The sequence below is a fragment of the Macaca nemestrina genome, chromosome 12 (assembly GCF_043159975.1).
Source record: "Macaca nemestrina isolate mMacNem1 chromosome 12, mMacNem.hap1, whole genome shotgun sequence".
Lineage (NCBI taxonomy): Eukaryota > Metazoa > Chordata > Mammalia > Primates > Cercopithecidae > Macaca > Macaca nemestrina.
Window position 1 is genome coordinate 95048850 of NC_092136.1, and position 144179 is coordinate 95193028.

The following is a 144179-nucleotide window of genomic DNA, read 5'->3' on the forward strand; positions in this document are numbered from 1 at the left end:
ACTGCACTCTCTCTTGCTCAGGTTGATCCTGGTTAATGTCCAATGTTCCTTGGAGAAGGATCAAGGACTCTGGGTCTACTGGCAGCCTGAACTGCCTCCTGCAGCTCCCTTTGCTCCCGTCATCCTCGAAGTCTGTTTAACCAACTTCCCAGAAGCCATCCATTGATCTTCCAGTACGTTGGTCAGCAGGGATGAGATTGAGTCAGATGAGGAACCCATCCTTGAGGAACTCGTGATCAAGTTGTCCCTCTGTTTGATCAGTTTTTCAAGTGTCATTGTATTCTAGCTTGTTTACTTCTACATTCCCAGAACAATGTGGCCCTGGAGAATGATTCATTTAGGACCAGCTACTGCATTGTGTGGTGAGAAGGGAGAGGATATAGGAAAAGTGCTTCTGTAATAGCTGCTCTGATGCCAGTGGTGTTGTTGGCAGTCACCACCCTCCTTCCTAACTCTACTGGCAGGCTGTGGAGGCAGGGTGTGATGTCCAGCTGCAGATTTCTGATACTGTCAAGAGTGCTCACATCCCACAGCCCCTTGAGCTATATTATTCCTTGGAGAAGAGTTTCACACTGCTCCACTCAGAGCTCCAACTCCAAGCTGTGGGTTGAATAAAGAAGACAGGGGAGGTGATCTAATCACCAACACACATCTCTCTTCAGTACATTTATAGAAGACTCACAAAGTTACTCACTTTGAGAAATTAGATACTGTATAGATGTTGTCTCCAAATGCTAACATTATGTAAGGACATGACATTGCCTTCTTCACAAGGAAGAGGAAAAGCAATTTTCCTTGTTTGGCTTAGGTTGATCATATGAGAAGAGCACAGAAAAAATCAACTATTAAATAGTGGGAAACTACATCCATCACCACTGAGGGAGATGGTGTTTTGAATATAATGAAAATATAACTAATCAGTGAAGAAGCTCTCAGGTTCTGTCTAGGTTTTGTTTTAGCAGGCCTTACCCCTGAAAACTATTTTATCTTTAACCTTCATCACACAAATACCCTTTCCCTTGAGTGAGTAGCATCGTCAACCACTTGGGCATTTCCCCAGATGTAGTCAGGCTTAGCTGGTTGGGCATAAACACTGTAGACATGACTAAGCTTAATTCCATTACATGAATTGCTTGCAAAAAATAGAAGTATCCCCTTAGGACCTGAATAAGGAGTTTCCCAAAGTTGTGAGGCCTTGAGTGGACCTCTCCCTGCTATGTTTTCCTCAGAGTGTTGATCTGGGACCCAAGAAACAGGGTGCACCTGTTGATGTGGTTTCTCCTCCCTGCCCGCTAAGTCACAGACCCTGACATGCTGTTGCTCTGGTGGCTACTCTACTACTCTCAGCCATCACACATCTGACATGTCACTTGTCACTGGTGCTGATGAGTGCTTCGGATTCAGTAGCAAGCATGGCAGGGCCAGTGGCAGGAAGATGGAAGCTGTGGACCATCATGTGTGTGGACCATGGTATGATCTGTCTTCACCACTAAACTGGAAAATGAAGATGATGATGATGGAAATTTTCCTGTGGATATGAGATGGGTGGGGACACAGATGGAGCCCTTTTGGACCAAGGACATGGAAGCAAGAATGAAGGCCTGTCCTTCCACAGGCATTCTTGCCATGACTCCATGGATTCATCTCTCCCTAGGAATGCTGTCATTATTCCCAAGATCCTTCTCATCCTAGGAGTGATAGCAAAACTCCTCAGACCTGTCTGCCCTGAAGAGGGTCCACTATGAACCTCCAGACCTATCAATCTAGGAGGGCTATTGACTCCTTAGAAGCAGTGCAAAGTAGGAAAGCACATCGATACTCTCCAGGTACATCTCTTGCTGGAGAAAGAATCATGACTTCCCAGATCCATTGCCCCCTCCGTCCCTCAGGAAGACCTATCTTAACTCTACAGTGGAGACATCTCCATCCAGCAAGACCTTCCATGATTTTCCAGGTTGGCTTCCAATATCTATCACTTTCTGCCCAGAACCAAAATGAGCGAGATATGAAAAAGAGCCTCCAGTAAGTCTTTTCCTCATTGGAAGAGCCCAGGAAACTTTCATTTATTCCAAAAAGCAGCAAATACTAATATAATTCAGACCTCTCTCCACCATGAAAAAAAAAAAAAAAAGCAAACAAAATCCCATTCTGAAAATAAGAAGTAGCATGCCTTCAGAGGCTCTTTCCCCAGCTGTAGCAAACTTCAGATAAGCTCCTTATCTGCAAGTCACACTCTGGATCTCCTTACCACCAGAGTGAGCACAGGAAGCCCTCTGACTCAGATCCATCTCTCTGTGGAATAGACCTTGGCCAAGAAACTCTGATTCTGGAAACAGGGAGCAACTCTTCTGATTCCAATCTGATCCCGCTCCAGATGGGTCAAGTTCCTGCAAATAAGGTTGAGTACTTGCTTTCTTGGGCCCAAACTGACATGCAGTGGAAACCTTAGGAGCTTAGGTGAGCCAAAGAAACCACAGAGTTTGAAGTTGAATTCCAAATGCCAAAACCATATTTTAGTAACTTTAAACTGGATTATTTAGACCAAAGGAGAAATGCAGAGAAGATGAGGAGTCCTCCCAGTGGGGAAAGGGGCTGGCCCGGAGCCAGTCAGAATAAGAGTGTGGAGGTGCCAAAGCCCCTAGACAGCTATGTGGATGAACACTTGGACTGAATGCTCAGGGGACAGGAGAGAAGAATCCCATGGCCAAATTGATTGAGAAGAATAAGCCTAAGGAGATCAGAGATAAGAAAGTAAGGACTCACTACAGTGGTCTTGCACCTCCCTCCAATGGATTCAATGTCTGGCTGGGACACCACAAGGATGGAGGGAACAGATCCGGTGTGTTTGACCGAAGGCAATTTGCAGGCATGCAAGCAAGAAGCTAGTCACTGTTATGAAGGTATGAGCATGGGGGATGGACCTTCAGTTGCTACATCTATCTTGGCTAACAACCAGGGCTTACCCAGATCAGTAGCAACTCATTGGGCACCAACTTTGGTCCTAGGAGAATTTGGGGCTGGAAATTCTAATTAGCGACACCCTGAACTTCTCAGCTATTCTAATATAGAAGAAACACTGATTTTTCAGTACCCTGAGGACACCTAGAGTTTATTCTGCTTAGAGTTTTTCTCTATTTTACTGTTCTTTCTGTAGCTGAACATATCCATATTTATTAGAAAAAGTACAAAGCCCCTTAATTCGTACTTCTAGCATTAACAAGGGGGTAGACGCAAGACCAGAACTGGGGAGTGTTCTCTTTCTTAGACAGCAATCAGCAGCACAGACAGCATGTCTGGCAGTTGGCTGTAAAGACCACTGACATCAACAAGATCTCACATTTTATGAGCAATAACTTGGGTTCAAAAATGCAAGTTTAGAACACGAATGTGAGTTACACAACACATACTCAAGGAAAAAAGCAAACAAAATAGGTCAAAGATAAACCAAAAGGAATACATCCCAGCCAATGCCGGACAAGGTGGAGATGAAGAAGAATCTCTTTAGGCTATACAATGACTAAACAGAGAAATTTGGAGGCGAATGGCAGAGTCTCCTCCTCTTCCAGATTGACTCTTTAGAGGTTGACAGGGGCACCATGCCCTGCCATTGCTTCATTTCTGCTTAGGAACAGTATTAAAAGTTCCTGGACAGGTGCCAAAAGTACCACTGACATGCAATGAGTCTCACAAGACCATCACCTTCGGGGTGTTGAGCAGAGAGGCTGACCAGGCAAGTTTCAAACACACTGGAACAGTTTCTCTCCAGTTCCACTTTAAGAGGGTGGCACCGCCACCAGACCTCCTGGCGTGAAGAGGCTGCACTCCTACTGAGAAATAGGTTTCCTCCTTAGCCATCACTGCTCTAAATTTTTGCCGCCACCCTCACATGTGATCCTATACCCTCAGAGCCCTGAGCTATTCTTACTCTGTTGTGTCTGCAGCTCTCTGGTTCTAACAGCACCAGGAATCCACCACCAACTTCCGGGGTCTACTACCAATATCTAGTGTTTGCACTTCATTGTTGATTTTCACACCCAGGCCCAGAAGTTCACCCACCAACCATTGCAATTTGCCCCCAGGTCCCAGGGGTCCAACAGCTTCTGGATTCACCCCAGTCTCTTAGGTTGCGCCCAATGACCCAAGAGTACACACTGATTCTCAACTCCCCATTCCTCCTCTTTTCCCAAATGAAAGTTCTACCCTTTTCCCCCTCGAGCTTTATTTTTTCTTCTAATTTCCCATCTTTTTCTCCATAGGGGAGTTTTGGTGATTTTGTATAGGGGCCCGTACTGACCCCAGAGTTGATTAAATAGATTCTGCCCCCCACCCTATGATACGAATACACTGTCGCAACAAAAACTACACTAAGCTGCTAAATGAAAGAGCCCTGTACTCTACTGTTTTGTCTAAACTACAGTTACAGCCCTGCAGAGAAACAGTAATACAAACAAGTAATATGTTTCAAATAAGAAAGAGGAGAAGAAGGAGGAGAAGTGATTATAGGGAAACTGAGCAATGAAGCAAACTTTTGTCTATCCATGCAAATTCTCCTGCTCCCAGTACCTTGTGAGTTGTACATGATGCTCCTCAGCAGGTTAGGCTGAGAATAAAGGGCCCAATTCAGATGACTCCTCTGCTCTGGTGAGTCACCTCCTCTGTTTCTTAAAAGGAGAAATCCAGAGCTTTCTCTGATGTGACGCCAAACTTAGTTTATTTTTTAAAATTGAAACTCTAACCCTTATATTTGTGTGAAACCCATGGTTTGTGAAATATTTAAAAAAATAATTTTAAGAAGCCATAAAACATGGCTGTATGTGGGTAACTACGACAGGTCATAACTGTAGCAGCTGCCAACTACTTGGCTGTAATGGACTCGAACTCTTCAGCGTTTGTTTGTTTGTTTGTTAACTGATTTTACTTGCCTATTAAACCCTTAGCCTATTAAACACTTAGTGTTGCTCATGAAGCTTGAGTAGGCAGCTTACACTGCTAATTTTCCCTGATGTAGTTGTTTGAAATAAGCTTGAATTAAAGGAATCTCCGGCATTTTTCTGAACCCACACAAAATGAGATGCATTTGTTTGGTGGCTGTTTTCTTCTCTCTCTCTCTGTTTTGTTTTGTTTTATTTTGCTGGCTCTAGGAGCTGGGGCCTCAATGATGAACAAGATCCAGGCATTGGCCTCAAAGAGCCCACAGGCTGGTGTTCAAGAGCCAGGTAAACCCTTCCTTCCTTGACAAGGGTCAGGTTTGAACAGAGATGGATAAGTGGATGTGTAAACTGCCAACTTTGGGATATGGAGCAAGAAGGCAAAGAGCTGGAGAACTGCCACTCAGAATACAAGTTGATGCACAGAAAATGTATCAGCAGGATCCAGAGCACCAGGAAGCTGAATCAGCAGAGCTGATTAACAGTGAGAATTAACAGTGAGATGACTCACCCCATTCCATGCAGGGGAAATGCATCCCTCTTCTTCGTATCCTTTCTCCCTGCACATATGACACTGGGCAGAAGCTGTCCATGTGTTTGCCTCTGGCACTGGGCTGTGTCTTAGTTCTTTCTATCCCACTTCCTGACATTACCATCTACCACACTTTCTGGTGCAGAGCGGAGCTTAATAAATAATTGTTGTATTAAACAAGCATTCAAGAAAAAATGTCCTCACAAAGTGGGAGGTTGAACTAGAATAGCTCCCAAATTGTGTTCTACTTGGAGATTCTATGATTATATAGAGAGCCTGACATGGGATAGGTGCCCACTAAATATTGATTCAGATCATGCCTGCTTAATTTTGCAGTTATTTGTGCCCATGTTTTATCTCCCCATATAATCAGCTTACTTTTTCTGCAACTGTATTAATCATTTACCAAGCACTTTAGTAATCACTTAGCATGCATTGTCTTACTTGATTTTCACATAACCCTAGGAGCTAGTGATTTAGTTTCTATTGCTGCATGACATCCACTCCATAACTTAATGGCTTAAAACAACCATTTATTATTATCTGTCTTCGTTTGTATACTAACTGGGCTCAGTATATTCCCATTCTTTTTGGGGTCCCGGATGTGGGCTAGTGCTGCAGTTGTCAGAAGGCCCAAAGGTGCTGGATGTCAGGAGGGCTTACTCGGCTGTCAGTTGATGCTTGCTGTTGGCTGGGACTGTTAGCCAGAGCACCTACACATGACTTTTCCAAGTGCTCAGGCTTCTCACAGTATGGTGGCTGGGTTTGAAGAGGGAGCATCCCAAAAGACCCACACAGAATGACTTAGCTTGTATGACCTAGCCTTGGAAGTCCCAGACCGTCACTTTTGCCACATTCCAATGCTCAAGTAAGTCCCTGAGGCCAGCCCAGATGCAAAGGAAGGGGAATTAGATTTCATCTGTTGATGGAGGAATGGCAAGGTCATTTCTGAAGAGCAGCTGAGATGGAAAGTATTTTGTAGGCATTTATGGAAAATGCCATCTGCCACAGTAGTTACTATTAATATCTCTTTCTACACATGAGGAAATTTCACAATGACTTAGCTAAGTTATATGATTAACCTGCTTGTTCAAGATCAACCAGATCCAGATGCCTTCTAATTTGGTAACCATTATACTTCACTTAGGATAGTGTTCTAAAATTTTAATAAGGAAGGAGTCACCCCTTTCAAAATGCAGTGTTAGTATCAAGAATATGAAAATATAAATTCTTGTAAAATTTATAAAGTAGAAATATAAATTCTAGTAACACTTAGGATGCCAATAAATATTACTGAAGGAGAAGCTAACGTCTGCTGCACCCCTTCAGTGGTCCAGGCACTCATACACTATATATAAACTCACTTAATCCTCACAGTTATCTTTTTCCCCCAGATGAAAGTGAACTTTAGAGGGATTAAATGCCTTGCCTCAAACCACATAACCACTTAGCGACAGAGCCAGGGTTTGAACACAGTCATGTCTCAGTCCACATTCCATGTGCTTTCCACTGAGCTCCATGTTGTAGGTTGAGCTCCTCAGGAATCAGTCTCTGAGATGACAGTAGCATGCAGGAAGTTAACAAAAAAGTGCTCAGGGGGAACACATGTGGGGAAGGGGAAAATGCAGGATCAGGCAAAGGAGAAGGTGGGCTGTGATGCAAACAGTAATTCAGCAGGCCCCCAGAGAGCTCTGAAGCCAGGATAGCCCTTCAGAGTTGTCTTACCAGGGATGCAGAGTCTGCACTTTCATTTCCACCCCTTTCAACGTAGAAAGCAACATAGTAAATGGTTGCCGGATTAAGGCTGAAGTGTAAAGGGAGGGAGTATCACAGAGGGGAGAAAGCACTGACATGTAAGGGCAGCCAGTCTAGGCTCTCGACAAGAAGATTCTTTCCTGCAAAAGACTAGGATGTTCAGGGCCCTCACTACTATACAATCCTCAAAAGGTGAAGCCAGGTCTCTTAGCCCAGACAAAGCGCTAAGATGAATGCTGCAAGTCCCTCTAGATAACCTGCCGGACGAATCTTCAGAGCAGGCTGGTACATTTTTAATGTCATTGAGTTCAGACATGGCCCCAAATGGAATCAACCTACAGTATTGAATATTTTACTCTAGGATTCCAAATTGTGTGACCATATACCCAATGATGAGTTCCAAAAAGTAAATAATTCAGGAGCTAGTCACTCATGGAGGTCAGTGGTGGGAGAAAGTTAACTAATCAGACGTTAACAGCTATTCATAATGATAGTCATCTTCAAAGGGTAGAGTCCAAAGAGGGTGAAATGAAATAAAGGAACCATACGTTCCCCAGATTCCATCCCTTATGTCTCTGCCTGATGCAGCCTCATCTCCAGTCTCTGTGAACAGGCAGAAGCAAAAGTAGGGAGAATTCGAAGTCAACCGGGAAGAGGAAAAAATGAGAAAACATAAGGAGATGGAACTAATTTATTAAATACATGCTATGTCACTTAATTTGTATTACCACCCTATGGATTACTATAATCCTAAGCTTTTCGGAAGAGGAAATTGAGATGCCAAAGGACCACTTGAAAACCCATGGATGTGGGAAGAAACAGGAAAGAGAAGACAAACAATGAAGGGAAGAGGGAAGGGGGAACTGGAATTGGGCACATTTATCAGGAAAGGGGGGCAATAATTTTTAAAATGTTGCCAAAGCACCCTGCAAGCTGCCAAAACACATGTTCCCTCCTGCTGCACCCAAACAGTGAGAAACCAAGTCCCAGGACTATGGTCCCTTAGTGACCTCACAGCCAGCATCCACTGCCCTGTGCCTTTAATGATCACACTCAAACCAGGACTGGCTCTAGCCTGTGTGGACCCCTATCGGTGCTGCCAACAGTTCATCAAGGGAAAATGCCATTATTCATAGCACTCCTAAAGTTCTGCCCTTCTGCAGAACAGATGGGAGGGAAGAGTCCGCCTGGGTCCTGGCAGTGGGACTGAGACTCTGGCAGGAGCATTGAGGGAGGATTAACAAGTCAAAGTCTAAAAGAAAAGGACCATCCTGGAGGCACACCCAAGTGGCAGGCACTGTCCTCTCAGAACTGAACGAGGAGGCAGGGGACATATGAGGCCAGGTCCCCCAAAACAGTCTCACTGTGACCCTTGGTGCCACCAAGCAACCAAGGAGGTGGGACAGGTAAAGAGTGGGAAAAAAGATGGAGTGGGAAGATGTTATTTACTGAGGAAGGTAGAACTAGAGTCAAGCAAATGCCAGCCAGCCTTGTGGAGGGCTTGGGTGGATAAGGGACAATGCCAAAAACAGCATTAATTTTCAATCCTGGGTGGTGGAAAGACTATGTATGTATGTATGTATGTATGTGTGTATGTGTAATTTCTCTATGTCAGACTTTGCTGGGTTTGTGCCCCCCTCTATAATCTACTGATTGTGGGACTTCACGCGAGGTACAAAACATAAGTGACCTAATAAGCCCTCTCGACAGGGCTTCAGGGAGGAGCCAAGGCTGGCACATAGTCAGAGGACAGGAAAAGTTCCACTCCCTCCGTGTGATTAGGAGGGCTGCTTTGTTTTCTTCGCAGGCAGAGACCTCAAAGAAGAGTGTGACTTGTGGCTATCATTGGAATGCTCTAACGGAAGGGAGCCCTAAGCTAAGGGGAGGGGCTGGATCAGCCCCGGGAGGGCGAGCGACAAAGGGGCATTGTTTCCCGGGAGGGCAGGCTGGGGCAAGGCTTACTCCACTGCCGGCCTGGGTGTGGGCAGGTTTGCTCCTGGCAGGAGAAGACCTCCATCCCGGCCCACAATAGCCGACCCAAAACAGTTCTGTCAAAATTAAAAGACGCAGGAAAATACCAGCGACCGTTTATTTTCTCCTGGGGTAGGTGGGGGAGAAAGCAGCTCCTTTTTCTGGGCTGGATGGAGTCTCAGGGAGGGGGCCAGGTGACAGCATCGCCCTTTCCTCTCCGGCTATTGCGCACCTTCTGGAGCCTCGCTCAGCCTGCTCCCTCCGGCGCAACACGCCAATGCTGCTACCCACAACGCACAGACCAGAAACCAGGATAGACAGAAGCCTGGGATGGCCTGGCACCGAGCAGGCCCAGCGCAAACGCAAGGTCTCTTCCTCTCCTCTCGGTAACCCCACGCCCAGTCCCGGGAGAGGGAGCAGATGCTTATTTCCGAAAGCTGGCAGTCCTGCAGTGGCAACTGGAAAAATATATATACTTGTGTGTGTGTGTGTGAGTGTGTGTGTGTGCGCGCGCGCGCCCGCGCGCACAGTGCATATCGTGCCCAGCTACAAGGAAACCTGGCGGCTCCTCTGACAAACAACTTTGAGTCCCGGCAGGGCGGAGGTGGAGAGAGATTCTCCGCTTGGGTAAGGGCGGTTGGATGGCCGAGTACTCTGTGTTGGGGCTGTTGTCCTTCTCCGGAGTCCCGGGAGTGCCTTGGTGTCCCTTCCCAGGGCTCGGGCTCCTTTGAGAGAATCAAGAGGAAGGTGTTTTTCACTAGGACTCACGGCGGGCCCCACCTGCCTCCCGTGGCCTGCCGGGAGCTATTACAGCAGGGTCTGCCCGTCGGACGACGGCGGCTCCAATCTGGGGTCCCGCCGGCGCGGACTCTCAGCTCTCTCCCGATACCCGCTGGCCTCTCACATCTTTGGTGGCACTCGCCGCCACTGGGAGGGTGAGATCAAAGAGGTAAACCTAGGCCTGGAGGGACGGCCAGGGCTCCTTCCCGCTGGCCAGCCTCTCGTCCTTCCTCCCGGGAGGGGGCTCTTCCCCTTTCTCCGAATGCGGGCCTTTCAGAGTCAGCGACGCCTTAGACTCCTCCCAGAAAAATGCACCCTCATCTACCCAATTCTGCCCTACCCTTTGGAGCTCCCGGACCCGCTGACCACTCGGTGAGGTCAGAGCCCACCCCCGGAAGGGCCGCTTGTCGGGGACGGGTTCGCCCTCTCCTGGCCTCCCCAGACCAGCGCGCGGGGAGGATCCCGGCAACGCCGGGCGCCTGCAGACCTTGAACGGCCTTACCCTGGTGACCTCCCCAGGAAAGGCTGGGCGGTGCTTCCACCCTGAGGGTCACTTGTTAATTTGCACGAGAAAGTGCTGCCGAGGGTCCACACGTGCGAATCCACCTGTGGAGCGCGTCCCCTCCCTGGGGGCAAGGCCTACGGGAGGCCAAAGGGGAGAAGTTGCCGGAAGACTGGGAAGTAAGGGCAGGGGCGTCGGAGGAATCGAAGGTGCAGTGACATCAGGCTCGGACACCCGGCGGACTCCTCTCAAGGTGATCGGATACTTCCGAGAGCCCCACAGCCCTCCTGGACCTTTGCCCTCGCGTCTGGGATGCGCTTGGGCGCCCCCAGTCTGCAAAGCGTTCGTACCTCCAGTCGGGTGACGTTTTCGCTGGGCTGCTGTGCGAACAGTCTCCGCGCTCCTCCACTGTGAGATATTTCACAGTTTCACCCGCAGAGGGCAATCTTATTCCAAGTTCCTGAGCGCCCTAGGCCTCTCTCTCCTCCCTGCCTAACTGGTGAGGTGGGACTTCGTCGTCTTCCAGGTTTACAGTCTTTTCCTCCCCATGGCTTCTCTTTCCTCCCGGTCTCAGGCACTGGGTATTTCCAGTCGATCCAGCAGGTCTGGCTTCTCTCGCATATGCAGTAAGGGTTAGGGGAGAAGGTCCCAGCTCGTCTTGTCTCTAGCAGAGTGTGAACTGGCTCTGCTGACGAGGTGGCTGTCCTTTTATTCCTTCTCCTGAGAACTGTTTATATATTAAGGAGCTTCACAGCCTCCAGTATAAGGAAAGCAGATAGGAACTGATCGTATAAGACTCTGTAAATGTTTTAGACTTTGGCCTTAATGGGAAAGAAATGGGGGTGCCATTCGTGGGTTTTTGAGCAGCAGATGGACATTACTTTTCACCATGACCACGCCAGCTGCAGTTTGGAGAATAGACTGTAGGGGTCACTGCGCAAACTGGAGGCCGCGATCCAGGTGTGAACCAGGTGAAAGAGAGCTCGGGCCATGGAGTGGCGCTGGAGGTAGAGAGAAGCACTCAGACTCTGGATTTGTTTTTTGAAAGCAGGATAAAAGGCCGGGCGCGATGGCTCACGCCTGTAATCCCAGCACTTTGGGAGGCCGAGGCAGGCGAATCATGAGGTCAGGAGTTCGAGACCAGTCTGGCCAACATAGTGAAACCCTGTCTCTACTGAAAATACAAAAAAAATTAGCCGGGTGTGGTGGTGTGCACCCGTAATCCCAGCTACTCAGGAGGCTGAGGCAAAAGAATTGTGTGAACCCAAGAGGCAGAGGTTGCAGTGAGCCAAGATTGCACCATTACACTCCAGCCGGGGTGACAGTGCAAGACACCAAGACGCTGTCTCAAATATATATAAGATTTTTTTTCTGATTGTTTGTGGGGGTATGAGAAAAAGACAGGAATCAGGGATGACTCCAAGTAGCTGGAAAAACAGAGGTGCTGCTGGCTGAGATTGGAAGATGTTGGGGTAGAGGGGAAAGAGAGCTTAATGTTATATATTTTAGGCTTGAGGTGTTTATTAGAAAAACAAGTGGAGAAGTTGATTGGGCAGACACGCAGGTCTGGAGAGGGCTGGGCTGGAGATAGAAATATGGGTTGCCATGATACAGGCATGGGACTGAAAGCCACGAGCTTGGAGAGATCATTAGAGAGTCAGTAGAGACAGAGCCGGGCGAAGCCCTGAGATCCGGTTCCCCCAACGTGTACATGCAGTCTGTTTCCTCTTCTCAACTACAGTTCCCATGGTCTTGTCTTGTTCACAGAACCTGCTCAAAGACCATCTATTAAATGAAGGAACCCAACTTTCATCACATGTAAAACAAACATCATTATAATCCTACCTCATAAGGTTGTTGTCAGAAAAAGTTAAATACGGTAATGAAAGTGAAACTGCCTTCTGTTTAGTAGACGCCTTGTATATTTTTAAAGTGTAGGCTTCATTATCTCATTCTGTGCAGCTTGTATTACTTGATTGTATCTTCAGTTTCTGATGCATTCAAGGCAGACACTCTTGTTCTCAGTTTATTGACGAGGAAAGTAGGTTTGGTGAGACAAAATAAGTCCCTGAAGCTGCATATCTAATAGTAACACCACTGGCTGACCTATTTGAGCACATCTGCGGCAGGCACTCTGTTAATGATTTTGCATGTGTTATCTGGCAACAACACAGCGAGGTGGGGATTATTATCTTCACTTGCACATGAGGAAACCGAAGCATAGAGAGGGTGGTTAACTTAGCCAAGGTCCCATAGTGAGTGGTTGGAAGAGCCTGGGTCATGAAGCAGACCTCCCCATCCTGGTTCAATGTTCTTTTCGCAGCCTGGTAACTCCTCTTCTTCATCCCCCTACTAGACTCCTGCGAGGGCCAGGCCTCTCCACTCCTTCCCTTGACATTGGCAACATTCCTCTCTCGTTACGTTGCTGTCTTATAAAGCCTGCTTGCTGCAGGATACAAGAGTTCAGTCACTCTTTGGGAACTGTCTGCAGGTGAAAACATTTTGGCTTATTGCTCCCCTTTCTGGAAAGTCCTTTCCCCTCCTCTCTGCCTTATGAACTCCTGTGTGTTCTTCCAAGCCCTGGTGAACTCCTATGTGGTTTTCCAAGTCCAATTAATATGTCACCTCTGTTGTGAAGCTTTCCCTGCTTGCACCCGACAAGAGGCATGACTTAGACCATGTGACACTTTGTTCATAGGTCTATCAAGACAAACTGACAATTTCCTGTGGGTTTGACTGGTGCCCCCGTAAGATTGTGATTTTTCTCTCAAAAAGGTTCTTATGTTTTCATATATTTTTATCCAACGTGCTGTTTGCTTCATGAATACATACATGAATGACCCATTTACAATCACTATCAAAGCAAATTTATGGATTTCAAATACTCTTTTAGAGATGAGGAAATAGGCTAAGAGGAATGATTTGCCCAAAGTCACTCAACTGATTAAATATTGGAGCTTTGCCGGGTATGATTGTGCGCGCTGATAATCCCAGCTACTCAGGAAGCTAAGGTGGGGGCGGTGGGCGGGTGGGCGGCAGTGATCGCTTGCGCTCAAGAGTTAGAGGCCAGTCTGGCCAGCATAGTGAGACTCTGCCTCAAATAAATAAACATAAATAAATACATAATATTGGAGCCTGAGCTCAAGAGAGGTGAGGAGATTTTGTCTGGTGAACCCCAAGATTTCACCCGCCTATTGCTTCCCTCTCTGGCATCCAGGGTCCGGGAACCCTCCTCCAAATGCTCCTGCAGGTGGCAACAGAGGCCAAGGAAAGGTGAAGCATTCTGGCAGGAGTTCCGGAGACAGATGAGAAGCTCAGCTCCCTGAGGGCAGGGGCAAGGTGACTTGAAGAAAGCCAGGTCAGAGGGAGCATTTTATGCATCCATCATTTGTAATCCAGAAAGAAAAGGTTTAGGCACTTTTAGTGTAAGAATTAGTCATACAATTGACATTGAAGAAAGGAAAAAGCAATTGAAATAAAAGGACAGTAAATAACAAACTATCTTACAGGAAAAGTTACACCATGTGCCGCAAGACACCGAGCTAGAAAGTAGCAGGGGTAGGTCAGTATCGGGGTCCATCGCCTCATGTTATCGGCACGGGGGGTCTCTGTCTGATGTGTGGGCACAGAGAAACAAAGTCCAGGTATAGTGCATTAGGACCCAGAGGGTGTTTATGCATGGACTAATGGCCACCTGGAGGGTCAGAGTTTCTGGCTTATTGTGTCCCCAACTCTGTCCTAATACACATTTTTACCAATGGCTTGCTGAAAAAAAACAGAGGAAAGGTCAGTGAATTTGCCAAGGACAGGAAGCTCTGAGTGTTTGCAAGTGCCCATGTGGAGAACAGGGAACTGTACAAGTTTGAGCTGTGTGGGACAATAGGGAAATGGAACAAAGGGGCATTTTACCTTTGTGTTCAAAATAATTAGACAAGGACAGCATGGAAGAGACATGGCTTTAGTAATAGCGTATGTGGAAAAGAATGGGGCTGGGGCATTTATTACAACAACTGACATTTGTGCAGCATTTATAAGGCATCTTCATTACTCCTCATGACACAGTAGAAGTGGTAACAGGGAAACCAAGGCTGGGAGTATCTTGTGTAATTAAGTGGCAGTGCTGTAGTGTGAATTGTGTTTCTGTAACCCTGGGGTTACTTCTCTTCTTTTGTTCCCCATCTTTAATCAAGCTGCATGCTCTGCTCGTTCTTTTTTGTGAATGTCTCTCACCTCCAATCCAGTCATCCATCCCGTTAAAGGAATGGATTATCCATGTCTTTCTGAGACTATTGTACAACCTCCTCATTTAATCTCATTTCTCTCTCTTCCCATTAATTTTATATATGCCACATGAGCCCGATTACCAGATTTAGCAAAAAGCAAAAACAAAAAGCCAAGATACTCAGTTACATTGTTACATTTGAATTTTAAAAATGAATAATTTTTATTGTATGGGACATACTTATATTAAAAATTATTTGTTATTTATCTGAAATTCAAATTTAACTGTGCATTCTGTATTTTATCTGGCAACCCTGTTAATCATGAAATACCATTTCCATCATTCCAAAAATATCCATTAGTTCTCTGTTACCTAAGGACTGGGGACTCAAGCTCAAATTTTTACAGGTAGGTAACATACACATACAAATTAAGTGACTAATTGGGTAAGTGGGGCCTGAAGCTAAATTAAAAACTGAAGAGCACATGTTCCCTGACCCCAGACATTCCAATTCGGACTTTAAACATAAATAATCAACTCAATAAAAGCAAAAAAGAAACACGCACACACACACACGCACACACTCTCACACTCACAGATCCATAGCCATCAGAGAGTCTGGCTTCCAATCTGAAACCTGGGCTCAACCAAACCACTTGGCCTGGAATTGGAGGTCCCTGATTGGGCTTTCTGCCCTTCACTCTCACCACTCTCCACCATGGGCCCTCCCATCTCTCCTCCACCAGCTCATCATGGATGGCCTCCCTTACCCATAGCTGTCTTCTTACCATGCCAGTCTCACAGGCCACTCAAGTCCACAGTGATCTTTCCCTTTCCATGGTCAATTTTGGCTCCTCTCTGTCCCAGGGACATCTTTAGTGGTCACATCATTTTTCTCTCCAACACCCGAAAGGGAATACAGGAAGTGACTTTGAGAGGCCCCTACCATATGCCAAGTCCTCAAAAAAGATCTTTGCTCATTTTTGTTTTCTCTCTCCTTAGTGAGATGGTGAAGTACTCAAGGGCAACAACCCTGTCTCATACGATTCCAAATGCTATATTGAGCTTTGCTATAACATCCATGCTCAATATATACTTTCTTACTGACAGGTCCAAGAGTGTACACACTCATGAACTCAGTGACCGCAGACTGGAAGTAAAATCACAAACCAGTGCTTCCCCCACCCCCACCTATCCTTCATTCACCTCTGTCACCTCCCAATTCTGGTTGCAAGCATTTTTCAAGTCTGAGGCTTTAGCCCAAATTTAAACTTTAGCTTAAATAACATCTGTTTTTTTTTTTTTTCAGAGCTGATAAGAACTTACATTTGAAAGATGGTTCTTTTTTTGGCCTCAGTCCTGCTGGGTAGTTGTGCCTTATTAGAAAATTATCCATAGCACTTTCAAAGTCCTCCTCATGAGCATATTGAACTGAGCCAGACTTGGAGCTTTGAATGGAATGCCATTTCATCTTGGCAAAGCTCTACCTTTTGTTTCTAAGGAGGGATAAAGCCTAAGGAACATGGGTGACTTAGGGACCATTTGCACCCAGACCTGATCTGCTGGGGAAAGGTTCAGAATCCTGGAAATACACAAATTAGACACTGAGCTGGGAAAAAGAAAGAGACAAGCACTGGTCAGGCAACCTTCAGTTTTGCTAACGCCAAAGATTTTAAAAATATCCTCCCCTTCTTATGATTCCTTGGCCTGCCTAGCTATGTTCTGGCTGAGATATGCTGAGCTGGGCTGGGGCTCCGGGACTGGTTTATAGCCAGCTGTGCCTTCAAAGAGCTCTCTTTTCAAGACTTCCTCCAACTCTAGATTCCACAACTGCCTCCAGGAGCTGCTGGGCCAGGGAGGGCCCTTCTGGAAGCCCGGTTGCCTTTTGAATTCTGTTTTTACTCTTTTTTTTTTTTCTTTATAAACAGATTCTCTTCATTTCAATGGGAAAACAAGGTGTCACGACAGATCCATGTCTCTATTTTACCCTTAGGCCTCAAACTTCTTCATGGGAAAAAATGGCTTCTCCTTTTTTAATTGAAGGAACTGGAAGAAGTTCATTGTTATTCATCAACTTCAAAGAGACTATATGAGGCCCCTTGGCCAGGACTACAGAGCAGTATTTTTTAATCAGAAATTATGGCCAAAAAGAAGAGGAGACCAGAACACATGGGTAAATGTTACTGAATTAGTGGTTTTCCTTCAATAGTTTAGTTTTGGTGTGTGAGAGGAAGAAAGTTGCAAGAACTTATGTGCCAGGTACTGTGCTATGATCTGAAGATGCAGAAATGAAGAAAATGCAATCCCTGGCTCTCCCACCTGATGGGGGAAGTGAACTTCGCACCCTGTGGATAAGGAATAAGGAGTACACAGTGTAGCACTGTGGTTAGAAGCACCAGCTCTGTCATCACAGGGCTTAGCTTGTTCCCTGGCTCTGCTGTGGGCTGTGTGGCCTTGGGCAAGTTACTTAACTTCTCTGTGCATTATGTTTTGCATCCTAAAAATGGGGTGAGTGATAAAAATCTATGTTATATGGTTCCTGTGGGGATTTAGTGAGTTAAAATAGTTAAAGTACTTAAGCTTAGTGCATACTTTGAGTGTTTATTACTATCATCGAGAAGATGTAGAGGAAGTATACGGGCATAGAGAGCAAGGTGCAGCTGACTGCTTGGATGAGGCAGCGGATGCTTCAAAGAGGAGGTGACATTTACTTTGCACTCTGAAAGATGAGTGGGATTTCAGTTGACAAGGGTGGCGTGAAGGAACCCAGGCAGTGGGAAGCGTGGTCGGTAAGAGAGAAGGTGATGGCTCGAAGGAGTAGCAGAGACGTCAGTGTGGCTACAGCCTGGGACTCTCATGTGGCTTGGGGGAAGGGAGTAAAATCATAGGCTGAGTCTGGAAAGGTGAGTTCAGGCTAGACCGGGAAAGGCTTTAAACTCCGTGTCATTAATTCATTCATATAAATCTATGATCCCCATAAAGATGAAGAAGGAAGGCATTAAAAAGTTATGTAATTTTCTGGGTGTGGTGGCCCACGCCTGTAATCCCAGCACTTTGGGAGGCAGAAGCTGGCGGATCACTCGAGGTCAGGAGTTCGAGACCAGCCTGGACAACATGGCGAAACCCTGTCTCTACTGAAAATACAAAAATTAGCCAGATGTGGTGGTGGGCGCCTGTAATCCCAGCTACTTGGGAGGCTGAGGCACGAGAATCGCTTGAATTCGGGAGAGGTTGCAGTGAGCCGGGATCGTGCCACTGTACTCCTGCCTGGGCGACAAAGCAAGACTCCATCTCAACATCACTGAACTAGTAGGGGGCAGAGCTGGAAGTTGAGCCAGGGTGTGTCTGACTCCAGAGCCCCGCACCTTGACTTTGTGCTTTCTCACAATGCCTGTGGCTGCTGCTTTAAAACAGCTCTTTCCATTTGCCTTGTTAAATGGGATTGTATATGAATTACACTGCACTGTTTATTTTTAGAGAAATAAAAGAACCTAATAAAGGAATCTGACACGGACCTTGGGTGAATAAATATGCCCTTAGGCTGGAGTGTATTTCAGAAAGCCTGGATAGGGAACTTGTGCGGTATCCCCAAGGCTCAGGTCCTGAGAAGGCATGGCCACCTGATACCCTGGTTCCTTTAGCACAAAATCCCCATGATAACCTCAGTTCGCATTTCTTTGAAATCTGCTTGGCAGAGCTGTGCGATACCTGAAACTCTCTGGGTCATTTTGCTTTGATCAAGGGCTTTGCTGTTATAGGGGCAGTCTCAGATCAGGTGGTGGAGGTCACCAGGCCTTGGAGAAAAGCCCAAACATCTTCCAATGGGACCAGGCCCTGTGATAGCATCTTTCCAACCCATTAATGGTCAGCTGGGCTTTTTTGTCCTGGGTCCATTCTGAAGGTCCTAACTCCCTTCTTTTCAGAGACACTCACTGCTCAAGGACACTTAGTCTTTAGGTCCCTGGGACCTCCTGGGAAGTAACTGGGGAGAAAAGAACTGGGCTACAGTGGGAAAGCAGACAGCAGGTGCCAGACAATTTCCCTTCTCCAAACACTTCCCTGGGGACAGTTGCCGCCCATAAGCATCCTAATGCAGATCCACGATGAGCTCTTTCCTACCACACAATTCACTTTTTTTTTTCTTTTTTAAGATGGAGTCTTGTTCTGTCACCCAGGCTGGAGTACGGTGGCGCAATCTTGGCTCACTGCAACCTCCGCCTCCCAGGTTCCAGAGATTCTCCTGCCTCAGCCTCCCGAGTAGCTTGGATTACAGGCGTGCATCACCACGCCCGGCTAATTTTTGTGTTTTTAGTAGAGATGGGGTTTCACCATGTTGGTCAGGCTGGTCTCAAACTCCTGACCTCAGGTGATCTGCTCACCTCGGCCTCCCAAAGTGCTGGGATTACAGGCATGAGCCACTGCGCCTAGCCCACAATTCACTTTTATTCGGTTTCCCTTTATAACGCTGACTACAATTTGTAGTTTTATAATTTTGTGGTTTTCTTGCTTACTATCCACCTTCTCACTCCCCTTTGAGCGCCGTATGGCAGGGGTCACATCCATTTTATTTCCTGTTGTAGCCAGCATTGAGGACCGGTGTGGCTGGCACATGGCCTTTTTTCCTGCAACTCTGACAGTTCCTCTTCTCTCTCCTTCATCCCCTCTAGTGCCTTCTCCTCTTCCTGGCCTTTAAGCGTTGGAGTTCCTCAAGGCTCTTAGGTTACCTTTATCTCTCGCTTTTTCCTAAATGCTCGCCCAGGTATAAAGCTTCAATTAGTCTACCTGACATCTTTGTATATCTCAAAGGCAGCTCAGATTCCCAAGTTAGCAAGGCAATGCACATGATTTTTTTCCTAGAACTTGGCCCCTTCCCCGTGTTCTCTGAGTAAATGGCTCCATCAGGCACCAGTATGGGCAAGATGGAAACCAAGAAGTCATCCTGATGCGTCCTTATTGTTTACCCTCCCCGCAAGCCAATCACTTAGACTTGTTGATTTTTATCTATTGCTCGAATCCACCTACCGCTCCCCATCTCTGCAGTTCATGCTGTAGTCTTCACTGCCTGCTCTTTTCACCTGACTAGCTTATTAATGAGTCTTCCTGCTTCTGTTCTTGTTCCCCTCCATTATTTATGCTCCAGCCAGAGCATCCTTGAAATGCAAATCTGATCATTTCACCATCATAACAACCCCCCCACCAACACACACACATACACACACACACAGACACACACACACATACACACAATGCAAAATTCTCTGACAGCCTCCATTGCTCTTACAATAGAAGCCAACATCCAGCTGGGCGTGGTGGCTCATGCCTGTAATCCCAGCACTTTGGGAGGCTGAGATGGGCAGATCACTTGAGGTCAGGAGTTTGATTCCAGCGTGGCCAACATGGTGAAACCCCGTCTCTGCTAAAAATACCAAAATTAGCTGGGCATGGTGGTGTGCACCTGTAGTCCCACCTACTCGGGAGGCTGAGGCAGGAGAATTGTTTGAATGCAGGAGACGGAGGTTGCAGTGAGCTGAGATTGCACCACTGCCCTCCAGCCTGAATCAACGTGGTTAATATGGTGTCAACATAGTGACAGAACAAGACTCCATCTAAAAAAAAAAAAAAAAAGCCAACATCCTTTGTGTTAGCTTTAAAGGCGTTGTAGCCCAGACCATACAGTAGGCTGACTTCCGCAATGCACTCTCTGGCTGAGCTTGTATGATCCCCCAGTCTCTGGCCTTTGTGTTGGGAGGCACCTCACTCTGGCAAGCTGCCCTCTTGGACAGTATTCCTTCAAGACAGCTCCAGCCTGATTACCTTCCAAGGTCTTCTCTTGACCTACAGAGAGCTCATATATCCTTGCCGTGCCAAATACTGGAAGGGCAATTGTTCTTGTGGCTGTCCTCTCTCTTAGGTTTGCATGCCTATATGGGTTTGCATGCCTATCTTTTTTTTTTTTATAAAGCAATCTAAAAAAAAGAATGCTTTCTTTTAGATTGGAATTGAATGCCAGTCTATATTGTTCCTTAAACTCCACAAGATTTGTACAAATGCCTCAGAATGAACTCTTTGAAGGGAGATGGAACTCAAAGCATAGCCCTTTCTAAAACAAACCCTCTATTTTTGCCTCTTCAACCTCTACTCTTTCATAGCCAGGAGTGGGGTTGAAGTAAAGTTCACAAAATGGATTTGGGATCACCACTTTTGCAAATCCTTAATGTGCCATCATTTCACTTTGGGAACACATTGCCACCTCTGGAATGAATCCTTTTGGGGTGACGGCCAGCACTGAGTAGTTCTATTTACAGAATCCTGTTTTAGAGAGAGAAGATGCTCACTCGATGGAAGAAGTCAGTTAGAATCTACCATTTTCAGACAAGAAAGGGCATGTTCCTTTTGGAAAAGCTGGGTGGGCCCAGTCCTGAGCAGTTAGAGGCATCATAACAGCACCAGGAAGCTGAATGCAAGGGCATAAGGACTAACTTGGCTCCTTTGCTGATATGACTGATGCCTGAAGTTAGAGTAAAGGTCTTTTGAAACTCCTAACTTGGCCCCACTCCTTTTTACCTCTTGCTCTCTCAGTCATTCCGTGTACCCCATCTGGGGGCCCTCCCCAGGGATAGCTTCTGGCCTCAGCCTAGACGAGCTGCTTCTGTCAGAGATTACTCTACAAGAGGCATCACCCAACTCTGGGCCACAACTGGAGATGTAAGTGCTGCTGCGCCCTGGCCAGGTTGGACAGCCACACTTCTCTTGAACACTACCCAGAATCTCCACTTCAATCAAGGGGTAAGAAGGGTCCTCCTCTCTTGCTCAGAAGTCCCATGGCTGTCTGGGCCTTGCCCCTCACTGAGTCGTTGGTCCATTCACAGAGTATTTCTCTCGCATCTCACCACGGCCAGCACTGTCTAAATTCATGAAGGAGATGCAATTTATCTGAAGTGCTCTTGACCATGGGGAGGGGCATTTCATGCACATTGGTGTAAATTGGCACAATCTTTCTGAAAAGCAATTCAGAAATGTGTATCAAGAGTATTAAGGGTGTTTTTTGCCGTTTGAGAAATTCCATTTCGGTAACTTCCATTTCAAAAGCAGTTTCTAACAGGTTTGTAATGGGGAGTTGTTTTCGCCTTGGGAAACCCATCTTTGATGTCGCGTCTTCTGAATTCTATTTGATTTGCTCCTTTAATAACGTCATGAAACTCTGTCAGTTTCCCAGTTATATATGGAACACAGGGCGTGTAGGCAGTCAAGGTGGATTTAAGGCTGTATAACTCTGTGAATAATGTTGTCAAAGAGAGAGCCTGCTCCCAAAAGACATATGGTTTCCAAAAGCAGACTGGTGTGGTGCTGAATGAATAAACATTGTGTGGGGATCTTGTAAAACGGGACATTTTATGAGCCCCTCACCTCCCATTCTGATACAGCAAGTCACGGTGGTTTCCAGGAATGTCTATTTTTAACAAGATTTCCTTTAGATTTTGATGCTCAGATAGAGGTCTGATAATCACAGCTTAGAATGTAATCTACCATAGGCTGTTTCATTTTTAAGAAATTCTACTAGATCTTATTTTGATGGAATATTGTATGTCACATGGGATACATGCATTCAAGAAATATCTAAAATACTAGACAAGCATTCTCACTGCCAATTATAGGTAAGAGTGTAATTTCAAAAAATATTACATAACCCATATGCCACACTTTCAAGTGCACACAACTCCACAAAGGTGAACATTCTGAGGGCAGAGATGAGCAAAGGACTGATTATTAAGTTACCGACTATAGTGACTCTGGTTTAGTGATATAAGTAAAAATCCCCAAGACTATCCAAGGCTATCCTTAATAGACTGTGATATAAAGAAGAAATTTTCCAATCTAGATTCTCTATGGATAAAGCACTGGCCACCTCCAGCATTTACATTCTGTCAGTTATCTATTGCTACAACAATGCTGTACTTTGTAACATACAACCAGAAAACCTCAATGGTGCACAACAGTCAATATCAAATTTTGCTCATGAGTCAGTGGATTGACTGGGTGATTCTGCTGGTCTAACTGGGTTTGATGGGGTACCTCCATGAGTTTGCATTCAGTTCTAGGTAAGCTAGTTGACTTTACTGTTCTTGGATGGGTTTTTTCACGTGTGTTGAGCCTTAGCCAGAGCATCTGGGACAACTGAGCTTGCTCCAGGTGGCTCATTCTCCAGCAGACTAGCCCAGGCATGGCAGGATCCAGAAAGAGAGAAGCATGCAGTCTCTTAAAGCCTAGGTCTGCAGCATATACAATGTCACTTCTGCTGCATTCTATTGGCCAATTCAAGTCACAGGATGAGCCCAGATTCAAGAGTGGAGAAATAGACTTTACCTCTTGATGGAAGAACTTGTAAAGTCACATTCCAAAATGTGTGAGTATGGATTTATGCAAACAATCAGCTACATCCACTGGGGCCAGTTATGTAAACAATCAGCAACATCCATTACCCAAGCTTTACCTGTTTACCTAACAGGTTACAAGGCATCAAATTCTGAAGGTTATTATATTGCTCCCAGGTATCAAAAGAGTTTGTGTGCACATACCTGGGAAGGTAAGGCCTTGCATGTCAACAGTTTGCTTTGAGTATCTTATACTTTATCAATGATGTACATCAAGGGGGATGTGTAATGTATTCAGGAAATTATTCAAGATATTCAGAAAATTCCTACATACTCAAAGAATGCCTTATGGTTACCTTGAATATCCTGTTTTTATGCTGCCCTGAAATTCTAGACAGTCTCTGATTGCCAAGGAGATGCTGTTGTTTCAAAGTGGGACAAATCATTGTGCTAAAAACTCATTGAAAATGGCTCCTTTTAAAATCTGCCTCAATCTGGCTTTCACTTCCTTTTCTAAGTGAAGAAATACAAATAGCTTAGCCTGTAACCTTTAGTCACTGCACTGTTTGACCAAACTATACTTTCCAAATTCATCTTGTACGTGAAGTACCACACATATGGCCTGAACACCACACTCTGGATTTTTGTTTCCTCTGTCTCTCTTACCTTCAACATGATGTTCCTCAGTCTCTGCAAATCCAAATCTTAACACTCACACAGTGTCTGCTTAAATATGGCCTTGTGCTTAAAAACTCCTTCACTGATAACCCCAAACAAAAGTGTGCTTGTTTCCTCTTTATGTTGCAAAGAGAGGTAAAAAATAGCAAGTAAATTCCGACAAATCTGAGAACAGTTTTATCATTCACTTACTGTTAGACTTAGACATGGTGCTTAATTTTGCTAAGCCTATTTTTCTTAACTCTCTAAGATGGGGATAATATCCACCTCCAGGATGGTTATAATAAAAATACTGTATTAAAAGTTTCTAACATTTACAAGGTCCTTGATAAATGATGGCTTTTTTATGACCCCGTTTACAAAGCCATTATCTTCTTATTTTCTATATTGTTTAATGCCCAGCCAATGCCTCTGTTACAGTTTTGCTCCCTGAGCTTGCCTCTTCTTAAGGACAAGAGTTATGCCTTCCTTCTTATTGCTTTTCTCTGCATTTTACAGATGAGGAAACTGAAGAACCACAAGATTAAGTAACTTGTTCAAAGGCAGATAATTAGCATTACTGGAGTTGAGATTTGAATTTATTTTAGGAACTACTTTCTAAACCCCTACGCTGTGTGTGCTGCCTTGTCTTAGCCTGGCTTCCCCCTGGAAATAAAGCCTGAGACCAAGGTTTACTTGCCACTGGGTTGAAAGAGGCGGGTAGGAGTGAAGGACAGGTGGAGTGAAATAGGAAAGGAGGGACAACTGATAGAGTTGAACTGGTGCTCGATCCCACCAAGTCCTCTACATTTCAAAACTGTGGCTTGGGGAATGAAAGGAAGCCCAGTTAAAGGTTAACCCGAGTTAACTTCTTGCACTTTTGGTTGTTCGTACTTAGTGGAAAGGCAGTACCCTCTGGCATTCTACCAAAAGCCCTCAGGGAAGCCCCGAGGCAGGAGGCCAGAAGCAAGCAGTCCAGGACCACGAGAGAAGTATCAGTGAAAATTGGGCAAAAGTTTGCAGAGAATTGGTTGCCACCACACCAGCGCTGAAGTTCGAGATGGGCAAGGTGACTGTGAAGGGGTGTAGAAGAGGTGTGCACCACATGCCTCTTAGCTAGTAGAGTCAATGTGTGCTGAAAAGTGCTGTAACCAGGAGAGTTTTCCTGAATTTCATCTTGATGTGAAGATGACGGATTTGTTCATGTTTATTTTAGGAGCATGCCTGTGTAGGAAGGAGTATTAAGAATTCTTGCCAAGGCTGGGTGCGGTGGCTTACGCCTGTAATCCCAGCACTTTGGGAGGCCAAGGTGAGTGAATCGCCTGGGGTCAGAAGTTCGAGACCAGCCTGGCCAACATGGCGAAACCCTGTCTCTACTAAAAATACAAAAATTAGCTGGGCGTGGTGGCAGTGCCTATAGTCCCAGCTACTTGGGAGGCTGAGGTGGGAGAATTACTTGAACCCGCGAGGTGGAGGTCATGGTGAGCCGAGATTGGGCTACTCCACTCCAGTCTGGGCGACAGAGTGATTCTGCATCTAAAAAAAAGAAAAAAAAATTTCTTGCCTCAAATTCCTTTTAAAGAGTTTTATGGGAAGGTTTTGGGCTCATTTGTGTTTTGAAACATGTCAAGTATGTGAGATTATGGGAGAAGAGACATGTTCTGAGATGTTCTAAGTCCACAGCAAGGGAAGCCCATATTAGAAAGTTACATGCATTAAAAACCATGACTTGAATTCCTAATTCTTGCCATACAGTAGAATGTTCCTAAAATAGAAATGCAACACAGTTTTAAGTTCCTGAGTCTTCTTTAGGATCAGGTCCATTGTTCTCTTAGAATTTTTAGCCTTTAAATTCACAGGTGCTGATTTTTATCTCTTGGTCTGTGAACCTTCCCCTCAGGGACCATCTTTTGAATCAAAAACCCGTTTAGGACTGGAGGGGAAAAAAATCTATTTTTTAAAATTAAAATTGTTGCAAGTAAGCCAGAAAGGAAAGTTATCTAACCTTGTCTGGAGCATGGATCATCCATTTGCTTTTCAGTAAGATGTCAGGCAGATAGCATGGTCATTTGTATCATTCAACAAGAAACTTAAGCTGAATTAAGGTAGTGAAGTTCAGTAGAAAAAAAATGTCAGAAAGACTGGAATTCGAATCTCCACTGTGTCAGTTCTAAAAACTGTACCAACTCTTATGCAAATAAAGCTTTCTATGACTTAATTTCCTCATCTATAAAAGGAAGAAACCGTCACTGCAAAATTATTGTGAGGATTTGTTCTTCACAAAGGTGTGAGGATTAAATGAAATTGTGTACGTGAAAGGACAAAGTACACACATAAACATGAAGTATTATTTTACTTTAAAAAATGGCTCAAAGTTGTTAATAAATTCATGGCGAAACTAGTGTCAAAAGCCTGATTTTGAATTGGGGGAGAACTTATAGAAAGACTGAGTTGTTAGCTGAGTTTGACCTGATAGACCCTGTCCTTTGTCTCCCCCTGGGGTTGCATATTATTGAAAAAAAGACTTTTGTTTTTTTGGGAGACAGGGTCTCACTGTGTTGCCCAGGCTGGTCTTGAACTCCTAGGTGCAGATCCTCCTGCCTCGGCCTCTCAAAGTGCTAGGATTACAGGCATAAGCCACCACCCCGAGCCAAAAGATAGACTCTAATCAACAAGCAGCTGGTTTCTACTCATCTCCCATTACAGCTAGACACACGGCACAAAGGAAGAGATCTTGCCTTTGGTATGAATTTTTACGTAACATGTGAATTAAGATAAATGAAAAGTCAAGTCCTTCCTTAGAAAACTTGCACAAACGACTGCACATCCCTTATAGCTTTCCAAAAGCCGATTTTACATGCCTACTTAGAAGTCTTATCACCACTTCAAATTACACATATATCATCTTCCTCTCTCCATTAATTTTTTTCTACTTTATATCAAAGGGTAACAGTATTCTCTGGGCTTGTTTATCCATTCAAATTCATTATGGTGCTGTGTATTTCAAATACATTAGTACACATCACCTAATTCTTAAACAACCATCTCAAGAAGGTATTACTCCTGATAGAATGTAATGCAGAAATCAAAGATCATAGAGATTAATTTACTTTCAAGGCTGCAAAGCTAGTAGAATATGAAAAAAACTGGGTTTTTAAATCCAGGCCCCAACCTTATGTCCGATGCCCCTTTCCTCATTCTAATTATGGCTTTGGTTAACAAGAGACAATAATAAAGTTAATTTGTCTCTTGCTAAGATCACAATTATTTTAAAAGGTAACAATGACTATACATTTTGCACAACTTACACTATTGCAATATTCCACAAATAGAATATTGAGTGCTAAGAAATATCACCAGGAAACTGGGTTAGGAAAAAAATAGTGAAAATAATGACTCCTATATTTTTTTTTTTTTTTTTTTTTTTTTTTTTTTTTGAGACGGAGTCTCGCTCTGTCCCCCAGGCTGGAGTGCAGTGGCCGGATCTCAGCTCACTGCAAGCTCCACCTCCCGGGTTCACGCCATTCTCCTGCCTCAGCCTACCGAGTAGCTGGTACTACAGGCGCCCGCCACCGCTCCCGGCTAATTTTTGTATTTTTTTAGTAGAGACAGGGTTTCACGTGTTAGCCAGGATGGTCTCGATCTCCTGACCTCGTGATCCACCCACCTCGGCCTCCCAAAGTGCTGGGATTACAGGCTTGAGCCACCGCGCCCGGCCATGACTCCTATATTTGTGATATCTTTAAGAATACATGTCTCAATAATCAAGCAGAAATAAACCAAGTGAGAATGCTACTCCAATATAAACAAAGTAGGCAAATGATTGGTGTTCAGTTTTGCCAATTTTATTGAACCAATAAAATTCCTACTAATAACAATGAAATAAATTTCTGCAAGTATAAATGTGATACAGTTTAACAAAACCCATTGTTCTGTACCTATAAATAGATTTTCAAAATGTCATAAAAAGTGCAGTTATGAATTGTTAACATGTTAATACACAGTTCCTTTATTTCAAATGTGTTTGTCTTGACTCACTAACAGTTCCTTCTGCATCTGTCCAAATAATATTACCCATCCCTCCAAAAAAAAAAAAAGAGGCATTAAAGCACTAGAATATTACACATAAACTGATCCATTTAGGTCAGCTTTAGTCAGAACTGTAAAATCAGCAACATAAGAAAAACAAAACCTAGTAATACATACAAAAGCTTTCATGGGTTCTAGAACCTTCTTAACTGCTGACTCATGTGGAGGGCATTAAGAGTTGAAAAGGCTTATATGGTTAACTACCTTAGACTATATCTACAGCAGGGTCTGGTTTGCCAGAACAAGTTTAAAGTGGCTGTTTATTAAGTTTGCTATCTTCAGAATTGAAACTATAAGACCGCCATTTGACCCTGAAACTTGTGTGAATCTTAAATTGCATCAATTATCTATTTGATAAAAGCTTATTCTAATTTAAAACCTTATAGAGTAAGAGACTGATATATATAGCAGTCTTAAAGATCACGTCATCTGCCTTACATTAGTCCAGTCACGTGCTTCGTAAAAAAAAAAAAAAATTACAGTAACAAAGCACAGGACTACAAAGGCAAAACATCACAGCTTCTGATTACACTGAATAAAAAGTACCAAGAAACGCAAAAGATAATTCTGTATTAATACTGATGAATTAAAGAACTATAATAGACGTTTCACAGCATGCTACATATATCGCTCACAACTTAAGGATAAATGTCTAACGTTAAGTCAAGAAGTTGGCAATCTGATTTTATGTGCAATTCAGCTACAAAGTCTTAATATATACATTCATTATGTAGCTGTCCTGCAAAACCAGGATTTTTTAAAGAGAGTTTTCAAGTTCAACTTCTATTTCATAAGTTAAAAGATGCATCCAGTTCTTCCATGACCAGGAAAGTTATTTTCAGGCTTAAAGGAGCTAATCCAAGTAGCAAGGCCATGTTCCAAGTGGACCTGACAGGGTTCTTTATTACCTTGCTCAGACTGTGTATGTGTATGTGCCTATACTAGTAGCACTGAGAAGATGCCAAACTGGCTGTGATTTGCTTTCTGTGTCTCTTATTTTGGATTGAAAAGAGTAAATGTGAAGAGAAAGAGGAAGGGGAAACTGTATTTTCTCTCCAGAGAAGACTAAATAATGCAAAGGAAATATCTGCACTAGATATAGAGTTTGGATCACTTTCCTTGGTGAACAAGGGTACCATTTAACTCTTTTACCTTAGAGAACCAGTGAAATTCAGAAAGCGGAAGTCTCTCAACATTACAAAGGAAGCTTCTTGGCCACCCAACTAATACATTTCCTTTTTTCTACCTTTTAATCCTTCCTTATCAGACTTGGGGAGCCGGGTGAAAATGTGTAAAGATATGAATTTAAGAAAGAGATGTACAATAAGTTTTATTCTGTAAGTTTCATAATGTATGCCCTTAACTAATCAGGATTTGTGAACAATATTTTAACACTATAGACCAGAGAGATTCTCTCTGATACTCTTTCGGTAGAAATTATACATTCATTTTTTTAAGAGGTTAACTTGAGGGGTGCAAGAAAATAGACTGTTCTAGCAAAATTTACATAACAAAAATTCTATTCATCATATTTAGACTTACTAATGTTTGATGTTGTCCTATGAACTGTAAAATTGGGTATTTGTTCTAAAGGCTATTTTGTGGTATGCCCTGCACTATTTCAAAGATTTCCACAAGCATTCAAAAGAATCAGATATTCATTCTCTGTTCCCCCCATATATATATATATATAAAATATATATATATAAATATATTTTTTCATTCTGTACTTCATGGTGGTACAGTCATAATTAGTTTAAAGCTAAAATGAACACTTCATGGCATATAATTTAATACAAACCGCCTCAGTCTCCATTATTAAGTCTCATTTCTTAACTAGGACATCAATTCATTCCTGAGCCCTGAAAGGCATTTATTGGAATCTACTATCAGGTTGAGTTGTTCATAAATGAGATGGAAAACATCCAAATACCACAAGAAATAATAATAATCTATACTTGCAAATGGGATGGTTCATCAGGTCAGACAACCGTGTGCAGTGTCCCATGTTAGAAACCTGACATAATTTTACATTTATGAACAACCTCAAGTGCACCTAGCTGGAGAAGAAGAACTATTACATCTTCCTCTTTGCATTTCCTCTTCCTTCTGGATATACCCTAAGTGCAGCTAGGAGAATAAAGACTACAAAGTCAATGCATTTTCTTTTCATCCCATAGAACATTTTTTTCCTCCCATAAGAATAGGATAGCAACAGAGCTGTTAGAGGCTTAGTCTAACCCAGGAAAGCCTGGTTAAACCCTTATGTACCCAATTTTGTGTTATTTTATTATATTATAAATCAAATGGGCTTCTGTGATCCCATGGGACCATCTAAATACCCTTTGCCGTATGTCCTTCCATTAGAAATGTGTTTCAAGGCCCAAACACCACCAATAAAACAAATGTCTGGAACACCACCCTATTTGCATGCCAGAAATTTCCCATTCCACTGAAGGGTTACAAGTCATTCTGGATTGCTGGAGAATTTTAACTTTACATTCAAATAGCTTGGACTAACAACAGTATTCATAACCTAATGCAAATCCAAGTTAGGATGGCAATTCAATCACTTTAAAATCCTGCTATATGCTAAATTCTGAACGATAGAAATAGTTCAATTTCTGTATCATGTATAAATATAAAGATTCCTACTTTGATAGAAGGCAAATATCTTTTATGATTTATTTAAAATATGGAAGTTGTATTACTGAACAACAGTGAGTGAATCCATGAAAAGGTTGGATACTCTGAATTTATAGGCTCTTTGGGGATGAGGTAGAGGAGAGCAAGATATTTCGGCAGCTGGGAAAAGGGTAGAACAGAATAGGGTGACAAAATTTACACTGATACTGCATAACATCTGGTAGAGTGTCTAGGGCAAAGGTTAGCCAAAGTATAGCTGGATGGTTGAGGGATTTAGAAGGAGTTGGGATGAATCCATAGTCTCAATGAATGCAGAAAAAGTAACTCAGGAAAGTAAATGCTGGTGACTTATCAGCAGGTGGCTGGTGATGTTTGGTTTGGATTGTGAAAGCTGCTTAGACCAGGATGGGCTGAGGGAAGGGGAGGGGAGTAAGCATGTAGAGGTTGAGGCACTTGGAGGAAGAAGAAGCAGGCAGGAAAGGGTGAACTGAATGCAGATAGGAGCTCCCACATGGGAAATATTTTCTCTAGATTAGGTGTACGATGCTGAGGGCAGCCACGCTCTCAGCACTATGTTCCTTGTATTCTTTGAAAACTTTTCCTTCCTCATAGGGCTCTGCCTTGACATATACCTCTACCTCTATTATCCATTTCACCCCAGCTATTTTTAAGTTCTAGGTCTCACCTGGGCAGATTCTAGGTCTGTTAACCAAGCCAAATTAGCATTGAAATAAGCTCCACATACAGTGGGCATATAAGTTCTGTTGACTGAGATAAATACATTCATGTTACAGTACTGTTTTGAAGAAAGACTATTTAATTTGATTCTCAGTCTCCAGAGGGATATAATAGGGAAACACAGTTTATGTTGACAGCTACCTAGAATAGATTCTGATTACACATATTAGGTAACTTAAAATTCAATCTGAGCAGAGGAGCCACAACTTTCAGTTTGCTGTGGAATTGTACTACTAAGCAAATGTGACATACTATTTACATAACATTATTGTTATATACTGTTTACTCCATGTAAGACTATCTCTTTGCATAAAAGCAGTCCTATTAAAGAGAAGAATTTAAGGTCTTGTTTTCCAGAGAAATGATTTAGAATTGTCTTTAAAATACAACCTAAAACACCTTATTTTGCTAACAGAGTGCAAATCATTTTTATAACATGCGCTGTAATTTATTTTTTCCATAAGGAATTGTCCTTAGAGTTCAAAAGAATCTTACCATCAAATAGGCATGTACCCTCCCTCCACTAAAAATGGTGAACTATTTTAAGTACAGATCTTTGTTTGTTGATCGTTTTATTTTGCTGTGGCACAGAAAACTAAGATTTTGGATTTTAAAATAACTTTATAAGGAGGAAAAGGAAAAAGTCGCTCTGGAATAATAATTAGCATTTAGGAGCATTTAAAATCTTTAGGAGACATTATAATAATTAAATAGGAGACCTGGTTCAAATTTTATAGGATTCCTACATAAAACTTATATTGAGTTTTCTGTTGTAAAAACAGCCCTGTGTTTCTCTGCCATTATTTGGGCTTACAACCATAATTAAAGGCCAAGGCTATGCCCCAGATTCCATGTTAGCCATCTTTTATTTTAAAAATACCCCAAATGGGACAAATTCATACTGGGACTGAGACAATGTACTTAGTTCAAAAAGGTGAAGGAGGTAATAAGCTGTCTCAAAAGCCTCTTTTCCCCTAATGGTCATGCATCCACCTGAGGAAGCCTCATCTGAAGAAGCCAGTGAGGCACCAGCCTGGCTACTCCCATAGTCAGGTGGGTTAAAGAACAGATTATTTTCAGATGGGGGAGTATCTCAATATTTCTTGAGGTGATCTGAGAAATTACAAATTACCATTGAAGCTGGAAATCTTGAAATTCCAAAGTAAATAGACATTATTCAAGCATACACATCAGTGGACTATTAAGACTAATTTTAACATAATAAGCAAAGAATTAAAGAATTCACATTCACATGTGCTTTTCTCACGTACACTTGCACATTTAAGTTTGGCACAATGTGAGTGCAAGGTGTAGATCAGCATATTGCATAATCACATCATTATACCAATTGAACCAGACATCTCTTTTAAAAATATTACATTTTAATATAAAAAGCTATACTATAAATTACTAAATAGTAAATTCAATACTCTGAAAAAATACCACCCTGGAAAACCGCATCGGAATTTCAAGTTTGCATTGGATAAAGAGAATTAACAGCAAACTCGTTGTAAAATGGTATTCACAACCTGAAATGCTGTGCATGCTGCGTATTAGTAGGTGCTTTAGCACCTGCAGATGTCAATTTTTCTAGGCTGGTTCACTGAGGTTCATAAATGTTTTGTTTTTGTTTATAGTTCCAAGTCAACTTATTTTCCTGACTATTGATGAAATAGATCAATGCTGAGCTAAAAAGAAACTTTGCAAGGAAAAGAGATCTATTAAAGGCACTAATATTTCCATAGCCTAGACTCCAACTACTTACATTTCCAGGGAAAAAAATAAACAAAAACTAAGTGGCCATTTTAGTTACTTAAACCTTGTTTCCCCTTTTGGTCTAAAGCTCATATGGTGTTCTGTGAGAATTTCTCCTCCTTTCAATACATACAAATCATTTTTTATCCTGTTATACAGTTCACCTGCACAAAAATATAGGGCTATTAATTGAAAGCATCTGGTAAAAAAACAAATTCAAGAATAAAAGACATCCTCAACTTGAAAGTTGTAAAGTTAGGGAAGTCAAATGGACATTTATGTTGCCATTTGTGTTTTGCCATTCTCCTAAATATTTTCTTTGTATTACATATCTACATAATGTAATATTGAATAAAACATATGGCATATGCAATAAAACAGAAGAGAGATGGCACAAGTTCTCTGAATAATCTCTTTAAACCACCCTGTCTTCAAAAATATTAGTAATTTTTTCCTCACATGGAAGATTTCAAACAGGATCCTGGAATCCAAAAATGCAGAACTACTTTATGTTAATAAGTGTACAGTCATATTTGTTTTCCTATCTGGAACAAAATCTAAAAGAAAGCAACCCAATATATTGTACCAGAAGAGGATGATAAATGGAAGAGGAAAATGATTTAATGAAACACTAGTTCACGATTCTTTCACAAAAGAAAAGTTAAATCTTATATCACAAAGTCTAAAATGAAATCTTTGCTGGAACTAACAGAAAATTGTATCTATATTATTTACTGTGAAAAATGGATATGTTTTCAAAAATTAGCATGTATGTGTACAATTCAAGTCACCCTTAACTAACCAAAAAGTGTTTAAAAAGCAGTGCAGTTGTGTCCTACTGGATAGTTGTAAGCATCTCTTTAGGCACTTCACTGGTTCGTTGACATAATACAAATTAAAGCTATAAACACATAATGTTGTGCTCTCTGAAGATAGTCTAATCAAGCAAGCAACGTAAACCAATGCAAAAATGTGACTTTTTGGCCGCTTATTCCTCCCCTATGACTTGATAACTTTTTTAAACCAGTTGTCCAAGGAGATTTTTCTGGGGAAGGGAATGCTTTGGCATTATGAAAGGAACATTGTTCAATCCCAGTAAGGTAAAACTGAAAAAAGCCTGTGCAATAAAGAAATTTGAAAAAAATTTCTTTATGGCTCTGTTGAAAAGGACACTTTTGCAGTGATATGACGGGGAAACGTTCAGTTGAGTATTTTTTGAACATATTGCACTCTGTTTTTGTTGTTCAATCACATTAATGCATAGAAACACAATTTTTACCTTTGAATAATAAACTGTCTAACCTATTATAAGAACAAAAGTCATGGAAAATAATTGCTAAAAGCCTAACAGGAAAAAAATAGGCATATTAACCTTCCTTTGCTTAACGAAATATAGAAAAAGACTAAGAGAAAGGAAAAATGTGCAAAGAAAATTTTTGGTCAGTCATGTGTGGGTATAGGTTTATATGTGCCAACTAAATGAACTGTAAGCAGCACTGTGAGCACTGATTATTTAAGGTGACTGAGGATTACTGTCAGTGATAGGATTGTGTATAATTCCACTTATAATATATACATATGATATGGAAAACTGAAACTTCTGTTTTAGAAGAGAAAGAAAATAGCTGAATTTGGCATTTCAGTAGCATGCTATAGAATTCATCATGATTAATTTCACATTAAATTATGGGCAATGGCTGTATCACATTTCATGTTATCGCCAATAGCAGTAAAACAACAACAAATGAACAAACAAACAAAAAAAACAGTGCCTGACAAATAATCTCCTGGGGACACAAATACGTGTCCAGTGAGCAGCTTGGTTCAACAGCGCATGCTTTTCCTCCACCAGATTTAGGACACAACATTAAAATTTTAGAATGGCCAGAGAGGTCACTCTTTGCTGAATTCCAACATCTGAAAAACAATTGCTTGAGCAGATTGTAAGCACTTGTCCTTATTCTTAAAAAAAAGGGCGGGGTTGGGAGGGAGAAAAAATACACATACACACAACTCAAAAGCGCTGAAGTTAAGCATTAATAAGCCAGATTCATGATTTATGATCAGTATCCAAAACTCCAACTATAAACAATGCAAAGTAGTGCTCCTCAGTATTATTTTTGCAATTGTTAGTAATGTTAAGCATCAAGGAAAATAAAACACATCATTGCACATTACAGCCGCAAAAAACAAAAACAAAAAACAAACGGCTAAACTTTGACATTAGAGAACTGAATAATTTTTGATGTTATATCACAAATAGCTTCTGATATTTATCTTATGTGAAAGGTCTTTACACATGTATGACATTTTCCTTGGGTGATACTTCAGGTCAAATGCCGAGTTATGGCACGAAGAGCATAGAGAAGTTCAGCTTGCATTCGTGCTTCCATTAAAAGTAGATTGACATGAACCTAGAAGTGAAAATGTCATCAGTTTAGTAACCATTATAAACACCTAAAATATCTTATTAGACATTCACAAAGGTTTTTTAATGTCTATATGAGCAATATACACACACACACCTAGGCATATTTATCCATGTTCATGATGCAACACTCAAACCTGTGTCTATAAAAAATGGCTCTGCGAGCAGTAAAAATAACCCATAAAATCTAAAAAATTCTGATAGCTTTATTAAAGTTGTTATTCTTGTAAAGTCAATCTTTTGGGTTATAAAATAAAACTAATTTTTATAAATTATAATTTTCCTACAAATTATATTTATTTCTAGTTATAAAATTTTACATGGCTAAAAATAAGCCTTCATTTTTTTTTGACAGTTTATGCTTATCCTGTGAAAAGCTTTAACATTTATTAGGTTTTCTAATTTAATGTTTCCTATATATTTCTTTCAAATAAATATTTTTATGTAACAGTATATTTGGCACAAAAGTCCTGAATTATATTGTCAAAACACTAAATTACCAAGTTTGGGAAAAATCTATGGTCTTTTTTTTTGAGAGATGGAGTCTTGCTCTGTTGCCCAGGCTGGAGTGCAGTGGAGTGATCTCAGCTCACTGCAACCTCCGCCTCCTGGGTTCAAGCGATTCTCCTGCCTCAGATTCCCAAATAGCTGAGACTACAGGCATGTGCAACCATGCCCAGCTAAATTTTTGTATTTTTTAGTAGAAAAGGGGTTTCACTATATGTTGGCCTGGCTGGTCTCGAACTCCTGACCTCAAGTGATCTGCCTGCCTCGGCCTCCCAAAGTGCTGGGATTACAGGTGTGAGCCACCGTGCTCAGCAGAAACCATTGTCTTAATAGGTTAATTCTAGTGGTTAAAAAAATCTCGAAATGGATGTGCCTTCTGGGCCAAAACACAATTACACCTAACACAACATTTCAGTACGTCTGATTTTTATTAACAGTTAGGACTGCAGACAGTTTTCCAAATGTACTTTGAAGATATCAATGCTTAGATCTCGTATTTCAAAGGCCCATGATAAACTTTTATTTTATACACTATGTTGAACACAGCATATAACCATAATTGGGTTACTATTCAATAAATCTGAATTAAAAAAATATTTTAAAAACCCAGATAGTGGCTGGGTGCAGTGGCTCCTGCCTATAATCCCAGCACTTTGGGAGGCCAAGGTGGGTGGGTCACCTGAGGTCAGGACTTTGAGACCAGTCTGGCTAACATGGTGAAACCCCGTCTCTACCAAAAATACAAAAATTAGCCAGGTGTGGTGGCGGGCACCTGTAATCTCAGCTACTCGGGAGGGTGAGGCAGAAGAATTACTTGAACCTGGGAGGTGGAGGTTGCAGTGAGCCGATATTGTACCACTGCTCTCCAGCCTGGGCAAGAGTGAGGCTCATCTCAAAAAAACAAACAAAAAAACCCCAGATAGCTAGATGATGCCACTTCCATGTCAATGACAATAATTTATTAATACTTTCATGTGTTATTTTTTCATAACTATTACTTCTTATACTGAAGAACTGTCCTTGGTATAATGCTTAACATTGAAACGCTTACCTTTTCTGAGTGTTTGAACTGCCGCCAGTAACTATCATACATGCGTTTTGTAGTCCTCTCAGGATAGCAGGTCACTGTTTTAATGTAAACCTTCAGGCTTCTTTCAAGTAATTGATTAACTTCTCCATAATCATAGTCATCATACCTATGAGCAACACAACAATAGCTTTATAATGACAAAATCCAAATATTTAATTTCCAAAGCTATACTAAGGACATTTATTGTCTAGTAATTAAATACTAAAAGCTCGTTAATTAATTGAATCAACAAATGTTTACTGAGTACCCATTATGTGCCATGGGTACTCAGTAGTAGTGATATACTAGTGAACAAAATAGACAAAAATCCTTGGTCTCATGGAGCTTAAATTTTGTTGAAGTAAAAAGGAAAAAAAATTAAAAAGATAAACTTAGTCAGATGATAACTGCCATGGAGAAGAAATGGAGCTTGGTCTGGGAGGAGAGGAGTTGTTATTTTAAATAGGGTGGGCAGGAAGGCTTCTCTGAAAGGTTGATATTTCAACAATACCAGATGGTGGTAAAGAAGCAAGTGTAAAGGACTTGAGGTAGGAGTCAAGTGTTTCAGGGAAGAGGAAGTAATCACGGAGTCCCATGCTGCCAAATAGTCAAATAAGATAACTGGGAACCGACCACTGGAAGTAGCTATATGGACATCACTAGCAACCTCAGTAAGAACAGTTTTGTCGGTTGATAGGGACAAAAGCCTGATGCTGTGAATAGGTTCAAGAGAGAATTGGAGATAAGAAAATAGTGACAGTAAATATACACAATTTTGTCAGAGATTTGCTTTGCACGAAAGCAGAAAAATGAGGCAGTAGCCAGAGGGAAATGAAAGGTGAAACTGAAATTTTCTTTAAAGATGGGAGAAATTAAGTGTGCTTCTATGCTGACGGGAAAGGTCCAATAAAGAGAGTAAAGCTGATTATGCTGGAGAGAGAAGGGAGTATTGCTAGAATTGAGATCTTTAGAAAATGAGAAATGGGATTTTGTGCGTAAGTGGATAGGAACATAGACAGTAATGACAGCAGAGTAAATGGGCACAGATGCAGATAGGTAGGTAAATGTGGTATTGGGAGCTTGTGGAATTTCTCTGTTATATTTTCATTTAATTTTTAACCCATATAATGCTTAGTTTAATAAAAAGAGTATCTCGATGCATTTATGTAAGCTTTATTTTGTAGCATCCAACAGATAAATATACTCACTACATTTGTTGCCTTGTATCCAATACATATTTATGGCATTTAAATTGAGTTCTATTAGTGTTTATTTTTCTTAGGTAGGTAGATATGATATATAAGTGTTTTAAAATGTGTTGATTCTTTGATAACATTGTCTAGCATGGTAAATGGACAAATAGCTCAGTTATTACATACAACCATAATCTATTACATGGAATATCATGTTATTAGTTGATTTATCAGTAAATTTTGGGGTTCTTTAGCTAAAATTATAGAAAATACTTTGCTTAACAGATTAAATTCTAATTATCATAAAGTCTTTCTGATATATATCAGATATATAGTCAAGTTGAATAATTTGTAACCGGAAATTTTTTCTGTCTGCTAATCTATTTCCATGAAAGCCTCAAACCGCAAGTCAAAAAGGCACATTCTTCAAAAAGTGCTTTCTTGATTAGACTATTCAATCTCATTTACTTACTGTCCTCTCAATGCCAATTTTCTAAATTTAAAGGTCATTAATTTATATGGGCCGATATATTTAATTTCAGCGTTATGTGACGTTATGTAAGCTTACAAAGGCACAATCTACTATAGTTTTGTTTATACCGTAATTGCCATTCCTTAAAAAATAAGTTTTAAAAAGACCAAATTAACTAAATAAACCAGAATTTATTATAGTGATCTAAAGGGACACGACAACTGTTTTTTTAAAACTCACCTATTCTTCCAGGAAGGATTCTCAGATTTGGTCTAATTCTATCCTATCCCCAATGATTACTGATGCTTTTTTCCCTCCTTAGTAAATTTTTACCACTGTATTTATATGTGCATCAATGTTAAGATTCATGACACTTAAAGAAAAATGCTTCTCCATAAAATGAAATTAATTTTTAAAATCAGAAGTCTACATGTAATATTTTTTTCCCAGAGTCATATACCCCCAAACAAGACAAAAATAAGACTTATGCTTGAATTTTCACTTAGAAATGTATAAAACTGTCTCTACAATGAACATACCTGATTCCAAACATACAGTGAACGTAGTTAAATAAAGCTCTGCGCAGCATGGTTGTGTCAACATCCTGATGGGTGGCCATAGTGTTATATGTGAGATTGTAGACCATCCGAAACTTTTCATCAAGAAGATGTCCAATGTCAGAATAAAGTCTGTTCACCAGGGAGAACCCATGATTTTCCCAGGTATAGTCCTAAAAGAATAAAATGTATTTAATTACAAAGTGGGCATTTTCCATGTAAATTCTATGTATTTATTAAATATAACTAATGAAGCAAGTAAGTGAGGCTATTTCTAATTTAGTTCTAGGTTTGTAGCTTTACTAAGGCTTTACCAAGAACCCTTCACATCAGTTAGTAGATCAGAGTGTCTGGATGTTTCCTCAAAGGGTATGGGATTTGCCATGTTAGAGATGAACTCTGGTCATCTCCTACACTCAGGTACTATGCACACTATCCCCTTATCTGGAAGGGCCCCAGGAGATCTTGGAATATTCCTACGTGAACAAACCTACCCAGTGACATGGACAGTTAACAGATCATCTAAAATAACCATGAAGGAGTTTGTCATAATTCAATCTCATACCCTCTTTAGGAGTCACATCACTGCTGTGGCTATTTCCTAGGGGTTAAGATTAGAGTAGCCCGTAAGCCCATGACTACTGGTGTATGATTTTATTCCAAGAAAAAGTGATGTCACTTGTTTTCCTCTCTGTTCCCTTCCAAAAAAATGGTATAAACATTATGCAAATACCATGTAATAACAGAAGTAACTGAATAAAGCAGACTGTTTCCTTTTCTCTTCTTAGGGAGAAAAACGTTGAAATAATTATACATCTATTGGGAACTCCTTAGACTAGGCTGAAACTAGGTTAGATACAAAGATTTATAGATCCTATCAAAAACTCTTTAGATGCCAATTTAAAAAATTTCAACACTTAACAGTTAAAATGACAGTATTTTCTCGTTTCTCTGAATTAATGACATATTATACCTGAGCTCGGAATGTTGGCAAATGCTCTTCTCCTCGTCTCGCAAAGTCTTCATAACCAAAACCAGGGTCTTCAATGTATCGAGAGACATCAGATGTTATAATCATGTCATCCTCAAAATCTAAGGACAATAATGAACAATCTAGTGTTAAGGATACTGTACATGGTTAAGACAATAAAACGGAACTCCATTTTCTTCCACTTTTTAGCATTTCCATGAATTTCTAAAGTGAAAACATTGACTCCGTGACTTAAATTTATATAAAATATCTACTGCTAAAGCTTTAAATATAATTTCATTACCAAATACCGGCAATCTTACCATTTAACTAGTTTTCCAGGTAAACTGACTAAACTATCTAAACAGTAGTAGCAAAGGATCAATATGCTAGTTTTACTAATTTAGGAATGGAAGATAGCACAGGCCTGTAGGCATAAAGCTTAACCTTTTTTTTTTTTTTTTTTTTTTGAGACAGAGTCGCACTCTGTCACCCAGGTTGGAGTGCAGTGGTGCGATCTCGGCTCACTGCAACCTCTCTGCCTCCTGGGTTCAAGTGATTCTTCTGCCTCAGCCTCCTGAGTAGCTGGAACTACAGGTGTGTGCCACCATGCTCAGCTAATTTTTTGTATTTTCAGTACAGACAGGGTTTTGCCATGTTGGCCAGGCTGGTCTCAAACTCCTGACCTCGTGATCCACCCACCTTGGCCTCCCGAAGTGCAGCTTAACCATTTTTTGTTTTGTTTTGTTTTTATCTCTCCAGGGGATGAAGTGGGATGAGAGGAAGAAGAAGAGATGAAGGTGAAAGACCACTCTGAGTTTAAGATAAACTTTGTTAAAATTACATGGTGTTTTACCTGGGTGTATTCACAATAAAAATTAGTTCAATATAGTTTATATTTAGTTTGCAAAAAAGCACATAGGGAGAAGGATCACTCAGTGGGGAGGTGAGCAGACTTTTGGATGCCGTTATCATTATCTTAATACACTTGAGTGCTAAATAGGGGGGCTGAGTTTGTGAACATTCAGTGAGCTTTATGCCTAAGATATGTGCACTTTTCTATGCATATGAAAACAAAAGTATGCAACATATGGACTAAACAATGTCCTAATGAGACTGTGACTAGAATATTACCAAAGTGGCATTCAGGAAGATAGCAAGGCAATAATAATATTTTAAGAAAACTGATTTCTGCATACTTGATGACATTAACAATTTGCCACTGAAAAAGTTTAAATATCCAATGCATATTAATTTATGCAAAAATAATTCTATCTCACTTCTTATTTTAGGTTGGTCTGTCTTTATTATTTTTTCTGGTTTTAACCATTAAAAGGGGATGAACAAGTTTCATTTCCTAGCTTCTAGTCTAGAAAATGAACATATATTTCTCAAAATAAAAGAACAACCTAGCTATTTCCCTGAAAGGAACAATATTTTCATTATAAGTATTTTAGTATTAAATATCATATTTCATAAATAATAGTAAAACAGTATTATGGCATAATAAAAGACAAACTATAATTCTTAACTGTGAAAATTTTTGAGAGACTTAAAAAACAAGTATAATTATGTTAATTCTTCCAAAAGAAAGGCCTGGTAGTAACACTTCATTATCTTTAATCTTTGCTATTGCATGAAAATCCTGACACTAAGTATTCTTTTCTCACAAGTTTTCAGCTGTCTTTAGGTCACTGCTGTGGACTAACTGGGTGCTTGATAATGGCAGGAAAGATTAAGTGCTCTGGCTACCCAATTTCGGATAAATCTTATAAAAATTCTTACCAAACTTCTTTATTACATATAAAGAAAAGAGATGGTCTTTATTGAGTACTTACCATACACAAGTACTATACTACACACTTAATATCTATTTTTTGTTCCATTAATACAGAAAGAAATATCCATTTAAGAAATAAATGAACTGTATCTTACTAATACCATGGTCAGTACTGTGTCAGTAAGAAATACAATGCATAGATGTTTAAGTATAAGATGATGTGAAAAACTTCTAAAATTAAATGCTTAAATTGATCTGAAGTTTTTAAGTGATTTTTCAGTCCTGTGAAGAGAATTTTCAGGCTTATTCCCAGCCTGATCCCATAACTACTTTATTTTCTCCTTGTGCTCCAGCACTCTATTCAGGTCAACAGAAATACTTTTTAAATGGCATTTTCAATGAATTATCTCTTAACATTTACAAACCAGCTTATACTTTCCTTAATTCAGTTCATTACATAATAATATGAATGAAGCAAAAATTATAAAATGTAGTAGCAATCACTGAGGCTGCTATGAAAAGTAGTTTTATAGGGTGCAAAGTTTATGGGTTGCAAAGTAAAATAAAGCCAAAAATAGTAAGTAATAACTAAACTCTATAAAACAGTGTCTCTCTAGAAGCGATTCTTCCTTTGACACTGCACAACCAAGTAGTTTCATTGGGCAAATATTGATACTGGAGTTGACCATTACATAGTTGGCTCTTTAGTTTTTGTTTTGCTGATACACATTTTCAAGCTGTATGACTTTTAAACATTTTAAAATAAACAGTAAAAAGTAAGTAAAAAGTAAGTAGTCAGCCAAATAAGAGAAGTGATCCTAGGAAAAATCTCTATGCATTAATTTTTAACTTAGGAGTCAATTAACACCTGTTTCCTAGACATTTTTTATTCACAGAAAGAAATGTACAAAGGTCCCTCAATCCACAAATACTTTTTTCCTAAATTTATCTTAAGACGTTAAAATTAGCATTCTGTTTATTAAATCTAAAACTCTAGTTTTAATTCTATCTAAACAAATATTTCAAAGTCTGTACTCAAAAGAAATAGTATTTTGTTCATTATCTGCATTATTCTGCCCCTAAGAAGTAGTTACTGACATAATACAGGAAACGTTCTGTTGCAGTAATGGTATGCCTAAAGGAAAAAACAAAAAACAGTAAAAGCTAGTTAACCCTGTTACCAAGCTACAGAATATGACACCTGTAGCATACTTTAAACATTTATTTTCTTCAAAAGACTTGAAAAACTATTCTTAGAATCCTTACATAGAATCTGGAATACTTTATAACACTGGTCAAACCAAGACTTTTTTTATACCAAAACAAACAAACAAACCAAAAACCTTTTTATTTCTATTTTAAAACATGGTAAGTCTACACAAATGACTCAATTAGCTATTGTACTGAGTCTTTTTTCTATATTTTCTTTGTGCAGTCAGCAAATTTGGTACTGGCAATGATTAAGAGTAAAATATGTATTTATATATATGTGTGTGTGTAGATATATAAAAATATATGTATGTGGAGGGGTGTATGTATGTATATTGACATTATTTCCTTAAAATAGCCTCTTCTATTAAAATTAGAACATAATTTTTGGCTAAGGTCCAAGACTTGCTAGTTAAAATTCACTTTCGAAGGCTGTAGTCCCGGCTTAAAGTTCCAAGAAGGTAGAGACTGAAATCCAAAGTATATTTTTAATATTTCAAAAGACCTAAGAGAAATAAAACATTGACATTTTTCAAGCTTTAGTTACTTAATGAAGCTCTTAAAAATTAATTTCTGAAAACACAGATACTACTAACTTTAATAAAAATGTTTACATTTTTAGACATCAGTTTACCTAGAAGGTTCATCATATATTCATCATTTTCCTTCACCCTCACTTGTTCTCGCTGGATGAATTTTATAACCAACTTTTAATTTCTGCTCCCAGTTATATGCTGGTAACTTCTAAAATTTTACCTTGACCTTAAAGTCCTCTCCTGATTTCCCATCTCTTCTACACTTTGTATTCCAAGAGTGGTTTGCATACCAGCAGCACTGGCATTACTTGGAGGCTTGATAGAAATGTGGCCTGTCAGGCCCTACCCTAAACTGACTGATTCAACTTCCGCATCTCAACAAGATTCCCCAAGTGACTCACGAACACTGAAGTTTGAGAAGCACTGTGCAAGACATTTCCAGACTGGTTGTTTTATAGACATCTCTACTCAAAATGTCCAAAATATGGTAGGTTACATATTTCTTAAGGTTAGCAAGATCCTTACAGTAGGGCCTCTACCTACCTAACCAGATTTCTCTTTACACTACCTGTTTCATGATGTACGTCCTAACAACAAAGAACCACTTGTTCCTGGACCCAGCATCCTGTTTCCTTACCATCGTGGCTTTACTCGGGCCTGGATGCCATTTACCAGGTCCTCCTGTGCCCCTCAGTCATTACCTGACTTCCTCACACTCAACTGTGTTAAGACTTATTCTAGAGCCAAGGGTTGCAGGCATTCTTCCTCTAGGTTCCTTTTCTGCCAACACCGTTTGCCTATCAAGACTGGGTTCAGTGCCCTCTTCTAGGCTCGTATCTTTCACATTCTGCTATGCGTTACAATTATTTTTTTGCTACTAGAATGAGAGTGCCCTGAGAGCAGGAATCACATCTTATTTAGCCTTAAAACCTTAGTACCTAACATCATGCTGAAACTCTATGGGGTACTCAATAAGTGTTTGCAGACTGAATATTAAACCAATAGCCCAAACACCAGGTTTCTCTGTTTGGGATTTCCTGCTGACTACAGGCTCTGATTTTAGTGACAGTAATCTTTAATGGATTAAATTAATTGAAAGGATTAAAATGGTTACTCAATTTGGTAGATACAATTTTTCATAAAAAAGATCATCAGGAGAAATGATAGAAAGGGTTCTTGTTCTTCCTGGTAAAACAGAACTACTGATCAAACATATTTTATGTTTAACAAGTTACGGCTGAAACAATTCTCAAAATTTACGAGATTGATGAGTTTTAAGACAGGCAGTAGTTTTGAAGGTCTCTTTTAGATCAACAGAACTCTATTTTTTAAAAATATGTTATGTTATGTGTGATCCCAGCTACTCAGGAGGCTGAGGCAAGAGAACTGCTTGAACCCTGGAGGCAGAGGTTGCAGTGAACCAAGATAACGCCACCGAACTCCAGCTTGGGTGAAAGAGCGAGACTCAGTCTCAAAAAAAAAAAAAAAAAAAAAAAAAAAAGTTATGCAGATGGATTACTTTTAAAGGGTTTAAGCTTTGTATTGAGTCTATGCTATTTTAATAGCATTTACTATGTGGTGCTCAATATCTTTTTAGTTGTAATTGAAGAGTTTCCCTCCCATTTCAGGCTCTTCGAGTGTTAGATAAACTGTTTTCAAGACTACAGCAAAGAATCTCAGCTTTTACACAGGATGAATTCCTCCAAATTCAATCAAAGAAAATGACCTAAATAATACATTTTTATAGAATTCCAAAGAAATGTAAATGCAAGTGCAGTGTAATTTTAGAACTAATCTGGAAAAGCAGCAGTGTGAGAATAATCTTCCCACACACCCCACCCACAAAAAAGGCAAAGTTTTAAAAAAAATTTTAACTATTGAAATAATATTTCACTTACCATTTTAAAAAATCACAAAAGTAGGATAAATTAAATATGCCTATCTAACTTTACAAGCAACTGATCTGCTTTAAGTAACATTTTATCCAGGATAGAGTATGAACTACAAAGCTGAAAGGTCCTCTCAACTCAATCTGAAATACATGCAAGGATGAACCAGCCTGAGGGAAAGCAATAGCATGACGGTAAGATAGAAGAGGAGAACTAAATAAGAGAAAGAGGATAGCAGAATCATTTTTACATATCCATATGGAAAACACTGAAGTTGCTCTGTCAGGGTTCTAAGAACAACTAAAAGGCAAAAAGTACAAAAAAGCACCTGAATGAGGAAATGAATGAAAAGTATCTCCAGAGACCACAAAAAGACTTTCTTTCTTCTCCTTTTCAAAACGAGTGCTCATTTCTTCCTGAGACGCCTCTTCATCTTCCCTTTCTTCTTGAAGTCTTTTCATCCTTTCCATTAAGGCCTCTAGCTCACTTAGAGAATCCACAATCTGGAACCAGATAAGATAATGTTGGGTGCTATTCATACTAAACGTGTTCTAGTAAATATCTCCATCTCCCAATGTCACCTTACTATGTACAGTGGCACAGGCACAGTTATGAAGTTCTTAAGTCGGTTTTTCACGAATTTCAGAGGAAATCATGACAGATTCCAACATTTTCAGAAGTATGATTTTTTTCAGTTATAAATATAAAAGTTTCTAAGTATATATGTGTGTGTGTGTTTGTGTGTGTGTATAAAATCTAGAATTCCAGCATTTGGTATACATTAAATATTACAGTTTAGCTTAAAAAATGAGGGAACACAATTGTTTTGCTTTTTGCTGTCCGATATGTTTTCCATTGGTTGTTCCAGCACCTTATATATACAAGTATAATGTTTTGGGATCTACTGTCCAAAGGGTCTAACATTAAAAGCCTATGATCACTAGAATGCATCACTGTTGAATCTTCATGATTTGCAGTAATATGAATTTGCTTTAAAAGCCTCTTTAAAATAAATCAGAACTTCAGGTACCAAATTTTTACAGTAATAAAAATTATGCAAAAATATTTTAAGTATATAATATCCTATCTAATTGGAGAAAAATTCTCTCTAGATATTTTTAATATTAGAAGTTCAAAGCAAAAAAGTAAAGAAAAATAGCTAAGAAAACTAACCCCAAAGTTGCCGCCTGAAAGAGATGCATTCTCTATGTTGTTGTCATTAGCAAGATCACAAACGCAGAAATTGTTGACTGATATTAGCGTGAATCCATTGGAGATTTCTGGATCTCTCTCTGGATTGATACCACTACCAAAAACAAAGCTTGCCAAAGCATGATAATGTGCCAGGAGGACCACAGCATGTACCAGTTCAGGCAGAGACCAATTATTTTCTCCAGTTTTGACAAGTTTCTGAAATGAGAAAGCAAATCAGAGCAAATATAAAAATTCTAGAATGCTACAAAGCAATTTCAATGAAAATCTACCAATTTTCATATATCCATTTAGAGTAACAAAACTTAAAACTCTCTTTAAAAAATGTTTCACATGTTAAAAATATGATTTTGGCCAATGCTCCATTAAAACTATCATACCTAACAATGTAATTACATTGTAGTGTCTTCTAAATCCCTTATTATACAATAGATCTTCTGCTTCCAAAGTATTTTTTATATAGTATGCTATTTTAATGAAATACTTTCAGAGAATCAAAGAACACTGGAGCTTGATAGGACTTTAAAGATTATTGAACAAAACCATTCATTTTAAGGTGTATTGGAAACTTCATCTCACAAAATCACGAAAAACCCCAATTCAACAAGTCAAGTTTCAGTTATCCTTTAGATACCTTCTAATGGAGAAAGAGCCTGCAGCAGATGACAGAAATTGTAGAATAATACATCACATTTGAATAAGAATTTTTAAAATTTCCAAGCACTTTTTCATATTTCACTTGACCCTCCAGCTGAATGATGGGATCACAAATGAAGTCATTAAAATCAGTAATTCCTCCACTTTGTCTAAGAGTGAATTCCACCAATTAATCCATCAGGCATTCTTTCCCATCGGTGTTCATTTTCTCTCCCTTTCTCTCTCTCTGTCACTCTGTGTGTGTGTGTGAGAGAGGTGTGTGTGAGGGGGAATCTCATCCCTCTTTTTCTCTCCTTCCAAATCTAGAACTTTCATTTGGCTTACTTAATGGCTAAACCAAACCAAACCAAACAAACAAAAAAACTGCTTTATTTTGCTTTACTCCCCACTATTTAACTACACACCATATACAATTTAATATATTATCAAAAGCTCAGGGAAAAGAAAAAATCAGTCAAATTCTATCATCCTATGGTGGGGGGAGATAGGGAAAGATCTGTTAAAAGAACAAAATTACAGCTAGATAGAAAGAATAAATTCTAGTGTTCTATACCACTGTAGGATGACTATAGTTAACAATAACATACAGTTTCAAATAGCTAGGAGGAGGATATTGAATATTCTCAAAACAAAGAAATAATAAATGTTTGAGATATGGGTATCCTAATTAATCTGATCATTGTACATTATATATTATCAGAATATCACTATGTACCCAATGGATATGTACAATTATTTGTTAATTAAAAAATAAAATTTAAAAAGTGACCTTAAGACAAAAATATCATTATTACAATCTGCAATAATGTAAATAAAGAGGGTCATTAATTAATAATAAAAGAATGTACACCAGAAAAATATACTTGCTTTACATCTGTATGCACCTAACCTTGTAGCCACAAAATATACTAAATGGTTGCAATATAGACTGAAAAAAATTCTACCACTCTTTTACATATTTTCTTTTATTTTTTATAAGCAAGCAATTATATAGTTATAACCACATATACCTATATTTTTCTGATTTTCAGACATTTTGACAGGTTCATTTTTCATGAGGCCACAGTGTCATATTAATTTTTAAGCAAGGCCTCTCCTGTATATCAATGGATATATATAACTACTCCTTTCTTATACCATTATTCATATTCTAAATTTGTTTTGTTTATTTGCTTCTATAAGCAGCATCTTCATACTATAGTTTTGTTCTTATTTTAGAAACATTTCCTAATGGGATTTTTAGAACAAAGAGTATTAATATTTTTATGACTTTCAATAATACTGCCAAAGAGCTTTGCAAAAGGATTGTTACAATTTACAATGCCTTCACTAATCTTTGCAGGATTATCATTAAACCTGTAAGGACAGCCAACACTCACTATCTCTAATTTCTTGCCTCACATTCATTTCTACTTTTAAAATTTCATTACAATCTGGTTTCTTTTTCAAGCAAACTCCTGAAGCTACATTTACTAAGATTACACATGACCTTCCAAATGGCCAAATTTGACTATTTCTTTTTAGTCCTTATTTTATTTGATCTCTGCAGACTTTACATTGTTTACTTTCTCCCTTCTTGACATTAATCTCTCTTGACTTCAACAATTCCACATTTTGGGGAGGGAAGTACACTTGCTACCCTGAGAAAGATTTTTCTCTATTGCTGTATTCCATCCACAATCTTCCTTCCTTGGGCAGTATCTCCCTGGATGGGCCATTCATTACTTCAACCTGACCTTTGCTTATCTGTAAACAACTATCCAATTTTACTTTTAACTCACACTTTATCTTGAGTTACAGATCTGTATTTCCTTTAGTAAGTGGGCATCACTTTGTGGATGTCATTATTTGTTGTTGTCAGCCTGTATATGTTCATGTCAGCTCATGTCATGAAGAAGGACACCTTAGTCATTCTCTTGTCCCACCCACTTTCTCCATCCTCACATCCTGTCAGTCACCAAAGTCCTACTTATTTTCATGCAGAATCATTACTATAATCTTATCCTATGTTTCTCCCATGGTTTTAAAAAAAATCACCTCTCAGGTGTAGTACTATGACTGGTCTACTGCTTCCAGTCTGTACAATCTGTAATTCATCTTCTAAATCACCTAATGTATTTATATTACAACTTGGCACAAAAACCTTTAATGATTCTCGATTCTCTATCACGTTGATCTCCAAGTTCTTGTGATCAAATGTACTTCCAAAAGTAACAGCTGGGAAAGGTCCAACCCCAGATATTATGTATATTTATTTGTGAATTTATACACATAAAATATATTTTATATAGAATATATATGTGTACCATAATAACATAAAATACACAAATACAAAAATTTAGAAGAATGAGATAAGAATATACACACATACACAAATATTTTGTTAATATTTTGGAAATTTTTCTTGTGTACCTCCTGAGTACTATAACATAACCCTGAAGACCATAACTTTCTGAGAATAAAATACAAATCCTTTAATACAGTATTCACTGGGTCATACAATATGATCTCAATTCTTCCCAGTTCCCACCTTACATAAACATCGCTACCCTTCAATCATCTGAAACTGCTGGCTATTCTTCCAGTATACCATAATATTAAATACTCTATTCTTTCTTTGAAATGCTCTGCTCTACTTGAGAACTCTCACTTCTTCTTCAAGACCTAGCTCAAATGTTACCTCTTTCAGAAAAGAAACTTTCTGGTTCCATTCTCTTTATTCATACATTCATACACTGTTGTGCTGTGATTACTGTTATTACCCTGTTCTTCTTCTACCCTAGACTCCAAGCAAATCTATGGGCAGGGTCTTTATCTTCACCCACCGAAGTATCTGGCACAAAGTAATTAAGACATGACATTAAAAACAATGATTAATTCCCCTATCTAGCTAACATATTATCAAATCAGAACATAAATCTAAAGGCAGCATCGTGCTTCACAGTTTCCCAGATACTTCATCAAAATCTGAGAGTATGCAGATTGATAAACACTATGATTGGTTGAAAGGGCAAATAACAAAAATGTAGCCTAACAAGAGGATCCAAAAACCAAGGACATTTCTATGCATTAGGAACAGATATTTTAAGTAACAAAGATTTCCACTGATAATTTAGATGACAGTTCCTATCTATTGAATAGTTACCATGTGCCAAAAATAGTGCTAAGCATATTGAATAATGACCTCACCCTGTAGGCCTCAGTGGAAGCACCTTCAGAAAGACAAGTGCTCTTAGTTAATCACGACAACTCTATTTCTCATCTAAGCTCTAGTTTTAAAAGGCATTTAAGCATTCACACACCAGCTGGCAAATCACTTTTTTATTTGCAAAATCATTTTTTGAGAATCTAAAACTTATGAAATGTTAGAACTATAAAAAAGTTTAAAACTCATTTAATCTAGCTCCCTCATTCTGTAGAGGAGAGAACTGAGACCCATAGAAGTTAATTTACTAAAAGGACACAAACTTGTAACAGAGTACAGACTAGATCCGAGGCATCCTATCATGCTAGTGTATTTTCTTCAGTCTATCTACTACTTAAAAATAGAAACGAAATTTTCTCATAGCCATTCACCAAAGTATTTGTACAAGATAATTAATGATTACTTAAAGAGGAGAAGTATTCATTTGTCCTTAAATTAAACCCACTGCCTTTCTAAACTTATCTTTTCTACACATATTAAGACACTATTATTTATGTTCCAAGTTCCTAATATACACATATTTAAAATTAAGTCCTAAGTAAATTCCTTTTTATTTCAAAGAAACACTCAGTACCTGAATGTGCTCTTTTGTGATCAGCCAAGGTCGGTGTGCTAGCAGCTTATTAATTTCATTAAGATTTTTCAGTCTTTGTGGCACATATTCCAAACCATTCAACCACTCAGCAATACCTCCAGTCTTTAAAAATTCATCCACATGCATGTTTATTAAGTAAGAACACTGATGTCTAGCTGCAGCCTGAAGCACAAAGAAAAAAATTCATTGATAAAAGAATCACAGTAGAGTTTCATTCCACTATTTCTAAACAAATAATTCAGATGGAGCTAATGATTTTTATAGCCAGTACCTCTTTTCTTACAGAATCTCTTTTCTAAAACATCCGTCATAATGATGTAATAGATTCAATACATGAAGCTGATTACTTGTATAAGCAAATAATATCACCTGAAGCCAATTATTTCCTTGTCTGGAAGTTGGTATACCTTAAGCCACTTTCTAGCTATGAATAGGAAATACAGGTCCCTTTCAATATCACAAATATACCTACCACATTCTACTTAAAACATAATAAAATGTCATTAACTTATATTCTAATAACTCAGGATTCATCCTAATTTGATTACTTCTCTTATCCTCTTTAAGATAAATGTGACTTCAGTCATATTTGTACACATCTTCCTACTCAGATGACATGGAAGCTCACTGACCCTTTTCTTCCTATGCAGTCAGAATCAGCCCTCAATTGACCTCTTTTTTCCTCAGGGCTGCTTCTCAGTAAAACAGTATTATTTTATTCTTTCTATTCTCTACATCTTATTTGTCTGTATTTTACAAGCATTCTAAGTCTGCTTTCAGCCTTACTGTCATCAAAACCTTAAGCTAAAATTACAGCCTCATTGAGGTTCATCATTCAATAAAACAAGGAATGTTGCTTTTTGTTGTTGTTAAAAGTTCAGTGAGACTAAAAAAAGACAATCAAATCAAATGTGGTCAAACTTAATCTGCTAACTTCTGGCTAGTTATGCCAGCCCTGTCAGCCCGGTTTCTTCCCCAACTTCTCCACATATATAGCATTTTCATCATGTTCTTGTTGTTCTTTTTCTCCATTAAAGTCCAACACACACACAACTTTATAATTCTCCTCCCTGACCTCTATTGCCTGTGAATAACTAGTTAACCAGTTTGTAATGAGAACTATACTTAGAAGTGTTATAATAATTCAACTCAAGAATTCTTCTCTCATTCAGATTCTCCATGAATGCTGACTGATACTTTCCTCTTACTTGGCCAAATTAGTGATATTCTTTATGTATAAAATTACTAAGAAAAATGTCACAAACAACTTGTGTTTTTATAAAAACAAGATATTAAGAGCAAAGACAAAACTTGTGGGGTATTACTTTGCATGCTATAAGCATCTTTATTTGTAAGAGATTAAATATGAAAAATGATTTTACTGAAAATTAAATGAGAAACATTCAGCACATTAAGTGGCTTAACATATTCCAAACATATCCAAGAAACTTGGTATCCAAAAGGCCATAGGCTTCTTCAATTCTTATGTTCATAAATTATACTTAGATCTATACACACACATGCACACACACCTATTTTGGAAGGGAGAAAGAATAAGTGAGGAAGATGTTATGTGAATATAGGAAAATAAGTACCCACCATTATTGCAATATAGTGCCTGTATGGTAGAGGAAGGGGACCATCCATGCGCAACATGTAAAACTGGCTCCGCAAGAAAGACTCCAGGTACTGAGTGTGCAAACTCATGACCTGTGTGATGTTGTCCAGACGACCGGATGTAGAGTATTCTTCCACAAGAAAGTTAGTACGTTCATCCACTGTGTTTGCTTGGACAACCTTATAACCAAGAAACACAAAACAAAATGACTATTGAGCCATAAATACACCCTTGGTTTACATAAATTATGCCACTATTGAAGCAAATGAATATTCATTTGATATTAACAGACACAAAATTATGCAGTTGCTCATACTGGAAACAGAAATAAAAAAAGAAAGCACCAGTCATTTTTGGCTCTGGTACCACAATTTATTAAACAACAAATGTTAAATTATCAAACATTATACACACAGCTACGAAAATGAAGAAAAGAAGCTTCCATCTGTTTTGCTAGGCATATTAGGCAGATTTTTCAGGGCCCATTTGTCTGGCCATTGTCACACCAATGTGTGGTAAAGCACAAGCAGCAGCATCTGATTACATACATTTATAATTTCATTTATTAGCCTATGAAGATAAGCACATCATTTTTAGACAAATATTTTCAGTCTAATCCTTTGCTTGCTTTTGTGATTCAACATAAAAAAAGCTTTCTGAAGTCTTTTCAGGGACAAAGGAATATATAATAATTTGTAGAAAAGTGTTAATTGAAAAATTAATGAGGACACTAGAATACTGTCCTATTTTGAGCCTAACAATAATAATTACTAAAAACAAGGCAAGTTATTAAAATGGACATTCTTCATCCTAGGAAATCAAAAGAGTTGTCTCAAAAATAGATTATTTATATATAGCTTCAAACACAACGACAGTTTGGGCATCACACCAAGAACTGGCTCTGAAGGTGTTAAGAGTTTATTAGCACCTTGTAGAAAGACTCAACATTGTTGGAGTTAATGGACATGAGTTGCATAATTCTAGGAGTGGTTCATTGTTTATTTGTATTTCAGAATTGGAGTTCTAGACTTATTTTAGAGATGAGGAAACAGAATTAAGATTAAATTCAAGCTCATGCACTTTATTAATAGCAGAGTCTGGTCTAGAATCCGGATTCCCTAACGTCCAGACTAACAGTCTTTCCAAACATCCACACTGCTATTAAGAAACTGTTTACTCTTCAGAGCTGGCTTCACAGTCTGAAAAATAAGTACGCATTATACAAAGGCACTATTGACTTAGGGAAATTTAACCCCAAAGGAAATACAATGTTTGAAAAGTATAAATTGTGAGGAAATGCTAATTACAATGGTGTAACTCATTATGGAGTCAAGTATATTTTGATTTGCTCACTTCCCCACCATTTTGTCAACTACAGGGACCAAGATAGTTACAAATATAATGGGATCCAGATGAACCACATATAATTAGAAATAGAATATTTGTTATTTTTGTTTTGCTTTCCCCAGCAGAAGTTTCTTCTAACTTGTTGCCTAAGATATATTAATAGATTCATATGATGCAATAGATCCTAAAAACCAGATTATCCTCCAATATATACTGTGAAAAATGACTGTGCTTCAGGAAGTCTTTATATGTAGTAGGCATATACATATAAAGCTATCTGAGGAAAATAGGCATAAGCAGGGCAGCTTCTCCAGTGCATGGTCCTCACCCAGATCAGCTATTGTCACTGAGCTCCCGAAATGTTACTGTCACTTTGGATTTGCACTTAGGTGGGAAGGTCACTAAAAAGGTGATCTGATGATGAAAGAACTGTTGACTCTGGCAATGATCTGGCATTATTCTATTTCTATTAGTCCCTTCTTTAAGACAATGCTTGGCACATAATCGGTGCTCTGTAAATATTTGTGAAGCTGAAAAGAAAGTATCTCTATGGTTTTCTGACATGGAATAAGAAACTCAAGAAAAAAATTCATTCCTACTTCCATATTAAAAAGAGATATTCTTTGATACAATTAAGTTATTTTAAAATCATACTTTATATTTTAAGACAGATAAACTTACTTCCTTCTCTGGAATAAAGGCACTTGGTCCTCTTGTCAAGGGTTGAGATACTCTGATTCTTTTATCCTATTTTTAAAAGAAAAGTTTTATCTATTAATGATGACTTTCTAAGAAATGTTAAATTTGTACACATTTATTGCTAAGGTACCAAAAATAAATAGAATAAATAATTAAATAAAATTATGTGAGACCAGAATAAGTGTTGGGTCTCTGATCAAAGAAAACCCATAGGGCCACTGCAAGGATGAGATAATGGGGCAAATGCCTACCACAGTGCTAAGTGCAGCACAGCCTCCTCAAAATGTCATATCCCTTAGTCATAGTCTACACCATAGACTTTAAGCCCATATTTGACATGCCTGAAAACCATTAACCTCCATAATAAAATAGTGTTTTATAGTAGTACACTGTTAGACATCAATTTGAAAACTAAAGAAAAGGTTAAATCCAAAGAGGATTACCTAACAACTCTCCAAAGCAATTACCTAATCCGTTTTTTCCCCCTAAAATAGCAATCAGCATATCTAACATGAAGTTTTGAAACTTTAAGAAAAATGTAAAAATTAGAAAAAGAAAGGTTAGTTCAATATAAGGAATGAAGAACATAGTAATTCTTATTGTTCCACTTGCTATTCCACTGGTAGTATTAACAACTGATAGACTGCCAATGGTATGCCTGAATGCTGATTTTAAGCTTTTAAAAATTTGTTAACTTTTTAAAATTGAAAAATATTTTAGTATCCTCATTTAAGTGTGATATAAGTCATAAAAATTTGAATCAGAGAATAGGGTCCTTCTTCTCTCCCTCCTTTTCTCCCCCCATTACTAGGTAACCTGAGTCTTTTTTGATCCTTACAATCAAACAGCCTATCAAACACAAAATAGTTATTTAAATCTCTTAAATCCTTTACTTCATTAGGAAGCAGTTACAAGACAAATTAGTGAAAGCAGGCAGTCAGGCATTTAACATGATTTTTTTGAGAGCCTAATCAGATACTGTGATAGACTTTGAGGATACAGGGTGAGGAAAGCAGATATGCTCTCTGCCCTCATGAGCTTTGCACACAATCTTCATCAATTTTGGGGGTCCTGTTGAAATAAATATATTAAACAATAATACTCTTAACCTGGTACAGTTTCAGAAATAAGTAGGCATCTAGGTTATATTTACAAAATGATGACAAAGGCCTCAGTCTCCTGGTCAAGTAAAAAGGATGAAGTCAGAATTCCAATATTGGTATTTCTTGTCTATGTCAACCAAATCTAGACTTAACCAGAAAGAATTTAAAGGAAAATAACAAGTTTCTTCCTTTTGCTAGCCTCCATAAGATATAGACAAAAAAAAATTTCGAACACTGTCTCTATAACTCAATGAACTACACGGTTAAAGTAAGCTACGATCACACCACTGCACTCCAGCCCGGGTGACAGAGTGAGACCTCATCTCACAAAACCATCACAACAAAAAACTTAATGAAGTAGTATGTGAAAAGCAATTTTCTGGACAACTATTCATTTCAAATGAACAAAGCAGCTGAAAAACTGATTATGAGGAAAAATTACGATTACGAGGTTTGAGGAAAAAAATTTCAACAGGGAGATGTCGGTATCTTTAAATAATAAAAAGGACAAAATTTGGAGAACATGTAGCGGGAGCAAAATACAAACTCTTTTATGTTAAGATGGACAATGGGATATTGGAAACAAAGAATGATTTATTAAATTTGTTGATAAAATCATAATTTGATATAGTTAGTAACTAAATTTACCTTTAAATGTTTTATATTATTATTTTAAATATTTTCCAGAACAGGAGAGATTTAAATCTGCAAAAACATTTTCATTATAAATGGAACTGAAAGATACTGCACTTAAATGAATATAACATCTCTTAAGTGTTTAGCAATTGAAAAGAAGCAACTTAAACTCAATTTCATTTGTGTCAACATTGATTTTTTTCACTTATTTAGCAAACATTAATTGAGCATTAACAATGTGCTAGGCACAGTGAGGACACAAATAAGAATTAGACTGGCAGAATGCATACAACCAACTATACGACATATGACATATACCATAGCAGGTGCATATAAAAAGTGATGAAAGAAGACATCATTTTAGCAATTATTTACTTAGTCATTTTCCTACTGTTGAACATTTTAGTTATATGCAGTTTTCACTATTATAAGCAACCCTGTGATGAACACCTTCATATAAAGACAGTTGGGACATATTTTGTGGTGTTTACGATAGTTTCTTTCAGAAGATTCCCAGAAGTGGACTTACTATGGTTTGGGTTATAAATACCTTTAAACTTCTTGTTGCTTACTGCCAATATGCTAAACTAACAAAAATGTCTTACCAATTTTATTTTCATCAGCTGAGAAAATGTCCACTTAACTCATTAATTTCAAAAGTAAAAAGCAGCATCCAAAAACATGTTTGAAGCTTTTTATTGTATGCTTATTTGTAGTAAAAAGTTCTTAAGCAGAGATGTGATCAGATCTGTGTTTTTAATAGTGTTGAGGGTGATGTAGCTCCTGGGCCTGAGAGGGAAAAATCCCAGCTGGGAAGCTCTGGTAATAGTCCAGGAGAGATAAAATATGGCCTGACCTAAAATATTTGTTTATATACCAAACATAAAAGAAAACTAACACAACTTTTAAGTTTTACCATCATGTATTCTTCCTCAATTATATTTTTTAATGTTGCCATTTTCGAAATGATCAGCCTAGTTTCTGCATAAGGAGAATCTTTTCTGGCAAGGACTCTACTACTGTATTGTCTCAGTTGGCTGCTCTGTCTATTCACAGGAAGGTGAAAAACAACTTTAAAAATGATCAAAACAGTTCATAAATTCTACTCTAAACACATTTCATTCTGAAAATTTGTTTCCACCCACTTTTCTATCTCTGCATGCTTTTAAAGTCAGTAAGATCAAATACAAAAAAATAGGAGAGGACTATATCCAAAAGATTGATTTTTTTTTTTTTTTTTTAAGATAAGACCATAAGCTAGAGTTCCGGTCAAATTATAATGCCTTTCCTCTGCCTTTCTTTCAAATCCCAAATGTCCAAGGACCAAGTTCCTACTTCACTCATACTAGTTTTCCTGAAGTTTCTAGACCTACGTTCCCCAACATGGTAAGCATCAGTCACATATGGCTAAATTTAAATGAATTAAAATTCAATAAATTTAAAAACACAATTTCTCAGTCACATTAACCACATTTCAGGTGCTCAGCAGCCACACAGGGCCATGTGTACTCTACAGGACAGTGCAGACATTTCCATCTTCCACTATAGAGAGTTCTATTGGACAGTGCTGCTCTGGACTCGTTTGGTTTCGCTTTTTTTAAATTGTATTTTCAGACATTTTTATACGTTTTTGAAATGTTAAATGACTGCTCTGCAGAGTTATTCATTTGATGGTCACATCTACTCAATCCTAGACCCAAGCATTTTAGTGTAATTGCAGAAATGCTCTCAACCAATCAACCTATTCATCCTATTTGGGCAAATTAGGAAGAGAAAAAATTAACAGCCAGTTCCAAGGACCCTTGTCACAATTTCTGCTTACATTACAGTCCCCAGAAAAGTATTAAGGACATGCTCACTTTCCTTCCTTCTTTCTCTTTCTTGTGGTAATAAATACATAAATAAATAACATTCAAGGTTTACCTTTTTAAATTAAGTGTACAACCCCAGTATTGTTAACTATATGCACGATGTTGTACAGAAGAGCTAGGACTTTTTCATTTTGCATAACTGAAATTTTACTCCCATTGAACAGCAACTCCTACTTCTCCCTGCCCCCAGGTCTAGGAACCACCATTCTACTTTTTGCTTTTTATGTAAACACAGTCTTTAGATCACAGTTGAGATTCTCCCTATATAATCCTCAGCTTTCTTACCTCTTTGCACAAGTCAAATCTACCTCCTTCTGGGCAACTCTCTCCTTGTTGGGCTTCCTTTTCTTTTTTTTTTTTTTTTTTGAGACGGAGTTTCACTCTTGTTGCCCAGGCTGCAGTGCAATGGCACGATCTCGGCTTACTGCAATCTCTGCCTCCTGGGCTCAAGCGATTCTCCTGCTTCAGCCTCCTGAGTTGCTGAGCTTCCATAACACTTTACCACCCAACCCACTAAATTCTTTGATCATTTACTTTTATGTTTCCTAGATGTCCCTTGCAACTCCTTCCTTATAAATACTGATTCTTTCAAGTCAATGTTCTCTTCTATGGCTACCATACTCTTTACACTAAACAAAATTCTACTCAAATTTGTTATGGTCACTACATTGTAGGGATAACAATAGGAGCAGATGAAGGAAAAAATAAGGGCATATGATATGAAAATGAGCAACCCATGCAACCGCCTCCTGAATCTTTTTTATCTAGAGAACTTGCTAGCTCTTCTCTGCCCTCCAGTCTGGCTTTGGGTATTTTGTGACATAACCTGGACGCAACATTAGCACCTTAAAATCAACATGTTTAAAATGAATCTTCTATCTCAAACCAGCTGTTCCTCCTCACTTTCCTCTGTAGGTTATAAAATCACCATACATACCAGCAACTCTGGCTCAGATTCACAGTTATCTTTGACTCTTTATCCTAGGGGCCTGCATTCAAAGGGTTGCTAAATCCTGTAACTGTCTGTTGCCAACTAAATCTTTAAGTCATCCTTTCCACACCCTCTTCTCAGTTGTAAGATTTCTCTCATGCCAAGAAACCTTTTCCCCTCACAAGTGAGAATAATATCAATTCTAGACTGTAGCTTTCCCCATTGTTGGGAAGTTTTGAGAAGATACCACATAAAAATGTCATAAAGCATAATATAAAATAAAATATTTTTATTTTTCTTCTGCTTATTTTCCTCAATGTCAAAAAAAAAAAACAAAAAACAAAAAACCCAAGACTAAAACAGCTATATTTTCTTAACAGATGCTACTTGATTAGAAAAATTCAAGAATTGCTCTATGCTATGAGTGAAAATAAGCAGTGGCTGCACTAATTTTGAGGAATAATATTGCCATGCTTTTTTTCTAAGTATTTAAGCTAAAGCTACTATCTTATTTTTGGGAATAAATGAGTTTGATCATTTAGTCAAAGATCTAGTGACTCTTACACAATGGCTTTTAAATAATAAATCTTGTTTCATTTCTGTGAAAAACCAAAACAAGTACTTGAATTTCTTTTGCTGTCACTACCCACATGTGCCTATTTAAATTTAAGCTGATTAACTTTAAATAAAGTTAAGAATTTAGAGTTCAATTGCACTAGCTACATGTCAAGTGTTGAACAGCCACTTGTGGCTAGTGGGTACCATTCAGGACAATGTGAATCTAGGCTATTTCTACCATTGCCAAAGGTTCTACGGTATAGTGTTGCTTCATAATATTGTTCAGTTCCTGGGAAAATGCAAAGATATAAAATCGCTACAAAATCAGGCAGAAACATAGCATAATAAACATGTACTAAAGCACTTTCGTAGAAATAAAAGATTGACTTGAATGTTAAAACTGAAAAACCCAATAAAACCAACCAATTAACCTTAATAACAGAAAAGTTGAGAGATACCATTCTTCAGAGTCTTAATTTGATGGCAACCTTGAAATGGCTAACTAAAAAGAATAAGAGAAATTCTCTAAAATGTTGACTTGAGTTTAAAAAAAAGGAATATAAAAGTTCCTAAAAAATTTTAAGCAGTGATAACTTTATTGTGATTTGTTTTCAGAATTTGCTATTTTTCAAGAAATCTTATAATTTTAGTCAAGAAGAAAACTAGTTATAAAATAGGAACTCACACTTTCTATGTGTCACCTGTATGTGTTCTAAGAGATTATTTTACAAGGTTTATAATCTCAAGAATGTTACCATTAGGAAAATTTATTTTTACAGATACCTCATTATAACTGAAAAAAGTTATGCCTGAAATTCATCAGTTGAGATTATGCCTATAAAGCAATTATCTGCTAGAAAACAAAACACTGAAAGGATGAAGATGAATTACATTTAGAAAATCACTTGTTTTGACACTTAGCAGCTAAGCAACTTATTAGATCCCTTTAAAGGATATGAATTGATCCCAATAGAAAATTAAGATACTTGTATTTGGAAGTCAGAAACTCTTAAAATTGTGAGTCTTTAGGAGTAATCAGCAAATTACTTGCCCCTAAAAGACTGACTTCCAAAGAAAATTAATTACTGCACTTTAAGCTACTAAATGCTTTAAAATAAACTATTAAAATTAATTTTCACTTATCTTTTTTCAGTGTTTTTTATTAAAAGTGGAAAAGCAAAATCATACACTTCTATCCATTAAAATGTAAATTTTAAAATTTTATAAAATTTTATAATTTATCTCAGTAGGGGAGCAAAAGGTGTAATTAATTTACAGAGAAACACTTAAGAATCTTTTTTAAAGAAAATCTGTTCGACATATAAAATGTTTTGGTAAAGTAAAATTTGACTCCATAGAGAACACTAGCCCCACAATTTTTAAAGATATCCTTAGAAGATAATTTAATAGTGCCAACGTTATATTTTAAATACACTACAATGACAAAATATCTTAAATACAAAACACATGCCCCAAACAAAATTTTTAGGTGTGAATGTAAGAAAGCCAATTGTAATGGTCTATACAAATAGTAAATTTCAGTTTTTGACCCTCCTTTTATTGTTATAGATGTTCCATTTTGGCTGAAACACTGCAACAACAACAAAAAGCAGGTATAAACAGGCAGCTCTATGCTATGAAATAATGCTGATGTAACCCTAGTTGAGAAAACAACAGGTTTTAAATTAATTATAATGGATTGGTACTTTTGTAGGAAACTTAACTTTAAAGGCCAGTCACTAACTGGAACATAAATTCTGTTCCTACTATCTCTAAAAGAAAAATCCAAAAGACAATTTTAAAAAATGTGACTTCTATACCATATTAAAATATGTATTGATGTTCACCAGATTATAATAACTGAGATCCAAGGTTATTCCACAAGAAAAGATCTGAAAGCAGAAAATGGCAATGGCACCAAGGGTGAGAATCTTTTAAATTACACCAACATCTCTTCTCTTACTTGAAGCTAGAGTGGTTCAAGGAACCACTGAGCATCAGAAGCCCAGCAGATATTACAGGGGTGTCAGAAATTCACTGACACTCCAAAGAGCATTCAAAATTCTCCTTCATAATGGGGAATCTCATCTAATCCGAAGGGCCTGAGACTTTAAGAGTGACCTCCTTTTAACTGAGCTATTAAAGCCAAGGCTATCAAGTCCTTCCTGCAAGAGTTTTACCTCTGGGTAGAATCATTTGAGGAACATAGGAAAGATCTTGCTACTAATAGCGTGAAATCTAGCCTTTTTCAACAATACATATGAAATTTGATTTTTAACTTGAATTCTCAAAACATTTCCATTCAAAAGTACTGTAGTTATCAACTGTATTATAGCAATTTCTTTACCTCCTCTCTCTACTGAATCATCAGCTCCTTGTAGGCCGGTCGGTCAGTACCTTGTTCATCTTTGACTACTTCAATCTTAGAATGGTGTACATGTGAGGTAAACTTCTGGTCTGGGTTTTATAGCTTTATGTAATAATGGTCATTGGCATAGCAGTATGTTTTTCTATTTCACTTTTCCAAGAGAATGAGTTCTAAGAAATAATATGAGATATTATGATTAAGCACTCTCATTTAAAAAAAATCTTGGTGTGCCATTTGGTAAGAACCATTACATAAATTTTACTTGTTTTACTAACTGTGAGCCCAAAGCTACACAAGCTCACCTTGTGAGTACTCTGGAAATGGTAGCCATGAGTACTGCTATTATTAGTGGAAACTGGCAGTAGTACTCATTGTAGTGGAAGCAGTTAAGTACTTAAAGATGAATGGATTCATCCCAGCACTAAAAGAATTAAAATGAATGAAGAATTAAAAATGTATATCCATCTAGCAAAGGGCAGCTAATGAGTTTAATTTGCATTGCAGTACAGCTGAATTTCTAAATAAGCTTTTGCTTGGCTACTAACAAAATCCCTTAATTTTTAGTCATTAGAACACATAGTGAACTTGTTCAAAGTGCAAACAAGTTTTTATATTTATACACTGACTACGGAGTGGCAAGCTTCTAAAAACAAAAGGACCACTTCAAGGTAGCCCGAGAACCCTGTACGACCCCAGAATTATACAAATCTAAAAAGGTGGAAATAATTAAGAACAAATACCGTAGGAGAGTCTTTAAGCAACACCATCAGCATTGTACTACTAGTTAGTCCTTTAAACTGGAAATAAATCTAAAATCACACTCATGTCCAGTGTCACCCAGAGGCAAGTGGCAAAGAACACACTTTTTCCACTTTCCATGTAATGCCACAGAGTGACATAAATCAAAGCTACAGTCACCTGCAAATTTAAAAGGTAATTGATAGTTTTAAAATGACTTGTCTTTTCTGTGCTCTGTGGAATTTAGATGTATTTGAACCAGTGTATTCCTGAGGATCTGCCTTCCCTTTTTCTCTCTACTGAAAGGCTATCCATACTTCCTTTAAGCCCTGTCTCAAATACCAACCCCTTTGGTCTTCCTTCTCTCCTAACTCCCAAGCTTTCCTATGAATTTAAATTTATTTTTCTTAAGGTTCAGTTATACTGTTTCCCTCTCTTATAGCTATTAACATATATTATTATCTTATTGCTTCTTTCAGACTATAAGCTCCTTAAAGAGTAGAATCAATTTCTAACACAATATCTGTAGCATTACAGCTCAGCAAAGTGAAAATAATGGATTCTCATATATTTTTTGAATTGAATTAAGGAGATAGGAGTCTGGCTGTAGGCTCTTTCATCCATTTCACCTCCTTGAACAGAACAAGAACATCCTGTGGATTTAAGGAAATTAATGTTCTCTGAATTCTTATTAGAAACACCAATAAGTTAAACCAATATATAAAACACAGTCCTAAACATCAATCTACTTACTATCTTCCATGTGCCCTCTGGATGTCTATTTGTTTATTTTCTTAATTATTAAAACAAACAGTATCTGTAATTTCCCATAATTTGTGCCACTTTCTTAGAAATCAGTAATATTCCATGCTGTGACACTAATCTTGGGCAACAAAGCCTCCTGTATAAGCTTTTAAGTGTTGAACACTTTCTATAGAGTTATAGTGCTACAAAATATAGCTGTTGAGTATGCTAGTAAAATTTTGAGCTAAAGCCCAAGAAAATGAGGAGAGAACTATAAATCTTAGTAGCTGAGATAATGCAAGTCCATAATAAGCACTTAACTCATTGCTTCCTTATTAACAAAAAGACAATATGCTTTTCTACCACTAATTATAAGATCTGGTCCCAAAAAAGTATTAAGACAGGCTTTACTTCTATATGAATAATTTTTTTACAGTTTCTGTATTGTGTAACAATAAAACTTCCCCTTGAATTTTAGAAAGCTTTACTTATTAAAATGTCTCAATTAGATGAAAAGAAATTAAAATTGGAAGCTTTCAGAAAGTAAAATTACCATTAGAAACAATTATAGTTGTGTAACATTCTAATATTACTCAGTAGATGGTTGAATAGTTACTAGTACTTTTGGAGAAACAAAAATATGCAGTGAATGTAGTTATCTTGGTGTATGAGGGAAAAGCGGAGTTTTAAATCAAGCTTCCATATTCAGCATCTACCAGCTTGACTATAGCATTATAAAATCAAAAGGCTTTAGGTTATTCCAATGGAACAGAATGATAGGATGGTTTTCAGATTTTTCAAAACACAATGATAAAATACAAGTCACTTACTCAGCTTAGAGGAATCAGGAAAATATATTAAATGTATTTGATTTCTAGAGATTTACAAAACAAATTATAAGCATTTAGCCATATGGAAACCAGTACTTCTTTACGCACTGAGTCAGAAATAACAAGAACTCACATTCTCATTTAAATTGAGAAAGCACCTTTCACACAGCCTCCCAGGATCACAACAACTGTATACATTCAAGTATGCTTGATTTTACTTTGAATTATATTAAACTTCAGTTTTAATAAAACTTAAAAGAAGTCTTTATTCCTAGTTTTAAAAGGAGCAGTCGCGTTTTCATTTTTACCCGGAAGAGAATGAACAGATCTGATCTGTACAGTAAATGCACGAAGACATCATTTCTGCTCTATTTTGCCAATCCCCAAGTCTATAAGCAGAAAACTACAAGATTGTGCTTTAATGTACACAGATAAACTTAAAACCTACTGTAATCAGAATTAAAACCATTCTTATGCTCATTTAAGTAAACAGTTCACAGATGTCTTGATGTCAGGATCTCTTTATAGTCTTAAAAATTATTGACCCCTCTGCTTCTGGGCAAGGAGTGGTTTGCTGGTGTGGACATCTGTGTCCATGTGAAGGGTAGTGGTCATGTGGCTGAGACTTGTGCTATCCAGCAGTATGTCTCCAAATCCCTGGTAGCCTATTACCAGAAATATGTGAATGAGGCTTCCAAGAAGCAGATCAAAGACATCTTCATCCAGTACGACTGGATCCTGCTGATAGGTGACCCCTTTGCTGCAAATTCAAAAAGTTAGGAGGCATTGCAGTTATATAAGAATGTGTCCTTCTATTTTAGAAATACATACTAAAGTATACAGCAGGTAGAAGAAAATGAGTTTTGAGATTTAATTATTTCAGCAGCAATAATAGCAACACAGGATTGATGAAGTTAACAGTGACAAAAATCTAACCAATATTAAATTTGGTCATGGGTTTACGAAGCTTCATTACATTATTTTTTCTGGTTTTGTGTTGCTTGAAATTTTTATAATTTTTTAAGTGACTAGCAAGGTACCTGAGATAAATAGGCATTTAAATAAATTACAATTATTACAATAAAGTTTCTGTAATTTATAATACAAGTTAATGAAAAATAAATGTTATTAATAAACCTTACTAAAATTGAAATTAAACACTGTAACTTTTATAAAGAAGAATTATTAATTCATTTGATTATTTTTTAAACCTCTGTTATGTACTGAATGTTCCTGTCCCCCCCTCAAAATTCATATGTTGAAATCCTAACCCCCGATGTGATGGTATTAAGAGGTGGGGCCTTTGGAAGGTAATTAGGTCGTAAGAGTAGAGTCTTCGTGAATGGGATTAGTGCCCTTTATAAAAGACCCCAAGAGCTCCCTGGCCCTCTTCTGCCCTGTTGAGGACACAGTGCAAAGATAGCTGTCTATGAACTAGGAAGCAGACATTCATTAGACATAATTTGCTGGCACCCTGATCTAGGATTTCTCAGCTTGTAGAACTGTGAGAAATAAATGTTCATTGCTTCTGCCACCCAATCTTTGCTTTTTGTTATAGCAGCCTGCATGGACTAAGACAAGCTCATTTTCTGGAAGGTGTTGAACTAAGTGCTTGAAAATACAAAGATAAATGAAGCACAAGTGCTGACTTCAAGGAAATGCCAGGTAAATAAGTATGGATGCACAATTACAATATATGTTAGGAGCTATAATGGGAGTAACCAAAACAGGAATGCCTCACTCTGCCTGCAAGAGTATGGACTAAAACAGCCTTCTAGATGAGATAAATCTTGGGAAGGAGTAGAAATTTGTCAGGATACCTAGAAAAGGATAGTTAAGTCTATGTGGATACAACAATACCAGGAAAAAGAAATATAAAATACAAAGACGTGACACATCGCGGGAACTATGTTGTTCTACATGATTCCTGAAACTTTCTCAGGGAATAAGACTAGAGACATAGGCAAGAGTCACGTCACGAATGTCAGACTAAAGAGCTTTGATGTTATATAAATAATGGGCAATAGTAAAATAATTATATTTGTCTTTTAAGAAAATATTTCTGACATCCATTAGAAAGTAGAGTGGGATGGGGGAGGCTGGGGGAAATATGAGCTATTAGTAAGATTTGGGTTAATTAAGTAGTACGGATTAAAGAAAAGGAATTACACTGATCGCTAGTTAGGAGACTAAATAGAACTGAGTGACTAATGGAATATTAGGGTAAAATACTGAGAGAAGTCTAGGATTCCTCACAGAATTCTGAATTAGATGACTGGATGGATGAATAATGGCGACACCAACTGATATAAGAGAAATCCACACAATAAGGTGGCTCAGATTTAGGTTGATTCTCACAATCTAGGGATACATGCTTATAAGACAGTAATGTGGAAGGACATGAGTTTCAGGGAGATGAAAACACTGTCAAGAATCAAATGTTTCATTATTTTAATTTGCATTTAAAGACCCAAACTTTTATTATGCATTACACCTTAATATTTAATAACAACTTTATACTAGGTTATCTCACCACCTGTTCACAAACTTCTTCTCAGTGACTCTAATTTGCTTTCCGTTTCTAATACTACTACCCCAGTTTACCTATCATCTTATCCTTAGCTTATTGAGGGGGTGGTGTTGGGGGAAGGACAGTAGAGGCAGAAAGGCAAGATATCCAACATTCTGGCCCCTAATCTAACTTTTCAACTTTTGTTTTCCAAGTGTTCCCTTAGATGAACACGTCACATAAACCTCAACATAGTTCCTAAATTCTGTATATTGACTCATTCAAAACCACAGTGAGTTTTCCCATCTTTCGGATTCCCATTTATGTGACACCTGGTATCATTTAGTGAAACAGAAGTAAACCTCTTTTATATACCTTTTATATAAAAGTGTTTATCTTCTCTTTCACTAATTATAAAAGAAGTGTTCCAGCTTAATGACTAATTCAAATCAGGTGCTCAATAAATGTTGCTTGATAACACACTATTTCTATATATTACTCAGCCTATTACACATTTAATGATATTAGAAACTATTTTTGAACAATAACCACTTTAAAATGTTTTTTGGCATCCTGGATTTATGCCAGTCCTAAAATACACACACACACACACACACACACACACACACACACACACACACACATAATTTAATACAGTTACTTCACAACATCCAAAGTTTCTCAATTCCTGTTTTGGCAAGAAAATTCTCAGAGTGCAGTTTTTGATAGAAAGAAAAAGCTATAATTACGCTATAATTAAGATCTGTGAAAGTAATTATCTTCTAATAATCACAAAGACTTCCTTTAATTTGTCATTCTCCTGATATCTCGTCCCATTTTCCAGATTAGTTTGCATACAGATGCTATTCAGGCCCTTTTCTGTTCTTTATCATTCTTTTTTAAGTAACTTAACTGAAGATAACAGGATTTGTTATCCTTAGCCTGTACTTAAGGTTTCAATGTTAGTGTACTAAATCAATAGTTTTTCAGTTAACTCAAAATAAACAGGGTCATTCATATCACCTAAACATTACTACTGTTTTTTTAGACGTAATCTTGCTCTGTTGCCCAGGTTGGAGTACAGTGGTGCGATCTCAGCTCATTGTAACCTCTGCCTCCCGGGTTCAAGCGTTTCTTCCGCCTCAGCCTCCTGAGTAGGTGGGGCTACAGAGGCATTTTTTTTGTATTTCTAGTAGAGATGGGGTTTCACCATCTTAGCCAGGCTGGTCTCGAACTCCTGACCTTGTGATCCATCTGCCTCGGCCTCCCAAAGTGTTGGGATTACAGGCGTGAGCCACTGTGCAGGCCAACATCACTACTTTTTAAGCACTGAAAGGACATCAGTGAAGACCAGAGGCCTGCTAGACATTCTAAGTTTAAAACACTTTCAAATCAAAGAAATCAACCAACCAATCAGTATGTACCAACTAAATTCATTGTTAAGCAACTTATGTAATAGCTCTTTTAAGAACAGAAAGTATAAAAACTGCCTAAAGGAGTTTACAAACTAGTTGTAAAATTAGATATAGACACCCAAAGAGTAATAAACAAAATAATATATAACTTAATGCTAGAGGTAAGGCGATATGATGAAAAAGGTACTAAAACCTGAGTTATCTTCCCTTCTTAGCACTGAAAGGATCAGGGCTTTGATCATTTTTTAAGGAATTAATTTTTGCATTTGAAAAATGAGAGACATTCCATGAGGCCTTTTTGCATGAACATTCTGTGGTTATACAGAATGCTGTGAAAGATTCTAAATGCTGGTAGAAAGTTTTCAGAAAGAAAATAAGCTAAATGCTTTAAAATTACTTTCCCATGCTAGTTTAAAAAATGTTTTCTTGTTTTAAAAATAATTTTACCTAACCTATTGATAAACCGATAGGTTCTGGATTTTTGGTAAAATGTTATAAAACCAAGATTAGAAAAAAAGTCTATTGTAGATACATATCATATAATATCACATAATTTACATAATTTAATAGCAGAAGAACTGTAATTTTAAATATGTCTAAAATTCTCTTCAATGTTCTATACTCTATGTTTTTTTTTTCTTTTTTTTTTTGTGGAGATGGGGTTTTACCATGTTGCCCAGGCTGGTCTCAAACTCAAGAGTTCAAGTGATCTGCCCTGCCTCGGCCTCCCAAAGTGCTGGGATTATAGGCGTGAGCCACCATGCCCAGTCAATTTATGTTGTTCATAAATGATCCAGTGACGAAGCATACTATAATCTAAAAAAAAGAAATAATAATCTATTTATTGTTAGGATTTATGGTATTCAATGATTTTCTTCTTTCCTTAGTTTTTTTTTTTTTTTTAAATGAATCAAGGATTATGTTAAGGTATTTTATGTAAATGATAGAGTAGTCTTTTAAATAATCTTTATATGACTAGTAACCTTTATAATCTAGTAGTGTGAATAACATTTGAAAGTCCTCAAAAAGTAACGTATGGACTTGTCCTTACATATTTTTATTTTAAAAATATATTAAATAATTTTAGTTCCAGCATGAAGTATTACTGGGCCTGTATACATTAGTGAGGTTTAACTTTACATAACTGTTTTGTAGAGAGTTCATATAATCATGACAGGACTTCAAATACAGCTGTTCCTTCCCAAAGAATGTAATTGCCAAAAAATACATTTTTTTCTTCTAAAAGAAGAGCTGCATGATCATCAGAGTGCCAAATGTGCTTATAACTATCAGAGCATATAGGTTGGCTGGTAGGTAGTAATTCCTCACTTAAATGGCTACCATTGACTTTCTTCACAGAATTGAAAAAAACTACTTTAAATTTCATATGGAACCAAAAAAAGCCCATATAGCCAAGACAATCCTAAACAAAAAGAGCAAAGCTGGAGGCATCATGCTACCTGGCTTTAAACTATACTACAAGGCTACAGTAACCAAACTAGCATAGCACTGGTTCCAAAACAGACATATAGACCAATGGAGCAGAACAGAGGCCTCAGAAATAACATCACACATCTACAACCATCTGATCTATGACAAACCTGACAAAAACAAGCAATGAGGAAAGGATTCCCTGTTTAATAAATGATGTTGGGAAAACTGGCTAGCTATATGCAGAAAACTGAAACTGGATCCCTTCCTTATACCTTATACAAAAATTAACTCAAAGTAGATTAAGGACTTAAACATAAGACCTAAAACCATAAATACCCTAGAAGAAAACCTAGGCAATACCATTCAGGACATAGGCATGGGCAAAGACTTCATGACTAAAACACCAAAAGCAATGGCAACAAAAGCCAAAATAGACAAATGGGATCTAATTAAAGAGCTTCTGCACAGCAAAAGAGACTATCATCAGAGTGAACAGGCAATCTACAGAATGGGAGGAAATTTTTGCAATCTATCCATCTGACAAAGGGCTAATTTCCAGTATCTACAAGGAACTTAAACAAGTGTACAAGAAAAAAACAAACAACCCCATCAAAAAGTGGGAAGGGATATGAACAGACACTTCTCGAAAGAAGACATTTATGTGGCCAACAAACATACAAAAAAAAAAGCTCATCATCGCTGGTCATTAGAGAAATGCAAATCAAAAACACAATGAGATACCACCTCACGCCAGTTAGAATGGCCATCATTAAAAAGTCAGGAAACAACAGATGCTGGAAAGGATGTGGAGAAAATAGGAATGCTTTTATACTGTTGGTAGGAGTGTAAATTCGTTCAACTATTGTGGAAGACAGTGTGCAATTCCTCAAGGACCTAGAACCAGAAATACCATTTGACCTAGCAATCCCATTACTGGGTATATACCCAAAGGATTATAAATAATTCTACTCTAAAGACACATACACATTTATGTTTATTGCAGCACTATTCACAATAGCAAAGGCTTGGAACCAACCCAAATGCCTATCAACGATAGACTGGATAAAGAAAATGTGGCACATATACACCATGGAATACTATGCAGCCATAAAAAAGGATGAGTTTGGCCAGGCATGGTGGCTCACGCCTGTAATCACAGCACTTTGGGAGGCTGAGGCGGGTGGATCTCCTGAGGTTAGAAGTTTGAGACCAGCCTGGCTAACATGGCGAAACCCCGTTTCTACTAAAAATACAAAAATCAGCCGGGTGTGGTGGTATGCACCTGTAGTCTCAGCTACTCTGGAGGCTGAGGCAGAAGAATAGCTTGATCCCAGGAGACGAAGGTTGCAGTGAGCCAAGATCGTGCCATTGCACGCCAATCTGGGCAACACGAGAGAAATTCCATCTCCAAAAAAAAAAAAAAAAAAAAAAAAAAAAAGGATGGGCTCATGCTCTTTGCAGGGACATGGATGAAGCTGGAAACCATCATCCTCAGCAAACTAACACAGGAACAGAAAATCAAACACCGCACATTCTCGCTCATAAGTGGGAGTTGAACAATGAGAACACAAGGACACAGGGAGGGGAACATCACACACCAGAGCCTGTTGGGGAGTAGGGGGTTAGGGGAGGGATAGCATTAGGAGAAATACCTAATGTAGATGATGGGTTGATGGGTGCAGCAAACCACCATGGCATATGTATACCTATGTAACAAACCTGCACATTCTTCCGCACATGTATCCCAGAACTTAAAGTATAATTAAAATATATATGTATATGGCACTCTACCTTGAAAAAGAAAGTTGTTTAAGGAAGTGGTTACTGCAAGGCCTATAGCCTGTAAGTTATAAAGTAGCAGCAGAAGGATGATCTGAAATAAGACAGAACAATGTAACACCAAATATGAATGGATGGCACTCATAACACATTGGTGAACTAAAGGTAGAGGGTAGATGTTTGAAGTATGTATCCTAATACACAAAATTCACTGTTATGCTCAAATCATTCCCTAATACATCAATTGAAACAAATTTGCATTATGTATTATAGCAGAACTGAGAGCATTTTGCATTCTACCACTAAATAACTTAATAAGAACTAAATCACAGTTCTTATTAAAACAGAAAGGAAGACTACAGAAACTTGTTACCATATACTAGATTCAAGACTCTTTAATAAACAGAGTTTATATTTTTTAAAAGTTAATTTGACAAAGTTCACAGGCAAGATAAAGGGAATGAGAAAAACCCAAACTTGGTAAATCTGCTTTTAATTAGGACATAGAGTTCATTACAAATAATACTCTATAAATATTATTATTCTTTATATCAAAGGTTTGGCCAGACTAAAGAAAAGGAAAAAACAAAAGCAGCTAGTTTACAATTACACTTGCATTATGTGAAAAACAAATTCAGAGAAAAAGATACCCAGTTTTATCAAGAGAAATAAGATGCTCTGACACAATTATGGGGGAAAAGAATAAAAAATATCCCAGATAATCATTAATTACTTCCTGGTGCATAGAAAAGTATGTGTTAAAACAATAATGACAAATCAAGTTTGCAAATTCTAAAGTTGTAATCAAGTAAACCAGCAAAATTTCTATTGACCAAAAGGTTTTTATACATTTTTAAGAAACACAGATAGTTAAAATTACTCACAGAAACACTGATCTTTAGAAATGATGATCAGGAGACCATTCCCTCCAAAAGTAGCAAAATCCAAATTATCTTACTATTCATTCTGCTTTTAAAGGCTCTTAAAGAGGAAACCAAATCTCTTACCTCTGTCTATAAAGATTATGTCTATCAGCTCTCAATCAAGAAATGCAAATGTATTTACCTATATCAGAGTTTGTGGACTAATAAATGGAAACAGAATCATCAGGGGACTTGGATTAAAAACTTCGGCAATTAATAAAAATGTCAAGGTAGTTCATTTCTGAGTTAGAAATGGGATAAAACATCACATTTCTATATGCTTTCCTTTTATTTCTGGACATCAAGAATTTCTATAATACCTGGGTTGAAGGAAACCAAATACAGAAGAAAATAGTCAGGGGAATGGTTGTTAATAGTTTTAAACAAGTTACCTTGTGTACCTAATAACCTCATCTATGAAATGAGGATAATAGCACATACCTCCCTCATAGGGTAAGTGTGGTATAAGGCCTAAAATTGAAGTCCAATATTATAGGATCCCTTGAATCTGGTAAAATTGGGAGGACCTTAAAAGATAATTGCAAGTTCCCCTTCCCTCCCTACCTTGCTCATGGGCATAAGGTCCCCTGGCCAAACAGCTCACCTTCTCAAACGAACCAGGTGTAATTCCCACTTATTCCTGGGTGGCAGGTTTCAGTTCACTGCCAGTTCGTGCAATTATGTAAACAAGCCAATCATAGTTTCATGTAGAAACGTGGGGCATCTCACTCTCTTTATTCTACAAAGCCTGTCTCACTGCCCCTGGTTGCTCATTCTGTTCCAGAATACAACTTCCAAGTGCACTGCATGGTGTGCAGTGTCCTTTCCCCCGGGCTGTGTGTATATGTGACTAATAAACCAAACTGTTGATCTCATCTGTACAGTGTTAGGTATATGTTCAGCTACCCCCATGACCCAAGAGTGGCAGTCCCTCCCACAGCAGTGGGTGAATAGAAGGCTATTAAAACAGGCAGTGAGAATATTATATGAATAAATATCTGTAAAGCTCTTAAGAGTGTGACATTATCTATACAACTATAAAAGGCTCACGTCTATAATCCCAGCACTTTGGGAGGCCAAGGCGGGTGGGTCACAAGGTCAGGAGTTTGAGACCAGCCTGGCCAATATTGTGAAACCCCATCTACACTAGAAAGAAAATACAAAAATTAGCTGGGCATGGTGGTGCGTGCCTTTAGTCCCAGCTACTCAGGAGGCTGAGGCAGGAGAATCGCTTGAACCTGGGATGCAGAGGTTGCAGTGAGCCGAGATCACGCCACTGCACTCCAGCCTGGGCGACAAAGCAAAACTCCATCTCAAAAAAAAAAGTAACTGTTATTATTAGAATTATGCAATATTAAGTTCCTAAGTACAACACTAGACAAAATGTTTAGAAATTGTCTCACAAGCTAAAGAAAAGATTTACAGAATAGGCTGGGTTTAGAAAACTATCAATTGGCTCAAAGGAGGCCCCTAATTCTATATTTTGTTCAACAAATGACCCATCCTATTAGAAATGGAAAATAAAATTGGAAAGTAAAGCCACTTAAGTAAAAAACACCCATTTATAAAATAACTGGTTATAGATACTCTATAATGCTATAACACATTTTGCATTTTTGAGAATTAAAATATATATTTTAAAAAATCATTAAAAATAGACAGTCCATTGAAACCACATACCTTTGCCTTAAACATAAGAACAAGTATTTAATATTTAACTACCCTTCTTTTCCATACAGTAATGTATTAAATTAATTGAAACTTATCCATGCTTTCACAAGTGAAGATCCATAATAATCTATTAACTTCTACAAAAAGTCAAAAGGTATAGTTTTTCATTTTTAGCCATCTTTGTAGTTATTTATAAAACATCTTTCTCTCTAACCACACAGTAAGCTCTCTAAAACCTAGGACAGACTCCATATACCTTTTTTTAGTCTTCAAAAATCCTAGTATACATATTAATTAAATAATTATAAAATTACATTTTTTTATAAAGTAGCCATCTTTTTCTATTTCAGTTCCTAATAGAAAATATCTCTAGATTAACATATAGTGCTCAGATTATATATTTAAGTTCCTAAAATTTATGCAGTAAGTTTTATTATCTACCATATGGTATAAAAGTATAGCAATACAACTGCAGCTATCTCTTGAATTCATAGTTAAGGAAAAGAACTAATATTCTGATGAAATATTAATAAAGCACATCAGATTCCTAAAGAGAATGACTGATATGACAACATAAAGAAATATGCTATAGATAGGCACAGTACCTTCATTCATTTCCAGATTGTATTTATCTATGTCTATGCATCTGAGTCCTCATTAGCCTCCTACACACACATTATTATTCCCTTGGTGATTTACCCATAGCTGTTTAGATATCTATTAAACCTGTGAACATTTGTCTTTATCTCAATGCATCTTTAATTTGCCATCTCATTTGAATCTACTGTCTGTACTATCCATCACTTAAATTATCTGTTCTTCTCTATTATTTCAAAAAGGTAATAGCTTTCAAAATTTTATAAAATATGTTTATTGTTAAAAACAAAGGACAATGAAGAGAAGTAGATCGTAAAAATAATCTCCTGTAACCCCACCACCCAGAAATTAATACTGTTAATTTTGGATTCCTTCCTTCTGTATTTATTTTTTTTTAAATGAAAACAAAAATCTTCATATTCCTAAAAAACAAAAACAAAAAAAACTCGGCCTTTTCCAATCAATAACATATTATGGATGTCTGTCCACTTCTATACATAGATCTATATCCTATGAGTTGCCCAGTATTCCACTGTATTTATGTCACATAATTTGATTAACCAATTCCCTCATTAACAGTAACCTCAGAGCATTAAGCATTTACTGACGATATGTTAAAGATGACAGCTGATTCAATTGAAAATGAGCCCTATACTGAGATAAGATTTAGTCAAGGGGCAAACAACAATAGAAAGGAAAAATACAAAGATTACCGATGACAATGTGGTCTTATTCTCTAGCTTCTAATATACAGCACTGTCACTGACCTTTACTGAAAGCTAGGTGAACAAGCAGCTAGAATCAAAGGGCTCTGCTTTTAAGTAAGTGTGGATGCAAGAGTGAAGGGAAGCAGGCTGCCAGTGGAGTCTTTTAAATAGGATAAGTGATCTGTAGACCCCAAATCGTAGGAGTTGGCTGGAAAAAAAACTGGCATAATTTGTTAAGCTTTTATTTTTAATCTTGTTATTGCTTCCAGTATTCCAGAGATAGTTCTGTTTAAATGTACTTATGAATGACCCATAATTTAGTCAGTATTTTTATTCTTTATGAGAGTAAAATTACAACCAGAGCTAGGCAACTCTTTTTTCCTCAGGCATGGACCCAATCCTATATCTAAGCTTCTCAAGTTCTCTATCAATCTGAAGATAATAATTATCATTCATTAATTCAGAGAAGGAATTCTGTAATATTTCAAAATACTCAAATAAAAAGTCCTATGTAAAAAAAAAAAAAAAGATAAAAAGATAAAGTTCTGCTGCCTTAACCAGTCATGCAGTAACTGACAGGAAATATTCTCATACCTTACTTTTGCCATACTGCTATTTTAGACCATGAAAATGCTTTTTACATTTTTCTTTTTCATGAGACTCAAAGTCAAAAGCTGACTGTCCATTGCCATGGAGACAGTTCTATTTAAGGTACTATATTAGCCCTTTCCTCACAGAAGGAGATAGAAAAATGTTCAATAGAAAAGTGTCACCTACCATGGTTTAGAATTAAGTAATTACATATGCTTCTGGGGCAGCCCATGCATAAGGAACTTTGGAATTAAAGTGGGATAATTTAATACAGCCCACTATTCACATAAGTAACATCAATACAGGTTAAATTTTAGTACTAACTTAGAGTTAATATGAGGAAAACACCCATTACCTCAAAATTAGATGCAACCAAAGAACAAAATAAAATTACTTATAGTTACCGTCCTAGATAGAACTGCAACTAACTGAAACAATCTTTGCTTTTCAAAGAGCAACCTTCTATTTATCTATGGTTCATGTATAATACACATGCCATGGGTTTCTTTTGTTTTAATTTGTAGGCCTCCTGTCTCCAAATGGAGACTTTCTGACACTCCATTTTTAATTGAAGAGTAAGCTACTATAGGTGAAAGAGAACATCCATAATTTATATATATATATTTAATATTGTCCAAGAGATTCAAAAGAATTAAAAATATATATATATATCAATCCCAAATCTGTCATCAGGACAAACGTTATCATTTCTTCTTTGATTATAAAAAGTTCTTTTCTTTATGAAAGCTTAAAATATCAATCTTCCTTGAAATAAAAATAATCTAAATGGAAAGACCTACTAGAGTCTACCAGTGTTAGTGCCAAAATGCTTATTTTTATGTAAGCAAGCACGTCCAAGAGATATTTTCACTTGATTCCAGTCGTAAACAAGCTTTCAAAACCCAATTCCTTTTTCCCCAAGCTAAAGTTCAGAATGTAGCAACAACAAAATACGACATATTTTTCTTACAGTGAGAGCATATTATATCTGAAGGTCTCAAATCTGTATTTTGTAAAACAGGCAAAAGGAATCTTCCTGATTCTAGCACTGGTACTGCTGATATAATCTCTCTCAAACAACTGATAATGCATGTTGAAACTAAAGTGGATGTAAACAATTTTCATTTGTGGATGCATTTGGTTAATAATACTAGACTGGTGGTACTAAATTCTTAAGAGTATTAGAGTCACCTGGAAGGCTTGTTACACTACAGATGGTTGGGTCCCATCCCCAGAATTTCAGAAGATTCAGCAGGTCTAGGGGTGGGGGGTGGGGAAGTAATCTAACAAACTCCCAGTTGATACTGATACTGCTGGTTCTAGAACCACACTGCAGAACCATCGTCCTAGACATTAAACAAACTGATTCGCCTACGGAATTGTTATTCCTTGCTGGTTAATATTTCAATCTTTCTCCAAATGAAATATTTTAAATAAAACAATAGCTTCGGTCGGGGGGAGGGGAAGTAAGAACAGTCAATCATAGCAATTTGGGAAGGCTATTAATTCAATGAAGATGAAGTTAAGTCCTAAAAATTGTTACCTAGTTTGGTGAAATGCTGAATTACAATGACATTCAGGAAAATAAACACCTGACATGTCATACACGGTCTGTGTCCCCTGTGAATTCAACTGACCTTGATAAACAAATATCTATTATAAAATAATGAAGAGGAACTTAGTATTTGAATGTGAATTTTTCCTAGAAATAACTGTAAACCAATTATGTGGCACATATGCTCTAGAAAAGGTATGTATCAAGTTTCTGTGAACCAGTCTAGCTTTTCCACTGACTTATGCCTTCATTTTAGAAATCCTACAATAGACAGCATACTGTATTTTAGTTTCTAAGTGCTCTACACCTTCTGTGAAATGATCCATAAACAATAAAATGTGTTAAGATGACTATACAGGTAGAATAAAAAGAAATGACCTTTTATAGTAACAAAAGACTCCTTTTTTACAGTCATGTAATGTATACCTATCACTGAAAAGGCAATGGACAGGTTAGGAGTGATAGAAGACATATTACTTCATTTTTGTGACATCACAGTACTTTTTATGAATGATAACACAGTGGTTTATTAAATGCAAAATTTACTAAATATACACTGTCAAAATGAGTTCAAATTTTAGTAGCACTCTAAAATGAAAAATGAAATGCTTCAGCACATTGATGGCAGCATCCTAGGTAATTTCTTATTCAGTGTTTTTAAAAATCAAATTGTTTTTAAAAATCAAATTGTTTCTATAAATATCTACATCTAACTATAAATGGAGTTATCATTGAGGTACTTATTATCAATTCATTCCATTTTCCATTGTGACAAATATGTTCTCCACAACAGCTCTAATAAATATCTAATAATTAGTAAAGGAAGTAAGATAAAATCACATAGATGTTAGCAATAATTAGTAAAGGAGGCAAGATTTAAAAAAAAAAAAGAGTTTAACATCAATTAAGAGTAAAATACTGGTTGGGTGCAGTGGTTCACACCTGTAATCCCAGCACTTCAGGAAGCCGAGGCAGGTGGATTACAAGGTCAGGAGTTTGAGACCAGCCTGGCCAACATGGTGAAACCCTGTCTCTACTAAAAATACAAAAACTAGCTGGGTGTGGTGGCGTTCGCCTGCACTCCCAGCTACTCAGGAGGCTGAGGCAGGAGAATTGCTTGAACCCTGGAGGCGGAGGTTGCAGTGAGCCGAGATCACACCACTGTACTCCAGCATGGACAACAAAGCAAGACTCTGTCTCAAAAAAAAAAAAAAAAGTAAAATATTTTCCACTACTACATGCTTATACATCATGCAAATTTGTTTTTTAAAACCACACGCATTTAGATTAGTGATTGCTTTACAAGATAAAAGAGAGTAAGATAAGAAAGGTCACCCATATCAATGTATGCATTTTGTGCATTTAATTCTCCCATATGTAATCATAAAACTACACAACCATAACAAGAGTTAGTCAGGAGACTCCCTACCAAATCTAATTTGAAGCATACATTAATAAACTGCTTAACTGTTGGCCACTGTGGCTCACACCAGTAATCCCAGCACTTTGGAAGGCTAAGGTGGTTGGATCATTTGAGGTCAGGAGTTCGAGACCAGCCTGACCAACATGGTGAAACCCCATCTCTACTAAAAATACAAAAATTAGCCGGGCATGGTGGCAGGCATCTGTAATCCCAGCTACTTGGGAGGCTGAGGCAGGAGAATTGCTTGAACCCGGGAGGCGGAGGTTGCAGTGAGCTGAGATGGCGTCGCTGTACTCCAGCCTGGGCAATAAGAGTGAGACGCTGTCTAAAAAAAAAAAAGCTTAATTGTCAATCCTCATTTCAAAGGAAGAATTCTGACTGAATAGGGCTTGAATCTTGCACACTGAACTAGTTATGTCATGGTTTGATCTAGGTATCGTTAGATCCCAACCATGGAACGCATCATATACTGATGCTTTCACAAATGTGCAACCTAGATAATGGTGCCATATTAACTACATTGATTAAATGCTCAGTGTGCAATTTTAAAAGCTTATCCCCCAAAAAAGTATTCTGAATGACTTGATTTTCCATTTTTTAATTACTGACGTCCACCACTTCTGCTCATCAGAGGAAGGGTTTGTTTCTGCTGAATAATCTTCCTCTCACAACACTCCCCAACACCAACACTCACGTATTCCTGCATCAGGTACCACCTTTGTCCCCTCTGGAGTTAAGTGTATGGTTCATTTATTACGTGACACATTTCTTGAGCACCACTGTGCTAATGTTGGTTAGGGAATGTAGGTAGGGAATTAGGATTTTAAGACAATAAGACGATTAGTTCAAAGCTTTACAATTATTTACTATAGAACTACTGTGCTTATGTGTACAGCCTGTAAGCCCAAAATACTGTTACCCAGCCCATTACAGAAAGTTTACCAAATCCTGCTCTTGACCATCTTGTCAACTGGGAGGCATAACCTTGAAGATCTCTGTGAGACCCAGGCATGTGTTGCAAGTCATCACGCTATGTAGGTAAAAACCCTGATGTTCTCATTCTAAGTTTGTTCAGTGCCTAACAGATGAGAGCACTTAATGTTTCCTAAATAAATAAAAGATATTCATATAGTACTCAGTGATTTATAAATGTTAATAGCCTTAACATTTCTGGCCTAAGAATCTGAAGGCCAGTAAAAGGTAATAGCATTTGACATAGAATTCTGGTAAGCATAAAATGGCAATCTGTATAATTTTACAAAAAAAGAAAACTGTTTCTATATTCCTATCTACCTAAACATACATTTACCCTCATTTTTAAGAGCACCAAATACTAAATAGGTTTCTTGTATAATCAAAAGAATACTTACTAGTTTATGCAAATTTTGAGTGTTCAACATTGCACTTTGCCTAAAGAATATTAGAAACTAGGGCTTTAGTTATTTTTAACAGCTATACAATATAAAAATTAATCTCATGAGATTAATTATATAGGTCATACTCTATTAAAATAATAAAACTACAACACAAATAGGTATTCCACACCTCAACTGAGAGTTCACTAATTTCAAGTAACATACAAAAGTTTTGATAAAAGAATTCGAACATTACATGGAATTTAGTGTTAAGGTATCTTACTTTCATTTAAAAGCCATTTATTTTTATTAGTTTTAGGGTTTTTTTTCTTTACTGGAGCACATTTGCTGGACTGACTTGTTTTACTTTACTAATTTACACCAAAAAATTGAGATATACATATTAAATATCTAATTTTATATCAAAAAGGAACTTTCTGGGTAGGTAAAATATGATTTCTTTTTCATTTGTGTTACCTTAAAGACAAAAATAAATAATAACAAATATGCTACCCAACTTAAAATTCACCATGCTGGGCTCAAACCTTGGTCAGTACAAGTGAACAAGGATAAACCAGCTTGATATTGGCCATCGGTTGTCCCAACACCCTGCTTATTAACCAACTTTATCTCTTTCTTCATTTCATCTCCTACCTAAATATTGGATAGAACTTCATTAACACAGTTTTCCTATTAGACACAGCACAATTGACAAGCACATTCTTGGAGTAAACATATTGAAAAATACTTTTTTGCCAAAATCATTACCTTTTTAATGTTGAGTAAACAAGTTAGAAAAGACAGTCTCCAGTGAAGCAGTTACTTGAATTTGAGGATATATGTTCCTCTGGAAACAATGTTATACGCAGTGGTTAGGTTTCTAGGCTAATTCACAAATGCCTGAACATACCTGTAATATTAATAGTACTCTGGAACAAAACTCTCAGAATTGGAGTTCTAACTTAAAATAAACAGCAGAACCACATCTCCCCATAAATCCCCCTCCCCAGCACAAACCCTTTGTAAGACTGGAAAATCTAGAGATGTACATTCTGTAGACTATAGGGGATGTAGGTAGGGGAATGATAAGAGTCCAAGGGTTTCTTTGGTTCCTTTAAACAAAATTTTTGTCTCAACATATAATGAAAGCCAAACGAGTAGTGGAAATGGGCATTCATGTTATTATTTATCTTCATAAATAATTGCTTTACTGAAAAAAACTTACAAAAAAGTGAGAATATTTCTTAGAGGTCCAATTTGCGCGACACATACTTAAACTCAAAATGCTTCCAGATAATATCTTTTGTCACAGACACTAGAGCAGTATTAAATGATTCAATGTTATTGAACTAATTAATGACTGGCTGGCAGGAGGAGGAGGGCAAAGTATGCTGGTAAATTAGGAAAAAAAATCTTGAGGTTAAGAAAGAATGGTCACATAATTAGGATTTACACACATAAAAGAGATAACTATACAGGTTAAAACTGTTCAGTAAGAACTTTAATGTGTTTCTCAATAGATTTAATCTTATAAAATAATTTTTTGCATTTCTAATGTAAAAATAAGATAGAATACATATGAATTTGAAATCACTCCTATAAACTCTTGAATAATCAGGTCCTATTAAGTTTCATTAGTTTTACATTTTATAACAGCCTTTTACACAAAGAAAAACATGAAATATAAGACAAGGCAGTGGTTATACCTGCATAATGAGCCAGGCTTTGGAGTTCAACCTGGTTGCAAATCCTAAGTCTGTCACTTACTGGTACTATAACATTTAAGAAGTTAAGAATGCCCTGTGAGCCCCAGTTTCTTTATGCATAATCTGTGAGTAATAATTCATTGCAGGTTGTGATGCTTAAATGTGATAACATATGCAGAGCTTAAATGCTTAGCATAGACTATGGCACGCAAGCAGTATTCAGTAGAAGCTATTGTTATTATAGATATTCTAAAATGTGTTTTGAAAGTAAGAGTCACAGCTGGGCCGGGTGGCTCGTGCCTTTAATCCTAGCATTTTGGGAGGCCAAGGCAGGCAGATCACTTGAGGTGAGGAGTTTGAAGCCAGCGTGGCCAACATGGTGAAACCCTGTCTCTACTAAAAATACAAAAAATTAGCTGGGCGTGGTGGTGGGCGCCTATAATCCCAGCTACTTGGGAGGCTGAGGCAGGAGAATCGCTTGAACTCGGGAGGCGGAGGTTTCAGTGAGCCGAGATGGCGCCATTGTACTCCAGCCTGGGTGACAGAGCAAGACTCCATCTCAAAAAAAAAAAAAAAAAAAAAAAAAAGGAAGTAAGAGTCACAGTCTCAGATAATTACAATGATCTTCTACAAAACCCAGTTTTAGTACCCATGAGGTAAATGTGATCTTTCTAAATATTCAGCATATATATTGATAACTGAAAAGATAATTTTCATTTCTTCAACTGACTAGTTCCATCTTTTCAGTATAAGAAGATGTAAAAATAAAATATGTATCTAGAAAGAAGAACATATCTTTCCATTACAAGTAGCTATTAATTAGCAGGGAATAAAAAGAAAATAAGTCTTACTAAAATACGTATTTTATACTTGTTAAGAAGTGCCTGGTGGTGCAAGAAATAATATAGCCCTAAATCAGCCATTTTAATTTTTGGTCTTATTTATTCACATATAATATTTTCAATACATTCTTTGTAAAACATAAGGTTAAATGCCTGTCATACCTTATTAGAAACTTTAGGCAGCATAAGGCAAGATATTTCAACCAGCCTAAATAGGAATAAAATATCTTATGATATTCATGCGTCCCTCAAGAGGCAGCCAATATACTGGCCCACAGACCAATAAATGACTCACTTCTGCATGGATCTAAAAAGTAAAGGCTAGTTATGGGGTAGTCTGGGCCTATGAACAACTCTATTTCACATTTACCAAGGGAGTGCCTGCTGGTCAAGGGGTTCATAGCTGGTTTGGGAGACTTTCAAAGTAAAGGGCTTGTGGAAGTAGAAGACTGAAAGGCTGTCAGAATTCTAAAGTCAAACTGGAACCCTAGGCTCACCTAGAATCTTGGAATTTTGAAGGTATACTCTTAACTACTCAAAAACAGCCATTCCTTATAAAACACTAACAGATTCCAAGAAGTGGAGCATGTGTCCATTTAAAAGCAATGGCCACTTTACATTTCTGAGAAGGACCAGCAGCTAAGGCTGGTGTCTTGACGGGACATTCTTGCTCTCTATTAGAATTTCCTTCAAAAGTGATGTATTTAATTGAAACATTTTCATGGCCACAAGGATGATGAAATGCTTGAAAGCAAAAACAAAGAAGCAAAGAAGTCCAGGCACCAATGCACTCAAAGATTATTTTCTCAAATAATCTTTGCTATGGCACTTCTGAAAGTGTTTCTTATAAAGAGAACAAAATAAAGCCATAAAAGAACAGCCGTATTTTGGAAAATGAGAAAAGTTTTCATACAGTGGCTATATTGTATTGTATCTAATATAAATATGCTACTGATATTTTTTAAATAAATGTTTTTAAATCAAAATCCTATTTTGCTAACAATAAACTGTCCATTAACTAGATCCCAAATAAGAGGCAACCTAGTTGGAGAAATGTTTATGTAATTGTTAATTATAATTCAGTATGCTAAGTGCAATAAATGCAGTGCAATTGAATATCATGGCAGTCCAGAGGATAGAAAGAGAAGGTAGAGTTGGAAGATTAGAAAAGGCTTTTTGGAAATGTCATCAGACTTTTGAAGAACAGTCTTTCTTCGGATTTTTGAAAGACAAATAGTAATTCTATATGGTAACTACAGGTTTAGATTACATAGGATACATATTTTAAATAGTTTAAATCACATAGGTTTAAGGAACTGTTATGGGGACACATGACTAAACGTTTTTGCTTGGTAATGTATTTACTTTATATAGTGAATTCCACTTCCTGCCCACTATCTCTACTCCTATCACAGTGATGTCTAAGGGACAAGTTAGATACAGCTAGTCACTTATAGGTCTCACCAGATCTAGTCAGACAGAGTAAATAGACCCTTATTCTTATGCCTTCAAGACCACACTGAATGCAGGTAGTTGCTGGCTGTCATAGCTTTTGTGTATAGTGTACCATACCCCCTCCACCCCACCCCCGCAAACCCACCACACACACATAGAAAGTCCACTGTACCTTTGTGGATTTATTTAGGGACTCCCACATTCAGAACTATCCCATCTCCTGTTTACAGCAGTGGTTCTGTTTTCCTTTGTCTTAATCTTAACAATGCTTGTTATCAGTACCCTGCATTAACAGTTCTGTCTCTTCTCTCAGATTTTTTCTTGTTCCTCCGGCTGCTGCTTCTCCCACACTTCTCAGCTTTCAAGCCAAACAGGCTAACCTTGCTACTCAGGGTCTTTCTTTCTCTTGCAGCCAAGAACCAATCAATTCGGTATAATGGACATAATTTTTGGATTTGACCTTTCTTCAGCTGTTGCACAGTACTAAAGGAGAATATTCCTTCCAAGTGAAAGAACTTTGTTTTTTTCCCTCCCTGGTTTCTATCAGATAAAAAGATGCTCATGGAAATTAGGGAAAGATCATTTCCAGTTAGCCAGTTACTGTGGTAGTAGAGAAGCTTCTAGGACGTCACTGAAAGGGTGGTAGACAGCATCTGCAAGTCATACACACACCAAACAGAGGTAACTGAGTTGGCTTTACCAACATTTTCTATCAGTGGTATTAAGCTTTTTATTTTCCCCATAGAACTACACTTATATATACCATATACTGGCATCAGTAGTAACTCTGGCTTAGTAGTTCATAAATGTCTTGGTCCTGGAACCCCCTCACACTCTTAAAAATTATTAAGGACCCCAAAGAACCTTTGTTTATGTGTGGGTTATAACTGCCAACATTTATTGTATTAGAAATTAAACCCGAGAAAACTTTGAGATGTTTAATTCATTTAAAATAGTAATAAAATCTATTACATGTGAATATAAATCACATTATTTTTAGGAATAATTGTATTTTCCAAAACATAAAAAGTGAGAAGAATGACATTTACATTTTGCAAATCTCTTTAATGTCTATTTCATACAAGACAGCTAAATTTTCCCCATTCAATCTGCTGTGATGTGTTTTGATTGAACAATGCGAGAAAAATCGAACCTGACATAGCTATATAGTTGGAAAAAGAAGGTAAGTGTGAATATTTTTCTTTGATACCACACTAAAACTCAACAAGTATAGCTTCTTAAAGGCTAATTGCAGTGTGGTATCTGAAATCATATCCATGACCTCAACTGTTTATATCATATTAAAATCCACTTGTACATTTTGCGGTTTGAATGGATTTTACCCATATATGATTTTGATAAACATTTCCTCAAAAATAAGCAAAGTGATCCTGAAAACTAGAGGAAAACAACTGACAATAATCATTGTCAGTGATAAAAAGAATAGTCAGATACAAAGATTACCTTGTCCTTTACGCTCTAATTGGCTGCTCTTGGCAGAAAAGGAAAGAAAGACCCCAATTAATAATGTCTTTCTCTGTTGGTCTTTTGAAAAATATTGGCTCAATGAGTTACATAAATCTTTCAAATACTGACAAATTTTATTATACATTATCAAAAAATTACATCCACTAATATCATACTTGATCTCAAGGGGACAGCCTTTAAGAATCGGGAAGCTTTAAGGCTACTGGTGACAGATACATATTTTTTAAAACTCTATTTTTTCCCTGAAAGCTTGAATTTTATCACTGGCAGCAAATATTGTCAATTAGTTTCCTTGAATTTTCAGGGTCATATTATTCATTTATAAGAATGTTTATCAAACACCCAGGTCTAAGTAACCAAAGTTTGTCTGACAGGTGTTATTTCCAGTAAAAATAGGGTTACATGAAAAAAGTGGCTAGTTCAGCTTGCAACTAAAACAACTGCACAAGTTTTCTCCTGGAGCCAGCCAGTTTGCTATGCAGTGGATGCACTTTATACTTTCCATTTTGTCATACGGGGTATTAAAAAGATGGACACAAAAAGGTCAAGATTCAGCAAAATTTAAATGTTTACTGCTTCTTCAAGGACATTCAGTGATACTGAAATTTTTTCCCCATTGTTGAATGTGCGGTGGTAAAGAATACAGTGATAACTGTTTGGTGCTACTAACCTGATTGATGCTAAGGGGCTAGCATAGTTTTACCCCCACTGCTTTTGCTCTCAGTCAAGAAGGCAAATAAAGTCTTTGTATAATTATGAACACAGTTTTGACCTCTCAGGCCTTCTGAAAGGGTTTTGGATCCACAGGGATCCACGGACCATACTTTGAGAACTGCTGCTTTATCTTACTAAGGAATTGGTGAAACAACTGTTAAGAGAGATAAAAGCAGCCAGCTTACTCTTCTCCTACTCCTTCAGTTAATCTTCAATAGTATTTAAAGTGTGGCTAACTTTCATGTTTCCAACCAATATTACCTGGAGAATCTTAGGTGCCTTTGGGCATTCACGGATGCTGAAGCTGGGAGTAGGGATATTCCCTAGCAGCCTCAATATTGCAGAGGACAAATTGAAACAGCTTATTACAAAGGCAGTATTAAGAATTAAATGGATTTCTTTGTTATTAGTTGTATGACTGAGATCAGGCCACTTAAATCTTCTCAGTTTGTAAGAATCAACTGAGATAATGTGAAAGCACCCTAAACACTGTGAAGGTCAATACAAACTTAAGGTATTATAATCCAATTCTTTCAAAGGAAGAAAATAAAAAGGCTGAAGAGATGGGGAGAAAAGGTTAAGAGACTTTTACTTTCATCTCTTCTCCTAAACTAAAATAATTAAAAATTTTTGCTTTACCCTAGATTTACCCCCACTTTCATTAAGCACAATTTTCCTTAACTCTTAGTCTTTACAAACTAAATATACTAATTCCCCTTATCTGCTGAAGTGTCAAGGAGGCAATTTAATTATTTGAGAATCAAAAGTCAATGCCCTGAATTACTATTTAAGTGCAGGGGTGGGAAATACAGATAGAAATAAGGACATCAAAAATAAGTAAAAAAAAAAAAGTCATTCTGACTAAAAGCATAATCTTTACCTCTCATTTACAGGCAATAATTAAACAGGACAGAAAAGTGAGTATTAACCAAATTACTCAGTATGTACTGAAATATATTCCCACAACACAGAAAGAGCTAAGACAGTCTGGGAAAATGGAAAAATACATAGACTTGTCCTTTTCTTTCTTACATGGTTTACTAAGTTCATTAACACACATCTCTCTCCAACTATACAGCAACCTGTAAGGCAAGTAAAAAATTATCAACATTTTACAGAGAAAACTCTGCTTCGAAATCAAAAGATCTGTCAAAGACCTAACGGCAACCACGTCTGTGGCTTCCAGTATCACTACATTAGTAGTTACGTTTTGTATTTATTTAGTGGGGGGGAGTTGGGGGAAGCAGCATACCACTTTTTACAAATTAAATCTTCTATTGAACCTGAACTATAAAGCATATAAATATACCAAGCAACTTTCAAGTATTTTAGTAATAAAGTAACAACTACTGATAACAATAAATTTGTGTTCTCACAAGTAAACATTTAACTTAAGTAAATATGCAAGGAATTCTTTTGAATAAGCCAGTGCCTTCACAATCAATGACAATCTTTCTCATACATGACACAGCAACAAAAAAAAATTCAAGACCTGCACAAGAATAATTTTGTAATGAAAGATAATGGTGGTAGATTCCAGTGTATTCAAATTATGTGTACATATTTGGGGGTACCCATATTTTTAAATTACAATTTTAAAATAAGTTAAAACATACTTAAAAATTTAATGCAACTCAAGCATTTTAAAACCCCAAAGAATCTTAAGGGTCCATACGAAGCAGTTTAAAAACCATTGCATAAAGGTTTGCCATCACGGATTTACTACTTGATCTCTGCTTAGGATATTTAAAATAACCAAGTTAAAAACTGCCTTTGACAATCAAAAATATGTAACACAAGAAAACTGATTAACCAAGGCATAATGTAACTAGTGGTCCACAGATAAAGCAAATACCTTTTATTGGCTAAACCATATAAAGTTGCTATTACTTAACAATTTTGACTATAAAAATGAGGCCCATATAGTTCAATCTACTATTTTTCTTTTTTTTTTCTTTTTTTTTGAGACAGAGTTTTGCTCTTGTTGCTCAAGCTGGAGTGCAGTGGTGTGACCTTGGCTCATCGCAAGCTCCGCCTCCCAGGTTCAAGGGATTCTCCTGCCTTAGCCTCCTGAGTAACTGGGACTACAGGCACATGCTACGACGACCAGCTAATTTTTGTATTTTTAGTAGAGACAGGTTTCACCATGTTGGCCAGGATGGTCTTGATCTCTTGACCTCGTGATCCGCACACCTCGGCCTCCCAAAGTGCTGGGATTACAGGCATGAGCCACCATGCCCAGCCCTCAATCTAGTATTTTTCATTTTGACAGTATCTTTGTTTATAAAACCATCAAAAAGCTGTCAAAATATATGATCATATAACAAAGTGAAAAGTGCAATAACAATACAAAGATATATCACTATAACTATCTTTACATTAAAAAAGTTTAAATGTTAGATCATCTAAACTTAGAGGACAAAACTATTCATTCAAGTAGCACTAACTGCTCAATACCCAAAGTACATTGCAATATGCCACTTTTTTTATTTACTGGAAGATGAGTGGACTGATAATTACCTACCTTCCTCAATGCAGTTTGACATCACTTTTCAAATTAAAAGATTATGTTCTTCTAGTTATCACTTGAATTTCTTCAAGTAAAAGATTCAACTTAAAAACTCGTTAACTTTATAAAATAAATAGAAGCATTTCCTCTTTTATTAAAAACTTTACTGAACTACATCACTGACAATAGAGCAAGTTAGACTTAAGAGTTAGGGATTTCAGGATAATTTTGATGGTTCATTTATTTATGGATATGGTTTACCTCTCCATTCTTTTGACTTACCTAAGTTTACCAAATTAGGTGCATTCAATATTTTAATAAGTCTCTTTATTTTGGAGGATACTAAATCAAAACTGTAAATGGACTTCTAAGAATAAATGCGATTCTCATACAATAAACAATTCAATATTCAGGCATTGGGTTAAACTAAATTATTTCATTTGAAGGTGAATTCCATTCCTTGTGAAGTTCCCCTAAAATTCAACACACTGCAACAAATTAAGCCACTTACTGAGAGATTAACACTTTCTGCCCCATATAAAGGTGACCCTTCTTCCATCATTCTATAGAAATATAAAATCAAAAGTAATTCACACTGGATGAGCATGAGTTTCATTCTTCCATTATGAATTAGACTGAAGAAACATTCAAAATGCTATGACTCACTTGGCTATATTACTGAACACTTTATTAAAAGGAAAATAAGATAAATTCAAAGCATCACATTTTGAGAGTTACAGATGACTTTTAACTTAGAGTTATATCAACAAGAAAAACATGTCTTTATTAGAAATAAATTTTTCACTGTTATTTTAAGAATGATGAAACATTTAAAATGCTACATACTGATTCTCTTAAGAGCACTTCAAAGTGGCACTCTTAAAAAGCTGCAAATGTTGCCAAGTCATGTTATAACTGGCTCAAAGAATCTTATTTCCATTAAGTTATTTCATGCCACTGCATGAATCAGTATTAAATACCTTGGAGTTACTAAAAACTGGAATACTGGCAGAGATGTGCACAGCAATTATAAAATATGAAAATGTGAATACTCCTTTTCCACGTTTCTTTTAATAATGGCTAAAAATGAGGATGTTCTTTCTAGGTAAACAGAAATAGTTTCTTAAAAGCTAAAGGAAAGATGTAATATCTTAAATGCTAGCAAAGTGTCATGGATCCATAGCCATAGCTCTCTCAAAAGAAAAATGAAATACATTTTGAAGCCTAATATTACCTCCAAACATTTTATTAGCCTAACAAATTGCCAGAGCCATTAAAAAAATTTTTTTATCAAAGTCAGTACAGTGCTCTTTTTCCTTATTCAATTAAAAAACATAACTTGCTGTCATTTTAACCAGGCTGCACTTTAATCAAACGTGTCTTAAACTACACATTTTTTTCACGTCAAAGACATAACATAAATTTAAAAATTAAGAAATACATTTTTTTGAAAGCTAAGTTCAGATGACATCTGGCCCTGCAGTGAAAGAGTTAACATTCAGCTAAGCTGATCTGCACTTCTGATCCATTACATTTCTCACAAGCTACCCTACAATGAGCTGAGCAAGTATCAACTGTAATTTGATCCTAGAGTTTATGGAAAAAAATAACTGCACATACTCAACATGCACATTTAATAAAAATCTGTTTCAAGAGAAACATATCCAATAAACACAATTTAAGGCATATTTAACTGTTCATTTAACCTCAAATCTGCAATCCCTTTGCTCTCACGCTCTCAAATAAAATAGGAAGAAAAAAAAAAAAAAAAAGCAGCAGCCCTACTGCAGGGAAAAGAGGCTTGAAAAACAACTTTGATTGGCACTTGGCCTGACCCACAGAGGAAGAAAAACAGTTTTTGGACAAAGAGCGCAAATATTTGAGCTTGCTTACTTACGTGATTTTTTCTTTCTTCCTTTAAAAAAAAATGTAGAAAGAACAATCCCAAAGTGAACTGTATTTAGAGATATTGACTAAAAACGGTACCATATTCATCTCCGCTTTCAGTCCCGATGCATTTGCACAGCTCAGCAATTTTAATTCATTTGTAGTGAACAAACAGAAGCATCTCACCTAACGTTTCCACTTAATAAAATGTAAAAATAGAGTTTGAATACGAATAAACTGATTACAATATTACTTTGGGGCAGCTGTTAAAATCTGATCAAAAACTCTAGAGACCTTTTTTTCATTCCTTTCCCCATCCCTCTCGTCCTTCCCCACGGGGCGATTAAGCCAAGTAAGCTAAACAATACTGGAGTAAACTTTCTATCAGTCACTCTAGGAAGCAGCAATAAATTGATGGTGCGCCTGATTTTTCTGGATCAACGCGGGGGAGGGGGTGCTAAGGAGGAATAACCCACATCCACCTCAGTCTCCTCCTCCCCCAACCCCAGCCTCAGGAACTGGCCAGGTCGAATTGCATTTCCCATGGGCATAAAGTTCAAGATGCTTTACTGGTTCCTTTTCGAGACTACAACACAGGACGACCATCCAAACAATTTGAAAAGAGGGGTGTTGGGCAAGGCGCGCAAGGCAGAAGCAACCGAATAAACAAAAACAACACTCGCAAGAGTTAGCTACAGCAAAGAGGGGCCAGCCAGGTTCCTCGGGATCCGACCCAGCTGCTCTGATTTCACACCGATCTCCATCAACAGTTAAACTGCACAGGGAGGAGGATCGAATCGATCCCTACCGCCCTCCGCCGCCGAAGGAGCTGACCCGGGGTAGTAAGGTAGGGAAATGAGCCGTAAAGGAGAGCAAAGGCACCAAAGAAAAAGAACAAGGGAAGAAAAAAATATCCCAACCCCTCCGGACTTGCGTCTGTCCCGGCGGAAATAAAAAGCCGCAGCAGTCCAAACCCTCCCGCCCTCAACCCACGCCCCCTTTTTTCGGTCCCTGCGGAGGGACGGTGCCCGGGGATCCCTCTGAGCCTCCCCCAGTGCGCGCCCGGGGACGAGCCACCCAAGCCCCCGCCGGCAAGAAGCGACCCTCGCCGGCAGGACACCGGGCCGAACCCGTACCTTCCGCAGCACTTTCCGGCAGTTGGTACAGAGCAGGTAGTTGGCGGCGGCCGACGGGCTGCTGCCGCCCCGGTTCATCGTGGCTACGGGCGCCGAGGCGCAAGCGGGCGGAGGGCCGGGTCCGGGCTGTCACTGCGGCCACTGCGGGGCCGGTCCGTCCCCCCGCCGCCACCCGCGATTCCGCCTCAGTCTCCTCAAGGCGGGATGTCGGGAGGAGAGGCGACTGCCCGAAAGCGAGCGGCACTGCCAGAGGCGACCACCGCGGCAGCTGCCCCAGCGACGGCGGAGACGGCGGCGGCTGCTCCTCACCGGCCCGTTGTTCCACCCGCCCCCATCCTCCAGACCCCCGCCCCCGCCAGGCTAGGACGAGGAGCCGCCACCGCTGCCACCGCCACCGCCGCCGCCGCAGCGCCTCAGTGCGGCCCCGCCTCCGCCGCCCCACCACCTTCACCACCTCGACGCTCCGGTACCGCCCCTCCCGCCAATCGGACAGCTCCGGCTACGCCCCCCAGGCGCTAGCCCGCAGCCAATGAGCAACGAGAGCCCGCTTGGGAGTCGCGCCGGCCAATCGCAGGGGCCGAGGAAGCCTTGAATCTCCGGGCAAGTTAAGTTTGTCTCCGAGGCTCGGAACTGAAGGGAGATGGCGGTTAGCTAAGTAGTAGGGTAGCAGGGAACAGTTTGCTCTCCTCTGCCAATAAGAGGACGAGGGTGTGTCGTATGCAAATATACTGCCATCCAAGCCCCACCCCCAAGATAAGCCACGCCCCCCCAGGTCCCTGCAAAAGTGGTGAGCTGAATGAGATAAATAGTTGGGAGCTAGAGCTCGCTAGAGAGTCTAAGATTGAGCTAAATATTTCCTGATCTCTCGAGAAAGGGGGAGGGGAGTGGGAGGATTAAATGTTCCTTCCTTCAGGGCAGTGGTTAGGCTTTCTCTCCACCAAAATCTAACTTTAGCTGTAAAGAAGCCTGCAGTTATGAAGGACTTTGTATCCAGGGATCTCAAAGAACTTTATGCATCATTTATTGTGAACCGTGTTTTGCAAAGATTTCAGTTACTTGAGGCTTGAGAGGCGGATAGGGGATAAATGTCTGAGTTATATATATATTTATGCAAGTAATCGAGTTTGAGGGGAGAGACACAAAACCTCTGGTTTAGCGGTTTCCTCCTGTTTCTGAAGTACCTTCTCGCGGTTATCTTAGAGATGTAAGTTCCTTTACTTGTCCAGCACGAAAAGGCCAAAGGGGCTTGTTTTCTCACCCAAAAGACCTTCCTGAGGCACTGTTCGAATACATGCAGAGCACAGAGCCCTGCTCAGAAAGGAAGGTTCAGAGAACAAATTGCCGTTTAAAACTATTGGGACAAACCTGCCTCTTCCAAAGCTTAGAATGGTGAGTCAGGGTTTTAGCTTCCACGTTCTGCGGAGAGAAGGCAGACTTGATTGGGGAAAGCGCAGGCTGACCGAGTGTGGGGGGACAGACGGGTAGGGGAGCCAGGTCTCCCGAAGGGGCTAGCAATGCGCGTCGGAGTCGAATGCGGGTTCCCGATGCTAGACGCCCGCAACCTGCTCCCGAGTGAGAACAAAGGCAGGCGCAGAGCGAGAACCTGATTGGTGCCCGGTCCTCACTCGTGTCCTCCGGGCCCCGGAGATAACTTGCATCGCCTACTGGCATGGAGCGCTGTGCAGTGATCACTGGAGCCCAGCTCCCCACCCGGCCATGGCCGTGGCCACAGGACTATGCATTATGACATCACCTGTTTTCGATTTTTAGAACCTAATCAGTATTCTCGGCTTCTCCTTTTTTAAAGGTCTCTAGCGTACCAGGATTTGTGAAGGCCTGCAGTTCGTAGAATGAAATCTATGTGGAGATTATTTAAAAGAACAGTTTCACTGGTTTGCATTTCTTTCTTTTCTTTTTAATTAAAAAAAAAAAAAAAAACCCTGGTTTCCTTAGGGATTCAGGGTGGTGTTATGCAAAATCGGAAAGGTACACTTGGAGGAGCTAGCAAGTTTAGCATATCAAAGGTATTAGACCAAATTGTGCGGTTAAAACTGCCAATCTCATTTCTCAACAGCTGTCTCCTCTCTGTCCCTTTTTAGAGACCAACACATATAAACCAAGTCTACACAAGGAACAAAGGAAATGGAAATCTGCTAGTGTCAGGTTTAAATAGATTAAAATAGAGTAGAAAACCCCCAAAGGGTCTAAGTGATGTAGTTGGGTAAAGGTGTTGATCCATTTCTCCAGTGTTAGCTAAAGGTCGCTTGATGCTGTGTAGACATATATAATGAAAGACCGATGGTGTGGGGAAGGTGTTTAAGATTCAGTTAGAAGAAACTGTAAAAGCAAGCAAATTCAGAAAAGGAAGGAATTACCACATGCCCTTCGATGCAGAGAACCAAGAAATCCAGGGAGAAAGTCAGCAAGGCACAGTTTTTCTAAGAAACACATATGTGTCCCCATTTAGTGGTAAATTTCTTGGGCTATATTCCTGGCTGGTTCTGGCTTTTAAAGCAGATTTTTATGTGAGTACATTTTAAAGGAAAGGAGAAATTGAAGGATGAAGTGAATTTTTGTGCAGATTGAATTTTCTCAAATAGTATTTTAAATTCATATTGTTTTCTAGCACATTCTTCTTATAACCTTTTCTTTTCTTTTTTCACTTGACAGCTAAAATCCTTTTGAAATGAGTTCCTTTAAGTTCTAACTAAATACCCCAGTAACTAAATCCCCCAGAAAGGAAAGCCAAGAGAATCTAGCCCTATACAATAACACCCTCTAACAAAGATTGATAAAGGGAGATTTTAGTAGATGAATATCTTCAATAATACATGGTCACATACATGTATCTGACCATATGATGGATCTCTCCACCAAATTTCTCCAAACTATTATAATATATATTGTCTGTAGTGCTATTTACTTGGCAGTTAATCATGTATTGCACTGTGACATTTCTTATACTGAACCATTATGTATGTGTTTATGTTCTGCCCTCAACTACTCAATGCCAGTACCTTATTCTTAACACAGCAGCCACTCTTTCTGGTCTGTCCTCACACCCTCACTCCCATCATAGTTGTTCTCCTCTCTCATGGAAATGTTCAGTTTCTGGACATCTCCTTTCTCTTCCATTCTTCACCTAACCTTCCTTCCTTTCTTAGCCAGCCTGAATACCATAAAGAGAATGTGATTTCAAACCCAGGATCACACTTAAAAGGGAAAGAAACAAAAGCCAGTTCTTTTTATTGCACATAGAACAAGGAGAAACTCCGCCCCTTTTGTGTCCGGTATGTTTAAAACAAGAAAGAACTTTAGAAAAGTAGGATATGAGTGAAAATTACAACCAATGTTGAGAACTACATTTTAATTTTTATTACAAAATTAGGATGATAACTTCATTAAACATTGCACATCATTTCAAAACTGTTATAATCATTTTGCTTGTTTTGAAATATTCTTTTAAAGTGTGATTTTTTTTTTAAACAAGAAATCCATAAAATCACATGGCTTGGATGTACCATAACTTACTTAATCCTTGTGCTATTGTTGAGTATGTGGGTTGTTTCAGGTTTTTCATGATTGTAAATAACGAAATAAACTCCCTCATACTTAAGTTTCTGGCAGCATCTCTGATTTCTAGGCCTGGAATTTTTGAGTAAAAGGGTATACAAATGTCTTAAGGCTCCTGGTGCAACTTGCTAAAATATTTTGTGGAAAGATTTGAATAAGAACACAGGTGAGAGCAATCATTTAAAGCTATCATTCTGCATAAGGTCCATCAGTATTCCACTTACCTCTACCTTAATCCCGTTCCCTTCTTCCTTCGGCCTGGCGAATATCTTCTCCTGTTGAAACATTTCCTGAATCAAGCACTTGTCCAAACATCCATATTGCCCCTCTATACCTCTTCTTTACCAAAAAGCTTACTATGCAAATGATAGGTTTAAATCCTGTTTTCTCATTAGACTTCAAACCCCTTGAAGGCAGGGATAGAGTAACATTTACTTTGTATCCTTGGCTCCTAGCTCAAGCAATAGGGAAGTACTCAAAAAAATATTATAGAAAGTAATGAGTTTTGCTCTCTATAAAAGCACCCCAATAAATGTGAATTGAATTGTTCAAAAAAATCCACTGCTTTGAAGCAGAGAGATTAGGTTCATGTTCTTACCTGTCACCAATCTTTCTCTGACATTGAAAGTATTAACTATTATGGGTTGGGCATCATTCTCTCTTTTATGAAATGAAAGTTATTGCCACAAACCAGAGCTGTAGGAAGAGTTGAAGGAAAATTTTTGTGTTTAGCACATTTGATTGAAGTTACCCTTTTAATAATATGCTGTGACTTTGGACTTGAAATTGTTTACTTCTTTAGATATTCTCATTCTATTGACCAAAGAACTGAGTTCCTCTATAGTTTCAAAATAAGGAGTTAATTGAGAAAAATCAGTTACTAAAGATAATTTTAAAATTCCATTTCTTGAGACAATAGGTCATTTTCTAACATTTTGTCTCTTCAAGCTTCTTTTTCTTTCTCAAGGGCACACCCAAAGCATTTGGATTGCTCAGACAGTGCTGCATTATTTACACATTTGCAAATACTGTAATTTGTTTCTTGCACAAAGGAATTTACACTTCACACAATTGTAAATTGATTGCTCCCTTAGAGCTGTTAATTAGATTCCTGCTATTTTTTCCTAAGGCCCGAGACCAATACTACTCCAAAGGAGAAATAAGAGAATCTGTTCTCAAAAAGGCCACTACTTTAGTTCCCACCCCATTCCACCTCTTCAATCACCCACCTCCACTGAGATTATTCTTATCGAAGCTCATTTTTCAAAACACAAATATTCCATCAGGACCCAAATTCCTATCAGTTTTCTTTTCTAACATTTCAGATCAGAGTGTTCTTTATTTAACCCCACTATAAAGCAGACTACAAAAGGCCTACAGATGTGAAGGGTGTGTGGTTTATTTGTTTGGCTTGCACAGTCAGCCAGCATGACGCTTTAAAAAAAAAGTTTTGAATTGCTTTCAAATATTCACAATTTAGGATTTTTTTTAAAACCAAAAATCTAGATTTCCATTTTCTTTAGAAAGATTGTCAGATCTGGTCACACTGGGCTTATATTCCCAAATGGCCTATTATTTGGTTTGGACATACACTCTTCTGTTTACTAAGGTCCCTGCCACTCCCTAGGGGTTACATTTTTGTCATTTTATTTACATTATCTTCTTGCTCTTTGTAGGGATTTGAATTTGCGACCTCTATAAACCTTCTCCAGCATCTAAATTACTGATCTGTTAGTTATCACTGTTAACTTAATCAGAGAACATTAATTAAAAATAAATTTGTCATCTCTTTAACAAAAGCTAAGGAAAGGGGTCACATGCAAGCAATATTGTGATGTATGATGATGTCAGGTACCCTAAAAATATGTATATATATATGTATATTGATATGGTTTGGCTGTGTCCCCACCCAAATCTCAACTTGAATTGTATCTCCCAGAATTCCTACGAGTTGTGGTAGGGACCCAGTGGAAGGTAATTGAATCATGGGGGCTGGTCTTCCCCATGCTATTCTCCTGATAGTGAGTAAGTCTCATGAGATCTGATAGGTTTATCAGGGGTTTCCACTTTTGCTTTTTCCCCATCTTTCTCTTGCCACCACCATGATTCTGAGGCCTCCCCAACCATGTGGAACTGTAAGTCCAATTACACTTTTTTATTCCCAGTTTCAGGTATGTCTTTATCAGCAGTGTGAAAATGAACTTATATATATATACACACACACACACACATATACAGTATATATAGTAGGTATATATATCTCACAATGGGGAGCACAATTATCTAACTAAGAAGGGGCTACTATGTCCTTTAGGCTGCTAACTCCACTTCTTATCCTCATTCTGCTCAAATCCCTATTCTAATTGTTGCTTTAGGATAAAGGAGCCACAGCAAATGTGGCAATATTGGAAGAGCAAGGAAGCCAGGCCTGATGCACTGAGAGTGTTTTATTTGATGGGCAGTATCACATAGAGGCTGGAAGCCCTGGCTCTGGAGTTAGACAGAAATTTGAGCATTGACTTTGCCTCTTACTAAATGTATGACTTCAGGAAAATTAGTAAATTTCTCTATGCTTTCAATCTGGTCATCTGTAAGATGGAGTAATAATGCTACCTAACTCAAAGGGCAATTGTAAAGATGGACTGAAATAATGCATTATAGTTGCTCAGCAAAGTAACTGAAACATTGTAAGCCCTAAATAAATGCTTGCTGTGAGCTGACACAATATAAAAGATGTTATACTTTCCACATACTGTGTGACCTTGGTCTAGTTACTTAACTTTTCTGCATCTCAGTGTTTGTCATCTGCAGAAATGAAAATATTAAGATTAGCTTTGTCATAGAGTTTTTTGAAGATTAAATGAATTCTACATAAAACACTTTAAAACAATGCCTAGTTTATAAGAAATGCCATGTAAATTCTATTATTATATACTGTTGCCAGGAGATTTTTTTTATTTGTCTTTTTTTTTTTTTTTTCCAGTGAAGATCTTTGATTTTGAGATACTTGTGTCAAAAGTAAGATAATGTAGGGTAATAGAAATAGCACTGGACAGAAAGTCAAGAGACCTAGGGTTTAGTTCAGTACTGCTGTGAACTATATCATATATAGTTACAGGTGTGAACCACTGTGAACTGTATCATATATAGTTACAGGTGTGAACCATATATGAACTATATGGTATATGCAAGCTGGGAATCACAGCTTATCTATCACTTGGAATCACTTCCTTATCTATTAAATGTGGAAGAGTGATTAAATTGGGTTGAAGCAGATCCAGGTTTTGTGGGGGCAAAAACTTATAGGCTATAGGAACCTTCTTTGAAAAAAGAAATACAAAATTATGGATGCAAAATTATTAATAGTTATGAAAGTGAATACTTATTTAAAATCAGCAATAAAATCACAATAAATTTTCAAAAGATGAAAAATACTATAAAATCACACAAGCCAGAAAAATAACAAATATTTATTAACTGCCTGACACAACCCTATATTACTTTTTCCCTACATCTTTGGGGCTGTATATTCCATTTTCCTCTTCATATGTTAATGACTTTTTGTTTTTGTTTTTGAGACGAGGTCTTGCTCTGTTATCCAGGCTGGAGTGCAGTGGCACGACCTTGGCTCACTGCAACCTCTGCCTCCTGGCATCAAGCAATTCTCCTGCCTCAGCCTCCAGAGTAGCTAAGACTACAGGTGCATGCCACCACACCCAGCTAATTTTTGTATTTTTTTAGTAGAGACAGGATTTCACCATGTTGGCCAGACTGGTCTTAAACTCCTGAACTCAAGTGATCCACCCACCTCGGCCTCCCAAAGTGCTGGATTACAGGCATGAGCCACCATGCCTGTTCTGTTAATGATTTTTGTAATACTATCTTTTTTAGAGGGAATGGAAAGATAATTCAATCTTTCCCCTAGCACACATTCCTAGTTCTGAGTGTCCTAGGACACATGTGTGTCATGAAATAGCCTGTGACCTTACATCTTTGTGATATTATGTCTGGTGAATTGGCCCAGTGAGCAGTGGGAGTATTCCTAGAACCTATTCTTTTATTGAGACCACTGGAAATAACAACCATATACTGAAATGACTGTGAGCCCCATAAATTTAACTTATAAACTCAAGCTAAAGGTATGTCCATCTCAACTTCCCCTCAGCCAGATCAACAAAGATACCCACAGCTTCTCCAATGCCTCCAGCATGAGGGAGATTGTGAAAGATGGAAACTGGTATACAAAGAAACTGTGGTCTTTACCAATAGTGGTTATAATAGCTTACTTTTGAAATGTATTTAAAAGTATGACCATGTGAGTAAATTGCCTGGACCTCTCTCAGGACCTCAGAAGGGGCCAATGCTAGTGATGGATCCTAAAGTTTAAACTTTATTAAATTCACGATTAATCCATGTCTCAATAGAGAATTTCAAAGACCTCTTTAAACTCTATAATTTTGTGATTTGTTTTGTCTTAGTATATTTCAACAAGAATCTAGTGGAAACAGCATATAGGAGAAGTAGCAGAATTTTTTTTAAGTAGGCAGGGTAAAAGTAAAAGGAGCTCTATCCTCAGATATCACTAGAGTTGTATTGGTTTTTGTTTGTTCTCCCAGTGATTTTTTGTTGTTGTTGTTAGCCACAGTCTTCTTGATATTCCAAATCCACTGTCCCAAATATTCAACCCTTCTTTCAGAAAGGAGGAAATTAAGACAGAAATATTATATTTTAAAATATATTTAAAATATTACCGTAAAATATACTGGCTGTCTGGGTGTTAAAAATGAGAATAGATTAATACAATAGAAAAAGTCATACAAACATAAGGCATTTTGGGAGTGGGATATAGTTAATGGGAGTAAAGAGGAGTTATAATTTGTTGACTTAGAATCTTAGATAACGTAGTATTCTATTGTAAGGAATTTACAGGAAATCAACACAGGACTGAGGTGGGATTGAAGGGGACCTCTGAAGGGAATAATTCATACCTCTACTTTCAGATCTTCTGGATGTGACTGTGGCACATCTAGACTTTGAGCATCTTTAGGGACAAGACTGATTCATCTGACTATTTCTAGTACTTGGAATCTAAGAGGTGCTCAAAAAAACCCACTGGATGAAATGATTAGATATATTAGAGTTTGTTAGCTAGAAATCAAGTGAACAGATTGTTTTAACCAAAAAATTCCCAAATGTCTTAAAATTGTAAATTTATTTTTATACAAAGGTAAAATTTGCCTTATGAGCAAGAAGACACATTCACAAAGTATATGTGAATGATAGCAGCAAAGACAGCAATTTCAAAGATGAAATGTCTTGAGATGATGCATTCTCACATGAACTGCAAGCTTGGAATCACAGCAGCAACTTTTGAGATTCTGGAAGGCTGCAAAATTGGAAAATTATGCTTTGAAGTATATGCTGTCCAGATAATCCTTTATTTAGTCATTTATTTATTGAACCCTTACCAAGCAGTAAGTCCTGGTGATAAAAGTAACAAAGGACAGGCTTATAATCTAATAGTGAGACTGAAGTATAATCTCTGCATTGTTACAGAAGATAAATAGAAAATGGAGAATAGAATGTAAAAAGGGTTATTAGCAGAGTCCAGAAAGATCTTTTGAGCATTTATGCCTATAACTGTATACATCTCAGTGGCAGTGTTGAAGATATGTGATACAGAATTCTTGCTGTGTTTCAATGCAATGTACAATGTCAACAGGAAGATAGGATTAACCCCTATAAATACCAGAGAACAATACAAAACAGTGTATGATGAAATCACCTCCTAATTCCATGTTCATTACCTCACTCATACATGCATTCAAGCACTCCATGTTTGTGGAGTGCTTACCATGTTCCAGCCACTTGACTAGTCATGGAGATAGAGTCAGAATTTATAACTTAGCAGAGAAGACGGACTTTAAACAAATAATCCCAGTGTGTAACGAGTGTTATAGTAGGGAAAAACACAGGGAGGGAACATAAAGCAGGGTGATCAAACCTGGTCTAGGCCTCTCCTGGTCTAGGCCTTCCCCGAGGAAGTGAAATGTTAACCCAAGAAGTGGGCTGCCTCCTGGTTTCCAACAGTAAATCCCAGAGACTCCACCTAGTAGGTCCTTTCCCAGTGTTTCAGTTCCCCATTTTAATATAGTTCATGCTCCAATTGCAAAACTCCTATGAATCCTGGCTTTTTACATTGCAGTAGGCAAACTTTCATAAGGGGTGCAAATCTTCCTTTCTTTTCTGAGGGACACGATCCCTATTAAAAATTCACCAAAATTTTAATCTATTTTTCCGAATTAAATAATATCACTTTATTATCTAACCTTTAGCATTTCACACTTAGGCCCCACCCTGTTGATTTCCATTTGTGTATGTGCAAGTGATATGTGTGCACCATTTCTAACAAGTACATTGATATTTTCTGTCTTAAGACAGTAAAGCACTTGAAGATAACCATCATATTTCTAATCTATATTCTGTAATCCCCATAACCTTCATGGTAGTGATGATAATCATCATAGATATAGTAATAGAAGCAACCACTATCATTTACTGAGTACTTAGTACGTGCCAATAATTATTCAATAACCTACATACATTATTTTGCCTAATACTTGTAAAACGCCTATGAAGTAGCTATAATTATCTCCATTTAAATGTGATTTTTAGGGACTGAAAGTTTGGTCAAGGTCACAAAAGGTAGAGCTCTGATTTGAACCCAGATCTGCTTGATGCCACCAGCATTTACAGTGTTATAAAATCATGCTTTGGCATTATTCAGTCAGTCATTTTTATAAATATCTTTGAACTAATTATCTGTGTTAAGTTACCAAACTGTAAGGTCCACTAGATTAAATCTCTCATACATTTACCAAATATAGCTCACTGGACACCTATTCAAATAAATGCTATGAGAATAGGCAAAGACATAGCCATTATTCTCTATTCCAGTATTTTATTACCCACTGGCGTATTACGCAAAAAATATTTGGGTTATCTTTGGATAAGAAAACTACCTTTGTTGGCACCCAAGCCAAAATTCCAAATGTTCTGAGACATAAGTCTGAAGATTCCTAGGCACTTGGCTAGTCACAGAGATAAAGCGACAGACAGGATGAAGATAAAGTTGATAAAATTAACAATTAAGGGTAGAGGAAGGAGATGCTGTTGGTACTTTCACATGCTATACCAAGGCAAGTACAGGTCTATCGCTGGGATTAGATTCTCTAGAAATAAGATGAATAAACTGGTTTCCACATAACCTGCCAGCAAATTCAAGATGTTCATATCAACCTGTCCTATCCACAGACTCCTCTAAGTAAATCTTTCTGCTGGTGGCCTTATTCTAAATAATCATGCTCTGTACTGTGTGAGTCAACCGAGGAATAGACAGTTGACTCAAAGACAGTCATTCTGTAACCTAGCCATCCATCTGTATGGACTAGCTCAAAATGATAATCTGAGCCAATCAGATTCCTTTCTTGGAAATTTGGCATCAGGAAACTATGATACTAAGCCAGTTGGCAGCAAAGTCAGATTGTAAGAGGATGTCATGAACCATATGCAAACTAAAACGAAGAAGGAACAGAACGGATAGGAAGTAAAGGGTGAGGAAGCTGGGAGGGGTAGGAGGATGGGGCAAGACACAGAAAGAAAGCAAAGAAGCTAAGACATTGGTATTTAGAGTTCCTTAAATCCTAGTGTGTTTCCACTTCCAGTCCTTGTGTATCTTTGTAATAATTTCCTTCACCGATCTAATCTCTTCCCATGGCTGATTTTGTGAAGTAACTTAATTCTGTTTCTTTCAACCAAAAGAGACTGACGGAAATATCTTCCTTCATTTCCATGTCAAGCACTTATACATATGAAATATTACCCTTAGTTCTCATTAGTAAATGGATGTGAAAGTCAGGACATTCCAAAAGAAAGAACTAGAACTCACTGGGCCAGAAAACCCCCATTTCAGTTTTTACACAGAAAAATTCTTACAGTCTATGTTTCACTAAGAATGTCTGCTGTGCAAAAACCTCAAACTTTTTAGAATTTTTTTTCTGTTGCAAGTTAGAGAACGGCAATCAGTAATTTATTACCCAAAGTGCTTCTCCTCTCTAGGTTTCATGTTGAAGTGATTCTAATATGTCTGTGCTATCAATTGCCTACACAGAAAACAGAGAGACAAAGGCTTTCTCCCTTTCCACACATTATCCTTCATTCAGACTTAATGCCTGCAGGTCCGGTTTAATGATTTCCCAGAGTTTATGAACGAAAAAGAAAAACAAAGCAATAACAACAAAAATCAAAGTTAAATTTCCTCAAACGTTTTCCAGAAGGAAGTAGTCAGGAGAAAAACAAAGGGAATGAGGGCACTTTGTCTCAGGATGCAAATTAAAGATCACTGTAGTGGTCTCTGTGGGGTGGTTATAAAGGGACCATGTGTATACTAGGAAGTCATTTAGTTTTGGAAATGTAAATATGTCCCTGGACAACTAATTGATACATTTCTTTAGGGTCAATCGCTAGCTTTAGAGGAGGAGCCTCAGCTAATCACAGTAGAGCTGGACTGTTCTAGTTTTCCATTCCTTTGCATCGTGTTCCTCATCTCTGCAGAAGGCACTGCTCCTTCCTTTCCTTTCTAAATCTCTCTCTCTCTCTGTCTCTCTCTCTCTTGCTCTCTCTCCCCGCCTAGTTTATCCTGGACTCATGCTGAGCTCAGCAACCCTTGAACTCATTTTCTACCTGATACGTGAAATAGTTCTTAAGATTCACTAAACCTTTGGAAAATAAATGAGGTACTTCACTCTGCCATCTTTCAGGTATGGTGAAGAAAATAAAATGGCCTCCCTGGGCAGTACTAGATGGGTTGTGGTTGTGCTGGCCTTGCTCTTGATGAGCTAGCACTACTCTTATTTCTGTATATACCAGACCTGTCACTTTGCATTTTCTATTCCTCAGTGAAGACATGAACATCTAGACATTCCACATGTCTATGGGGAACTAGAGTGTCCAGGAATGGAAGCAAATGGAAACATTCTCATTATGCAAGTATAACTTTAGCTGTGACCTAAAATATATTGCCTAAAGACTTCTATAAGAGTGAAATTGAAAATTTTCTATTTTTTTACCTCAATATTGTATAATCTAGTCACCATTCAAAAACTCCTCAAACTTCATTTTTCATTATTTCACAGGTTTTTTGTGAGGATTAAATTAAAAGACATATATAAAGCACTTAGAACAGGTTATTCCCTATCATGAGTACTCAGTAAATGTTAGCTATTTGTTTTATTTTTAAAAGATTTCATACAAAAATATATTTGTAAACAGCAATTGAAATTTACTTGAATTTTAATGTTTTGGGTTCCCTAGTACCATTTACCAAGACAGTTTGTTTTGATTTAAAAGGGCCTCAAGTGCTTGATAACACTCAGGGTTTATCATTAAACATCTTTATTGCACTTGTGTTTGCAAAGTACATTTTTGTCTTCCGTTAGCTAGTCTATCCAGTCAGATTCTAAGAGAACTCAGTGTCAGTGATACTGTTGAATAATGAAGAAGCTAAGGTCATGGAGAAATTAAATGACATGAATGTATTCTTCATTCTAACCTCTCTCTAGATGAAGACAGATGATTTCTAAAATTTGGCGTTACATGTGTATGCAGATGAGTCTATGTGTACGCAGATGAGTCTATGTGTACACACACAAATACACACACACATATATTTACCCTTATGTGTCCTGCTCCCAACAAATTCTCTTTTTTCTAAGAAGATCATTCTTTAAGTTTTTAACTGAAAAAATTACAGTTTTCCAGTTAATGAAAAGGAGATATTGTTCCCATTTAAGAGCTGGAACTCTGAAATAGAGTGCTTTGGAATACTTCTAGAGCTTTGTCTACTGGCCATAGGTAATGATTCCTGTTTTCACTCAGCAGGAAGCAACTACCTTTTGTGATATGAACAAAATATAGAAGATAATATGTCCAATGTATTCTGTATGACTCAAGGAAGAACCCAAACATAAATAGGTCTGGTTTTTATAAATATGGGGCTGGGCTCAGAGGGTCCCCTTGGTGGTAAATGGGTAAGAGTATTTAAGTGTGTACCAAGCACCACAGTTCTTCTAGAAGGTCTTCTTTGCCTTTTATGATTGCCTTCGGTCTGTAGAAGCCTCCTTCTTTGTAAGTCTGGGTTAGTCATCAGGCAAAATGCCTTATTTATTTTTTATTGTTTACAAAACCAAAGACCCATACTACAGGATATTTATACTGTTGTCTATCAAAGCATTCACCAGAAGAGGAGATAAGCAATTCCTCTGCTAAAAAATATTGCGGCCTATGAATTATGAGTGCACATGAAAAATCCCTGCTTTACCAGGTCATAAGTAAATGATTTTCTTCTCTTGAGCTAATGATGCAACTCATTTAGGTTGATTTCACCTTCCTCAGATGTCATAAACCTAATTTCTGCTTTTCACCTATAGTGCTTAGCTCATTGTACAGTGGCATCTCAGGTAAGAGGGGCTGAAGCAAAGTCTGAGTTCAGTCCTCCTAAGAACATTGGGAAGAGTTTCTCCCCTTTTTCAAAGAACCAGAGGGTATATTTAGCCAAACAAGAATAAGTTTCTAGATATGGAGGGTAACCAAGTAGGGTAACATTTTTCTGAGTGGAAAAAGCAAAAGGAAGGTAGATGCCTTTATGTGTTGGTATCATAGTTTCCATAGCACTGGTGCTTCCCATAGTAGCTTTGAAATGAAGACCAGCAGTCCGTTCCCCTAGATAAGGCGACAACCCAGGGTGAGTAGAGGCTGGAGTCACACCCTACCAGCTCTGGGCCAGCTCAGCTTTTTGTTCTCTTTGCCTTTTGTCTTCAGGGCTCCAGCAACATCATTCAACCCCATTCTGGAGTGAGATTAGTGAATTCCTTAGAGCCTATGAATCACCACTGGTGATGCAAAGTCAGAAGAGCTAACATGTCACTGGGATCCATGGGCTCTGAGGAATAAACAGTTTCAACAATGTCACATGATTTCAAGGCCTTTTCATGTCTCTTGCTTTGGCCCTGTCACGTATATCTGATATACTTCCAATTTTTCATGTCCCAGTCTCCCATCCTTTTTATTAATCTGCTTCTTTTCACATCATCTGTCCTACTTCCTGCCACCTTCTAACTATAGCAAACTGCTAAACCCTGGAACCTTTGCTCTATTGTTAAAATTCTCCTCAAAAGTCACCCAAATTATCCTGGTAGCAAAGTAGAAGAGCTTAAAATTATTTTTGCACTGAAAAGCCTAGAGATGACTTACCTAAATATGTCCTATTTGCTCTCAGTAGTTCATGCTCCTGACAGGGGGAAGTTATGGGATTTTGCCTAGACATACTTCGGTCATTCTGTGTTTTGTGCTGCCCATGATGAATCAGCTATTGTTTAAGCAAATGAATGCAAGTGTCTTGTGGAGTGGTAATGGAGACATTGGTGGCATTCACATGGCTGAAAATTTGCAGCTCATCTCTGGCCCCATCCATGAACTGAATTCTAACCTCAGAATGTTCTTCTGAAAGAAAGACCATTTTCATTGTTAGACTCTAAGCTCCATGAGGGCATGCACTGTGTCTGGATTCTGTTCATTCATGTATTCCAGATGACATAGAATGAAGCTTCTCTCATTGTAGGTGTTCAATAAGTCTTTGTTAATTTAAATTCCTACCTGATGAAGTTATTACTCTAGCACAGCACAAAGTTCTTTTCCATTAAATACCACAATATCAACTGGATATGGCAGAGCAGAGTTTAATATGCTAATTTAAATACGCAGAAATGAAAAGATTGTTATATCTGTCATGGACCTTGGAATAGACATGAATTTCTCAGGGCTGTAAATGTATCTCAGAGAACAGGATTAGGAACAAAGTAGAAATAAGTAAAATTTAAGGAAGAGCTCAGACATGAAGGGTAGTGGATAAAGAGAAAATGCATTTAATTTTTTTATTATAGAAATGCAAAATTGATAAAGAGTTCTCAGCTTAACTGAGATACCAAGTATTTTCTCAGGACCTTAGTACTATTACTCCTAAATAAAATAAAATAAATAAAATATAGAATTTAGACTAGATAAGATCCCTTCCAAATTTAAAAAGGAGATTACGATTACAAATGATCAAAAACATATAAAATATAAATTAAACTGAGGACCTTATTTTTTCTTTGGGAATGGGTCTTGGTCTAGAACAAAGGATCTTAATCTTAAATCTATCACTGTACTGCTTTGGATCTTTGAATTTCCTAAAGCTGTGCAAAAAATTTGTATATATATATTTTTTCCTGAGGAGCAAGAATCTGCAGTTTTCATCAAATTCCCAAAGTGAACCCCAAAAACCATATAAACCACTAAAGTATAATATTTTAGGTTGTCTCTTTATAAGATTTGGCAGAATACTTTCAATGTGTCAGGCATCGCGCTAAACATTTATACGTATTAACTCATTTAACCCTAACTTCATAATACCACTGCTTTTCTGAGAAGTAAGTTAACGTTCTCAAATTCATATAGCTGATACATGGTGGTGCTGGGATACCAACTATCTTCCTTTTGAGTAGACAGAACAGTTGCCAACAACCAGGGCCTTTTCAGTCTTCACCATCATTTTCCATTTAAATCATCCTTTATATAGTAATGGCCTCCTAAGGATCCTAAAGCCTTACTGTGTTCAAGCAGCATTCCTCTATGGAAAAAGCCTTCTAAAGCACAGAGGCAATCCTCTCCAGACTGCTCCCTTTAGTTTTTTTCCATTGTAAAACTAGCCTGCAGTAAGCATAATTTTGTCTTAACTGTCTATTCTAGACTCAAGTCTGGCCACATGACACAAATGGACAACCCATACATTTGGAGAAACTCCAAAAAATCCATCTCAAGCACTGACTGGTCCTGGTCCTGTTTCAAAATTTTACTAACCTTCCACAAATTGTGATTCCAGACACGTTTATACCTTGGACCCCAGGATAATGGAAGGCACAAAAGAGGCAGAAATTAAAATGTTAGTCTATCTGGGTACACAGTGTGGGCCAGCAATGACAGGGGAACCCATTGCCTCCTAGGTCACCTGAGGGTAGCACATCTGTGCTTTCTGTAAATGGGTTGACAAAGTAATGCAGAACAATTTTCTTGATGTTTCTTAACTCACACCGTAAATACAGTGTGCTACTTAACAATAGCAACTAAGATTTAACAAGCGACAGGAAGCGTTTTTAAAAACAAGTGAAAAGCTGAGATCAGAATTCCAGTGACCTTTCTAATTCAGCTACCACTGCCATTATTCAGGAGCAAAATAACTTGAAATTTACGATGGAGGCTGGAGAGGCAAGTAAGATAAAGCTTTGCTATTCTCTGCCCAAGAGAAGAGTGGGATCATCCAAACCTTTTCGTGAACTTCAAATTCTGAAGGTTAAGTCATATGCCATATCACTGCACATGGAAAAAAGAACATCCACAGCAAAGGTGACACCTGAGAGGTCATACACCCTGTTAGAAAAGCTGAAAGCATCAATCTGAGAAAAATAAGTGAAACTCAAGACCCACATCAGAACTATGGGTGACATAAGGGATTGAGGGTTGTGGGATTTGAGACATTGCCAATCTTCTCGCTTTTCTCCCTTTTTATTCTTTACAACCCAACCACTGATGGAAGCCACCTGTTTGACTTGAACTACTCTGTTACATTTTCTGTGCCTCCAAAGGTGCCGATTTCAGTGTCTGCTGTGTTGCAGTAGTGCCTTTGCTGAGTTTGAAACTGGAAACTCCAAGTAAGTAGATGCCTTTTCTTCAGACATGCCAGGGAAAAACTTACTTTAGTAAAAATAACCTTTCTGCCATCTTCATCAAGTTAACACAGAAAACTGATATTTAGTCATGAAGGAGCTTGATTAAACTATTTCACTTTTATCATTTTACATCTTGATACAATAATATGGTTACAGGTTATTTTCTTGCAATACTTCTCACCTTCTTTGCAATTGTGTTTGTTTATCTTTTTGCTTGGTTGCCTTCTCCATGAGATTATATGCTTCATGAGGACACTTTTTCTCATTATTATATCCTCAATACAATAATGTTTTGGAAGAAAATAAATAAAGTCCATGCAGAAAAGTCATCTGATCTGTTACAAGAATAGTGAATTCTTATCAGGTTAATAAAATATGAGTTGCATGACTCAAGAGTTTTTAATAACCAGTGGTTGTAAACCAAATTTATATCATGTATCATGTGTAAATGTAATATTGAATATAGTTGTAAGTTTCAGGATAGGAATTAGTGTTCAGGCTGCAGTGAGTAATTGCTACTTTTGTCATCCTTTGGGTAACTCTTAGCCAGCTTGGGTCTGCAAAATTGCCCCTCTCCTTTGTATTCAGCCCTGTCCTTGTTCTAGGAATCTCCTCCCCCAGATGCAGTGGGTCTCGCATTGGTATGTGATTCTCTGTTCCTCCAGGGAACAGCCCTCCCTGCGGTTATGAGGCTTTGTTCATCCGTACTCTCAGCTGTCCTTTCTTTGCTTTGAGGAGAAATGTGCTGAACCTGTGGGGCCCCTACACTGAAGCTACACAGGGAAAGTTGGGAGAGGGGGAGAAAGAGAAAGAGAGGGGGAGGTTAAAAAGACAAGAGTGTGTATGCATGTGCATGTGTGTGAGTGTGAGAGGCCGGTGAGGAGTGTTCCATGAAAAGAGACTGGCACTTGTTCAGACTGGAAGGAACTGAAAGAGTGGGAGCAGTATGTGAGCCAGGAAGAGAGCAGTGGGGAGTGGGGCTTTAGGACAAACGGGGAAGAGGTCCCACCTTCTACATCATGCAAAAGATTTTGACTTTTATCTTAAGAAGAAAATGGGAGGAGAAAGCCTAGGGCAGTGTCAGAAAGACTGTACATGAGCCGAGAACTGAAACAGCCTTCTCTGGTGGTTCTGACCACAGTCCATTCTTTAGCGGAGGCTGTTCCTTTGGCCATTCTTAGTTTTGACTCCGTTTCAGAAAGATATATTGAGCACATACTCTGTTTTATGCCCTATGCTAGACAAGGGAGAGATATTAAAATATTTAAGATGTGACCCCTGTCCTTGAAGATATGACAGTTTAGTAATGACATTTTGTTTCATTAAAGAAGCTAATAGTCAAACCAAGAACTTCCAGCTAATCATTCCCTGTGTCTTCTCACATGGAGTGCTTCTGAACCAGTTTTTTCACCTCCTGTTCTTATACGTTTGATTTTTTTAAATACAAATTTTTACATTTTTCTTGGTTTCAGGCCATCCTCCCTGCCTGCTATATCTTTTTGAATCATGCTACTAGCTCTTTCATCCAACTTTATGCTACATGCAGATCTGATGAACATGTCTTCTTTTTGTTAACTCAAGATCTTACTTAAAAAATTGGTCCAGCACTTTGGGAGGCCGAGGCCGGCGGATCACTTGAGGTAGGAGATCGAGACCAACCTGCCCAACATGGTGAAACCCCCGTCTCTACTAAAAACACAAAAATTAGCCGGGCATGGAGGTGCGCGCCTTTAATCCCAGCTACTAGGGAGGCAGAAGCAGGAGAATCGCTTGAACCCGGGAGGCGGAGGTTGCAGTGAGCCAAGATCACGCAACTGCACTCCAGCCTGGGCAATAAAATGAGACTGTACCAAAAAAAAAAAAAAAAAAAAAAATTTGATGACAGGTCTCAGAGGGTCCTTGAGCCCTTTAGCATGGCACAAGTAGAGATTTCTTTCCAGGTGATTCTTAATTGATGGGTCAGTACATGTAGGGTACCATACACTGTTTTTTCCCGGGGAAGCCTCTCCCTATTTTTACAGCTAGAAATAAGTGCCTGATTTATGGGCATCCACAGACCTGTGAATACCTATGCCACACTACTAATGACATTACATTTTAATGTTGTTATGCATCTATCAGTATGGGGCTGTTATTTTATTCATCACAATAGTCTCAAAATTGAGCACAGTGTATTTGTATTGCACATGACACACAGTAAACATTGTTCAGTAACCTAACCTGCATGATTTTTTAGGGACTTTTATTTATTTATTTATTTATTTATTTATTTATTTATTTTTTTATTTATTTAGAGACAGAGTCTCACTCTGTTGCCAGGCTGGAGTGCACTGGCATGATCTTGGCTCACTGCAACCTCCACCTTCCAGGTTCAAGCGATTCTCCTGACTCAGCCTCCTGAGTAGCTGGGATTACAGGCGCCTGCCACCACGCTCGGCTAATTTTTTGTATTTTTAATAGAGACGGGGTTTCCCCGTGTTAGCCAGGATGGTCTCAATCTCCTGACCTCGTGATCTGCCCGCCTTGGCCTCCCAAAGTGCTGAGATTACAGGCGTGAGCCACTGCACCCGGTTTTTTATGGACTTTCAAAACAGCCAGGCTATTTGATAAATTTTGAGGGTTGAAATATAAAATGTAGCCCTTCTGGCAGTTCCCAGTTTAGCTGTATGTGATTAGGAACTGGGTCCCACGTTCATGCCGTGGTGTTGGCTCCACAGAATCATACACTTTGGTCTCTGGAGCACTTCCTGATATGTCATAGGAGTTTTTAGTGTCTTCAGATTATCTCAGAGATTTTACAAATGATGCAGTGAAATCAGGAGAAAAGAGATGTGTAACCCCCTTATCACTGATCTCCAATTTCATGGGAAGGACATGTAGAAAGATCCTGGAATTTGACAGTAGAACTATGGTGAACAGGTATACTAAATAAATATAATAAAAACTACAGCTTAATTTGGGAAAGCTCATTGAAAGAGAAATAAATATTCTTCTTTTTGATGTAAACCATCTTGAGATATTTAGTTTTCGTTCTATCCCCACATGTTTTGCCTTTATCTTTGATTACCTAAACTATGAGGACCACAGATTCTGATTTTTGAAATTTGCTTTTATTAATTCTTCTCCATCTTTTTTTTTTCTTTCTTAATGTATCTGAGTTTCTATCAGTTTGGCAAAAATACTTGGCAACATTTACTGGGATTTTCGAACATCCCACATCCAATTCTGTATTAGGGATTTCACAAGTATTATCCTATTTAATCCTCTTCTATAAGAGGCAGGTATGTTACTCTGCTTGATTTATTAAAAAGAAAGAAAGAAAGAAACAGACAGAGGGAGGTTAAATCATCCCCACTCTTATCTTGGTTTCCGTCTCTTCCACTCTCCCTGTAGTCTGCTGGTGTGTTGCAGAGCTGAGGTTTTAATAGGACCTGATTCCACAGCCTGAACTCTTAATCCGGCACACAATTTTGCAAAGGGCTCAAAGTCATAGAATGTCATACTGGAAGCGTCCTTACAGATCATCTAGCTTAGAACATAATGTCTAGCTGTGGGCCTGATTTGCTCCTACTTTCTGGGCAAAATGAATCTCCCAGAGTGAAAAATAGGTAGGAGAAATGGATGAAGTGGGAGTGGGGCTGGGTGGGTTGATTCCAAGTCCCAGACTCACAGCAGGGACTTTCATGTCTGGACTTTTGTTTTTTGTTTGTTCGTTTGTTTTTGAGTCGGAGTCTTGCTCTGTCACCCAGGCTGCGGTGCAGTGGCGCCATCTCGGCTCACCGCAACCTCCACTTCCCGAGTTCAAGCGATTCTCAAGCCTTAGTCTCCTGAGTAGCTGGGATTACAGGCTCCTGCCACCACACCTGGCTAATTTCTTTATATTTTTAATAGCTTTCATCATGTTGGCCAGGTTGGTCTCGAACTCCTGACGTCAAGTGATCCACCTGCCTTGGCCTCCCAAAGTGCTAGGATTCCAGGTGTTAGTCACTGTGCCTGTCTGGAGTTTTGGAATTGGATGGTGCACACATTGTTTTTAGCCTACATTAATGTCTTTCTTTATCATTAAAATGTTCGTTTAATAATCATGTGAGGCTGAGGTCTAATTTCAGTTTCAACCGCCACTAACTATGTGACCATAGGATTTTGTTGTTTTTGCTCAGCATTTACTGTGCCATATTTTAAGACACACATTTCAGGCAAAAGAGATAGCAGAAGCAAAGGTGTGGTAGGTCCACTGAACAGGGAGGCAGAGAGCTGGATGTGGGAACTGCCCATTACTCTGGGGACTCCATGAGACAACAGTTCTGTTTTTCAGCACAGCAAGTTGTTTGTTACCTTCAAATAACACAGAAAGACAAAAATCAGTAAGTTTGTATTTCCACAGGCGGTGAAAATGTGAAGATCTGAGTGGTGTGAAATGAAGTCACTTTCAGAGAGAACATTTGGCTGAAATTTAGAGTGAGCTATATGTGCCTAAGTCATACACAGGAAGTAGGAGACCTGGGCGTCAAGGGGACAAACAGCCCCACGGTGAAAAAAGGCAATTACTGGGAAAATGAGAGAAGATTGCAAAGTACACAGAATCAGCTATGCACATTGTGAAATATAAGTCACCCCACTATGTGTTTTGGGGCTGCAGTCACAAAGATCAAGATAGAAAATAAAAATATTCACCTCCATGTCTGATTAATCTTTGCCCCCCATTCTTTCATTCCTTTCCTCCAACATTTTAGTCTCCTAAGCCTTTTTGAAGGATTCTTTGTCTCATTTAAAAATAAAGATGGGTAAGGGAGCATTGTTTTCGCCTGAGCAAACCAAATGTGGCCGGCTCCGTGAAGTATATCCATGTTTTTCTGCTCTGCTTATGTAAAAATAACTTAGGGAAGCTGAAATATTTTGTATGTGAATTAAAGGTTAAAAAGAAGAAGGTTTGGAGCAATGAATGAGATGAAAGACAAAGCTGTGCCAGGAAAGATGAAAGCCAAGCTAAGAGTGGTTAATCATCCCAGCCAGAGATAAACAAGAGAAATCCAGTGTCTCCTGAGAGCTGAGGAGCCCCTCTATCCACCATGGAAATGTCTCTGACATCTAAGTTACCGAGCTAGTTACTAAGCCTGCTATTTCTGCTCTGTCAAAATCATTCCATTAAAACTTAAAATAAGCCTGCAACTGGATAATCTTATCCCTTACGGAAGCCTTATGTAATAAATGCAAATGTGCATCTGAATTATTAGGCTTCTTTTTTTTTTTCCCTCAAAGCTGCACTTAATCAGTAAAAGCTTGTGAAAGCCAAAGATTTCTAAAATAAATGTGTATCTAAGAGCATCTCTAATGTTGTCTTGAGAGCTACCAAGAGGTTTAGAAGAAAAGGCCTCGTGTGGAGAACAAGAATTGCTGGGTTCTGGCACTGGTTTAGCTACTTAATTTGCACTGGTTCTTGCAAATCACTTAGCTTCCCAAGGTTGAAAGATTCTATGGAGTGAAAAGAGTTCAAAAACTAGGATTAAAAACCATGGGTTTGCGTCCCAGCTTCGTCATGTGCGAGCTATGTGGCTGGCAACGGATTTAATATTTGGGGGTTTGTTTTCTTATCTATACGGTGGGGGAAGTAATAGTACCTCATTCATAGGACTGCTGTGAAGAACATATGAGACACTGTATATAAAAAAGTTCTTTGCACACTGTAAAGAGCAACAGACAAGTTGGCCTTTGCCATTACTTCCCCAGTTTACCTAAGGCTTACAGAATGCTGGGAAAATAAATGAGAGGTAATAAGGCATTTTTTATAGAAAGTCCTAAATATTGCTTCACAATTCTTTGTAGCAAGTGAAGACATATTTTAATACTGATAGTAAAGACAAATGAACTAATCAGAAGGCCAGCCCCACCTAGAAGACATGTAAGACATCTTCCATCTACAGTCAAAGGCAAACGATAAGGTTTTTTTCTTATTCTCTTGTATTCTAGAGGCTGTTGGGGGTTGGGTGGCTTGGAAGGGAAAGTGCCACACAATAGCATTTGCTAGATTACTGCATGGGGGTTGGGAGGGCTCTATAATTTAAGAGGCATAAGATGACTGAAGTGATCACACAAAAAAAGATATCTTCCAATTCCATTTGAGCTACGATCTGATCTCGCTGTTGAGTACAATGTCCCCTTCACAAGAATCAGAAGTCAGCATCAGGGCTGTGCTGCATAAGTTTTCCACCCAGTAACAGGATGATGTCAGCAGCCAGGGAGAACGACCAATCAGCAGGCAGAATGAATCAGAGCGTGCTGGGATTTTGCTCAACTGTCTCTTAGCAAAGCAAGCTGTGCTCTGAAGTGCAGGGGTTATTTGCACTTCCTCTGCACTTGAAGCTGAGGCTGAATGACTCTTTAGCTGAAAAGGTACCAAGGAGTGTGCAAGCAGTTGAGATGATTTGCATCCAAGCAGCCAGTCTCATAAGTCATGAGTCATATTTGTTTTCCTGAAAGTATTTTTTTGTAATAAAAAATTCAGCATTAATAAAGATTCTGAAGTCTTGATTTATATGTTGTGTCTTATAATTGCTTGAAACCTGTTTTGTTTCATGCATTGTGCTGCTGGGCAGCTCTTGGCACATGAGCTACAAGTAAAGTTCAATACTGCCTCTTAGAGAGTTTGAATTTGCCTCTGATGTTTCAAGTCTTCTCTCTAATGACAAGCAGCCTGGAAATCAACAGCTGTTTCATTTCTGGGGCAAAAGCGCTAATTCTCCAATTACACTAAAATGTGTTTTGTGTGTGCTTTAAAAATAAGTCTAAGCTGGAAGGGTATGATGTGACTTGTAGACATTGTCTCATGGGTGGGAGTGGAGAGGGCTTTGTAGCATTTCTGAAAACATGAAGTTATTTCCCAATATTTTGTCAGTTTTTCTGATCTTGGTAGGCAGTGACAGCAGTATTGGAAAAGGGTGCAATCGAAGGGTTAAACCTACTATTACATATCCCAGGTCGATTAGACCTCCCAGGCAGGTTCCTCACTGGCATTATCTGAGGACAATTTCTGTGCTATCTAAGGCCAGCAAGCAGTCTTTCCTGTGAGTGGTGAAAACACATCTTTCCAAAAGAAAATATATATCTAACAGAGGGAGTGATTTTTCATCTTGTCTTCTTTCAGAGTCCTTGGTAGGTCTCAGGAAGCACCATGGACTGCAATTTATTAGCTCAGACCTGCTGCAACCTATCTTTCCACAGTTTGCTTCTTGGCTGAATGCCTCGTTTTCCTCATTACTGAAATGAAAAAGGGTTTACAAAGCTAGCTAATTTGAACTAATTAGGGACGGGCTATTCTGAAATACTAAGAATGCTGGATTTGAGAATATTCCTTAAAGAAAAGCTGACATTACATTCAAAGGTTGGTAATATGCTGGAGGAGAGAGCACAGCCTCCAGAGGTTAGGCTTCCCAGCGTTTGAATCCCAGCTCCACCCATTACTAGCTCTGTACTTCCAGCCACCTCTCCATTCCACAGGTACAAACTGGGGCAATGCTTAGCTCGAAGGATGGTTATGAAGATAAACAATCTCTCACCACCAAGCGCAAGCAAAACACATAGTAGCTACTCAATAATTCATAGACCCTCCACCTCCTTTAAACTGGAAATAAACAACTTGTTGGCTGATAGAAATCCCAGAGGGACCTGCTTTCACAAATACTGTAGGATTTGTAATTAGCATGTAAAAAGACTGCTTCCAGCCCTTGAAAGCATGTTGTCCTTTAAAGGCTCTTAGGCAGCCTCAAGAAGCCTTGTTTGCCCTCTAGCATTAATTTGCTTAGCAAATTCTCACTGCTAGGGCAAAATTAAATTTCAGTTTAGGCTCTGTTTGATTGACCACAAACTCTAAATGAAGGTGGCTTTAGTGTGATCTAACTTTCACTTGTTTGGGAGCCTTGAGATTAATGCAATGGGCCATTGAGTGATTCTATAAGGCCCTGGCGCTCTTTACAAGAAAGACATAAATGTGAAGTATCTGAACTAATGCTGTTATCACCATTCCCTTTCCTCAGCTGAACATCCCTCAAGGGGTGCTTCTGGTGCCAGAGAAGTTTAGAAAAACTTTTGACAAAGCAGAGCAGACTAGGAGTCTGTACAGAGGTGAAAGCCCTGGGAAGGTATGATGTTATAGCAGCTGCAGAACCCAGAGACTCCTGGAGGAAGTCGGGTAGGGGATGCATTTCCTGGGTGAGGGCAAATCAGCTATTTTGGACTCTTAGGTTCCTCATTAGTCAAAAATCAAGAAGACTACAGAAATGGTAACATTCTGCTATCGCTACTGGTCCTTTCTCCTGAGAAATGCAATTGCTGACTAAGATATAACTTCGTAGATTCGCCGTCCACTCAAGGCTTAGTTTACTGCAACACAGAGAAGGTCTCTTTCTTCCCGCTGTACAGAAAGATAAACTGACAGTCTGTGGGTAAGCTCAGGGACTTGCAAAAGATCACATTAGGACATCAGGATGGAGATACTGAATGCGGAAACAATGAAACCGGAAGTTGAGATCTCCAGACAGTACCGCCATTATTCCAATCACTTCAAGTCCAAATGGAGAAGTTTAAAATGAGTACCGTTAACCAAGAGTGCAAGACCTGCTTAGTTTTGAGTAATTGGATCTCTGTATATGGGCCTAAGAGATCTTTACCTATATTTAGGCAAAGGGAAGCAAATTCATTCCAAGAGAGTGTCCTTTTTCTTTTTTTGTCAGAAAATTTGATATGGTATCATGGGTTAAATAAATTTCTTACTTGGAAGGGTCACATTATTTGGGAACAGGTTCACTGCAGATATAATTAGTTAAGATGACGTATATAGGAGTAGCGTGGGCTTCCTATCCAACATGACAGGTGTCCTTATAAGAAGATGACAGTGTGAAGGCAGGTGCACACAGGAAGAAAGCCATGTGAACACAGAGGATTGGACTGGTAAATCTACAAGCCAAGAAACACTGAAGACTGTTGACAAACCACCAGAAGCCAGGAAGAGGCAAGGCAGGGTTCCCTAGAGGCTTCAGAATGAGCTTGGCCCTGCTAATACCTTGATTTTGGAGTTCTCCAGAAGTAGGAGACAATAAATTTCTATTATTTTAAGCCACCCAATTTATGGTACTTTGTTACAGCAGCCCTAGCAAACTAATATATATAGCAATAACCAAAATGACCAGACTGGGAAAAGCTGCCAGCTATGTGTAATTCTGAGCAAATAACTTGACCCCTGTGGAAGAAAATTTCTTACCTGTGAAATAGGAGTAGAGTAGGTGACTTAAAAGGACTCTAAACTCCTTTGAGAGCATGTAGTGTCTCCCAGTGTTTTATAGCTTTCCTTCTGATCTACCTTTTGACTCCTGTCCATCTCTCTGTTTCTACTTGCATATATCTTAGTTCAGGGCCCAGTTATTTCTTGCCTTGAAAACTGTAAAACTTTTCTTGCTTTCACTCTCTCACGGTACAACATAAGTGCCTGTGGAATCTTTGTAGACAGAGATCTGATAACATAATTCCCCTACACACCCCCTCTACAGCTGATGCTGCTTACAGAATCCTGTTGAAACTCTTTAGCTTGATACCTAGCTCTTCACATCTGGACCAAACATCTCTGTTCAGGTTTGTCTCCCACGAACTCCCTCCCAGTTCCCCTCATGTCCACATTTGACGTGTTCTAGCCATACTAAAATATAAGTCATGAACTTCTCTTTTCTTAAATCCTACACTCACTTGCTCTCTAGGGACTTCCCACCTGCCCTTTTATTCTCCACAAAACAAGGAGCAGTTTGAGGAAAGAAACTGTGTTTCTTTCACTGTTTTTGTTTTTGTTTTGAAACAGGGTCTCCTCTGTCAACCAGGCTGGAGTGCAGTGGCGCAGTCACAACTCACTGCAGCCTTGATTTTCCAGGCTCAAGCGATCCTCCCACTTCAGCTTCCCAAGTAGCTGGGACTTGGGCATACACCACCATGCACACCACAATGCCCAGCTAAGTTTTGTATTTTTTGTAGAGACTGGGTTTTGCCATGTAGCCCAGGTTAGTCTCGAACTGGGCTCAAGTGATCTACTCACCTTGGTCTCCCAATGTGCTGGTATTACAGGCATGAACCACTGTGCTCGGCCTGTTTTTGTTTTCTTGAGACAGTCTTGCTCTGTTGTCCAGGATGGAGTGCAGTGGCCTGAACATGGCTCACTGCAGCCTCAACTTCCTGGGCTCAAGTGATCCTCTTGCCTCAGCCTCCCATGTAGCCAGGATTACAGGTGTGGGCCACCACACCCAGCTAATTTTTTGTTTTTTGTTTTTTGTAGAAATGGTGTCTCACTATGTTGTCCAGGTTGGTCTTGAACTCCTGGGCTCAAACGATCCTCCCACCTCAGCCTCTCAAAGAGCTGGGATTACAGGCATAAGCTACTGCACCTGACCTCAATTCACTGTTTTTTTCTTTATTACCTAGTACTTTCCTTAGCATGTAGTAAAAACTTGGTAAGTATGAGTTGAAGAAAGGAATCATTTATTCTTCAAGATCCATTTCAAAGATTTTTTAAAAATGTGAATACCTGAGTTAGGTGTTCCCTCCTAGATCCCACTGCACTCTGTCACAATTTTCTTAAATCAATTCTCCCATCTGTGAATCTTGCCAGATCCATGCATGGTGCTTTGCACTAAACTAAATAAATGTGGTGTGGATGGACAAATAAATAATAAACAAGTTCTAACTATTAAAAATGTTTGGATGTACTGTTGTTTACTGTGAAAAGCTTCAACTCATCTGAGGTAAGGGAAAAAGTTTAACCCTGACGCAACCAACTTGACTTGTTTAATCAGATTATGGCCACAGTGGTTTAGTTCAGTCGGTCAGAGTGTATGCAGAAGGTTGGTTTCCTCAGTGTTGCTCTTATTTGAGGTTAGTTAGCTGGGAACTAACTAGATGGCACTGGGAAACTCTGAAGAGCAAGGCCTCCCCTTCCATTTGAATGGCGACAGAGTGAAAGAGTACAGAGGGTTCAGCACACACTCAGCAGGGTGGTCAGTAGCTCAGCCTGAGGGCAGTGGTCAGGAGCTAGGTAGTGACTGGTAATGGGCTCCTTGCAATGTGGATCTCTGCTTTGGTAACCCCTCTTTCTCTTTCTCCATGGGTCAGTTTGGCCAAATAAGGCCCCAGGTGGGTGGGGAAGGAGTGAACCCTCCTGGGAAATGATGCACACACTTCTCCCCAGCAGATCTCATTGCAAATGGGTCCCAGTACAAGGCTGACCTGCTGGGCTTAGTCTTACACACAGATCAGAACCATCATTTGAATTATAAGGATAATGACTATGTATTGGACGCTTACTATGTGTCAAGTTCTCTCTCTCTGTCTCTGACTTATGTCAAGGTCAAGTTAAATCTGCAAGTCAACTAACTGCAATATGGGAATTGAGATAGAAAATTGTTAGCTGATGTGTCCAAGGTCACGCAGCTGGTAAGTGGCAAATGCAAGAATGTAACTCAAGTCTGTTTGACTCAACAGACCCTTTTGACCAATAAACATGCTTTCCCAGTCCATTGTATTCTATCAGATTCATCAATTAATTAATCAACTAAAAAATATTTATTTAATACCTGCTATATGCCAGATACAGTTGAGGTTCTGGGGATAATGTGGCAAACAAGACTTTAGATAAAGTCCCTGCTCTCATGGAGCTTACATTCTAGAGAAGGGAAATAGATGATAAAAATATTAGCAAACAAATAATTTTAGTGAATACTAAGTGCTATGAAGAACATAAAATATGGTAAAGGATAGAAAGTGTAATTGGCAGTTTCTGAAATGGTCCCCAACAATCTTTGCCTTCTTGATTCATGCCCTTTTATAATGACTTGATGTGTATGGACTTAGTGATTCACTTGTAATGAACAGAATATGGCAAAGATGAAAGGATGCTATTTCTAAGAACAGGTTACAAAGAAACTTTCATTTTGAAACACTTTTTGCATATAGGATTCAGTGAGATGCACATGTTACATTCAGTAACATTATTACATTATTTCAAGTTACATTAAATAACAATTTGCCTTCGAGACAAACTTGGGTCTTTTAAAACATTTTGTAGAAAGAACTTCTCTAACTATTGATATGCCTGCTAAACTTCTTGAGCTGAGGCCAACAGATTTTATGTCTTCTACCAATTTGGTTTTATGTCCCTGCCCAGGTCATTCTAAGCTCTCAATGCAGACAGTGAGCCCATTTTGATGTTCTCCAATAACCCAGATTTCTGAGAGCTGGAAGTATTAAAAGCCTGACCTTGACTTTTATGGGTACTAAAAGGCAACATTAAGGCTTTCAGGGGGTATTTTTGATATGCATTTTCTCAAGCTATAAAGAAATATGGAATGGGGATTTTTTTTTCAATTAGACTAGGCCCTGAACAAGAGTTTAAAAATTAAACATTTATGAATAATAAATATATAAAAAAAGTATAACTTCACAAGAAGTAAAAGGAATATAAAGGAAATGATGAGATCCAATTTTTCACCTTTCAAATTGTGGACTATAATGCTTAATGCATATAGGATTTAGTGAGATGCAAAATCTTAGACAACTCATGTAGGATAAATTACTGGAACAACTTTGAAGTGAAGTAGTTAGTCATATGTGTCAAGATTCTTAACCATATTCATCCCTTTTGATCCAGTGACACCACAGTGTCCTTAGCCCCTCAACTGCAACTGGTACTTTATAGACATTTAGTATATATTAATTTATGGAATTAATTAAATTAGATATAAACCTAACACAGCTTAAGAAAGTAATATTCAGTTATAAAAGTGTACAGGGATGTTTATTGAAACATTTATTTTAACAAGAAAAGTGGAAATAACAGGAATGCCTAAAATAGAGGTTTTATTAAATATATTATAGAATATTCATTTGATGGAATATTTTTCTGCCCTTAAAATGAGGATGAAACAAATTTTTTTTTTTTTTTTGAGATGGAGTCTTGCTCTGCTGCCCAGGCTGGAGTGCAGTGGCGTGATCTTGGCTCACTGCAAGCTCCGCCTCCTGGGTTTGCACCATTCTCCTGCCTCAGCCTCCTGAGTAGCTGGGACCACAGGCGCCCGCCACCATGCCCGGCTAATTTTTTTGTATTTTTTTAGTAGAGATGGGATTTCATTGTGTTGGCCAGGATGGTCTTGATCTCCTGACCTCATGATCTACCCACCTCGGCCTCCCAAAGTGCTGGGATTACAAGCGTGAGCCACTGAGCCTGGCCAAAAATTTTTCAATAAGATGTGACAACATGAACAAACATCAATATATTAAGCTGGGTATATCATGGTCTCCAATATGTGCAAAGAGAAGGCAAATACATAGCTCTACATATAAAACAAAATTTATAAGGAAATCCTCCAAAAATGTAAGTAGCAGTCTCATAAGTGATTTTGTTGTCCTCTTTATACTATACTGTGTATAACATTTTTCTGCAATGATCTTGATTTACATTCAATATTACAAAAATAGCAATATATACATTTTAACAATAATTTAGAAAATCTAAGCCTATAAAATTTAGACCATTAAAACTATGAATCATACATTGAGCCAAAAATTTACAGTAAAACACACACACACACACACACACACGCACTTTTGATTTTCCTCAAATGTTGGAATCATGATAGTTTTTCTCCTTTTATTGATTTTTAAACCAGATGAATCAGTTTGTGTACACATAGGAGGCGGCCATGTGGAACAGCGGTGAAGAACACATTTTCAAGAACGAGGCTTTGTTAGTTTAAACCTGGGCTCTGACAATTAATCGCTGAGTGATCTTTGACAAATTATTTAACCTCTTGGTGTCTCAGCTTTTCCATCTGTAAAATGGGAATGTTAATAGTATCTATCTCATAGATAATTGCATATACTAAATGAGAATAGTATATGTGAAACACTGAGAACCATGCCTGGCACACGGTGAGTGCAACCTGTGTTTTCCCTTGTCATTGTATGATTTCTAAACAAGCAGAGCTCTGTTTAGTGTCCAAGGTTTGAAATCCAAACCCTCTACCCACCCACCTTGAACCAAGAAAAAAAGTTTGACAGTAAGGCTCTGAATTATTTAGATGTCCATGTGTGCATGATTTATAGAAGAAATGACAATAATGATGAAGTGAAAGGATTTAGATGAACTGAACCTTAAATAGCATAGTCTTTTAAAGCAAGCATTTTGAAATACGCCTTATTATGGGCACTAGGAATCTCTTGCCTTTAAATTGTCCAAAATAATATCAAGCTCTCAGTTCACAGAGCGGTTCTCTCAACCTAAATGGAGAAGCAGAAAAAGCACAGAAGTCTTGGTGCCTATGAAATAGAAGTATCTTTCTTTGAACACTGAGTGGACATTTGAGAGGTCTAGATCGTATTCTTCCTCCTCCTCCCGGAAGTCTCCTTTGGCCCGCTCAATTGCAAGACCCAATTGCTGGCTTTTCTGAAGTCCCTCAGCCCTTTTTTTACTGCTTCTTGACTGTTCCCATTTCAGTCTTGTATTATGATTATTGTGTGTGTGTGTCAATATAGATTTCACATTTTATTCTTCCTGACATCACCTAAATACACCTAGCATAGGAAAACCTGAGTAGTAGAACTTCAATTTTTTATTAAATTGCATAATAAAAATGTAGGTATTTAGAACTGGGAAAGATTTTTCTAGATGACATGTCAGAGCTGAAGATCTAGAAGTACAGTGAAACTGTAATTTGCGGTCAAAGGGATCTAGGGTTTTAACCACTCACAGGCTGTGAGACCTTGGGAAGCTTTCTAACATTTTTGACATTGTCTTTATTTCTAAGAATGAGGATGAGCCGGGCGCGGTGGCGCATGCCTGTAATCCCAGCACTTTGGGAGGCCGAGACGGGCGGATCACGAGGTCAGGAGATGGAGACCATCCTGGCTAACACGGTGAAACCCCGTCTCTACTAAAAAATACAAAAAAAACTAGCCAGGCGAGGTGGCGGGCGCCTGTAGTCCCAGCTACTCGGGAGGCTGAGGCAGGAAAATGGCGTGAACCCGGGAGGCGGAGCTTGCAGTGAGCTGAGATCCGGCCACTGCAGTCCAGCCTGGGCTACAGAGCGAGACTCCGTCTGAAAAAAAAAAAAAAAAAAAAAATTGCGGATGAAAATATCTGTCTCACATAACTGATAATAGGGTAGAGATAATTGACTCAAGTGGTTGTCACTTGATGACACTAGTGAAAAACCTTATTCAAGGCCACATTGCCTGGTAGCTGCTAAAGCCACTGCACTATACTTTCTTAGTTTGTTGTGGATCAGCTTTGAGGGTTTGCCTAAATACTGTGGCTGTGATAGGAGGATTTCTTCTAGGAGGAGAGGAAGTGGCATTTGTTGATCGTTTGCTATATGCCAACAGCTTTACCTGTCGCTTTTGAAGCTACTCTTGTTGGCATAGCCTATGGAAATAGGTGCAAAATTCAAATGAGCTGACAACACCTCATGCTTCAAGTACTCTTGAGTGCTTTCTGAAGCTCTTGCTCACTTTACTCCCTTTCATTCAGATATCAACAACCAAGATATCTGGAGATAGCAGATCAGATCACTGGACAGAAAACCTCTGGGAAATTAGAGGAACATTCACCTGTTTGGAATAATGGGAACTTCTGGTGCCTTGAAACTCCTTTCATTATGAAGCTCTCAGACTAAAGGGCTAAATGGACTTACAGCCTTCCTGTGAATATTGTGGGAGATACTTCAAGTGGCACTTTATTGTCCCATGTGTGCTACCATACTACTGCCAACTCCTGGCAAGGACAGTAACTCAGGACCTGCCACTGGCCTATCAATGGTCATTTAAAATTATGAACAACCGCTATGTCCACATCACAAGACTTTTCAAATAAGGATAATAAGGGTACACTCCAGACCTAATCTGACTCTTTTGATCTATGTTTTACGAAAAAGTGCAAACCAATCGTGCAAATTTGCTTTCCAGAGGAAGGAAACATCCGTGAGGACCTGCTGTGTGCTGACACTGTTGCGCACTCCATTGTTATCCCATTTTTTCTTCACAACAGTCATGTGTCAACAACATTATGCTCATTTTATAGGTGAAAAAATGTTAACGCAGTTTACTTATTTGCATCATGCCATGCATAAATATCAAGTACTGGAGCTAGGAACCAAATTCTTTTTTTTTTTTTTTTTAACTGCAAGGTCAATATTCTTTTGGCCACATTATACATCTCATTTTAAATTATTTTCAGCCAGGTGCGATGGGTCATGCCTGTAATCCCAGTACTTTGGGAGGCTGAGGTAGTGGATAACCTGAGCCCAGGAGTTCCGGACCAGCCTGAGCAACATGGCAAAACCCTGTCTCTACAAAACAAACAAACAAACAAACAAACAGCTGGGATGATGGCAGTCATCTGTGGTGCCAGCTAGCTGGGAGGCTGAGGTGGGAGGTTCACTTGAGCATGAGAGGTCCAGGCTGCAGTGAGCCATTAATAATGAATAATTATATTACTAACTGAGACAAGGTCTTGCTCTGTCACCCAGACTGGAGTGCAGTGGTATGATAACAATAATAATAATAATAATAATAATAATAATATTAAATTATTTCCAGAGTGATGTTAAAAAGGAAATCATTTATGTATTCATTTTATTTAACAAACACCTATTGAAAGAGGAGTGTGTCCCAGAGATAGTGGAGATAGAGTTCCAAGACAGTTTTTCCTCTCAGGAAGCTCACTCTGCAGTGCCTTTCCTATTTTTTTTTTTTTTTTTTTTTGAGACGGAGTCTCACTCTGTCGCCCAGGCTGGACTGCAGTGGCCGGATCTCAGCTCACTGCAAGCTCCGCCTCTCGGGTTCACGCCATTCTCCTGCCTCAGCCTCCCGAGTAGCTGGGACTACAGGCGCCCGCCACCTCGCCCGGCTAGTTTTTTGTATTTTTTAGTAGAGACGGGGTTTCACCGGATTAGCCAGGAAGGTCTTGATCTCCTGACCTTGTGATCCGCGCGTCTCGGCCTCCCAAAGTGCTGGGATTACCGGCTTGAGCCACCGCGCCCGGCCGCCTTTTCTATTTTAACGACGGCGTTACTTTGCCTCGAAGGTCAACTGATTATATTCAAATCGTTTCTCCAGGAGTGACCTTGAACACAATCACATCTGTCACCAGAGCCATCACATGTTGAAACTGTGAGTTTCTAGAAGATGATTTTACAAGTTAGCTACTGGTTGGGTATGTGGAATATAGAAAACATTGTCAGTGGTTGGACCTATTAGGTGTGTGGGGTATGGCAATACCTTCAAGAAGCTGGGCTGTCACTGCATATGACATGGCAAAACTCAAATTAATGATGACTGCTCTCCTAACCTACACTCTCTGGACAAAGGAACGGCTGGCAACACAGTTTTCTAAATGTAGAAACTGAATTTGTTAAAATTTATGAAGAAAATGTTTTCGGCTAATAATGTATATCAAAAGTGGTGTGTAAAGTTGTGGCAATGAAGGCTGCTACAGGGAAACTATGCCGAGGGGAAAACGGATGCACGCTGTGGGTCAGGCTGCTTCGTCTGTTGGCACTGCGGCTCTTTGCTAGCGTCTTTGGAGTTAGGTAGAGTGGAATTCAAATCTCAACCTTCTCATTCATTTACACTCTCATGCTCAGATATGTTATTTAGCCTGCAAGAGCTGTTGTCTCCTCAACTGTAATAATAGCTCCTCAACTTGGTTGTAAGGATAGAATAAAATGGTATCTGTTAAAGTGGCTCATGTTCTGTAATCCCCGGAGACCGAGGAGGGTGGATGGCCAAAGCCCAGGGTTCGAGACCAGTCTGAGTAACATGGTGAAACCTCATCTTAAAAAAAAAATACAAAAAAATTAGCCAAGTGTGGCTAGCATGCATCTGCAGTCCCAGCTACTCAGGAGGCTGAATGTGGGAGGATCACTTGAGCCTGGGAAGTGAAAATTGCAGTGAGCCAAGGTCGTGCCACTGCACTCCAGCCTGGGTGACAGAGTAAGACCCTGTCTCAAAAAAACAAACAAACAAAAAAGGTAAGTATTAGTTGATGGGAAAAATTAGCATAGGAATAACAAAGATGTTAAATATTTGCCATACTTTCTTGTTTTGTGGTAACATCCATTTTTTTCTTTCTAACATCCTGCATGTCTACCATTAGAATCATTTTGCAATTAACTCACATAGAATGTGAGCTTCCCAGGGACAGGAACTTTATCTAATCGTCTGTATGTCTCCTGCTCCTACAAAAGTGCTTGGTCCACAGTGGGCAGGTAGTCAATGTATACGTTGAATGAATAAATGAATTCAATCAATCACTCAAACTTTCGTATCAACTGTGAAGTTCTGTAAATGTTGTAGGAGACCCAAAGGGGAATAACAGATTTCTCTCTTTAGTATATTATCCTGAATTAGGGAAGACAAATGTGTAAATAGGAAATGACACTCCAAAATGATAATTTGAATAAGATAAGAACTCTAAGGTGAGACTTTGGAGGAGAAAGAGGGATATGGGAAAGCAGGAGAAAAGCTGCAAGGAGGTATTTGAATTGAACTAAAATAGCTAAGAAGAATATTGACAAGTAGAGAAGATATGGGTAGGGAGGGAAGGTAGGGAATGGAGATGGTATTCCTGGAAGTAAATATTATGAGCAAAAGTATAGAAGCAGGAAAGAACCAGGTATGTTTGGAGAAAAGGAGAAGTACAATTTTACTAATAAAGAGAATACTGAAGGGAACTTAAGGACAAGGACTGTGTTTCCAGAACACTTTGTACAGAGCCCAGAACCTCATCCAAGGTTCAGTAAATTAGCTATGAGTCACTGAAATGGAGTACTCTTGAAATGAGCATCCAGAAGCCCAGGGAGAAGATCGCTTAGCCACAGAAAAGAAAGGTCTCTGGCATGGGGATTGCTACAGACAAAAGATGAAGCATGGGACTGATTATTATGTTGCTTTCAAACCCACCCACCAGCAGTGTCGGGGAGGATTTCACCACATTGTAGGAAATTAGGACTTTGGAACCCTGGGTTTATTGGCTTGAGATCCGCCTGTCTCTGCATTTTGACTCTAAATAAAAAATATTGGTGCTTCCATTACAGAATTCATTTGTTTATAAGGGCATGCAGTTCAAAAGAACATCTGTATAACACAGAGCTGTGTCTAGCAGGTGACATTCAGCCTCTTAATCTTGGTGGTTAGAGCGGAGAACAAAATACAGTCTGTTGTATTTTGCAAAGAATACTCAATTGAGCTGCAGTAGAGAAACTTTGGATCATCTTCAAGTGTCTAAGATTTCTATAGGACAAGACCAACCCCTGGTGATTTCTTCCTGCCTGGGTTAGTGGGAACAATAACAACAGCTAACTTTTACTGAACACAAACACTGTGCCAGACTCTGTGCATTATCTCATTTAACTTTCCCAACACCCATGAGGTGGCTTCCCACTATTGTCTAGTTGAGAAAATAAGGTTCTGTGAGATTAGACTGCTTAAGAAGGAAAACACAGCTTAGACTCAACATCAGGTTTATTCGATGAGCTAATTGCATTGCATTGCCATCACAGAGATTTGAAAAAAATTAAATAAGATTGTATTTGTTAAGTACAAAGAACTGAGGGACAATGCAAAACTTCCTTAAATTGGGGCTGATTTAATGGGGTCGAACAGGGAGGTTCGGAATGCATAAGGGGTAGAAGTCAAAGGTCAGCAAATGAAGTAGAGGTAATTACAAAAGTAACAAGTTCCTGCTTTTACTTGTAAGGCAAAAACAGCTTCCCACCCCCATTGTCAGGTAGGGGTGGGTGGCATATTTCACACTGGGTTTATGGTCTCTCTAGTAAAGGGCAGATATTTTCAATAAAATCCACATAGTGCATTGGCTCCATGGCCCATGCCACAAGGACAAGTCTACCAGGCTTCCCTGTGCCTGTGATGCAGCCATACCTTGAATCCTGGGCATTCACCTTGAGCAGGCCTCTACTGTCATTCTAATTAATCATTCAGCCTGGGGATTCACACTTCCCAGACACAAGCCAAGTGATATAGTTTGGATATTTGTCTCCGCTCAAATCTCATGTTGAATTGTAATCCCCAATACTGGAGATGGGTTCTGGTGGGAGATGTCTGAATCATGGGGTGGATCCGTCATGGCTTGGTACTGTCTTTGTGATGATGAGTTCTTGTGAGATCTGGTCATTTAAAAGTGTGTGGCACACCCCCACCTCCCACCCTCTTTCTCTCTTTCCCTGTCTCTCTCCTGCTCTTGCTTTCACCGTGTGATTGCTTGCTACCAACTTCACCTTCCACTGTGATTGAAAGCTCCCTGAGGCTTCACCAGAAACTGAGCAGATGACAGCACCATGCTTCCCGTAAAGCCTGTAGAACTGTGAGCCAATTAAACTTCTTTTCCTTACAAATTACCCAGTCTCAAGTATTTCTTTATAGCAATGCAAGAATGGCCTAATACACCAAGTTGCCAGACATGTGCATGACATAAGAAGCTTACGCTTCTCCTGTCACACCCAGTGTGGTACAGTTCATGGAGTCAGCTCTGCCTACCAGTCCAGATCTACAGCCACCTCTGGAATGCAGGGAAAAGAAGGGAGGTGGTCATGTGGATCTTGAGGCTTCCAGGCAACAGGCAATCAAGAAGGAAACTGAGAAGGTAAAATAGAGTTAGCAGTTGTAAGATTTCCAGTTTGGAATTAGGTCAGCAGAGTGGAGTAGAATAGAGGCAAAACCTTCTACTCTAACAAAGGGAAATGTTTTCGTACTGTTTTATCTTTTGATATTGAAATTTAAACTCTCTTAAACTGTTCTGAGTGCTAGTGGCTTTAGTTCTGTCAACCCCAGGCTCTTATAGTATGGATTTTAGTTTTCTGTTACCATTTGGCTTGAAGTTTGGAGTGGGGTAGAAGCAGAAATGGCCCCGGACAATGAAAGTGAATTGTGAAGGTGGAAGGGAAGTGGCTCAAAATGCAGACCCTGCTCAGCAATATTTGTGTTTGGGACAAGAGCAAACAAAGCCAAACGGAAACCAGATCTTTGAGTAATCTGCCAGCTGAGAGATGCCTCAGTAGGATAAACAATTGGCTAAGTATTCAGACTCTGAGGTACATCCAGGAATGGCAATCTGTTCATCATTCTCCTGTCTAAATGGCTTCCCTTTGCTCTTAGAAGAGAAATGAATATCTTTAACGCGACACAAGGCCCTGCACAATCTGGACCCTGTCCTCTCCATTACTGGGCTGTAGCCACATTGGCTTTCTCTCAGCTTCTGGGACATGCCAGCACCATGCTTCATGTTGTACCCATCCTCAAGTTTGCACATGGTTTTCTCTCTTCCTGCATGTTTATTGTTTCCCTCTCCTCACCCCACCAAAAAACAAAACAAAACAGAACAAAATCATCTCTATTCCTCCCTGAAAGAGGATGTTAGCAATGTGAGTGCAGGCACCATGTTGTTCTTGTTCACGCTCTGTCCCCACACCTAGAATAGTACCTGGCATGTAGTCAGTGCTCAATCAATATTTGTTGAATGGAGACAGACTGTTTCAAACAGTCACAGTTTCATTGCATAATATTGTTGGACAATTGCATAATCTGTTGGACAAACTGTATAAACACAAAAGCTGGTTACATAGTATGCTTCTACAATACATTGCAAACTAGATGTCAATCAATGACTTGTACCTATAGAATGCCAAGTGCCATGCTTGGTGTTGTCAACTTGACAGTTGAATAGTTCCCTGAGTTCAGATTCTCCAAAGGAAAGCCTTAATGGTGTAGGGGTAGGGGAAGAGAGTAACAAAAGTGCCCTGTGCCTTTCCCACACAAGGGAGAGATAGAAAGGAATTGAAATGACAGTGGTGTGGTTTCAAATTCAGGCAGTGAACCAGCTCACATGGATGGAGTATCTTGGATTCAACATTCATTCAGTAACTAAGTATTGAGAGTTTACTAGATTATCTGTATAAGAGTATCAAAGAAGACTGACAAACCTGGTGGAACTGGGTGTCTGATCTGCAGAACAATCTGGGCGGCTGCTATAATAAGTAATTGATTTCTGGCTTCAGTGGGTCCTCAGTGCTGCTAGCCTCAGTGCAGTGTAGCCTTTTCCTTGCCTTTGCTCAGTGTCCTCTTCAATTTCCTCAGTGACCTTTCCAATTCATCATCATTTCCATTTGACCCTCTACCTTGACTCCATTCTACTCATATTTAACACATGACCTCAAGTCCTACTTCAAGAAATGTGAGGTCATCAGGCCTGAAATGCCTCAATTTTCTCCCTATAAGTGTATATTTAGCCTCATCTCTACCCAACTTTATCTCTTCTGCTCTGTTTTGGAGATTGAATAGTCTTTCTCTCATTCCAGTGGTCTCTAAAATTGTAAGCCTTAATTGGTTAGTGGAGCATGAAATCAACTTAGTGGGTCGTGACTAGCATGCTTTAATGAAATAAGATAGAACAGAAAAGGAAATATCAGGATACAAAATATGTAGCAAGGGAAAATATTATCTTTGTAAACTTGTCTTTATGTATATGAAGATGTGTATATCTTTGTGAATATACTGGGTATTTAGTGAGATATTTTCCTTACAGTGGGATACAGCCAAAATTATTAAGAGCACCATTCTACTTAAGTTCATTCTCCCCACCTATCACATTTCAACAGAATTTCCTTTGACTATCTTCTATCTTCTTTACATATTTCATATATTACTTTCTAGTGATTCTTTTCATTCATCTTATAATACTGTCTAATTTCTTTCCGTTTAAAACTGTCCTCTCTCAACTTAGATTTTCTTCAACTCCTGTTCTTAGTCAAGAAGTGCAATCTAAGCAATAGCTTTTCTTCCTTCCTCCTGTGACCCCCATGCCATTAAAATTGCTTCTTAAGAGATTACAAATGCTTTTCACATTGCTAAATGGAATGCACATTATTTTAGGCCTATATTGGTTTGTATTTTTGTGTTTCCTTGTCATTGTTGGCCATCTGCTTGAAATTTTCAACATTCTGGATTTCTTTCCTGGTTCTTCTTCTACCACTCTGATCATTTCTCTGCTGCCCCTTCATGAATTCTTTATCTTTTTCCTGCTTCTTAAGCCTGGGTGTTCCCCAGGGTCTCAGTCTTACCCTCTGATCTTTTCCCTTGATCTGTTTCCCTGGTTTCATGTTTTCTTCATCAGTTGATGACTCCCAAATCGATATCCCCAGCCCTTAACTCTTCCTTGAGGTTTGTCTTTTTTTTTTTTAATAATATCAAAATGCCTGCTAGGTTTATTTAATTGTCCCACAACACATCTCAAACTGAGCTCATCCTTGTCTCCAAATACACAGTATCTATATTTCTTTGACCAGGCTGTTACCTGCATCTAAAATGCCCTTCCATGCCTTTATTCACCTGGCTAACCCTCATGTGTCTTTAAAATTCATCTCAGCTATCACCTCTTTAAGGAATCCTAGATGTGCTTAAACTTCCACATTATCTGTGAATCTCTTTAAACATTTACCATATTGTGTCAATGTGGTTTGTTTTCCTGTCTTTCTCGTTGGACTGTAAGCATCTTAAGGGCTGAGAAACTTAAACAATTTTTGTGCTCCTAGTGATGACCATAAGTGTCCAGTATATTATAAGTACTCAATAAATATTTCCTAAAACCGTTGTCATAGTGGAGAACCAGAAACCATCCTGTGAATTCATACTCCACAAACAGGCCATCAGATAATTTTGAATTAGCTTACTCCAGGAGGATCTATAGTCTGATGTGCCCTATTGGTTAGCTTCCCCAGATTTACTGTATAATTGTTCTGCTTAATTGCCTTGTGCTGTGTAGACTTGGATATAGATACAAAGAGGAAACTTGATATCAAAAGTCAGGACTCAATTAGCTGTTAAATAAAACTAAGGACTTAGAGAATAGACATGACACATTTTGTCTAAGTTACTGAATATCTCAAAGGAAAATAATCAAGATATGGTCAGATTTGTTTAAAACCTCATTAAAGAAACTCTTTAAAATTGCATCACACCCATTACCAGATTTAATTACACTCCTAAATTATTGCCAAGACTAGTTTATTTTGTTTTCTATGGCAGGTCTGTAATAGAGTTGTAGCATGTCTGTCTAACCTTATAAGTAAAATGCTACTGTGTATTTGCTGTAGCATTAAGCTGAAAGGTCACTCAGAGATTTTTGGTGGTCTCCCCTACTTCCTTCACTATCTTTGTATTTTTGATGCTCAGCTGTCATGCTCTCTTATTCCATTGTTAAAATCTAGGGAATTGAGAAATTGATATTGGGAGCTAGGTTCAGAGACATTTTTTCTATCAGCTTCTTAGAGGTCTGGTTTGTTTGGGGTGGGGAGAATGCAGCTTAATCTATGTAACTATTACCATAAACTGCTTAACAAATACTTGAATTAATGAGAGCATGCTCTGCTGATTTCGTTAGTTCTAATAATGCTCATAGTGAACAGTGATTTAATTTTCTCCCTCATGAGTTGATATGTAGGATCAGAGGGCCAGTGATATATTGAAAATGCCATTGTGTCGTGTTTTGAATTTATAATAATTTAGACTTCTCATGTTTCCTCTGCAGCCTCATCAGGATTATACATGAGCTCAAAAATAAAAGAGAAGCCCCTGTAGTTGTAGTTCACTCTTCTTTTTTTTTTTTTTTCATTTTTTTTTTGACAGAGTCTCGCTCTGTCACCCAGACTAAAGTGCAGTGGCACAACCTCAGCTCACTGCAACCTCTGCCTCCCAGGTTCACACCATTCTCCTGCCTCAGCCTCCCAAGTAGCTGGGACTACAGGTGCCTGCCACCAGACCTGGCTAATTTTTTTTATTTTTAGTAGAGATAGGGTTTCACCCTGTTAGCTAGGATGGTCTCAATCTCCTGACCTCGTGATCCACCCACCTTGGCCTGCCAAAGTGCTGAGATTACAGACATGAGCCACCACACCTGGCCAGTTCACTCTTTAAAAATATAAATAATTCCACATATTAGACTAGCACTGTGTGGGTTACCAAGAGTTTTATACTATATTTAATTCTCAAAACAACCCTCATAATCACTTCTGATTTACAAATGACTAAACTAAGACTCAGAGAGGTTAGAGTGGCTTGTCCAAAGTCACACAATTAGCGTCAGAGCCACCATACTGTTTGAAAGGCAGGGATTATTCAACAAAAGGCTTTTAAAATTTCCTTTTAATCTAGTTCAGTGAAATACTAGCTTTAGGGTAATGTATTTTGAACATCTAAATCTATCAACAGCTATTATCCAAGAATAATTCTTTCTTTCTTATTTCTGGTTATAGCAAAACATTTATCGAAGTGGACTTCTTAAATGCTTATCATCACTGACCATCAGAGAAATGCTAATCAAAACCACAATGAGATACCATCTCACACGAGTTAGAATGATGATCATTAAAAAGTCAGGAAACAACAGGTGCTGGAGAGGTTGTGGAGAAATAGGAATACTTTTACACTGTTGGTGGGACCGTAAACTAGTTCAACCATTGTGGAAGACGGTGTGGTGATTCCTCAAGGATCTAGAACTAGAAATACCATTTGACCCAACCATCCCATTACTGGCTATATACCCAAAGGATTATAAATCATGCTGCTATAAAGACACATGCACACATGTTTATTGTGGCACTATTCACAATAGCAAAGACTTAGAACCAACCCAAATGTTCATCAATGATAGGCTGGATTAAGAAAATGTGGCACATATACACCATGGAACACTATGCAGCCATAAAAAAGGATGAGTTCATGTCCTTTGTAGGGACATGGATGAAGCTGGAAACCATCATTCTTAGCAAACTATCGCAAGGACAGAAAACCAAACACCGCATATTCTCACTCATAGGTGGGAAATGAACAACGAGAACACGTGGACATAGGGTGGGGAACATCACACACTGGGGCTTGTCGTGGTGTGGGGGAAGGGGGGAGGGGTAGCACTAGGAGATATACCTAATGTAAATGACGCGTTAATGTGTGCAGCACACCAACATGACATATGTAACAAACCTGCATGTTGTGCACACGTACCCTAGAACATAAAGTATAATTAAAAAGAAAAAAGAAAAAGCAAAGAAGTGGACTTCTTCTAATGCTTATTTCCTGATTTTCTTCGTTGTTAGTGATGACATAGAAATGTTCTCAATTTTACCTTTTGGGGACATTGAAATGAATTTAGTTATGTTCACTTCATCCAAATCCATTAATTTAATGATTTAAAAAAAATCTCCATACATTTGGTCCTCACTGGGCACATTATGGAATCAGACTGTTAAAGCTAGAAGATGCAACAGACCATTGATATGGTTAGGATTTCTGTCCCCACCCAAATCTCATCTTGAATTGTAATCCCTGTAATTTTCATGTGTGAAGGGAGAGACCAGGTGGAGATAATTGAATGATGGTGGCAGTTTCCTGCATGCCATTCTAGTGATAGTGAGTGAGTTCTCATGAGCTCTGATGGTTTTATAAAGGGCTCTTCCTCCTTTGCTTGGCACTTCTCCTTCCTGCTGCCGTGTGAAGAAGGTGCCTTCCTTCTTCTTCTGCCATGATTGTAAGTTTCCTGAGGCCTCCCCAGCCATGCTGAACTGTGAGTCAATTAAACCTCTTTCCTTTTTAAATTACCCAGTGTCGGGCAATTCTTTATAGCGGTATGAAAATGGACTAATACAACCATACAATCACAGGTATGGCAGGTCATATTGCTTATCTCTCCTTCTCACTCTAGTTCATTTCTATAGCATTGCGTTAACAAGGATTGTGAGGCTGTGTTGAGCTCAGTGGGAGCAAAAGCTGTAATTGATTAACAATGCGAGCCATTGCTAATCACAGAGCTCATTATTATTCTGTGGTTATCTTTGATTCTTCTTCCTTTTGCTATTTATCTTCAATCTGTCTCAAAGTCCAATCAGTGAAATTTCTGAACTATATCGTGACTCCGATTAATTTTCACAATTTCTATATCTGTTAGGATATGCTAGGTTATTCTATGGGAACAAATCTCCACATCTCTGCAGTTTAAATGACAAATGTTTCCTTATCACTCATGTCCATTGCATATCAAAAGGAAGCTCTGCTCCACTTCTTTCTCACTCCAGGTCCTCACTGGAAAGGCTCCATGATCTGGAATGTCCCCAGTGACAGTTGCAGGAGTAAGTAAGCATAGGAAAATCTCACCTAGCAATCAGGTCCTTTGGTCTGGAAGTATATACATCATTTCTGCCCCCAAACCATTGACCAGAACCAGCTCCATGGCACCACTTAACTGTAAAGGGATTAAAAAAGAATTCTTTGATGTGCCTGGAAGGTGAGGAAAACAGACCTAGGTGAACGTTACATTTCCAATTCACTACCATCTCTCACCTGGATTCCTAAAACATCCTCACTACTTTTTCTGCTTCTACTCTGGCCTCCCTGAAGTACATTTTCCATAGGGCAACTAGAAAATTTATTGAAAATATAAATCAGGCGACAGAGCGAGACTCCGTCTCAAAAAAAAAAAAAAGAAAGAAAGAAAATATAAATCAAAACATCTCTCTCCAGCTAGTCACTTGATACATAAGAATTCTCCTTTGTGGGGGGAAACTGCTGTTGTGTCCACAGTACCTTCTGTGTTGCCATGTATTCCTATGATGCCCATTTTCTTAAATCTTTCTTTTTCAATGAGGAATGGGTCAGAGCATCTTCGCACAGAACCAGATGGAAGTAGAAAAGAGGGAATCCTTATAAAGGGTGGCCTTGTACACTGTTCTCTTGTGGAGAGCACATGAGGGGTTGCTGTGAGAGAAGCGAAGGTGTGTTAGCTATGGTGTGGAGTCCTTCATACAAGTGAAGATTGTGGCTACGCCTTCATTACCCAGACCACATTCCCTGTGCTAGCTCTGCTAGTTCAGCTTGGTATGAGAATATAAGGGAAGTAAGGAGTGGCTTGTTTTCCCTCCATACAGGGCAAGGGCAAAATAAGTGATGAAGAAACAAGCACATATTGCTTTCTTCTTTCTTATCTCATCTCCTGCCTCTAGTAACTAAAAAAATCATCCGAATCTTCCAACGCTGTATGATGGAAAGCAATCCTCAAAAATCTTTTCCAGTATCTTGCTTGATACTTGAGGCAGTATCTTACTTCATCCATATTATTTCTCATATTATTTGGACTCAAATGAGTCTTATGGGCACAGCTACCTATACAAAGAGGGAAATATTAACAGCATAGAGAGGAAAATAAGCTATGCCCTAAAATCTGACCTCTCCGTGATGTTTTCTGTCCATCAGTACTATTATTATCTATTCTCTGATCCCAGACTTTGGACTTTGTTTGCTTCAACTTACAGTACTTGCTCCACCCTTCCTGCACTGGCTGATTCGTTTGGACCTGACTTCTGACTATTTTAGATTTATGTTGTCTGTCCAACCTTTTTAGTCTTGAATACTTCTCCAGAGTCACTACTCAGACTTTTTCTTCTATATAATTTCATTTCACTTAATCCATTCTATTTTCCTTGAGCACGCTTTCAATAATAATACCAATATATTTTATATATGCCTTGACATATATAAACATGACATACATTTCTGGAGAGAACACTATGTTCCATTATATCACCATACCCCAGACAGAAATATTCTGACAAATATAATTTACTTAATTTCAAAAAGCTATTACAGAGGTTCTGAGGTTCTTCACCACAGAACTTTAATTTCATAAATGAGAATTCACATAAATACAGAGCTGGAGGAAACCCTAGGGATTGTCCAGTTTTGTTCTCTCAATGTACAATTTTGAGGAAACTGAAGCCAAGAAATAATAAGCCAAATGTCCAATATTACAAAGTTAACTTGTATTGTGCTGGAAGCCAGGCCCCTAGGCCCAGGGCACTGGCGTGTCCACTTCGTGATGTTGTCTTTGGGTTTCACATTATCATCATTACTCAAGATGTTGATATCCAAGCGCTCATTTTTTACAGTGAAAATATATGTTTGGAAATCTTTGGTTTGGGAGATTTAGCTTTAGATCATGGAGTTGTTCAAAATAAGAAAAAAAGTATATTCCTCTCTAGAACGCAGTTATAAATTTTATCTTTTATATCTTGGAGATCACATTGCAATTTTCCTTTTTTATATTAGAGACCTATCTGAAATCTCCTTTTTTTGTATTTTATTTTGTGATGCAAAGTCTATTGTTGCCACGTGCAAATGAAATCTAGATAGGGCCTGACAATCTGGAGGATTGCTTTGATACAAACAAATAATACTAGTGATAGAAAAAATATAGAAATTCATAATCTAACATGTTTCTTTCTATTAATTCCGTTGGAAGAACCAAAGGCATCTATGAGCCACAGTCTCACTATAATTTCCCATTCTATAAGCATTATGTTTGTGTTTTATCATTCTAACCCACATTTGGTCTCTGATACATCTACCTACTATTTATTCTTGCTTACTCAGGCTAGGCAAGAAATTTTAAAAGTATTTATGTGTTCAAAATCTCCTTTATGAAAACACAATATATTTCCAAAAGACACAGGCCATGGAAGCAAAGCACTCCAAGTATCCCAAGTAGAAATGTAGTATCCAAATTGTCCATTTCTCTGATATTAAATTCTTTTAGATTTTGATTCAACATATTATTCATTCCAAATTCCATTTTAATCTTGTCTATGAGGCTACAAAGACTACCCTGGAAAGCTGATCTCTCTTCACATATACATGATTCCACTATATTCTTGACTAGTCGAATCAGACAAAGCTAGTAAGAGACAGGAGTCAAAACAGGTTTCCATCAGTGGCTCATTGCTCTCAGTGAGAGTGAAAGCTGTGGATTTGAGGAAGATAACAATTCCAAAGTCTGAAGCATGGGGAAGGAATTTGAAATGCTTGTGTCTGATGAAGATGTGCTATGTGGCCTTGGGGAATATCACTCAACGTCTGGATGTCTTTATCAATCAACAGAAAAGGTCAACAGATATCTGCTTCCCCACAGTGCTGAGAATTTACTTAAAGGTCTGATGGCAGTGAAAAGTACTGAAACACTCCCTAATACATGAACTTCTAAGTCAGACTTTCATCAGAATGTGAAGGGAGAGAGCCAGTTTAGGAAAGGTAAGACTACACGATTACCTTGAATTTTAGGGACGGGGCAGTTGTGATGAATTGCATACTCTGGTTAACTGAGGATCAGCCATAAAACCTCTTTTCCTTCTCATGTTGTCATTCAAAATGTTTCTGAGATATATAAATGGACTTTTGCACTAATGAAGAATAATGTGAGGAATTGAGATTCTGGAGTTATGAAGATTGACGTTTAGATCCCACCTTGATCATGTAGAATGTATTAAGCAATTGATTTAGCCTCTGTGAGCTTGAGTAAATCAGGGGTGATAACTGTCATGAAAATTGGTTATGAAGGTTAGAGTAAATTAAATTTCCAACTGAATATAAAGTCTGAAAAATGGCGCATGGCACATAATAGATAATAGATAACTCCAAATGTCTTAGATTGGGTTCTTAAGACACAGAGCCTAAGACAGGGATTTTTTACGCCAGCGATTTATTGAGAGAGTGCTCTCAGGAAAACTCATCAGGGAGGGAATCAGAGAAGCAGAATGAGGAGGGACCAAATAAAGGTGTGCACTCCCTTTGATCCCTTGAGGAACTCTAGATGGTGAATGGCATTGCAAAACTTTCCCACACTGAGAGGTACTGTGGGCGAGTGATGTGGAGGCAACATTTTGGAGTCCTTTATCAACCAGTCATTGGCTACTGGCCACCTCTGGAGATAATGTGCAACCTCCCATGTCTTTCCGAGAAAGATGTTTCCAGCCACTGAGGGCAATTCTTAGGAGTAGTGGGTAGCTCTGGGCTGTTAGCAGACAACACTTATAGCAGCTGGGGGATGAGGGCATTGGTCTGGTGAAGGATATGGGCAGGGCAGTGTCTTCTATACTAAAGATAGTTGCATGCTTAATGAGGACAGAGGCTATAGCTCATGTGTTTTTATATTTCCTACTCATCCGTCATTCAATCATTCATTCAGCAATTATTTATTGTTTGCCACCTCCATTCCAGTCACTCTTTAGGCACACGGGCTAAATCACTGAATGAAATGAAGGTCAGTTTCACATGGAGCTCACATTTCAGTAGGTTCAGTCGGAGAGAAATCATAAGCAAATAGGTATATAAATAATTACATATCTTATTATATAATGATAAGTACTATGGTAAAGGTATAAAAGGATTGTCTTTTCATCACTAAAAATGTGCACCATCTCGAGACTTGATTCCTAAACTCTAGTCTCCCTGTGGAGTATTGTAGATGTTTATTGTACTAGGCATGGATTTTTATTTTATTTTATTTTGTAGTGAAAGAAACCTTAGAGATTAAGTTCAAGGTTTGCTTGAATTTGCACTGATCTCAATATATTCTTTAATTTGTTTTTACCTATAGGTTTGATAGGATCTAATTTCTCAATTCATTTTTATTTCCTCCAAAATTGGAGTTTTGACACTTTTCATTATGCTTTCTGGCATTTTGAATTCATGCATTTATTCACTAATTTTGTAAAGAGAATTTAGTGTCTACTATATGCAAAACACCGATAAAGTTTGTAAAGGGTAAGACAAAAATCTCTGCCCCTAGGAGCTTATAATATACTATGAAAGTTAAGTTGGGTACACTAATAGCTCTACCATAAGGAAGAAAACACTGGAATCAAGAGACCTACATATGAAGCCCTACGGAATAGTGAGAGATTACTTGTGGCCAGCAAGGTTCAGAGAAGCCATATGGGGGAGATTTGCCCTGAGGCTCAAAGCGTGGGTGACATACAGATACTTGGACATGAAGGTAACAGGTCTTTGGAGCAGAGAGAACCTATAATCAAGAAATAGAGGCAACAAAAGGCTAAATGCATTTGCAAGATAATGAATAGCTCTGGCTAGGTCTCACTCCTGAGGCAAAATAGTGGGTTAAAAAGATAAATGTATGACTCAAAAGGGAAGAATTTGAAGGTGTTCTAGTCAAAGATTTTTTTTTTTTTTTTTGGTAGGCAGAAACAGAAACCCACTTGAGTTAACACATTTAAAAGGATTTAGTAAAATAAAATAGAGAGATTGCCCAAAATTCAAAATGGGGAAAGTACAACTAGGCTCATTGAACCTTGTAGGAAATTAGGAAGTTTCAAAAGCTCTCTTTGCGTCTTCTGTGAGATGTTTTGTCTCTAGTTCTTGTCTTCACTTCTCCTTATTTGTCTGTTTCACCCTTCTCTTTCCCTTACTGGTTTCCTGTATTTACTTGTTTTTCTGATACAGATACTTGTCTCTAATGTCTGGTGATGAGCAAAGGCAATCACTTCCAGGTCTTGTGGTACAAAGTTTCTGGGAGATACCTGAGTCAAGTCACCTGGCACTGGAAGGCAGGCATCGGGAACTTGCTGCCCACTCAGCAGATTCTGGGCTGGGTGCCTTTGGAGGGGAATTCTGACTGGGCAGGCAGGACTGGGGACTTGTCACGCAGATGGCCTGGCTGAGTAGCTCCAAGGAAGTAGAGAGCCTAGGAAAGTTTCTGAGTAGGAGTTTCCAGTTCACTTATTATTAGTACTATTACTTTTTGCTATTTTTGCTTTGTTTCTCAGTTTTATGAACTGCTAGCAACATTGGTTCCCTCTAGAATTGTGTTAACTGTGCAAACTTGAACATCTGAAAACAGTGAGTGCCTGGCACCAAGGTCTCTCAGAGGCACAATTACATTAGATGCCCCTGATCTGGGAGTGTATATGACAGCCCCTTACTAGACTCACTACCTTCTGTTGAAAGTACATGTCTTAAGAATTTTTCTCCCTGTGGCTGGGCACAATGGCTCATGCCTGTAATCCCAGCACTTTGGGAGGCCGAGGCGGGTGGATCATGTGGTCAGGAGTTCGAGACCAGCCTGGCCAAGATGGTGAAACCCCATCTCTACTAAAAAAAAAAATACAAAAATTAGCTGGGTGTGGTGGTGCACGCCTGTAGTCCCAGCTACTTGGGAGGCTGAGGCAGGAGAATCGCTTGAACCCAGGAGGCAGAGGTTGTGGTGAGCCGAGATCGTGCCATTGCACTCCTGCCTGGATGACAAGAGCGAAACTCCGTCTAAAAAAAAAAAAAAAGAATTTTTCTCCCTGTGAGATTGAGGGTTTACAGGGATCACATCCTAGAGCCTAACATTGGACATTGAAATAAGCAGCTTTGTATCTGAACTCCAACTTGCCATTTACTGGTCAGTTGGAATGAGCTGGGGCAAGTTACTTAAAACATCTTAGCTTCTGTTTTCTCATTTTTAAAGTGGGACTAGTATGTATTATTATTTATATACATGCAAGTTTGTGTGAGATCAAGCACAGTGTCTAATAGGTAAAAGTTACAATATTTATAGTTATTGTCATTATCCTTGTTTGTCTCAGGATTTCATACCACTAAAAATAAACAGTGATATAATTTTCTCATAAAACAAAATTCTGAGAGATGGGAGTGGGCTAGGCATTATAACATCATAATTAAGAGTAAATTTTGTTTCAAAATTATGTCTCTAGCAAGTTAGGCCTCAATTTTCTTCTCTGTAAAATGGGGATAGTAACAACACTTGCCTTTATAAGCTTGGGGAGAATTTAACTAAAGAATGCATGTATAGTACTTAGCAGTGTGGTGCCTGGTGCATAGAAAGTTATCAACAAACAGTTATTATTAGTAGTAATCTCTCTCTTTCTCTCACGTATCCACACACCACCACCACTAAATCTATCAAATACCTTGTCTTTGCTTCAGCTGATTTTTATTCCATATGGACCAGTATGGTTCCACAGTGATTAATAAACATTACAGGGCAGGTGGAAAGAGAGAGAAAGAGAGAGGTGTTTGTGTATGCATATAAGGGAGAAACATCTAAGACTATCTCAATATTCAAAATAACTGTTCCAGAGACCCTGGGCAAAGGCAGTGAAAAATCAAAGCAGCTAAATCCCCCTCAATCCCAAACCAAGTGTTTACTCCTTAGCAAAACCAAGCTGCTGAAAGAGAATCAGCAGAACAAAAGCAGAGACTTGGAAAGTAACTTTGAGAGATATTGGAGAGAACTGTAAAGCAACTGTCCTTTCTAATCCCAGAGTTGCTGAAACTACGGAAAAGCTAGTAGAAATTAACTGTTGGTGTCACAGGCAGAGCACCATATGCTGCTCCCTTCCCTGGAGAAAGAACAGCGAGCAACTGCTTCCCCCTCCCCGGCGAGGCTGCTGAGCTCAGCCTGCACTCACTTGGGCTCTCTAATGAAATGCAATTTAACAAGCCAGGCCCCAGCGTACTTAACCTTTGGACCACGGATGCCT

The 144179-nt window shown here is 38.4% G+C and overlaps 1 protein-coding gene and 2 long non-coding RNA genes across 8 annotated transcripts; 2 read left to right on the forward strand and 1 right to left on the reverse strand.

The window, feature by feature from the left end:
• The first annotated feature begins 10640 nt into the window (after positions 1-10640).
• On the forward strand, positions 10641-33628 carry LOC139357571 (uncharacterized). The gene is made up of 2 exons (XR_011611005.1): positions 10641-10721; positions 16619-33628. It is a non-coding gene; the product is annotated as an uncharacterized lncRNA (long non-coding RNA).
• A 1333-nt stretch (positions 33629-34961) lies between these two features.
• On the reverse strand, positions 34962-94071 carry LOC105484317 (sestrin 3). Of its 6 annotated transcripts, none has more exons than XM_011745832.3 (12): positions 93731-93745; positions 62660-62778; positions 62337-62527; positions 54873-54938; positions 52826-53023; positions 51206-51388; positions 46731-46967; positions 45886-46060; positions 40147-40265; positions 39156-39346; positions 36934-37078; positions 34962-35361 (listed from the first exon to the last, which is right to left on the reverse strand). In XM_011745832.3, exons 5-12 carry the CDS (start codon positions 52931-52933, stop codon positions 35275-35277), a joined length of 1245 nt encoding a protein of 414 aa, XP_011744134.1. In that variant the 5' UTR covers positions 52934-53023; positions 54873-54938; positions 62337-62527; positions 62660-62778; positions 93731-93745; the 3' UTR covers positions 34962-35274. The 6 variants fall into 6 exon arrangements, with proteins under 6 accessions (XP_011744134.1, XP_070931590.1, XP_070931589.1 ...); XM_071075489.1 differs by lacking the exon at positions 93731-93745 and adding an exon at positions 92366-92482; XM_071075488.1 differs by lacking the exons at positions 62337-62527; positions 62660-62778 and having other exon boundaries at positions 93731-94071.
• LOC139357572 (uncharacterized) lies at positions 62774-86054 on the forward strand. The gene is made up of 2 exons (XR_011611006.1): positions 62774-66334; positions 85717-86054. It is a non-coding gene; the product is annotated as an uncharacterized lncRNA (long non-coding RNA).
• Positions 94072-144179: the final 50108 nt, after the last annotated feature.

What these genes read in the sequence shown, in the direction of transcription:
- LOC105484317 (XM_071075488.1), bottom strand. Translation starts at nt 94,036, where the DNA reads ATGCCAGTAGGCGATGCAAGTTATCTCCGGGGCCCGGAGGACACGAGT. An exon ending in CCTTTATTCCAGAGAAGGAA is followed by an intron (nt 53,024 to 54,872) that starts GTAAGTTTATCT and finishes CTTGGTTATAAG; the next exon opens with GTTGTCCAAGCAAACACAGT. An exon ending in CACTGTATGTTTGGAATCAG is followed by an intron (nt 37,079 to 39,155) that starts GTATGTTCATTG and finishes TGTTGCTCATAG; the next exon opens with GTATGATGACTATGATTATG.